The following is a 144,179-nucleotide window of genomic DNA, read 5'->3' as shown; positions in this document are numbered from 1 at the left end:
AATATATATTTAATATGAGATAGGAGAAAATATTAACAAATATAAATTAATATAAACAATAATATTTTTGAAAAATATATCCGGCATCTGCATTTTTTGGCTTGGGAAGGGAGATTTGTCCCCCTGTTTCCCCCCGCTGCGTACGCGCCTGAATATAACTATAACTAACATTTAAAACCTCTATCAATTGTTTACGTTTTATTAATTAAATATTTTTTAATTATCAAATCAATTCATATTTTGTTCCTATTCTTTTAAAACGAATCTATATCAAGATTCTAGTTATAAAAATAAGATTTTTTTTTGTTTTTGCCCGAAACGTTTTTTTACATCCCTAAGCGTGTTAAAAGGTAATTTTCCTTAATTAAAGCGAGATCAAAATTACATTCCTTCAAATAGCCACATATCAAATAGGCACATACAAATGCTGAATATTCCTGTAATCATTATAATAGAAATCATTGAATACACTAGTATTTGGGTTTAATTTGTACATATGTTAATTTTTTTGTATATTTGGTATTATTGATTTTATATATTTTCAAAAGTTGAATACCCGTAAGGTCATGATTTTCTTTTATAAAAAATGATCTAATAGCACAAAGTCAAATTTATATGAAATTATACCATTAAAAAGTAAGGACTAAATCATCGCTTGATAATTCATTGAAACATATTTTCTTTTTATATATTAATTAGCATATGGATGGGTGGATTGCATTTATTGCTGGTGGAATTACTAACTTTAATAATTTAAAGTCTTTAAGCTCCTGATTAAATAGAGACAAAGATGTGCTTACTTCTGGCATCCCAGAGTTTAATATTTTTGAAATTTAAATAGCACAAGTATATATATTCACAAGGAAATTATATAACCATTGCTTTTATGTTTGTAAGACATGATATGATAATGACTGGACAATCTAAAAAAGATACTATGTTAATTTTTGTATAAAATATAGAGAATATTAATCTTTAATTACCATTTAAGATTGTTCTTAATAGTGTCCCTCTCCAATCAATTGCAAATTAAAATTTTTATAAAGGTAGATGATTATATAATAATACTGTGTTTTTTTAATTCAACCTTATTCATTAATAAACTTCTACCCATAACTATCTGTTATTTTTTTTATTATTATATAAACGAAATTAATAATATCCTGTATATAAGAAGTTGGCCTATGAAAATTTTCTATGCGGTTTTTCGACCCCCCCCCCCATTAATTATTTTTACCCGGCTCTGCACATAAAAAATATTTTTTACAAGTTGTCCGGCCCCCTGAATCATCTTTAAAATTTTGTCCTAATTTTGGGCTTCAGCCAGGTTGCGCATGATGTATATATACTAGTAGATTGGTGATTGGCCCATTAAATATATTTAAAAGTGTCCATACCTATTAGTAAGCTGTAGCTCCATTTTGCAGTTTGCACATCGATTAAATGATGATGCGATAATTAGGTCGACGTGCAAACCAAACAACAAAAAAAACCCTACATGTGACTATAAGCATTCTTATAATTAATGAATATCTAATATAGTGGTGTATATAATAAATATATCATTAGTTTTTAAAATCAACAATTTTGATATAAATTAAGGAAAAGAATATTCAGAGTATATACTATATAATCAAAAATAATGCAGCCACTAATTAGACTACTTTAGGGGGCGGCTAAGTTTTGTTATATGCATTTATTTTAATTTCCCTATTTTTTGCTATTTATTTTTGTTGCTAATTTGGATTTCCTTTGCTTAGGCTTAGATAAATTAGTTTTTTGTGGGGCCGCTGAATTTTTTTTCACCCCAAATCATGATTATAAGTTTAGAATGAATAAACTTTTGGTAAATATAGTATGTTTGTGATGTTTTCCCATTTTTTATTAAATTTACCTTATATTACATAGAAATAAAATGAATTTACATAAATTCATTTATGAGGGACTCATAATTACAGATCAGTTGTTCTAATTGTTTTTATTTGATTGATTTTTAAAATTTACAATATTTTTCAATTTCAAAAATATTGTTTGTATGAAAGATAAAGCTTTGTTATCGGAGGAAGAATATGAAATAGGAAGACCTCTCAAAGATAGAAGCTCTTCTCTTATGGTGGATAATAATATTATCAAAGTCGATGAAACCCAAGAGGATCAAAGTCCAATAAATAAGCAAACATCTTATGTTAAAAAGACCAAAAAAACTACTACTGAAAAAAAAAATGCTGATAAACGGATTTTAGACTTAGAAAAATATGACGACGACTCTTACGCAACGTAATACCTCAATTTTATGACGCATAATTAAAATATAACTAGTTTTATTTGTTTTTTTTCTTTTGGATATTTAAAATTAAATTGGCCTAACCAAGGAGGAAGGGTGAGCGGGATAAAATTTTCCTAGATAATTTGCCAGCGTAGCTAATAAAAATTTTCTATTCCATCATGCCCCAGCCCCGCTTTTAGATAATGAATTTACTATTATAGTAAGCCATATTTTTCAACAAAAGAAATTAGTAGAAGTCATTAACTAATATAATTTATTGTTTAAGAATCATCCTTCCTTACGAAATTGGCTCCGCTTGTCGCTCCTGAAAAAGTCATAAAAAAAATTAAAATTCCATAAACACAGATATCGTCCTTATATAGGTTTATTCCCTTGATGTATGTGCTTATATTTTTTATGCAATAAAAACATCTATACCTCGGCGGGATTATTATGTGTTTATTCGAACAACTAATAGGGGATCTTATACTCCCCAATTGTCAGGTGTAATATTTGTTTATCAAATTTTGTTGGGCTAGTCAATGTTAAAAACAATGAGGGGGCAATTAAAATTTAATAGATACCAAAAAAACAGATAAAATATGTTATAATTTTATATTCAATTAAACATTTAAATTAATATTATGAGAAAAGTCCCTTAGGTAATCAAACATGGACCTTGAATAGTAATCTTCGACTATTCTATACACTCTTTGAGCTCTTTCCCGATGTTGCTTTTTTGAGAGCGGAGCCAATAGTCTCAAAGAATATTGCTCCAATTTATAGCAATTAAGACTATTTTAAACTTTTAGAGCTAAAAATTAAATAAGTTTTTTAAAAACTTTTAATATAATCATATTTCATACTAATGATAAATTTCCAAATGATTGGACGATGAGGACTTACATAGGAAGAAAAACTCCCAAGCCAATCTTCTACTGAATTGTTGGTATTTGGAGCTCGCATCAGAATGAAATCATAGCAATTCCATAATGAAATACTAAACAAAGGGGATCTCCTCTCCATTGCTATCATTTTACCTATCCAAGTCTCCTCAAAGATTTCCTATCAAAGATTGAAGAATATCCTATTTTTCTTGACAGAATTTATAACTAACTAACACCTTGAATCCATGGATTAGTCATCCACTGGCACATATGCCAGTGACAATAACATTTTAATTTGCAAATCAAAATTAGGTTGTCTTCTATAACATGCAAATTAATGCATTTTTTGAACAGTGCACCATATTCATTGAGATATATGGAAGAAACATCCCCGGCTATCAGCCAACGCAAAATTGGTTGAAAGCTGATATAGCTGCTAATTCAAAGTCTGTCATTATAAACTTAGGATCAAGATAAATTTTTAATTTTTTTGAAAATATGTAAATAATCTTCATGGCGAAGCAATCTTATAAAGATATAAACGACAGGAATAATTGTGTCATGGATAGTATAGATTTATTGGAAGAGTGGAGAGCATGTTTTGAAGTGCCATCTGCGTACCTTTGCCGCACGTTGATAGGAAGTGTATATTTTTTATTGTCAATATTAGGCATCGATGATCATGGTTACTGCTATAGTATAATAATAATTGTTCCCAGTTATTATTTATTTGATAGTCAATAGTGATTAAAACTAATAGGAACAGTATGCGCCCTTTATATTAGGCGCATTTTTCTTTGAATTGTTTTTTTTTATTAAGGAACAACTTGGCTTTCTACCCATAGCTGTCGTAGATATATTGGTTGCTATATCGGCTATTATATTCATAGATAGAGTTTGTGAGGTAGATGTCTTTTCCTTTATTCAATTTATTTTTTTTCTTGCTTCAATATAAGTTATGCCTGGTATATGGTTGTGCATTTGATTATGAAATAACTCCTGATTTTGTTTCTGAACATCCATGGTACTCCTCCAAGTGGAATTGAACACTGCGCCAATAACCAATATTGTTAATATGCTTCTTTCTTTCAAAAATTAATAATTGATTGTTTTAACTGCTTAAAATAAATTCGGCTATTAAAATATGATTATAAGTTTTTTTTAAATTTAGATTGCAAAATTAAATGAATATTTTTCTTATATCCATCCTTATATATAAAATAAATGCTAAGAAAACATAGTATTTAAATAATTTTTAACTTTCCGAACACTCCATGAAAAAAAGCAGTTGAAAATTTTTTTAAAATTAAATAATTGTAAGTTTAAACTTTTATTAGAATTTTAATTTATTTCCATAAAAAAAATCTCAATCAAATATAAAATTTTTTATCTTACCATTCATTTTTAGATTATTTTCTAAGCAATAGTGAATTAGATTTGTCCATATTTTCTAGGTTTTCTACTTTTAAATTTCCCAATACGATTATTATCATTATATAAACGAAAATAAACCACTCAAATTAATTTTAATGTTTATTTTAATCTATTTTGGAGGCCTGCAGGTCAGATCTTTATTCCGACTCAGATATAAATAAATATATTTTCAAGCCTGGCAAGCCCAGAATTTTTTTGAAACTCTATGGCTCATTCTGGAATTTTAATTTTGTTATTTTGAATAATATTGAAGATTATTTCAAAGGGAAATGGAAAATATGAGCAGTTAATGAATATCAACACTCCATTATATGATTTCCCAACTGATTCATTGATCATTTAAAAAAATTTAAAATATACACGGATTTTTATTATCACTATTTTTCTCGGATTTACTGGCCTGGGCCAGGTTCCGCGCCTAAGTTTAATAATTTGTAATAAATGAATGAATTGGTAATCCGCACATTTAAGTAAATATTTATGCTTATTTTTAAAATTACAATGCACTTAAAATGCTACGCTACACTGGCCAATGGATTCCAAAATATTAGAAAATGTTTTGATAGTTAAATTATCCAGAGAGCTTAAAGATAAAATAAACTTTTTATGAATAGAAAAAAAATTTATATTTCTGAATTCATTAATCTTATTATTATAATATAGAAATTGATATATGATTTAATTTTGAAATAAATAAAATTTAATAGATAGTTTAGTTGAGTATTATTATCCTTCGTTTTATATGTGTCTACAATTTACTATTTAACTACCACAAAAAAATATTTGTATGACGAGAAATTCGTTAAAAATTAGATTATTTGAAAATTTGATTTTAATTTCCTGATAGATTTTATAATTAATCGGCGGCTTTTTTACCAAAAAAATATCAGTTGTTATCAAAAAATATTGAATACAGCCTAAACTGACTACAGCTTTAAATACCACGTTCAATTTTATTTTTAATTTGAAAGAGTTTTTGGGTGGCCGAGAATTAATGACATCGGAAGTATATGTAATTTTATTTGTAAGTATGGGATTCAAATATCAAAAGCAAATTGTAATTGTGATCGTTATCATTTTCGGTATAAATGAAGCAACATATATTAGTATACTATTTTGAATATTTATTCAGGTTTAATTATCATTATTACAATGGTGAATACGAAGCCCCAAATGTGGATAAACTCGAGTATAATAATTATAAATATGAAAAATATTTTAAAATTTGCAATTTAAAAAAGTTATTATACCCAATATACTACGTATGGAGATTCAGATATATCAAACATGACCAAATCAGAAAACACACATAAAAGTATATTATTGAATTGCAATAATTAATTTAACTTTTAACATAAATAAAATATTATCACTTAAAGTTGTTGGTTTGATCTAGGTGGCATTTATTTTTTATATCTAACATATTAACACGAAATAATAATAAAAACATATTTTTACGAGAAAAACATAATTGTGTTCCTAAAAAGAAACAATAAATTTAAGAATATTTAATTGTATATTCTGTCTAAGGAATAAGAATTCCCTAATTTTGCGCTAATTTTTTTTTAAGCAAAGATGATGGCGCAAACCTGGCGAGCATATAAAATTGTTGACTTTTTATTAGATCTTTTTAGTCTTTGCTATGACCAGGTTACTGTTTATATTAGTAGGGAAGAATGAATGTATAATCCCAAATTAAAGATTTTCCCTAGACCCAGAGGGTGGTGGTCAAACTTTCATTAGGTGAAATATTAGGGAGTTCTCGAATGTCAGGAATACGAGCCTTTGTAAAAAGAATGTTTATTAATTTATTAATCAAAAAGAGACGTTGATGACGGCATTGACTTTTAATGCAGATAAGGTCATGTTTTCCTTTAACATTTACTAAGAGGTTGCCGTTTATTTAATGATGAATTTGACGAGGTCACCGCCAAATCTATAACTTAAGGTTACAATAGTTATTCGTTTATAAAGAGATTCCCCAGGTTTCCTTCGGTGAGACCCCCAACCATCGTGTCCACCAATCTTATTATCACTTTGAAAGAATTGAACTACTTCAAGAGATGAAGAGGAAGATAAATTGATAAGAGATTTCGATATTATAGGCGAAAATATGTTTTAGCCTGTAACTTTGTAGGAAAAGCTGTTTCGGAAGCAACGTTGAATGAGAACTAAAATAATTCTGTCCAGACTGGCGTCGAACTGCAAACTAAAAGCTCCTAAAAATACTTAGTTGTATTTCAAAAGTTGAATAAAAAATTTTGCGTTAAAAAAATCTTTAATCTTTAGCTTCTGATGTTATAGTATATTATTGCTATATTTTTTTAAAACCCAAAGTTCCGTTAATCATTCTTCCAGCCATGGCTGAGGCAAAGGAAAGGTGCAAAATAAAATCCTAACTAAATAATTTTAAGTATTTATTTGTTTGTTTAGGCAATATGTAAAATTTTCTGAAGGTGAGAGATACACACGAAATCCCAAATAAAGGATTTAGCTAAAAGAACTTAGTTACTGTAATTAAACGATCAGGCCTCAGTTTATCACCTGAAGATAAATTATTAGACCATAACGTTTTGTATTCGCGCTCTCATTAAACTACTTTGATTATTATAAATGGCTGCATGCCTCTTTTTTAAATAACCGACTTATATTTTATACATAAATATGGCTATAGTATGTCATAATACAATTCTATGGCCTATATCAACTCTTATGTTAATCTAATAAGAAGTTGCCTAGGTTAAGAGTTACGACGTCAACCATTCATGACCACTAGCAGAGTTGGACAGTACCGTAAATACTTGTATCTATGATAAAGATCACTTTATATCTTGTACTCAGTATCTTTTTAACATTTTCAATAAGATACTAGTATCTGTAACTAAAATCTTTTATTCTGAAAAGAATCTTGTATATTCTTCATTTTCTTGACAAGAGATACAGATACAGATTCCTTTTAATATTCATGTTTAAACAATTTTTCTCAGTGGAATCTTGTATTAATTTCATTATTTTTTTCCGAAAAAGTTTAAATATATTGAAAATCAAAATTAGCTGGAATTTTTTTAAATTAATTCAAGTCAAAAAAGACAATTTACCTACTGAATGTCAAACCTGTACACACAAATAAATGAAAAAGGGTTCAACAAACTCATTTAAAAATTTTGTTAAACATATTTAAATATATTATTTATATAATAATTTATATTATAATATGGATGACATTTAGTTATTTATCCACAATATAAGTTAAATCTGAAAGAGCAGAGAAAAAAACCAACAAACTCCACTACTGTAAAAAGATGATTCAACACAGTATATCATCTTCATTTAATGCCGTTAATAAAATAAAACCAATAATTACACAATATGAAATTGATAAGTTGATATGTGCATTTGTTGTCAAGGGTCTACGCCTTTTGAGTCTAGTTGAACAGCCTAAGTTTATTACAATGATGGAAAGTTATATAATTAATATATAGATAAATAATGGATATTCTAAATATTCTTAAATGTTGGATCATTTAAAAATATTTCAAGGAGGTCTTTACAAAGAAGAATAGAGGAAATTTTTGAGAATCAAATGGATACTTTTAAAAGTATTTTAAAGACTCAACCATATATCTGCACCAAGGCAGATTTATGGTCTACAAAAACCCGTAAGTTTTATGTGAATAACAGCTCTCACTGGGTAATATATTATCTTTTATTATTTTTACAGATTATACGAAAAACTCTTGAAAGGCAATCAAGAGCTTTGTATGTAAAGGAATGCCTGGAGCACATTCATTTGATAAAATTGCAGAGCTATTGGAAGAAGCTTATAGAGAGTATGAGATTTCTGATAAATTAATTGCAATTGTTATGGATAATGCATCCAATTTTGTCAAGTGATTTACTGAATTTGGTGCAAAATTAAATGATCTTGATAATGATTTTGAGGATGACCTATTTAAATTTAATGAAATCAATGATTAGTACAGAATTTTTTTTATATGTTTATCTTTAGTTGAAATAAACAAAATAAGATTACGCAGGCACATCAGGTTTGCCTGCCACACTTTATTCTTAATTACCATGCAATATCAAACTCAAGAAATCTTGGAAGTATTCATATTAGAGTAATGGGAAAATGTATATAATTATGGAATGCATGTGGAAGTCCCAAATCTTCTGAAAAGATAAAGGAGATAACAGGTGGTAATCAACTGAAAGCTCCATGCAATGCACAACTAGGTGGAATAGCCCTTACGATAGTATAACTCAGAGACCTGCAGAGGTACCATTTGCACGGCCCGGCCCGGTTTTAAATTTTTTAGGCCCGGCCCGGATATTTTTAAAAAAAATTTTTTACGGCCCGGCCCGGCCTGGATTTAAAAATTTAAGGCCCGGCCCGGATATTTTTTAAAAAAAATTTTTACGGCCCGGCCCGGCCCGGATATTTTTTAAAATTATATTCGACCTGGTATATACAAAAATTCACCTATGAGGTATTTTACCATATTTTTCAGCGAGTATTATCGCTTATTATTTAAAAAATGCATGTAAAAAGCTAATATTTTGAGAATATTATATTGAATTTATAAAAATTATAAAACTGTTATTTATAAAAATGAATATTTTGAGCATATACTATATTTTATATTGCATTTATAAAAATAAAACTAATATTCATAAAAATGATAATAATATTTGTCATATACTATATTTTATATTACATTTAAAAAAAATAAAACTAATATTTAATTTATAAAAATGGAAAATATTTTGAGAATATAATATATTGTATTTAATTTACTATTTAATTTATAAAATAAAAATAAATCGCTATTTAAAAAAATGCATGTATAATAAATAGTATTTTGAAAATATAATCTAATTGCACAATATTAATATAATTTATTTTATAATATAAATTTTTAACAAAAGAAGATAATTGTATTATATAATAAAAAAAAATAATGAAAAATGTTGGATTAAAAACTTTCATGACTCAAGGTAAATATAATAAATGCAATTAATATTTGACAGTTTGCAAAGTAAAAAACCAGCATGATTGACGAAACCCTATACTCAAGAAAGATATTAAAAATTCACAAATTATCATGAAGAAAGAGAAGCATATCTACCTTTTCAGGTTGAAGATTACTTCTTCTTTCTTCAAGAATTCTCCCAGTAGTGGAAAAATTCCGCTCACAGCTTGCACTTAAAGCAGGAATTGCCAATTTTGCTAAAATTGGAAATTCGCTTTGATTAGCCGCCCACCACTCTAACAAATTATCCACCTTAAATGTTTTATCTATTATTTATGTAATTATAATATTCATCATCGGGTATTGACATATTACCAGAATTACCATCGCCCCATTTATCATAAAACGATTCAGTTTGTTTAACAACAGTCGTAATTTGACTGGTCGATGGTATTTCATTTACTTCCTGAGCCTCTTGTAATTTAATATAATATATAGTTTTCCGTCATTTTGCGATCTGTCCCTGACTACATACGTAATTGCTTGAATTTGGGACAGAGAAAAGGAGAAATAAAATGATACTTGTGTAAAACAAATTCAATTAAAAAATGCTCTATATTAAGTAAAATCAATTACAAACTTTAAGAAGTGATAATCCTTTATTTGATTGTTTTGGTAAAATATATTCTAAAAATTTAGATATGAATTATAAAAAAATATATTAATAATACTTGAATATTGGGGCCAGTGGCGTATCCAGGATTTTCTTATAGGGGGGAAAAAAATTTATGGGGGCTTCGCCCCCAAACCCCATCCTGGCCTTCGGCCAACTTTCCCCCGGCCTACGGCCGTGTCTTATTTAGCTATTCTATTAAATTATTCATAATTTAATTATATTTCTATTTTTAACTATTATTTACTAATTCGTGCTTATGGATAGGATATTACAAGCCTCTTTTTTATTATTTCAAGATAGGTATATTATATTTAATAAAGTTTTTTTATTAAATGTAAAGTTGAAATAAAGTGTAATGTCATTTTTTTTATAAAATTTGCTTTAAAAACTAGCCTCAGCTTAAATTCTCATACAATATAAGTAGAATATAATTTTTTTATTGAAAATACTAATAGTAGTTTAAAATATTGACTAGAAAATAATTAAATTAACAAGTTTTTTTTAACTTCTTATCAAATACAAGATTTTTAATTATTTCGTTTGTCGTTGGAACCAAATCTCTGTGTATATTTAACAGAGCTCACCCATATAGCCGAGATTCAGTACTTCGTAAATATGTTTTCAACCCTCTCAAGTTGGAAAAAGTCCTTTCATTCGTACATGTTGTAATAGGCAAACATGCAAGAATATAAAACAACTTCGAAATATTAGGAAATTGAGCCAAGGTTTCTTTACACCGATTGAGCGCATCAATAGCATGCTCAGGTAAAATAGCTAAACGTATAAATATTTATACCACAATTCGAATTCACTGATTAAATTTATTTTAGTATCAATCTCATAGGAATAAAATTTTTCTAAATATTTAATTTTACCAATAGTGGCATTAGAAAATGAAGAAGGATCTTTGGGTAATAAAACTTGAAGATTGCTAAAGACTTGTTTTTTATCTAAAACCCGTACTTTTATTTGCGATAAAAAAGTATCTAAGAATGGGATGAAAATGGATATTTTATAATATTCTTCAGTTGAGCCAATATTTATTTTCATCTCAATAATGGCCTAGGTGCTAGACGAGGTTTAATTAGTATTATATCATAAAATTTAGCCTTCGATTCAACGTCTACATTCATTCTTATTGTATCTACCTGTTCATGTATATTTTCCGCCAAATCAATAACCTGAACCAAATCTAAATTTGGTTTTTGTAAATTTCTACAAAGTAGTGAATAGGAAAATAATTTATTGATGCAACTAGCAGCAATGATAAACTCTGATTGATCAATTGAATTCAATAATGATATCGCTGCTAACGACACATTACTTTTTTTTCATGCTCAACCTTATTTATAAATTATCGTTTGACTTCAATCTCTTTGACTAAATATTTTTCCATTTTATTAATATTTTTGAATAATATGTTGGAAAATTGATATTCAAATATTTGTAAAATTTTGATTGGTGGGGGGGGGGGGGGGGGGTCTGGTGGGTAGGGGTAAAATTTTTATTAGCTTAAAATGATATTTATGAAAATAGTCAAATTTGCGATGGGGGGGGGGAATTTCCTCCTTTCCCCCCCCCCATTGGTTACGCGCCTGATTGGGGCTTATTTAAGATATTCCTTTATTTGATTGTTTTGGTAAAATATGTTGTAAAAATTTAGATATGAATTATAAATAAATATATTAATACTTTGAATAAATTTGCAGGAAATTAATAATTAGATCGATCTGTGGGTTGTTAGGTAGTGTTAACCATCACCCAATATTATATTAATCATAACTATAATATAATATAATCTTATAACCATTAACTCATAATGTAAAAATTTTTATAAAAAATATTAAGGCCCGGCCCGGCCGGGTTTAACAATCTTAAGCCCGGCCCGGCCCGGGTATATTTAAAAAATTTAAAATACGGCCCAGCCCTGCCCGGGCCAGGCCGGGCTTAGGGCCAGGCCTGCAGGTCTCTGGTATAACTTCACAGTTAAAATATAAATCACATTTAATTTATTTATTTGAAATTGATTGTCCCATTTTTGAAGCGGATATGTTAATATTGAAAAATATTGAAAGGGTTTAAGAGGGTGCAATTGCATTAAACAAATTACAATAGAGTAGTACATTATATGAAGAATTAGTGCCCATACTATTTATGGTTAAAAGAGACTTAGGTAAGCTTAAAAATTCAAGTTTTCAATATTATTGTCTACCTTTATAAAAAAGCTGATGGTATGGGAAAAAGATTCTATGATAAATATAATGAAGCGTTTTTGGCATCATTATCACATTTATATTTTAAGAACTTATGGATTGAGTCGGATGATAAAAAAAAATACTTTCAAAATATATTTTTAAAAGAAGCCCTAAATATAGTACCAGTTGTATATAATCAAGCTCAAACTAAAACACCAATAGATTTAACATCTAATAAAGAAAATAATGATTGGCAAAACAAATGTTGCTGTGTTCAATAATACAAATAACACTGAGTAGGAGGTTTTAAATTACATAATAAACCATCAAAATACATTAGAAATGCTTAATTATTATCCAATAAGGAAATCTTTTAAAAATATAATACTACAATGCATTCCTCAGCTCCAGTTAGAAAGTTATTTAGTTTGGTTTAATGATAAATAAAACGGCAAAAGCTTAATGATAAATTATTGTAAAAATTGATTATCTTAAAAAATAATGAATTGATTTAATATTTTAGATACTCTTTTGTGATAAACCTATTTTCGTCTTTAGGTTTGATCCCTTTCGCACCTCTTATAAAATTAATTTTTATTTTTCAACACCCATTATAAATATTAGTTTATCTTCCCAGTCAATGCTATGAGAGGGCTAAAACGAATATAAAATGATTGATTATTATAATTAGCTCTTCATTAAATATTTATTAATTATTGTAAATATTCATTCTTATTATATGCGTAATGGTCTTCACCAATAAATAAGAAAAATTGTATTTTATAAACTATTCTAATTTAATTGGTAATGATAATTTTATAAAAGTATTTTGTATTTAAGATACTCTCAACTAGAGAAAGATACAAGTATCTTTTATCTTTTTAATATTTGAATAAGATATTAGTATCTGTATCTAAGACCCATTTTTTAAAATCTGTATCTGCTTTTAGATTCTTTTTCCGGAGGACCTGCCCAACTCTGACCACTAGTACGATTAGTATTTTATAATAGATGAAGAAATTCGACGAAAATATTTTTTTTCAATTAAAATTATAAAAATTGTATTGTGATAGTGTAAATCTTCTGGCAAGATTATTTTAATTTAGTCATGACCGAGTTTAAATAATTATACTAATAAATGAGTGACATTGCGTTATTTTGCAAAAAAACGTGATATAAGGTTTAAAGTAATATATACTTCTCGTTTTAGGTGATAATTGGACGAATATATTTCCTATATTTCTAAAAATTTTATGAAAATGCTTAATAATCTTAAAAAAGGAAGAGTTTATATAAAATTTTATAAATAATTTTTTAAAAAGAAAAAACTAATATGATTTTGGAATAACAACAATTATGCCTAATCTTGGTCCACTTCTTTAAAATAGGGTTTAAAACGCATTCAATGTTAAAAGCTTTTTTAACATTGCAAGCTTTTTAAAGGCAGCGTTAGAGTATTAGACCAGATCAGGCCACTATAATTAATATTATTTTTTAAAATAAAAATTGTAAACTCAATTTATTCATTTTTAATTATGTTGGTGATAGATCAGACCACCAGTTAGAAATAGAGAATTGTACATAAATAATATTTTAAAAAATCCAGTAGACAATATTTTTAGTTAAATAGATAAAATTATATATTTTTTATAATAATATTAAATTTATAAACTTTATTATAATTTTAGGTCAATCAGAAAAATCAAGTTCTTTTGAAGTATTTATCATTTTAATAATCTAATTAAATTGCCATTAACTTTATAATGATAGAGGGATTTTTCAATTATATTCAAAGTGACGCTTAAAATGAAATTGGCTTACAAAAGAATAATAGGGGAAATCAGAGCTCGGTGCAAAGGGCTTGTCATTCAGCGAATTTTATTTTAAAAATAGTAGCATTCTATAATATATAATTGGGAGGAAAAAAATATTTTATATCCCTTAGCTACCTAAATCTTTCTTTGATAAAATGTATTTTGGGGGTCACACTGTAAATATATTACTTCACGATAGTGTTATATTCAAAACAGTTGAAAAATGATAAAATGAACATTATGTGAAATTTAAAACCTAATGTATTTAAAAAGTTTCATACTAAATATACTTTTAGAAACTATTAGTAAAGCTAGTAGAATCAGTGTTAGTTGGATCAGTTGTATTGTAGCTGAAGATATTGTAAATTGCTCTTAATTTGCTTATTAAAACTGCTTATTAATGGAATTATGGATTTTTTGAGGATAGGTTTTTTTTACTTCTTTATTTTTTCCAATTTTTCTATCATAAAAAAATATATATTTAAAACAAAAAAAATGAAGAATGAAAATAATAATTTTTCCAATATTATTTTTTCTATCAATTAATTTTTTTTTCCCGGTCATAGGTTACTTTATTTGAATATTTACTGATAATATAATAAAAATAAAATAAATATTTATTATTTTAATATAAAAGATATTATATATGATAGTATATTTATTTTACATGATATAATATAACATTAGTATTCAATTCATCATGAATATTAGAAATTTAAATTAATTCTATATAATAAAGCAATTAAATTATGGAAAAAAATAAAATAATTCTCTTATAATTTTTATTAAAATATTTTTAGATTTCAAATATTGTCATGTATATTTATATATGAATGTTTTAAATATAAATTATAATATAATATTCTATCAATAAAATATTGTGCTCAAAATAAAGGAACAAAAAAATAATTAATTTATCTTATATGACACAATAAAGATAAAATTTGATTTAACTAGTCCGCGATGATTCTACAAGCTCCTGGTTTGGAAGTTTGTTGATGAAAAATCCTACATTTAGTAGAAAACAATTTAAGCAAAAAGTATATATTTTTAAAAAAGTTAGGTATTTTATAAATTCAGATATTACAATTATTCTCGAATTTATGATAATTCTGACCATTGCGCCGATTAGCCCGTTATAAATGAGATATAATATATATTATTAATTTTATAAATGTCATATACAATACATTATTATGATGATTGACATTATTGATATGTAATATACGAATTGCGATAGATATGTCACACACGAATTACCATATTGATATATATATGTAATAAACGAATTTTATATTGGTTTTATATTGGCGACGAGGAAGGAATGGAATGATCCAATATACGACAAAAAACAGCGCACGATGAACACAGTCAAATGAGGGAATTCGAGATTGCACAACCGGTATGGGTGCACAAGCCCTGGTCTTCCTTATTCTGTTTTGTCAATGCAATTTTATATATACAAAATTTTAGTATACGGTCTCCTCACTTAAAACTCCTACTTTAAAAGAGATTTCCTCTCAACTTCGCTAACCTAAAATCGAAGCTATAAGAAAGATGAAAATAGATGAGATGACCGCGTCATAGTTTGAAACAAGATTATATAAAAAATGATTTTTAAATTTTGGTAGATCCCTTTTAAAATCTTCAGATACTCTTTTCCGCAGATGAGCTGTAAGATTTAGTCTGCCTATGACTTAACTGCCAAATTGATTTGTCTTACTTAGGCTAAAACTACTTTTATAGCAATGGCAAGTATTCCAAATTTTATCATCACTGATTTTCGCGGCACAGAAAGTATAACAACGGATCTATACTAGAGTCCTGCATAGGACGTTTTTACAATCCAAAATATTTTTAGGACATTAAATCAAATAGGGCGAAGCAAGATTAAAATTGAAGGGGGGTAATTTTGGTTAAATTTTTTGGTTTTGAATTTGGTAGAAGGGTAGGGAGTAATGTCGTAATTGATTTAGGAGTAGGTCCTTGGATTTAGTTCTCCCAGATAAAGCAAAAAACAGGTCCACCTTTGGACCTCTATTTACCAAATCCCGGGGCTTAACTTTTTTTGATGAGCGAGCAAAGCGTTCTATTTTACAAGATAACGAGTAACGCGTTCCTTTTCACAAGTTAACAAGTAACGGTAACTCGTTCCTTCTTCCAAACACAACCTTTGAAGTAATGTTTACAGCATTACAGGATATTTCCCAAATATCTCAAATTAGTGGTTAAATGGCTCGAATTGAGCCGATTTTAAAAAACGGCTAACTCAATATTTATCGATAAAATAACGCAAACAGATTTTGCTCAAAAATGGGACTTTGGACATTTATTAGTGAAATCTCGAGGGATAGCCAATATTTTTCTGGTTAAAATATTGAGTCAGCCGTTTTTAAAAATCGGCTCAAATTGTGCCTTTTAACAACACTATCTCAAATCTTGTTAGATTGTAACATTTTTACTACTTTTTTCAGTAAGAACGGTTAGATTATATATTTTTTGTATATTAATTTTACGAATAGTTCCATGACTAACAATTCAATATTTCAAAATTTATACCTAGGAACCCATCTTTATGGAATTTGAGTATCTTTATGAGTTAGATACCGCGCATTATTTAATATAAATGTAACTTTAAAAATCATTTTAAAAATAGGAGACGATAATATTAAACATGAAAACAGAAGATGCAAATCTTTAATTTATGTGAAAAATATGTAATTTAAATAGTATTGGTTATCAATTTGACCCAAGAAATTTGAGTGGAGTTCATTTTAATTTGTATACTATTTACCAAAATATAAATATTTTTAATAATTTATAGATTTTATACTTAATATATAGAGCATGTTATGGCGATTTAATTTGATTTATATTATTTTTATTTCAATTAAAAATCAAAATAGACATCTTCAAGCGATTTGACGACTGATACATCGATCACAATGGATAAAAAAAAACTTGACAAACCTATAAATATCAAGAAAAGTGAAGATACAGATAAAATTATCAAAACCACTGATATCAAACATATTTCCACAATAAAAGAAACTAGCCCGGTAAAGCCCGATCATTCAACTATAATATCACCTTCTGAGGTGTCTGAAAGTTTAGAAAGTCCTGATAGCTACCAAAGCAAATCTAGTCAACTTCCTTATTTAATCGAAGATTATGACACTAATTTAAACCAATACAATCAATACATGGTTGCTAATGAAGGTCGAAAGAATGAAATTATAGATGATCAAAAAATCAAATTTTTGCCACAAAAAGATTATTACAATGATGTGGAGAATTATTATCCTATAAATAATACAAGAACTAATGTCCCATTAGCGCCTGTATGGTACAAACACGCTCTGTCTTAATATAAATAAACTTGTGCATTTTCGTTTTTATTGGGTTGAGTTGTAGTAAATAATTACAAGTTTTATATTGCTTTCAATATAATTTAAAAATAACATAAACTATAAATTAAATATATTATTATGTTTGAGACGTGTGTTTTTTTAGAAGTTTTTTTTGGTGTTGGTGAACTGATTGACAAAAATCAACATGAATTCTTCTATCATCAATTAAAACATTTTCCATAGTTAGATAAGCTTGCTCACAATTTTCAACCTTCAAAATAAAATGTTTTTAAATAATAACTTTAAATATATAACATTAATTTTACTTTTTCATATTCAACAAATCCATAGCCAAGAGAATTCCCGGTTAATTTATCGTAGACTATCTCACAACTATACAAATATACATGATATATAAATATATTATAATAATTTCGTACACCTTTTGATGTTACCAAATCTAGCAAATATGATTTTAAGATCTTTGGACACTGTAATAGGATTCAATTTGCATACAAACAGAATATTTTCTTTTGGTTTAATACTGGCTTTGGGTAAATCACCTACTATTTCCAAAATTTTCGCTCTTGTCTAGATAAATTAATTATGCAAGTTATATAAAACATTCAACTTCATTTTATTAATGAACTATTTAAATGTAAAATATAAAGTATAAAAAAACAATAACGTTGAGGCCCTGGATAAATGAAATATCTCATATTTTCCCCATCTGTTTTATAGACGTATAAATATAAGTGTAGCATCTATTAAATTCTGGTCTTATCTCATTTTCCAAAATGGACAATTCAATCTAATACTGAAAGGTTGGGGTTAGGGTTTTTTAAAACCAATACCTGTGTTATAATAATTATAAGGAAATTATATAAGACGAATATGTAATAGCTACCATGCTCCATCCATAATTAACTTATGAATGGAGTTGGATTCAAGAATACAGATAAGAGCCGAAACAAGTTGGGGAAACCAGGGCTAGTCGGCACAAGGGGCCTGTCGGTTAAGCAGATTTTATTTTAAAACCAATAGAATTCTATTATATCCATATTTGGGAAGAAAATAATTTAGATTATTTAGCTATTTAAATTTTCATTTGTTATGACATGTTTTTGACGTGAAAATTACAATATTTTCACTTTACATTATTAGGTTGTATTAAAAAATTAAAAGTTTAAACATGACAGAATGGACAATATAAGAGAATTAAAACTATATTTTAATATTTAGGAAAGTCTCATATTGATATGTAAGGCATACATATATGTTAATTTTCAGTGCAAGTAAATATTATTATGTGATATTTTGTTTCACAAATAAATATTATACTGTAGTATATTTTTCAGTGTAATATTTTTTTTATTTTTAGAAATATAAAGGTAGAAGGTAAATAGTTATCTTTTAAGAATATAACTTGTAATTAATACCTTTCAAAAGTAATTATCAATAAAATATAGGCTTAACCTATGGCCTGTAAAATATTAAAGTAAATTTCTTTCCTATTCTTCCTTTTTTGCCTGATTTGAAAATCATAATTATAAAAGGAATTTAAAAAATAAGAAAAGTTTTAAAGAAATCAGAGAGGGAAATATTTATTAAATATCAATTTAAAGCATTACATTAAAATAGAGAATAAACATAGAGATTAGAAATCTGTAATGGGCAGGTTTTAATCCAAAAGCCCGCCCGCCTATATTCTAATTTAGCCCGTTTGCCCTCAGTTTTAAAACAATCACCTGCCTGCCCAATGTATTAAAATTATTTGTTGGTTAGTTTGACTCTTTATTTATTTTTCTTAAGTTATAAAATATGCGATATTATGAAATAAAATTTTATTAAAAATAAATATAAGCTCGTTTTGTTCATTTTGGCAAAAAATATTTTAAATTAGCCTATCTGCCGACTCGCCCATTGCTTAAAAAGTTTACCCCACCAACCCACCCGCCTGCTATTTAAATAAATTTAACCTGTCATCCTAAAACCGCCAAAAATATGGGATGGCGTTGAAAAGCGGGTTAAAACCCATCCCATTGTAGGCCTCCATTATACACTAATAATCTCACATTTTTAAATTTAGAGATAATTATTCCTTTATTGCACCCATTGATTTTATTCGGCCTAACTAAATGTTTTTCGTGATGGGAGGGGATGCCTTCTTATAAAAAATTTAAAAATGTAATTAAATATTATCAACTAGTCGTTTTTCATAAATAAGTTCTTTTAAGAAAAATATATCAAATGAGTTAAATTTATAAATTTATGGTAACTTGTAATGTTTTATATTGGGAGTTACTTTAAAAAAATTTTTAGTTACTCAAATTTGTCTAATTTTTAAAAATATAAGAAGCAACTAGAACCAGTTACTTTTTAATGATGTAACTCATAAATGTAACTGTAATTTAGCAATACTGGTTGTATTGTTAAAATAAAATAATATTTATTATTATACTAAAAAAGTAAGGTATGGATAATATTATGTGCGATTCAATGTCAAATGAGCAAGAAAATCGCTATTTTGAGCTGACTTCTTTTATTTAGATAAAAATTAATAGGCACGTTATATATGTTCTGGTTACATCCAAATTTTTTTTAATTCATTAGCAATTATACTACGTGAGATAATGGTGATTAAAGGTATTAAATTCGGTTTTTTAAACCTTTTGCTGAGGTTAATTAGTTATAAATTATTTTAAAAATGTTTTTTTTCAATATGCATGATATTACTCGTAAATGATTATATTATTTCGCACAAAATAAAAAGTGAAACACAGAATAAAATATAAAGCTAAGAAATTATACTCAATTTCAGATGTTTTAAAAGTAAAAATTTTAATTTTCTCAAATTTTTTTATTGAATTTCTCAAAAGAAATACTAAATCACTCCGAAATTTTTGCTATTAAAGTATATTCTTTTCAGATCTAAGTAAATCAAATAAAATGTTGAGCATTATTAGTCTACGCTCTTGTTGAGTTTTATTAATCCTTTCGGGTCTAAGTGGGTTGGGGGAAGATGGTACAATTTTTTGAGATAATATCTTGACTTTGATATCAAATGAAAGCTAATAAAAAGATCGATTGATTATATTGGGGTAAAAAGTGCATAGTAAAATATCTCAACGTGGGTATCAAATGAAATCTAATAAAGTTTAGCTGATAACATTAATACTCATCTCTAGGGCGGATGTAGGGGGAGGGGGTGGTTTAAAAATTTTATAGCATTATGTCGACAACATGGGTATCAAATAAAAGTTAAAAAAGTAATCAATTGATTTATACTCATCTCGTCAGAGTGGGTATGATAGGGTTCGGGGTATATCTTACCATAATATAAACATAATCAGGAGATCGATGATTACATTCATGCTTATCACGCCTCCGATCAAAAAGTTTCTAGCATAATAATTTGAAAAGGAGCAATTTATTATATGGCTAATTATAACTATTATTCAGGGTGGGATGGAACAGCTATAAAATTCTAACATAATAATTCAATTGGTATCTTATAAAGGCTAATATAAAGATCCACTGATAACATTGCAATTTTACTTATCACGAAGATTCCTGAATGTTTAATTTACTCTATTTTTATTTAACCAAAACCATATTTACAAATCAAAAGATTCACTTTTTAGAATAAGCCCTTGTAACCAGTAATTATATTTTGAAAAACTGGCAAAGACTATGACGAAGGATGAGGGGGGGGGGGACAAAATATCGTCATTGAAATTAGAGGATGCAGAAATTCATGGGAAATGGAAGAGGTAATATTCTATTAAAAATTTATAATCATATACAAATTCTTAAAATCAATAGTACTAAGATAAAATATTTCTCAGCAATTAAGTAACTAGTTCTGTGTGTTACATATATTTTTCTGGGCAATTTTATAAGCGTTTCTGTTTTATCCCTGAGCAATTGTGATTTTTATCTGAGCAAAAAATAATTCTGAGCATTCAGTATTTTTCCTGAGTGTTTAAGAATCTTTTTTTCTGAGTATTTGAGTAGGACTCATGAATCAATTATATTATTAAGATTATTTCAATGATAAAAAGTCTTTTATTGCATCGAAATGATTAGCGCCATCTGTAATTTTTTATAAATTATTCCTGATATTTTTTTAGATTATTATCCAGCCATGCAGTAAAATAATAGATAAAATTTGAAAAATTGGAGCTCATGATATATTCGGAATATTAATTTTAAATTATCAAATAAACATAAGATTGGCAATATTTTAAAAAAAATTAGTCGTTTCTTACAAAATTATCAATTATTGACTTAGTCATTATATTAGATTCAATATTTGGACTATTTAGATTTCAATTTAAAACCAATTATTTAACATCAGCAAAAGGGTTAAAACAGATATTTGCACCCTTATCCTAATTAACTCATGTAATATGATTGCTAATGAGCTAAAATATCATTTTTGATATCTAGAACATATATAATGTACCTACAAATTTTTATTAAAACTGAAAGAGGTCACTAAAAGGTATTTGATTTGGCATGGAATCACTCATAACATTATTGAGAACATTTTGTAAAGATATATTTTATTTGGTTTCAATGGTAGAAGTTGGCACAGTGCAGCCTGTTAAATTCTATTTGTTTTATGATGTCCACAATTATTTATACCCAGCCTGGCTAGTCAACTATATTCCACATATCTGGCCTAGTTCATAATAATTTTTTATAAAGGGAAATGATAAAAAATTCCCCAATCATCAATTTTAAATAATTTTCATGGCCCAATCCATGGAGAGTTTAATGATTAAAAGTTTTACTTATAAAAATATTCACTGACAATTTGTCAAGCCTGCCCTAAAAATATTTTAACTGAGACCTCAATATATTTTAAATTAAATAGCCTGACAATTTATATTACATTTTATTAGTTATATATAGCTATTTTATAAAAATAAAGGTTTTAAATTTTTATTCATGATTATTTTTCAATTTTAACGGTGGTCAGTTATCAATTCAATGGGTTAATTTAATTTTCCTAATATTCAAAAATAATTTAATATAGTACTTTAGCTGCTTTATCTTTTTCCTTTTCTAGTTTTTCATTAACATCCTTTTCATTTTCTTCCTTTATTTCATCATTAATTGATATTCTTTCAGAAAATAGATGTTTATAAGAGGGTAATGGTGAGGAATCAGGCATAAATTGTCTTAGTGTAGGAGGATCTTCAAAGGGGTCACTCAAAATAATTGTATGGTTTAACCTACAACTCCAATAGAAATTAGTTTTAAAAAAATAATCAACCAAACATCCTGATATGGTTGATCCCTATCATCACATAAAGTATCATTTAATTTTGATAAAACATCCAATCCTTCAGTAACACACCCAAAAACAAGATGCTTATTATCTAAATAAGATAAACTATCACCAATAGTAATAAAAAACTTTATAATAACATTTAACTAAATAATTAATTTTAAGAAACTTGAGATCCAAATTCATTTTTCCCATTATTTACCATGGAAACATGACCCTTAATATGCTTGATTGGAGGCTTGCAATCTAATTTCACATATTTATAGGAATCCTTTTGTAGTAGTTTGCTAAAATTAATGTTAATATTTTGAATGCAAAATTTTCATACTTAAATATAGAATCGCCCCCAGTTTTATTATTTGTAGGATCTCCAGTTTGAGCTAAATAATTTTTCTAAGAGAAATTATGATGAATAATTTTTTTTACTTGGATTGTGTGAAATATGCAATAATTATAATATTTAATTTTACATAATTTCAAAAAATTAAAACAAGCTAAATATATTTTTAAAAGGGATATATAAAATTAAGATATTACTCAGCTTTCTTTTTGTAATATAGAGATCCAATGTTATATCTCCAAGAGTAGTTTCTAAAATCACTGACATTAGATTGGATATATGTAATAGTGCTAGACCCTATCAGGTCTGTCGAAATCTTTTTATTTATCATCTTAGATACAGACAGGGTTGGGCAAATTTTCAGAAAATTGTATTCGGATACAGATACAGATACTTTATAAAATTTTGTATTTAAGATACAAGATACTAGATACTTTAGAAAAATTTCAATAAGATATAAGATACAAGATACTTGTATTTTTTTTTAAAGTATCTAAGATACAAGATACTTTTTTAAAAAACTTTAAATAGTAAAAATCAAAATGTATAAAGCTTTATTTTCTTATCTATAATATAAATTCATATAAAAATATTTAAAATAAATTGTAGAAAATAACAAATTTATTATAAAAGATAATGCGATATTCCATTTAATAATTATATAATTAGTAAATAATAATAAATCAGCATCATATATCAGCATTATTTTTTAATATTATTAATTTTTCAAATGATTTATCGTTCAATCTTTGACGATTTGGTCTATTAACCATATTAGCAAAGCTAAATAATCTTTCAACGGGGGCTGAGGAGGGTAATATTGTTTTATATTTAATAAATATTTCTTTTATATATTTATAACTATTTAACATATTTATACTCCGCCTGTCATCTTTCATATAATTTAGGACCTCTATTTCATTATCATTTATTGAATTATTAGAATTGGATGTGGTACTTTTAAGGTAAAAGTAATCATCATCTTCATCGATTGAAGATTTTGTTGAAGTATTAATTTCAATATTATTTTTAAAAACAATTAAAACTCCATGTAATAACAAATCCTGAAGGTATTTTTTTTTCTTTTTCACCATCAATCCAACGATTTTTAAAATCGGGATGAGAAATAGTTGCCAAAAATGCACTTTTAAACAAAATCATATATATTTTTAAATCTTTTTTTTAAATAATTTTCTATGGCAATAACTAATGGTTTGCAAAATTTTAGATTGGTTTGAATTAAATTTGTAATTTTTTTTAACAACATTTAAATTTGGAGCTGATTCTTCATAATAGCAGTTGATTTCACTCTGTATAGCCAATGGGGCCATTATATTGCAATATTCTTCTAAATATTGAATTTCAATATCTCTTAATTTAGGAAATTCTAATTTTTGACATAATTTAGGAAGTTGGCCTTTAAATTTTAATAAACTATGAAGATTATCATACAAACTATTCCATCTAGTGTAACAAGGTGTAACTAATTGTTTTCCTAAAACTGCTTTGATAAGTTCTGCAGTTTTAGGCCTATTATTTGCATTCCATAGCTTAGTACATTTAGCTATTGCAGGATGATGAATTTTAGAAATGTTAGGAGAATCCTTAATAGCTCTCTCGACATCTGTTGTGGCAATTAGACTTATCGTATGGCACAAACAACGAATATGTTGAGGCAATGTTATTGAGGCTTCTTTAGACCCTTAAATAAACAAATAAATAATTCGAATTCTATACATTCATCATCATTGATGTCAAAGTCATTCTCTACAGCTTCCATAGAATATCCAAACTGCTTGAAAGCTTTTTTAAAGTTAGAGCCGTTATCTGTAACAGTTGCTATATATTTTTCGTCAATACCAAAGTCACGATGAATCTCTTTATTATGATCATCTTGAAGTACTTCAAAAAATTTGCCATTAAGTATGCTTAGTTTAAATTTATTGTTATAATTTTCGGTTGAAGAATCATCTGAAGATGAAGATAAACATATTATTCTATTTTCTTCTTCCATAATTTTAAAATAGACAGATATAAAACGATTCAAATATGGTAGTTCTAATTGTTAGCAAATTGCTATATAACGACCAACGTCATATGTCAAAAATTATCTTAAAATATCTAAATTTTGATTAAATTTTTCATTTAAATCTTAAAACAATATCATTTTAAATTTTAATACTATTTAAATTAACCAATATAAATTTTTTTTAAAGTATCTGTATCTTTTTTAATACAAAGTTGGTTAAGATACAAATACTTTTAAATAATATGTATCTTAGATACTGGATACAAGATACTTTCCAAAATTTTAAAAAAGATACAAGATACTGATACAAATATCCGCGATACTGCCCAACCCTGGATACAGATACTAGTATCTTTTTCAAAATATCAAAAAGATACAAGATAAGAGATACTTGTATCTTTTACCTAATTAGAGTATCTTAAATACAAGATACTTTTAAATTATCATTATCAATTAATAGTTAATAAATTACGGTTTTTATTATTTATTTGTGAAGAACATAACATACGCATATAATATGAATGAATATTTATAATAATTAATAAAGTATTTAATGATGAGTTCTTAGAATAGATAGGGAAGGGAGATAGCAAGTTCATAATGCCATAATAACTAATTCATTGTAAATAATGGAGGTTTTAATTGAATTTATTATCTAAAAAATAAATTATTTATATTTACAAAATATAGATAGTTGGTAGTAGATATAGATTAATTTAAGTTATCCTTTATAAATTCTTTGAAAAGAGTATCATTAAATAAATAGGTGAAAATAATGATAAAGAGACAGGCGGCGATTTTTTAAGGGGGGTAGGCAAAGGTTTTTGAAGGGGGTTTGCATCCAGTGAAAATCCTGTCATGCAGACGCTGATTATAATTATTAATAAAAGATCTATAAAATTACTAAATAATATAATATATCAAATATAATTTTTTATAAAGTGTGTAATTTTAATTTATTTATCTTAATAGAAGTAAAATATAATTATAAAACTAATGATAAAATTAAATCATAAATAAAAAAATTAAAGCACAATATAGTGGAATATTATGTGTCGTAGATTTACAGTATATCTAATTTTATCAATTATCATATGACAATCAATTCATTTTTACCAATATAACGAATTATATATTTTACAGGAAACTTTAAAATATTGATAAGGACATCAGAAAATATCCTTTAAAGACATTGTGGGATGAATGATATGAAGATAAATTTTTGTTTAAAATAAATAGATGGCGTTAAATGATTTAATGCAAATTGCTGCTGTATTTATTATCAAGAGCATTGATTAGTAAAATTTGTTAAAATATTAACTGTAATATATTCTCTAACTGTCAAATATGTCTGTAAAGTGGAATTTTATCTAGTATTTTGTAACTAACTCTATATAATAGAGGAATATCAACTATATGTCTACTTACTTTTTATAAATAAATTTCATATACTTGTTTGGAATAAATTATTACCATGCTTTTATATTAGTGCATATACAAGTAATTTTATATATTTTATATAAACATAAAAATATATTTCATATTTGTTCCAGGCTTATTTTTTTAATTAAAAATTAACCTCCTATCTTGTAAAAATATTTTATGACTATATATAGACTAAGGTAACCCGGCCGAAGGCCTACCCCAAATGGGGTCTGGGGGCGAAGCCCCCAGTATTTTTTCAATTTCCCCCCTTAGAAAAATCCTGGCTACGCCTATGCTCTGTTTCTACATTTAGAGCATCTTTTATTAATATATTTTGAAATTATTTGCTTTTATCATCTGACTCAATCCATTAAAATATGGATGTGATATTGGTGTCAAAAAAGCCTCATTATATTCAAATCATAGGAAAATATTTTGTTAAAATCTATTGCCCATGCCACCTTAGTCAGCTTTTAATAAAGGTAGCAATATTGTAAACTTGAATATTTAAAATAACCTATGCCCCTTTTAACCATACATAAATAATATACTTTAAAATGTTTAACAAAATTTGTGTTTAACCATTTATCACTTTTTTGTTTATACAGGTTTTACATCTAGCCTATACGTTTAACTAACTATTTAAAAATTTCCATATAAAATTTTAAGATTTGAACTTGATTCGCGGGAACTTATTTCCACAATTTAAATTTTACTACCATGAGTGTTAATCATCCTACAAATTAAAAAAATGTTACATATAATTGGTAATGATTATCGAGTTACATTTATATATAAAATATAATCTTTACTTATTTCGTTTTGGGGTTGTTACTTTTTAACTATCTACGTTAATATTAGTTGTAAATTTTCCAGCTAATTTTGATTGTCATTATATATAAAATATGGTGAAAAAAAAAATAAGGAAATTAATACAAGTTTCTCGAAGAAAATAAGATATATATATATGCTGTGATATGTAAATATTTAAACATGAATATTAAAAAGAAAATGTATCTATATCTTTTGTCAAGAAATTGAAAATGAAAAAGATACAAGATTCTTTTTAGAATAAAGGATCTTAGATACAGATACTAGTATCTTATTAAAAATGTCAAAAAGATACTGAGTACAAGATGCAAAAGTATCTTGTATCTTAGATATAAGTATTCGCGGTATTGCCCAACTCTGAAAATATATAAAATATCTGCATTATAAACCTTAAACGGCAATTTCGATTTATTATAAAATGATTTTCAACGTTAACCCTGATAAAGAGAACTTTAGCCATTGCAAAGGCTTGTTAATTGATCACTTCTAAAGAATCGAATCACGAATAAAAAAGTTCTGAATATAGCGTATATGTATAATAGAATTTCAATATATTTTTCTATTTATTTCATGAGTAAATTATGTGTAATATTTAAATTTTTAATTGTATAAATTTAAATATAATAATAACACATATAAAATAACTCATAATAAGATTATGTTAAGATTTTTATAATATTTGCCTAGCCTATATAAAATTAAAATAAAGAAATAAATTTTAAATATCTAATTAATATTAATAGAATTTTTGAATGAGATGCTTTTACAAATTTTTTCAAAGTTTTAGAAATTTTAAATACCTTCTTGGAGGCTTTAAAACAGTCTTTTATAATATTTATGTTTCATTAATTTAAAGCATAACATTTAATAAGTTATAACATGACAAAGCAGCCGATTCATGGAGGCGAAGGGGGTGGGGGTCTCGCCCCCTATTGACAAATCTCTATATATGCTAAGTCTTCATAGAAGAAAAATTGAATTAATATATCTCATCTTGAAAAGAGAAAAAATATACTTTTTTTAATCTATAATTATATTTTAATATTACTAAATGCTCTTTTCTTTCCTTGTTTAAATAATAAATATTGAGTTGTTTTATCTTAAATTCAAAAACTTTCAACAGTAAATATTCAAATAAAGTAACCCATGACCGTAAAAAAATATAATGCGTAAAAATAAATTTACATGAGGAATTTATTTGAAAATAAAAACTTTTAACATCTAGTCTGCTCTGTCCTTATTTAAAAACATAAAGTTTAAATATTATTTAAAAAAAATTCATCCGTCTTATTTTATTTTTATATTTAAAAGAAAAATTTATTATTTTATATATCTCTAAACATAAAGAGCGGATTCAATAAAATTTAATCTTAAACAACATTAATATTTAATAAAATGAGTAACTACTCTCAAACATGGGTAGATTAGAACCGAGGTCTGCATAGGGTTATTTTAGAAAAAAAGATTAACTCGCTTGAGTTTTTAAAAAAAATTGCCAACCTTCGCTATTTACTTATATTTAATCCACCCTATCATTTTAAAACTATTTAATTTGGCATTTGTTTCTTTATTATTTTAATATATATTTAGCTGGACTCACAAAATAAGCAATATTATAAAAGAAAATAATTCATTCATTAATAAATTTAAATACCTCCCGATCGTCTGAAAAAAAGTGAAATAAAAAAAGATTTTCTATACAAAATTAAAATATAAAGCCTTTTTGGTTATGTTTTTTACAATTAACAAAATTTTGATAAAGTTTATTTTTCAAAATTCTAAACCTACCTTTAAAAAAATTTGGTTCCCTATAGACACATCTATTAATCTATACATAGCATTTATTAAATTAAAACACAACATTTATAATTTAAAACATAGCAAATTTTAAATTTTTTATTTAAAAAACATTGGGAAACTATTATTTAACACTGCGTTTAAATCATACCCAATAAATATATAAATATTTTTATTGTGGGATTAATATCCATAAGCTTTTTTTAAAAAATTCAGGCCACGGATCGCAACAAGCCCTGCTTAGATTTAAAAATTAGGCCGGAAAAAATTGATTCTGCAGGTCTCTATGATAATACTTTTACAATACCTTGCTAAATTTGTTTATTAAAATGGCTTACTTTCGTTTATTGTGATGTTAAATATACATTTGCAGATATGGCGTAAAATTGCAGAAATTTTTTAGAATTTTTATAATTCCCACATTATGGAAGCAAAAGGTTCCAACTTATACATTTTATATATCATTGTTGGGGATATCATTTTTTCAAGGATTGCAGCAGAATATGAGAGGGTTTTAGCTCATAAGTTTCTTAATAGCTAATAATCAAAGGCTTCTTTATAAACCTAGATTTCTTGTCCATACATAAAAAAAAGATTGAGCTCAAAACCGCCCCTATTTTTTTAAAATAATAAGTTTATAAGATAATAATTTTCTAATAGTTGATCATTTCAATTTTAAGGAAAGGAATAGTAAATGATATAGCAAAAATATTTAAAAGATAAATGTTACCCGACCTATGGCCGGGAAAAACTACCTATGCTTATTAAAAAAATATTAATAATTAGTCTCCTTTTCAAAATTATTAAAATATTTGGTGAGATACATAATATTTCAATGGTTAAAATTAAGTTTTGATAGTATGATGGAATCCACATGTTTTTGAAAAATTACCGATAAAATATTATTTTTATAACATAATATTCATATTGTCAGATTTTATAACAGAGTAAAAATAAATGAGACATCTAAAAATATTTATAAAAAATTTCTATTCATTATTGATTTTTTATAACTTTATAAATACTAAGAGAATATCGCTTAAAATAATTACTTTGAAAACCTAAATATATTGTTATTTAGTGGCATTGCTTTTTTAAGCCGTCCAGAGTTTTAAAAACAATTATTTAAAAAAAATTGGTTTCTATTACTTGAAAAGGAAATGTTTACTATATTTATTTATTGAAAATTTTAATTAACATTTTATAAATTTAAATATTTTTTATGAAAATTAAAGTCAGGATTTTTGAAAAATTAATTTAATAATAGCACTACACACCCAAGTGTGTTATTTAATGGCGACCCCAATAACCAGGAATTTTCATTCAAGGAGACATTTGGGGGGGGAGGCAAATTTTTTAATTATTATATATTTACTAATATTAGACTAAAATACTCGTATACAATCTCTTAATCCCTAATAGTAATAATATTCCAGAGTTTTACTTTTATATTTTAATTTCTTTTTAAATTCAAATATCTATTTTATATAAAAAGCATGTATAAAAAAATATATATAATGGAACATTAGGAAGTATATTTCAAAATAGACAAGAATTTCTTATTAAAAGTAACATTAAAAAAATAATTTCCATAATAAAAACAATATTTGTTCTGTTGCTTGAGTTAAAAGTATTCATTGAAATCTCCTGTCTTCGATGAGATAGATAAAATTTTTAAAAGGTTATCGCATCAGATCTGATATTGATTAAAAGTCATGACGAAAGTAATAAATTTTTGGGTCTGACTTGGGCTTAAAAAAAACCAATAACAATTTTGGACCAGGCAGGCTAGGCTAATTTTCCCGTTGAAGGTTGGTCAAATGAAGGTCAGTCATGTCTCGCCTTATTATTAATATTTTGATCTTTTTTTCTTATTATGAAAAAAATTAACGTATATCATTTTATTATGGCTGACATAATATATAGTACTGATAACCTAACTCTATATATATTTTGTTTTTTTCTTAGTAAATCTAAATCCAAATCATTCAATTCAATTTATTTTTGATTGCAAGGTGTTGAAATATCAATTTTTTTTTCTTTTCTTTTTCATTTTCATTTTTTTTCGTTTTGACGTAATAACATAGTTAACCTCGCTAAATAATCATATTAAAAAAATAGAAAATAAAACAAAATTATGAATGTGTGAATTTGTAATTTTTTTATAAAATATATATTCATTTATTTACTTTTAAAAAAATCCAGAATTTTTTTAGCTACTATATGACTCATTGACAGTGGCGTAGCCAGGATTTTATCATGGAAGGGAGAGGGAGGGGGGGGGGGGGTTGAAACCTCCCAAACCTCCCATTTTTTTTGAACACTTATTTGCTTATATTTTTGGATTTGTTAAAATTGTTTTATATTTTTATATAAAGGGTATTTTATTATATATTTTACATTCCTTTATTTAATCATGTATATATTTTTATTAATTAAAATATTTTCAAAATGTTGATATTTTATATAATATAGATTTTAATATTAAAAATTATAATGTATAAAGACTCTATTTAAAAAAAAGTAATTTTTTACAATTATATAAAATATCTGTAATTCTTATGCAAATAATGGTATTTAAAAAAATATGATGATATTATCTTATAAATAATACTTTTTTTACAAAAAAAAATTGATTATATATTAAAACTAATAAAATTTTATTGCTATTTTTTGATTTGAATTTAAAAAGAGAGGTCTACTTTTCTCTGAGATTTTGCTAATTCATCTAGAATCAAATTTTTATCTAAAATAATTTCCTTTTAAATATTCAATAGGGCTAATCCATTTAAACGTTTTTCACCGGTTGTGTTTCTTAAATAGGTTTTTAACCTTTTTAAAGTTGAAAAAGACCTTTCATTAGTGCAGGTACTAATTGGCAAGGTAGCTAAAATAATTAATAATGTTTTGATATTAGGCAGGGAATCTAAAATGCAATTAAACATGAAAAGGGCCTGCAGAGCATTTTTTGGTCTCAAAGAATACTATATTCTGTCAAGATTTTTATACCAAAATTCGATATCACAAAGTAACTTATCATATGAACCTACTAAATCATCAGCATAAAACTCTAAGATTTTTTTATATCCTCTCGTGTTTCAAGTGTAATCAACAGTTTAGACTCAACCGGCAAAAGAAAATAAAAGCTTTTTAAAATATAATTATGACTAATAAATCTTTCTTTTAATTGAAATAAAAATGTATCAATAAGGGGAATAAAATTGTTTATTTTATAAAAATCCTCAATAGTAGATGCACCAATATTTGATCGATTGGATTGTCTAGAGACTACTCTAGGTTTAAAAATTTCAATTCCAAACATATTAGCAATCTCCTTTACTTTTTCATATATTTCTTGAAATTTTTCATCCACATTCTCTTTGATATTTGTTAATATTTCAACAATATCCTTTACTCTATTCATAATCTCCCTTAAATCCAAATCAATTTTTTGTAGCATTTTGCTAAAATCATATGTAATAAAAAATAAACACATTGAATTGAAATTAAAAACTGTGGCTTAATAATAGCCTGCAAAAGATTTTCGGCATCTGATGAATTTTTTTCCTTGCTTGATATATAAAATTCTAGTGCTGCAAAGACAACATCATATAGTTCAATAAAGAGTTTCACCGACTCTTGTCTTTCGATGAATCTGGTCGGACAAAATCTTTTTAGTTTTTTTTTTGATTTTTTGAGTCAATATCATGATACTTTTGAATAAATAACTCCCTTTTTTTGGGTGGTGTGAAATAGCTGCAAACCAAAAATAAATATAAAAATAATCAAAAGTGTATATCTATTATTATTTATAATAAAAAACATAAAAATCAAGCAATTTATTAAATTAAAAAAATTTTTTTTTCATTTTTCATGGAGAAGGGGAGGGTTGAGGGGGGGGGGGGGGTGAACCCACAAACCCCCCCCCCCTTCCATGCCTACGCCACTGCTCATTGAGTTATATTAGTTTAAAGGATGATGCTTTATTTCCAATTTTACCATTTTGATTGACACAATCAATCTTAAACTAAAAATAATTATGAAAAAATAAAATTCATTATTGGCTTTAAAAGTGTAATTAAAATCAGGGATGTGAACAGGGTTGCCAAGTCAAAATTTTCAAATTGCCCGATAAAGACCTGATAGGAACCGGCCTTTGGCCTGGTTTGTAAAATTTAGTTAACACCCCCCCCCCCCCCATCCACCTCCATTATTTCTTATAATTACTTTATATAGATATTAACATCAGTAACGTTTTGTAATATTTTTCAAAATAGGTAATAAAGAATACAAACTTGCATATTTTTCCAAGCATGGGGATTTCGTTATTACGAAAAAATTATACCTATTTCTATGCTGCTTTTAGACTATTCATTTTGGAGCGAGGAATCATAATAGAGAGCATAATAATCTCCTCAAACAAGATATCAGTAATAAATTTATCAAATTACAAAATTCACCAATAAGGTTTTTGTTCAAAGGTCACAACAGTAATACATTTGTAAATAATTATTAAAATCAAATTTTGATTGCTAATACTCTAGAAAAATTTTAGTAAAAATATCTGTTTAATTTTTTTTTAAAGCTATTAATTAGGAACAACATAAGCAATTGAAAATAACATTTTTAACAATGGAACCGTAAAATTTTTTATCAATTTTTAGGAGTAAAGATTGATATAGTTGTAACATAATTTTTTGAATCTGTATTAACAAAGATCCATTGCAATTGCATATTAACATCGTGTAGAATTCTAAATGTCAAATCATGCCTAAGCATGCTTCCGCCATTTCATTTTCTTAATATTCTTTCAAATATTTGAACAGCTTATAAATTCCAGTTAAAAATATCTTTTTAGAGGTTCATGATATTTCAAAATTCTATCAATGGTGGATGTATAATTAGCTGATATGGACATGTCGTGTTAGCTCACACCATTCCATACCATACGTAGTGCCTATGCTTGACATTTGTTGAAATAGGAATTAATTAACCCTTCTGGGACTATGCAGACCCCGGTAGTGTTGTTAAACGGCTCATTTTGAGCAGAATTTTAAATACGGATAACTCAATATTATATTAGGAAAAATATTATGCAAGTCTTAAGATTTTCCTCATAGGTAGTACAAAGGTTTGAACATCTATTAACTAAATCTCGAGGCTAGGTTAATATTTTTCTAGCTAAAATATTGAGTTAGCTATTTTTAAGGCTCAAATCGAGCCGTTTAACAACACTAGACCCCAGTCATTGCAAAAACGTTATTAATCAAAATTCTTTCCATGTTTTTGTTTGGATCTTTTAGTAGTTTAAAAGTATACTGCTAAATTAATTTTGATTTTGTTTGTTAATTCATGTGCTATAATGTGTTTATAGGTATCATCCATGTAACTTCTTTTTTTTCATCTGTTTTAGGATTGATATAATTAAGCATAAATAAACACTTTTTTATAAATAATTTTTATTCATTAAAAATTTTATTATATTAATATTTGAACGTTAGATATACATTATAAATAAGTTGTCAATTTTTTTACTTTCCTGGTAAAAGCTGTCATAAAATTTTAAAATAACAATAAAATTTTAAAATAAAAGTAAGAGTTCATTTAATGTATATTTAAAATATGAAAGTTATAAATAAATTTAATTCTAAGATGTGTATCTAAATAGGGGTCCGAGGCAACCCCGTCTATACTATCGTATTTTTTCCCCTGTACTATGAAGGGTTAATGATTTTGTCTTAATATTCTGAAATATTTAGTTATAATGCTATGTTTTAAATAACTGATTATAATGATAATGAATTTCTTGCTCAAAGTGAACTAATAAATTAAATAATTATCTTAGAAATAAGTCGATATAATTTATAAATGAATATAATGATAATTTAATTAAGAGAAAAGAGATTCAACCTGAAGGAAATACTTCATTCCATATAAAATGTTCCCCTTACTAAAATTAAGTAATACAAACACATGGTTATTATGATGTTGTGTTATTAATGAATAAAACATATTAGGAAGAAGGAAATTGACAAACTAGAGATGTTTTTCGAAAAAGTTTTTAAAAAAATTTTTAATATAAAATTAACCAATTACTTTCTCTCAAAATTTTTATTTATAAATTAAAAACGTTAAAATGCTAAAAAAAATTTACAATTGCGGGAGTTTTGTTGGTGGGAGATGTCTGCGTGTAAACTAAAAAATTCAGGGAGTCTTTCGCTGATGTGAGGAGACTTGACAACCCTGGATGTGAACCTTTCAACTAAAAAAGGGTAAATTTTAAAAAAAGGTTTGAGTCTAGGTTTAGGGTTCACGGTTTGAAGAACATAAAGATATATTGACTCAAAATATCACAATTTTATTTTAAGTTATTAATTTTTTATATATAATTTACAAGTAAAAAATTTAAAAATAATTTATAATTTATATTTTAAATGTTTTATTTAATCGCATAATTCTAGCAATATTTTACTATAAGGGGGGGGGGGGAATATTAGATTGATTTTTCCCCAATAAATTTAATTGGAGATCCTTAGGTCAACTTTTTGTAGGTGCTCTATTCGATTTTCATAGAAATTCTTTTTTTTCTAAAAAAAATTTGAATTATAGTCGTTATTTTAAAAGCTTATTAACTTTTACTAATTCTTCTTTCAAATCCTTCCTTATTGTGATATATTTTATACATTTTTTGGAGAGAGGGGAGAGGAGTAAAGGGTATGTATGAGGAGATATTTTATTAGCTTAAAATGTTATTTACGAGAACAGGCACATTTGCGCCGCCTCCCTCTTGATTACGTGCCTACTACAAAATTTCCAGCATTTCTATTTCTAAAATTGATAAAAAACAAGATCAGCAAAAGGCTTAAACACTCCAATTCTTTTTATGAAAATCACAAATTAGCGCTTGAGACAGTGTTTTTTTCAAACAAGTTTTAATTACAATAAGATTGTCTTTTAGATGCATTGGTATATTTATAGTAATTACAAAATAAATCGGGTGCCTTTCCTTTTACCAAAGCAATTTGTTATAAAAACCCTTTGGCCTATTTATCATTATGGAATCAACCAATCTGTATAATGTTTATTCAGAAGAAATTTTAATGAGATAGGAGGTTTTAAAAAATACTTTATAAAAATGAATACCGATTCTTTTTAAATTACCTATATTTTTTATCGGAATCGATTTTAAATGGGCCCTCCATTTCCATTTTCTTAAATAACGCTTAGACAGTTGAGCAGCATAGCGAATATAGTAATTAAAATACAAATACAATATATATTTAGTATTTATTTGATTAAAATTTAATGAGTATTTACCACTTGTATTTTAAATACTAAAAAGTAAAGAGTATTTTGTATTTATAACAATTTCAAATAAATCTAGTAATCAAGAAATGAACGTTTTCGTATAATCTTAATGTTATTTTTATTTTTTCTATCAACTTTCCTATCATCTTAATGTTAATTTCATTTTTTCTATCACATTTCCTAACATCTTGATGTTAATAAATCGAAGGAGACTATATACCTCTCAGTGGCGTATCCAGGATTTTCCTATAGGGGGGAAAATTTTTTGGGGGGCTTTGCCTCCAAACCCCCTTTGGCCAGCTTTTTCCTCACCTTCGGCCGGGTCATATCTTTGATCTATTCTTTTAAATTATTCATAATTCAATAATAATTATATTAATATTTTTAACTTTTATTTGAATTTTGGTTCCTTTTATAAATTAATTATTTAAGAAATTTTTTTTTTAATTTTTAAATTTAACATTTATTAATAAAGACAAATTAAATCTGACAAAATGATAGTATAAAAATAAAATCATGTCCAAAACATAATTCTAGAAAATTAAAGAAATTTAACAAACAAGGATTTCATAATACAAAGTATAATAATAGATATAATAGAAATATAATAAATGCAAATGATTATATGAAGAAGAAGGGGGGGGGGGGGGGGGTTTAAATAATTTAGGGAAGAAGAAGAAAATCTAGATTAATCAGCTTCGGGGAATGAACCTATGGCGTGTAAAATTAGATTTTATAATCTGAATTCCTATGCGTTGACGTAAGTAGTCGCTTTCTTTTGGGTCTCCTGATTACTAATTCGCGCTTATGAATATAAGAAGAAATAAAAGTTATAACCCAATTTTTATTTTAAGTTAGGTATATTATAGATAAATTTTTTTTAAAAAATATAAAATTGAAATAAAGTTTAGTGTTAATTTTTTTTTTTATAAATTTGCTTTAAAAACTAGCCTCAGCTTAAATTCTCATATAATATAAATATAAAATTTTTTTGATTGAAAATTATAATTGTAGTGTGTATAAAATATTGACTAGAAAATTTTTTAAGGAACAAGTTTTTATACCTTATTAAATACAATATTATATAAAAAATTTATTAAATACTAGAATTATAATGCGATTTTTAATTTTCGTGGGAATTTTTCCAATTCATCAAGAATTTTCTTTGTCGTTAGAAATAAATCTCTGTGGATATTTAACATAGCTAACCCATTTAGCCGAGAAGTAGTATTTTGTAAATAAGTTTTCAACCTTCTCAATTTGAAAAAGGTCCTTTCATTCGTATATGTTGTAATAGGCAAACATGCAAGAATATTAAATACCTTAAAAATATTTGGAAATTAAGCCTCCTTATACCGATTGAGCGCTTCAATAGCATGCTCAGGTAAAATAATAAACGTAGTAAATATTTATACCACAATTCGAATTCACTGATTAAATTGATTTCAGTATCAACATCATAGGAATAAAATTTTGCTAAATATTTAATTATACCAATAATGGCATCAGAAAACGAAGAAGGGTCTTTAGGTAATAAAATTTGAAAATTACCAAAGGACTTGTTTTTTATCTAAAAACCGTACTTTAATTTGCGATAAAAAAATATCTAAGAATGGAATGAAATTGGATATTTTATAAGATTTAGTTTGATTCAGCGTCTATATAAATATTATGAAATATTCAACTACATTCATTCTTCCTGTCCACATTTTCCTCCAAATCAATAACTTGAACCAAATTGAAATTTGGTTTTTGTAAATTTCTACATAGTAGTGAGCTATAGGAAAATCAATGCAACTAGCAGTAAGGATAAACTCTGCTTGATATTGAAAAATTTTGATGGAGCAGGAGGGAGGGGGTCCGGGGGTCGGGGTAAAATTTTTTATTATCTTAAAATAATATTTAGAAAAACAGTCAAATTTGCTATGGGGGGGTGAAATTTCCCCCTTCCCTCCCCCCCATTGGTTACGCGCCTGATACCTCTAATGTTAAATTATTTTATTTTTTAAAAAAGAAAATTTTTTTTTACATCTACGAGATTCGACCCCCAGACTTAACGTTACATAGGTAAACGTTCTTTCCAACTCAGCCCTCTTCTATCTTAAATTTGTAATACATTTCTTCTTATATATGAAACTATATTTTGATAAAGTAATTTAATTATATCAATGTTTATTTTTTTATTGGAAGCTCCAGGCTTGGGAAAAAAATTTCAAAATTATTTTCGGTTGGCCAGTTAAAGTTATAATGGGTTGGGCTTGGAAAATATTTTTATAAATTATATTGAACTGGGCTTTGGGAAAATTTTTAAAATTATTATCAGCTTGGACGTTTGGGAATTTTTTTATTATTAACTATGGATCAAACATTGACCTAAAACAAATTTTTTTTGCAGGCCTGGGCACCACCTGATCAAAAAACCAGGCCCATATTTTATTCCAGTTCTTAACTACTAAAATTATTATGAATTATGATCTTTAATAGGGGTTGGGGAAATTTTTTCAAAATTATTATGGCCTTGGACCTTGCTTTGGATTTTTCAATATTAAATATTAGGTATATGTGATCAGTAATATTTTGACAAATAATATTGATATGGGTATCAAGTAAAAGCTTCAAATATATTTTGCCTCAAAACATAGCATTTACACTTAGTTTTAATGGATTGGACCTGGCCTGAAGAGGAGGGAGGGGGTTAGAAAGAATAAAAATTGGATATCATTTTCAAATAACAGGTAACAACTATCATAAGAGTAAGGAGAAAATTCTCATTCCCCGTCATTTCAGCAATGCTGACTAATGGGAGCTCTGTTACTCTTAGTTATATATCTTTCATTTTGCCCATCAAGAAAGACGGGTCATCATACTTTAAATTAAAAATATCTTATGAGGTGTGATTCACAAATTTACCTCATTTTCTCCTAAATTTTAATATTTTTATAATATATTAATATAGTATATTTAGTACAATATACACAAAATAATTACCCCACAACCCCATTATTCTTGAAGGGTTAAAGTGATATTTAATGTTACAGTCAAAAGATATTTTAATTAACTTTTATTTGATACCCATATCAATCTTTTATGTTGATAAAAATATTACTGACTCCTCAAGACCTAGACTTACTTGTTACCCTGTCAATTTTTTAGTCTTTACCTCCCCCCAGTGCAAATTCACCCCATTAAACCAAGAGTGAATACTATTATTTAAATCAAAATATATTTTATTAATATTTTATTTGATTCCCATATTTAATTTTTATTATCTACCCCCCCCCCCCCCAGATCAAGTCCCCATTAACTAAAAGTGAATACGATTATTTTACTTAAAATATATTTTAAATAGTTTCTATTTGATACCCATATCAATATTTGTGTTGATAAAATATTCCCCCAAAGCCCTAGACCCACCCACTAAAGTGATAATTATCATTACAATCAAAATATTTTTTGATTACCTATTATTTAATACCAATATCAATTTTTATTCCCTACCCCCACCCCTAGACCAAGTCCAGGAACACTTAGAGTGATTATTATTATAGTCAAAAAATATATTATTTCGCTTTTATTTGATGCCAACATCTATATTTGTGTTGATAAAATATTCCTAATCCCCAAAGGCCTAGACTCCCCCATTTAGAGGAAGAGATTGACCCAGGTGGATAGATGTTTTGATTAGCTACCGATTGGTACCTATATATCCGCTCTTATAAAGCCAAGAAGAAAAAACTAAGATGGCGGATCAATATATAATCGTTTGATGAAAAATAGACTATTAGATGAATATTGGTATAGTGAATGTAATTTGAAGAATATTGGTATAAAAAATCTCTGGAAAAATCTTTATTGGATAATTATGATTGACTATTATATATAGATAGCTCATATATATATATATATAATTTTTTTTAAAAAAACAAATTAATAAAAAAATTAAATTTAAAAAGAAAGAATTAAGAGATCGGCTTACTTTCATTACTATATTATGATCGCCACTTATTTTTTCTTAATTTTCTCCCTAATAATGTGATAAGTCTAAGGAATTCCTTATCAGAAACACTAAGAGTATTGGTGACAAGTGGAAATGTCTGAATATCTGTTTATTTTCAAGATTTCTGCCGAACTAATTTCTGAGGGTTGTATCATGCCGAAAAATTGATGCATGTGTTATCACAAACAACTGGAAGGCCAGAAGGCCAGAAGACCAATTCTTATTGTATTTGTGCCTCCATCATTTATTTTACTAGTTAAGTTACGTAGTTAACTATTTTTAATTTTTGATCTAATTTTAAATATTTATTTAATTGTATTTACAAGTATATTTATATTTTTCCACAACTAATAATAATTTACAAGGTTGTCTACATTATTGAAACTATGTAAGCCATAACCTCATTTATATTATATATTATTAAGCTTAATCATGTACAAACTATATATAATCCTTATTAATATATAAGATGTAGTAAGGAAGATCTGACATAATAAATATGTATGAAATATCTATATATATATATATTAGAGATAGCAAAGTCAAAACGGTTAAAATTTAAAGTATTGGCTGATACCGATAATCTAAACACCATAGATGTTGACATGGTGTTGGTGCATTGGTGTTTTGGTGCATTCATTTTATAGGGTCATTTAATATCTTAAAAAATAGGTTTGAGTAGCATGTGTTTTGCTGAATGGATTATTATCCAAACCAATTATCAAAATGTATTGAAAGATCATGCTTTTTGCAAGGGTTGACAATGTGCTATATGATTACATTAAAATCAAACAAATGAATATTTTAGACAATGATTTACTTTTACTGGAATCGTTTGCTAGTATCAAGCCCCGATTCAAATAAAAAATACATGAACAAAAATAAATGCGATTTGATCAATAAGGTCAAATACATGTGAAAATTTTAAAAAAAATGTGAGACCTTGATTCGGACTCTGCCTATAAACGAATTAAAGCTGTCTTCATCATTAAAGGTATAACTAAGTACTAGATTCAAAATGACGACTCTTTAGATTTCTGGGTAGATGTTCAATTTGATTTTGATACTATTTTTTAATGCATCATATTTTATATGATTTCATATCAATACTTTAGAAAAATCAACAATTTTAAATAATTTATAATACCATATAAATATATTAAAAATATTATATAAATTATAAAATTTTAATGTGTTAAATCTTTAGCTTTCAAAAATAAAGTTCCGGCTTTTTTTAGTGCTGAGTCTAATATGATTTTGGGCAGTATATTAAAAGCCAGGTTTTGATTCAGACAGTTCCCTGAAATATATCAATTGAATAAATTATTAATTCAATCAATTTATTTAATAAAAATTCTGCAAGGGTACCTAATGAGTTAGTCATCAGTCCCACAAGGCTTTCAATAGCATCATAGAGTTAACATATCTTTGTATAACCCTTTTGACTTTTAGATAGCCCGTCAAAGTATGGTGAGTGAAATTTCTCTTATATTTTATAAAAGATGAATCATAAATTTTCCCTATTTTTATGAAGCATAAATAAGAAATATATCTAAATTTTGATGAGAGTTAATTCAGAAATTTTTCTTTATTTTGATTAAATATACTCATAAGATTGTTTATTTATTACTTTCATATGCGCAAATTTTTCATAACATATTGTGAATTATATTATTTTTAAGCTATTGATTTCATAATATCTCAAAAATATTTTAAGTCATAAATTGCAAATATATACACGTTTAATAGTATATGTGGTTGAAAAGCTTATTTATTGTACGTGTAAAGAAATTTTTTAGTACATTATTAAATTGATATCCTTAAAATTATTGCAACTACATTTCAAATAATTTGCGCATAAGTGAAAGTACCTGCTTCGCTAACAATTTTATAAATATCGGAAATTTTATCAATCCCCTCTAATCAAAATATTGGGAGTTGATTCTAGGATGTGGACAAAAATTTAGTGTTTTATTAGAAAACTCTAGCAATGTTTTATGCTTAATTAGTACGCTGCTTTATTCCGCTTGGTAGAGTATGAAGAAAAAAGATTATTAACAAAATAATATCTGGTTTGCGCTAATATTCAGTGCGTGACTAGATATGAAAGACCTGTATTTTTTTCTTCCTTCATACAACCAAGTTGCTGTTTCGCACCCTTAAAGGTTATGAATCTTGAAACTATCTTATTTGAGCTGGTGACTCTATTCTTTGAATATTTTTGCTCTGTATAGTTGGCTAGTAATTTTTTGCATATTGCTCCTGGCCATCACATTTGAGCTACTAGCACACTTGTCAGGGTATAAACTTTATGACTGTTATTCTCGGATGTCACGATGTATGCTGTTGAGCATCTTCATCCTTAACGTTATTAAAATCACTATTTTCCCATTCATTTCACTTGATAATACTATTTTGATATACCGGCAGTTCACTCCGTTGGTAGTAATGTCCCATTAGATCGGTTCTTGATTACTTTTCAAAACTCCGTTTCTTTTGGGTTTGTCAATTTACCGTTTACGACTTTTTTCTTAACCTCTACTAGGAAAGTTATTTAATGTTGTTCAAATTCAACAAACGAGGTATGCATGTTCAGCGTATTTACTGGTTTGCTTCTCTTTAATCAGTATTACTGTGAATCGGTTACAACATTTTATTTTCCTGGCCTATATTAGATATCAAAATCATATTGATCCATCATTTAGGCCCAAAGAGTTAGATGTTGTGTAAGATATTTTGTAGCTTCAATTTTCTCCAGACAGACATTTTAGCTGCTTGTATCCTTGATTAACCTAAATCTCCAACCGTAGAGAAAATTGTAGAAATTATCTACTACAACTTCCCTAAAACATAATGCTTTTCCGATTCTAAAAACGTCCTAGAAGTTTATATTATAGGTTGATCCTTCTCATCCAAAAACGGCACCAAACCCTTAATTCGAAGTATCTCAATCGAGTATTATTGGTAGTTCGGCTGTAAACCCAATTAATGTTTTCTCCGTTTTGAGAAAATGTATATATCCTCGAATATTTTTTGTTTCTACAACATGTAATCTATGCCCCTTACAAAAATGTTGACAGAACATTCATGATAATTGATCAGTCGTAAAAAGAATCACAATTGGTATACACCTTGCTGCTGTGTCGGTTGGTTGGATGTATATAAGACTTATAGGTGTTCACCCCCTACGAAACCTGATCTTGTAGAAATGTAACATGTAATCTATGCCCCTTACAAAAATGTTTGACAGAACATTCATGATAGTTGATCAGTCGTAAAAAGAATCACAATTGGTATACACCTTGCTGCTTGTCGGTTGGTTGGATGTATATAAGACTTATAGGTGTTCACCCCCTACGAAACCTGATCTTGTAGAAATATAGTTTTTGACAGTTTGTTTTTTAATTCAGATCGTTTCAACAATTCTTAGATTGCCTATAATAATAATCACATAAAATAATTTAAAATGCCCAATCCGTATCTCATTGTTACTTTTCCTTATATTAACTTTTGGATAGCACCCTAGTTGTTGTTAAATTGATGGGTTCTAATACTCCAGTTACCAATAATTTATCTAACTCGTACTCTATTGACTAATGTAACGGAAATGGTACTCATTTTAAAAAAGGCATGGTCAGCCGTATGTTCTTGCAAATCTCTAATCAGCTCAGATTTCTGGTCAAATTCGATATCATATGTTGTGGTTAGGTTTCGAATTTGTTTTCCTACGCATAATCCTATTTCCTTATGAATAAGGGTCGCATGACTATGTCTGGTGGTGGTGAGGATTCCCCGATGCCCTTCACTCACTGAATTACAACTTGTCACGGAATGGCTAAGTATTTTAATTTTTTTTCCTCACCTTCCAGCGAATGTTGATCAAGTCATCGGAATGCTCTTTAATGTAGTGCGTATTTGTATTTTTACGATAACAGGCATGGTGTTTAACTTTTTCAGGCAGGATAACGAGATTAGAAGCCACATAATATTAGATTTAAAATTAATGCCCTGATCATTTTTACTAAAACCAAAAATATTAAATTTAATATATTTTTTTTTAATCATTCCAATTTAGTACACAAATCATATATTATTTATATTAGAAATACAAATTTATCTATTATGATAAGCCAAATAATTACTAATTTGAAGGTTAAACAGAATAAATGTACAATAAATTCAACGTTTCTCTTTATTTAAATTTGTCAAAAAATTCCTAAATTTCTACAGCTCCTGATATGGCTGGGAATAGGTGGTATACATAAGATACCACTTATTTTTTAAACATATTTTTGAAAAATTTAAATAATATTTTATTTATATAGATAAAAATAAATCTTTTTGCTATAACAAAAACAAAACACTGTCAGCAGTTTGTTTTCGCACCTGAAAGGGTTGATATGCTAGTATTTTCAGCAATTTTTGTTATAAGCATGACATCTTTCATTATGATGATCCATGCCATATCTTTGTTCATCTACTTTCATTTTTATACGGATATTATTTTTTTCTTATTGGTATTAAATCTTTGTGCAGAATTTTCTCTCGTATCATATTCATTATTGTAATTTTTATATTTATCTCCTTGATTAAGTTCAGTTTCATTTGCCCTTTCCCTTGCCTTTTTCCTGTCTTCCCGTTTAACAAATGATTCACTAATATTTAGTTTCATATCTTCCAATGATAATTTACTAGATCACGCTCTTACAATAGGGCATGTCAGCCTCTCTCCTGATACACCTTTTCCTACAATTGTGACCCACAAAAATATTTTAACCCTTAATATCAAAAACTTTTGCAAATTTATCTTCCTCTTCATTTTTTGAAGATATTCAACTCTTTCAAAACGAATATAAAATCGGAGGCCACAAATTTCTGGAAGCCTTGTCGAGTATAGACCTGGGGAATCTCTTACCCAACGAATAACTAAGACATTAAAGTATAGACTTGGATACAAGCTAGTTCAGCCTCATCAGTGCATGAACTGAAACCTCCGAATAAATACCAAGGGAAGACATGACCTTAATTGCATTAAATGTCGATAAATAAATTAGAAACCTTCTTTAAATAAAAGCTCGTATACCTAATATTCTAGAATCTTACAAAATTTTAACAGATGACGGCCTAAGACTTGATGATATAACCACTATCCTCTGGGTCATCGGCACCCCTTATATGGGATTATACATGTGCCTCATTCTTCCCCTAATATAAATAGCAACCTGCTTATTCTAGCAGATACTAAAAAAATAAACAAATATAGAAACCTAGCAATTTTATATTCTCGCCAATTGAAACTTCTGCAAACGAGCAGTTCCTATCACCTTTGGTTTTTTAAAAAATTTAGCTCACAAAATTAAATTACAAACATTTGAAATTATTCTTATTCCCTAGGCAGAACAAACAAATAAACATTTTTAAATTAACTATTGTTCATTTTTAGGAGCACAATTATGCTTTTCTTAAAATTATTTTGGTTCGGAATAATTTTTTTTCTTTTTTATATAGCTCACATGTAATGCTTTTTAGTTTTTTTATTTTTATATAGTCCTTTTTCTCTTGTTTGTTTATGCTCTTTATCCTTAATTTTCATTAGAGCTCGTGGCCATCACGAGAATATGAAACATATAAATCATTTATTAACCTAAATTTACAAAATACATACAAGAACATTTTATATATTTTTAATTTGTTGTTTAGAATGTTAAATACAAAAACATTATGCTATTAATAATAATTGATAATTGGCTATAATTGGCTATAATTTAACATTAATAATCAGTGTTGGGAACCAGAAGAATACTCGGAATCATAACAAATCCAGGAACCGTAACCTTAAGCCAACTTTAAGATTTATAATTATCAGAACCCGAAACAGAGCCCATTTTAAAATTTTCAGGAACCCGTTCTAATAAAAAAAAACAATTAATTTATATAATATTGTTTTGAAATGATGTGTAATTAATTTAAAGGAATTATTTTTATTTAAATTTGAGATAGTTTAGAACTGGAATCGCCTAGCACCTTCGGAACCGAATCCAATATAAGACTTAAACTAGAACCCACTTTTCAAAATTTTAGAAAATACTCTGATTATAATATTTCTAAAGAAATATAGTCAATGTGCGTAATATTCCTAAAATTATTTAAATTAATCCATGGTAAACCTGATGTGTCTAATTGTTTATAAATATGTGGCTCAATTTTTTGATAACCTATAATTTTCAATATATGGGCCGTGCGTGACTATGGAAGAAGAAATTTCTCGTGTCCCTCAAAATTAATTTCTGCCCCCCCCCCTCCTTATAAAAAATTTGTGCACTTTATAAAGCAATTAATTCACGATTTAAAACAAATTATACTCAAAAATAAAAGAATATTACATAATTAGTCATATACAAATTAAAACAATTTAATTTGTGTAAATTTACTATTATAACTTTATTTAAAACAAAATATTTGTTATTTGATTTGATTAGTATTTTAAAAACGAATATCACATTTATTCTATTCGAATCAAATACAAATAAGAAAATATACGTCGATTAATAATCTAGATATAATTTTTCGTAAATTTGAAATTATTCGTATTGATAAATATTTGAAACTATTCAGAAGTTTTAAATCTATTCCTCGTGGAAATTTTTATTTTTTTTACTTTATTTCTATAAAATTGATGGTATTTTTGTTTCATTTTAAAATAAAAATAAAAAAATATCAATTTTTCAAATTTAAAATCTATTTTTCAATTTTGAAAATATTTTTAAAGAATTTAAATTTTGAAATATAATTCGATTCGAAATTAAATCGAATAATGCAATTATTCTATTTGTATTTTGGCAGCCAACTAATGCTACAATTTTATGAATCGAATATTTCATATATTAGAATAATATTCAAGAATATAAAATATTATTATTCGAATTTTTTTTACTATTTGAATTATTTCGAATATTTATTTTTTAACTTAAAATATTTAAATCTGGTTCGAATATTTAAGAACAAAAATCATGCTACCCACGTTGTTCTTCCTCTAAGGTGAAAATTATTAATTTATGAGGCTGAATAAGATAGATATTTTAAAATTTATAAATAGATTTTTATAATAAGATTTAATATTAAAGTATAATCAATATTAATTATTATTTTTAATATAAATTTATAATAGTAAAAATACACTTTTCTTGATAAGAAAGAATAATTTAGTATTAAAAAAGTAGTAACAAATATGTACATTATAATAATGATATATTATATTTCAAAATGTTAAGAAAGTATAATTATATTATATTTAATTATATTTGTGAAATGTTAAAAGTTATACAAAAATCTGGAATCGTGAAATTTTGAATAACAATAAAAAATATGTTAGAACTTGCTAATTGATTTTAGTTCTTAATGATGCCATCTATAATTTAATTAATTTTTAAAATCTATACTCTAGTCATAAATAGTATTTTTAAAATTATATAAGAAGCAGTGATCTTACAACAACAACCCGAGTCTATCGGCAAATCTATTTTTCACGTGCACTAAGTAAAATTCGGAAAAGGGATTCAATTTTATACTATATTTGATCTCCTATCACAAGTTATGCTGATTTTAGAATCTTATGAAAATGTGGACAGTTATCAATAATTTTCCCTATCCTTGCCTGCTAATTTTTTAGACATCATTTGTTGACATCGGTTTAGACGGCATTAGGGATTAGGGAAACAAATATAAATATCAGGAATTAGGAAATCCAAGGGATAATTTTAGATCAGTTGAAATCTACATTATATATATCACTCTATTTACCCCAATTTTGAGCCGCTTAAAAAACTTAACCTTGTGGATTGAGCCAAAAAACCTATTTTGCAACACTACATATGATCAAATTTTAGCTTTCAATTTTTTCAAAATTAGAATGTGAGCATCGTTATTTCAAAATCAATATCAAAATTTAACATGCAGGATTGGGAATCAATTAAGATCTTTGCCATTTTAACGAATGGATGAGTTTAATTACACTAAATAGATTGACTTTATCAATAAATATGACTTGAAGTATAAGATAAAAATTTTTAAGTAACTTTGGAAATGTTTTAATTTCAGATGGTATTCGAAAATTACTCTTGATAGAATTACATAATGATCTCCATTTATACGCATTAAAATCTTTAAATTTATACCTAAAGAAATTACATTTAAAAGCTTTTAAGGTATAGTAAATGAAAATGGTTAGGATCAATTAAAACTTAAATTTCATTTGACGTATAAACAAGATTGCAAATAAGCTTACAAATTAAAAACAGGATCAAACTTAAGGAAATAATTGAAAATATCAGACTTGAAGGCCTGTCCCAACGCCACCCTGGTTAGGGAAATAGATCATATTTTCTGTATTTTTTAAGTATGAAGAAGATATCAGAAAATAAAGATATTAGATAAGCCTCGTAATTAATATTACACTTAAGTAAACAAAAGTGCTTCTTTAAGTTTTTACATCATTATGTGTTGTTTTTCTTAAATGAATAATGAATATTTATTTTTTACCTCTTCCATGTGAAACACAAGAGAAGCTTAAATAACTATACTGATATTTCAAAATAACCTAAAAATTTTGGGCTATGTTTAATCTGTTAGATATCAAAAAATAGAACCCTGCAAGTCATCCTTACCCGGCCCTAAAAAATTAAAATAATTCGGACTGGACTTGGGATCAAAAATATTATAAAATTGATATTTTCTTTCCTTTGTCAAAAATTTGCAGGGCCCTCCAGTACAAGTTATTATTATGACATCTGGATGACAAGGACAAAGCAATTAGTGATTTTTATTTCATTTGACTCTACAAAAATATGTATAATTTAAATTTTCGCCTAAAATATTTGGGCCAGTGCAAGCTCGGACCTAAAAATAAATAAAATTCCAGGCTGGATTCGGGTTAAATGAATAAAAAATTTGGGCCGAGCTTGGGTAGAAAAATTTTAAATTTGGGCTCTAGTAAGAGGAAACAATCTAATAAATTTTACAAAATTGAAATAACATTTACCTAAAAGCAAACAATATCGAAAATAATTTAAGATTAGGGTTGAGAATTATTTTTTGACCACATCGGCTAACTCCGATTGAACACTTTACAGGAAGCATTGGAGAGAAATGATGCATAATTGAGACATTTATCTCGAACGGGTAAAAAGTTATAAGCATTTATTATTTTCTATTTCTATAGCTCCCCTATCTCCGATTTTTCGATTTAATTGTTTATGTATCACTCATTATGGAAATTCAAGTTTGGAACCAGGGGTGAGGGAGGGGCTTCTTTTGATTAGTTTGTCAAGAAAAAATTTAAAGAAGCCAAATTTATTGAAATTAAGCAAATCCTATATATGGTGTATTACATAAAATATCAATCTTTATAGGGAAAGGGATAGGTTTCTTTTCTTTAAAAAAATATATTTTATAAAAAAAAATATAGCATAAAAATAATATAGAAAAGTAAATTCGAATGTACAAAAATAACTTCAACGAGTGTGCATTTTCTTGAAGGCGTATATTTCTAACAATTAAGTTATGCCACTAAATTCCTCCCTCCCAGCCTAACGCGTAAACTTGACTGCTGCATGCTGTCATGGTTGCTGCTAAGCCACTCCTAAGAAAAATGTGATAAAACCAAAAAGTTAAAAATCAATGTTATAAACTAAGAAAGAATCAATAAAATTGCGAAGCATTCTTAATGTTTCTGCCCAACCCAGTTTGCTAATTATTTTTTTATATCAATTCTAAACTCGCCTTCATAATTTTCCCAGACCCTTTAAGATTTAAATTATGACAAGGTTTCTTCTTATTTTGATTTAAAATTGTTTCCAATAAGTTTATTATTGAATATAGCTAGTGAATATAAAAATTTATCATTGCTATATCAATTTTTTTCTTTTTTTAAAAAAAATTTAAGTTAAAATTAGCAGGGGTTCTTTTAGAAAGCCAAAATAAAAAATAATTTCTTTAACCAACGCATCATAGATATGGCCGGGGTAGGAGGGTGTACACCCTAGGAAATTTGCTTTTTAATTATTAGTTCTCAAACTAATAAAAATTTCCCCCTCTACAAACTGCCTAGGCCTACTCGCTTTTCCCCCAAAAGTATACAATATAAAAAAGAAAAATAAGCTAAATAAGCTAAATTGAATTATTTTTTAAAATAAAGACCACAATTCAAAATTTTTAGCAAATCATTTTTATATAAAAAGTGAAAAATCAAATTAAAAAATGCAACTTAGCCAAAGGCCTGCGATAGATGATTTTAAAGATCTCCAAATAAAATTTATAAGGAAAAACTCAATTTAATAGTGCCACACCTTAAAAATATCCTGGTTATTCCTATGCAATGCATATTATGGCAACCTTCAACTAGAACGGTTTTCCCCCGGTTAAATATATATTATATCATTAATTAGTTCTGCTTTTAGCGGTGGCATATTCAATTTATGTAAGGGAGATGGGGATGGGGGGGGGGGGGGGTTATGATTCATTTTAAAATATTTAACATCTTTTTTATGTTATTTTCATTAAGGTTGGCTGAACAATTGGGAGCACTAATTCTAAAATCTATGATATGTTTCATACTTTATTAATGCTTATGATTTCTTTAACAAGTATATTAGTCAGTATAAAGGTAGAACATAATTTTGGCCAGCCTTTAAATTAAAAGGTTAGCATTTTTTTTAAATTTAATTAATGTAAATGATTGATTGTATATTGTTACAATCCGTTTATAGACAGTATAAAGAGAAAAAAGTTATTAAAAAAAATAAGAAAAAATTGCCAAAATTGGCATCATGTCAGAATGGAAAGTATAGAAAAACTAAATATCTGGTTAGGATAATATTTAGTGCCTAATTAACACTTATTATTCCTCAATCAATTTTGCAAATCACAAAAAGAAACCATGTTAGAAACAAAATTTAAAAAAATGACGTCACGCTTGAGTGAATTGAACCAAGCTTTTGCAAACACTATTTCTGAAAACATCATTAAGTAGTGCTCAAACAATGCACTTTAATTCTTTAATCTGTTTGGTAGATGAATTATATAGGGGAAAATGGTAAAATATGATAAAAATGAAAATGACACTGTCAGAATAAAGAATATAGAAGTTCGAAATATATCGTTTGTAATATTTAATGCCTTATTTATAAATTTTTCAATCAATTTGTCTAACCAGAAAAAGTAGGAATTATAAGCTGATAAAAACTATGATATCACGCTTTGAGCGTGAAGTTAGCCAAACTTCTGGAATAAACTCTAAAACTTATTAATTAGTGCATATTTAGTACATTTTAGTTTTTCAACCCTTTTGGCAAAAGCAATAATTAGGCCAATATTTAATGCTTAAATATTACATATTTTAGTTTAATACTTCAATCCGTTTGGTAAACAATTTATTAGCAATAGTAAAATATTTAGAATGGTTATCAAGATTCAATAAAACAAAAAATATAGAAGCACTATATCTATTATAGAAAAATTAAATAAACGAAATATATTTTTAACTATCATCCTTATAAAAAAATCAACTTTTTATCGTATTTGACATATGAGACTTGATCTCTGGTTGTAGCTTTGTTACTTTCCTTTCATAATTTAGTAGCATAAAAAAGTAAATAGACTTGTGGCATCTTTAGGAAATATGATACCAAAATAAGATGAATTGTTTTAAGTGTGAAAGTGAAAACGATTACAATGGACGATTTGTTACCCTCAAGAGATAAGGTTGAGTCCATAGGCGTATCCAGGATTTTGCTAAAGGAGGGGCACTATTAGGCGGGTTTTCTCTATAAATTTTATTGGAAATCTGCAGGTCCACGTATTGTAGGCCTTTGACTAGATTAGATTTTCATAAAAAATAATTTTTTACTTCTTTTTACCTGTTATTTTAAAAGGTTATTAACTTTTACTTGGTAGAGAGGATCTCCCCCCTTTAGTTACGCACCTGTTTTAGCCATTACTAATGCTAAATTCCCTTTAAACTTGGAAATAGAAAAGATGGAAGCCCATCCCATACAAATTATAGCATCTTCATCTTTGGGAGGCGTGATTTAATTTTTTTTTTATCATTTATAATATCTTTTATGTGAAAATTTGATTAAAATATTAAATGTTTCTATATACTTGTTTATTCGTAGATTTTAGGGATTTTTCATCTACTTTCTAATAAATAGAAGAGGAAATTTCTGAAATGATTTTATTAAAATCGAAAACTAAGAATGGGGTGCCTATTTTCGTCTAGATAGATATCAATATTAGAGTATTAGAAAACATAAAATTTTATCTAATCATATTTTTCGGGGATAGGGGACGGAGGGGGGGGGGCGTGTCGTAGAAAATATATAGTGTTGTTAAAGTAACTAGTTACATTTTTGCTAAAAAATAACTGTAACTAGTTATATTTTAAAAATTGTAACTAGTAACTGTAACTAGTTATATTTTTTGAAATGTAGCCAAAAGTAATTAGTTACTTCTAAAAATATACATGTATAAATCTAAATAATATATTCCAGTAATTAATTTTATTTTTTAATGTTTTTTTTAAAAATAATATAACTATTAAAATTATAATACTTCTATATTCTATGTAAAAATATATAATTAAAAGAAGAGAAATTAAATAAAATAATGTATTTAGGTTTGGTCGGCGGAGTTTAATGACCCATGTATAGATATACATTTGGATCGACAAATTTTGATTGATATTCTTTGTCGTAGGTCGAAGCCTTTTAGATCACCTGTGATTAAACGTAACCTTGCCCTATTGTTAAATGATTTTAGGGCTTGGGGTCCAAATGATCCACAGGTGTCTGAGATTACCGGAACAAACAAAAGAATATTAAGGTGGCTATATTTATTTGTTTTTGTATTTTCAGCTTTCATGATAGAGTTGAAATAAAAAGATCTAGCAAAACGATCTACACATGTATAATTCCAAGCGAGGGGTATATCTTGGTTCCAAGGGAATAGAGTCATTCCATCAGGGCTGAAGCCAGAGGGTTCCAGTGTAGAAGGAATATTTGCGGATTTAAAGATTCTATTGATGATGAATTGATGGCATAGTGTCTGGATAATTTGTCTTCCAAAAAACGACAGTATGGAGGGGGGGGGGTGTCTAAGGCTATCAATAAAGGGACACATGATGTCGGCGTTACGATTTCACAAAACGAAGACCTATAGCTATTCTAAGTTCTTCGTTGGTTAATAAACAAGCCTAAATTAGAACTAGGTATAGTTTCTAACCATTCGTAGCCAAGGTGGTCTGTATACTGGGTTGGGTTTAAGGGGAGAAAGAGCGATGTATGGAAATTTAACAACTGAGTATAAAACTGAAATGCTTAAGGATATGGGGGAAGGGATACCTATACCACTTGGTAGAAGGGCAGCTTGCATACTGAAGAGTGAAGAGAATTTAATATTTAAAATAGATTCGAGAATATTTTTATTATGAACCTCAAGGTCTAATAATATTTCAAGGGACATAAAAATTGTTGACGAACGAAAGGCATGTAAAATTTTAGAAATAAATAAAAAATATTTAAATAAATAAAATGCCTGATGAGCAGGTAAATGTTTTAAAATATTTTCATTCTATTGAATTTGACAAGAAATTCATCTCAAATGAAATATAACACTTTCATCTCCAATGAGTGAACCTAGGTGGATAAAGCTTTTTTTGTCCACTACAATAAAAATTAATTTAAAATTTTGTTTAAATGTCTGATTGTGTTCACAAAGGATATGCAACAATAATATAATTTCCCGTCCAAATATTTTCTCTCCTTAAATTGTTACATTGCTGGGTTTCATAATTTTGTAACCAAATTCAATTAATAAACCTATTTTTTATTATTATATTTCTTTACCTAATTAGCAGAATATATTCCATATTTTTTGCCCTCAAGTTGCTGGTAATATTTATGGAATTTCATGAAAATGTATTTTTTTTTAAATTTTACTAAATTAGATCATAGAACTTAGTATAAGGAACGAAAAAGACAGATTATTTTAGAATTAAATAATTTTGAATAAACTACTAAATTAGTAATCATTACTTACTAATAAGAAAAATTTTCAGGCCTGGCCCGGATTTTTTAGAAATATATTATATTTATTTTTGATTTTTATAAATAATAATGGCGATTTCAAATATTTGGTTTTAAAATATATGGCCTGGCCCGGATATTTTTTTTAAAAAAAAATTCAGGCCCGGCCTGAGTATATTTTAAAAAAAATTAAAATACTTCCCGACTTGTGTACACGGGCCGGGCTTAGGACCGGGCCTGCAGGTCTCTAATAAATATATTCTATTTTCCGATATATATTTTTTCCGGTTTAATTATTTTGTTATATAGATAAATTGTACATTTTTTTATATAAATGATTATAATTATTATATCCTAATTATTTTATATTAAATAAATGCTTCAGTAAATAAATAATGCGTTTATGAATTATGTATAAAGTAACTTATTATGTAACTATTTACTTTTGAAATATAACTGTAACTAATAACTAGTTACATGTAACTAGTAACTGTAAGTAGTTATTTTTTACCAATGTAACTAGTAACTGTAACTAGTTATATTTCAAAGTAACTTTTAACAACACTAAAAAATAGTAATATCTATTGAAATAGGTCTTTTCGTTACTATATTCTGTTAAATCAAGAAAACTGTTGAATGAACCTTAATGGCCCTTATATATTACATAAAATAAACACCCTATCCTATGTTATACATAAGTGTTGTTTTTTATCGATTTTTATAATAAAATTTAAATAAAGAAATATATCTTATATCTATCTAATAATCTATCTTTATCCAATCCCTCTCACTTGCCTCTCTGCCTTCAATCTCTTACTAGTTCCCTTTCTAAAATATATTTTATAAATTTTTTGTATATATCTATCATCTTTCTCTTCTTGATATCATTATCGATTTATTATTTGTAAAAATGACAAAAATATATAACAAATACGGAATTTTATAAGAAAAAGACAAAATAACAATGCATTTTATTATCGTTCGTTTTTCCAAATACAAAAATATAAAATAAATTTATTTTTCAATTTATAATTTTCCCCCAAAAATATTATTATAATTATAAATTCCTAATAAATTTTCCTAATTATTTTCTTCCCACTTTCTATTACTCTTTTTTGTAAATATCGTACCAACCATTAGAGATCTACACCCCCAGGCCAATAGTTTTCAGGCCGGTGCTAAGCTCTAAATAATACAAAATTTCTGATTTTTTCCTGAAGAAAAATCATTTCGGCCTGGGCTAGGAAGCTTTTATGGACTGGTTTGACCGGACAAGTATTGTAATATGTAATTTAATATAATTATAATTAGTAGTTTGGATTATTTTTTATGAAATTTTTTACTGAAATAAAAAATAATTTAGACTAATTAATGCATTTATAAAAAAAAAATTGAGATAAAAATAAAATTAATAGAAACAAAATCAATAATCTCTTTATCGAATCCGAATATCGATCTTTTATATTTTCGCTGTTATTCTACCATATTTTATTATTTATTTGTTAATTCGTATGTTGTTTTTATTTGAAATTTATAGTTTTCTTTATTTTTTTAATTCGAGAGATAAATAAGTTTTTTTTTTAAATAATAATTTTTTTAAAAAAAAATAACAGGAGGAGAATGTAAAAAAAGATAGTAGAAATGGTATTCCATAACAATTACATATTAATAAGAATTATATAAAGCTGGTTGGCTTAAAACTAAAATATTAATTTTTCTTATTGCACTTAAAAATATATTTAACTTTATCCAATTTTTTTTTTACCTTTCCAAAATTTTAATATTTTTTTAGCCATACCTACAATACAATATATAATCTCGATATTTATAATTTTAAAAAATATTATTTATAATTTAAAAAAATATTATTTAAAAATTTGATTATAATCATTTTGTTTGTTTCGGTTTTTTTATAATATTAGATATATATAATGAGAATTAATTTTAAAAAAAAAAATCAATATTTTTTTCTTTTTTTTTTACTAGTTGAAAAGATATAAGGCATTTTTTCGCAATTATTTTTCCGTAAGGATATTTGATATTTGATTAAAATCGACTAAAATCGTTTTGGTAGAATTATTGTTTTCACTAAAAAAAAATTCGAAAAAGATATTATATATATATAATTCATTTAAAAGGTTTAAATAGTAATTATTTTATAGTAGTTTTTTTAATCATCATTTATCCCAGATATCCATAAAAAAATATAATTGGAGAAAACATATTGAAAAACAACGTGATAAAACAAAAATAACCATAAATATTCTAATTCTATTCATTCATCATGGGCTGTACTATGAGTGCCGAAGAAAGGCAAGCTATTGAGAGGAGTAAGCAGATCGAAAAAAATTTAAAAGAAGATGGAATTCAAGCAGCCAAAGATATCAAACTGTTATTGTTAGGTATAATTTTTTAAAATTTATTTCATATTCATAATATAATTAATTTTATAACTTTATAACAAAAATTTTTAAATAATTTTCAATTGTTTTTAAACAAATAATTTCTAAATTACACCATTATTTCTTAACAATTTAATTAATGAATATATTTTGCATTCTTATCCACCATACTTTTAAGAGTTTAAATTTATACCATTTGCTCTGAAAATTGCAGAGAGGCATAAGAAAAAAAACATGACCTCATTTCGCTAAGCTTTTCCATATTTTAAAATGATTTTGACTTGTATATTGCATACAAATTAGAATCCTGCACTGGCCTGTCCTATCTAACCGAACTCATCTATATTTCTCGGATTTGATCGGGCCAAATCTTGATTAAAATTTTTAATCGGGCCTTGGCAGGATTTATTCTTATTTTATGAATATTCTTTCTAAAGAAAACCCCTCTAATTTGTTTCTAGTGCGCTAAAAAAAATTATGTAGATAATTGCTTTTTGTAAAATCTTGGGTGGAGGGAAGGAAAACTCGATTTAATAAAGCCATTGTAAGTTTGGCATTTTTTCGACCTGGTGTTATTGGTGTTTAGTAAATTGTATATTGTTTTGAAAGAAAGAGTGATTTATAAAAAAAAATTGTTGAACCTTATTTTCATCTTTATTACATTTGTTGCTTTGTTCGTCTGTAATGAAACTTATCATGTACAAACACGTCATAACTAGCTACGATTAGGCGAATACATTTTAATATCGTAGATATAATTAAAATTAAATTAAAGAGTGCCATGTTATTTTGTCCATCCGCATATGTATACGTAATTATCAATTAAAACTTATTTAAAAAATCAATTTTATTTTATACTAGAATTTTTGTCACAATACAAAAATAATATTTATAATGGTTGGTACTGAGAATATAGTGCTGTATGTTTAAGAAAAATTTAGATACATAAGAAAAATATGTGTGTTAACTCTAAAATATTATAATAAATTCATTGTAATTAAATTATGATGATCTAGGGAATTTATAACAATTCTTCATTCATTCAGTTATAATTACTAACTACTGCTGATCCCCTAAGAAATTTAAATAGTGTGATGGCCTAGATTAGGGGTCCCATCTTATTTAAGAAATAAAATTTTGATAAAATTTTCAAAAGATTTTTACATGACATAAATTTTTATTAAAATATATAATCATTTATATGTAAATTTAATTTTATAGCAAAGTTTAAACACTCTTCTATAATTTGGATAAGTTTTATGAGTATTTATTATATCTAGATATCATTTCAATTATGATTTGTTAATTTAGAGCTAGCGTGGCTTTCTAAACCATATAGGTCAATTATGGCATTTAATAATGATAAAAATTTTAAAATCTTGAAACGGCAATTTCATAGCTGTTTATGATTTGTATTTCTAAGAAGTCATAATTTCTCCTTAAAATCCTTATTTTTTTATACCCAAAATGTTTATTAAATTAACCAAAATTAAGTTTTGAAATTTATAATAGCTTCAATTTATAAGTATTATGATATTTTGAACATTACAACAATAAAATTATTATATACGTATCATTATTAATAAATAAAAATACATTTCAATTTATTATAGCCTAAAAAACCAATGGTTTAGGAAGCCCGTTGAAGTGGTTTGCCTCACTTCGCTATTGGGGTTTGTTGGACAAAATTTTTACTTTTACAAAAAAATAAAATTAAAAATAAATGATCTTATTCTTAATTTTTTTTATAAAGCTCCTTTATAGAGTATAGTTTTAAGTAACTAATCATATATTATTTTTTATATTATCTAAAAAAAACAGGAGCTATGGCCAATTTTGTAAAAATCGGTTTGACTAACCCCAGTCTCCCCTACTTCTATATTTTTCGGGATATATTGAAAGGTACTGTTTACTTAATGTCCGCTCCATAGTTACGGCCCTAAAGATATAAATATTGAGCTATTATATATATTATTAGTGATAATAAAGTTATTTAAAAAAGTGACTAGGGTTTCCGATTTGGGAGGGGGGGGATGTAAGCATACACCCTATTTTTTAAAACTCATTAATTAACTGATAGACTTTGTAAATTTCATTCATTTTTTTGAAATTTAGCAGATAATATTTTTATACATAAAAAATTTTTTAAAATTATATTTCATTACAATTTCTTATAATTCTTTACATTGGCGTACGCAGCGGGGGGGGGGGCAGGGAGGCAAATCCCCCCCCCCCCCCCAAGCCAAAAAATGCAGATGCCGGATATATTTTTCAAAAATATTATTGTTTATATTAAGTTATATTTGTTAATATTTATTCGTATCTCATATTAAATATATATTTTATTATATTTATTATCACATTTATCTACTTTTTATCAATTAATTTCCATTTCAAGTTTTCCGGCGTAATATTTACTTATTATTTTCAAATTTTTAGTGGCGTAATATTTATCTACCATTTTCAAATTTCTAGTCAAATAATAATTATTTCTGAAACTTCTTGTCCAACAGGGAAAAATAAATTGCAACCTTATCCAACGAGATAGAGTCTCTGCCATCAAGCAGTAACAGCTTTTAAGGAGTTAGAAGAGCCAATTATTTGCTATTACTGAAATATCACAATGGCCTGAAAGAACTATTTCCTCAGAAGCAAGAAAATTATTGGATTCAATGCTTATTCCAAATTTTATTTCTCATTAGAATGTATTATTTAATTATACAACTATTTTAAGTATTACTTTTCAAAAACATGACATTGACTTGATTAAGAAGATGAGAATAGCGAAGAGCATTTTATCAGAACTCAAGGAAATTAGGGCTAATATGAAGAATTTCATATTTTATTGTTGAGTCAAAAGCAGAGCTATACGTGTTTATATTTGTCTCCCTCGACTTGTAGCAAGGCAAGCTCATCGTTAAAACATAATATAGGATCAGTAGAAGAGAATATCTTAAATACTGATACATTTATAACCCAAATAAATGAATTTTTAATTCATCATGCAGCACTTACTAATCTGCAAATATTACTTCCATAAAAGTCTTCCCAATCTTTTTCAGATGGTGATAGAAAAATAAAAAATTTGTTAGATTTTATTATGAGGATGTTTAAATATCTTATGATGCCTTATTAGCTAAATAACTATGTTTATAAGATTAACAATGGTTGATATAGTCCCAAAAAATGCTATGTATGCTCTGCATTATTTCAAACACATTTTAGATTAAATTCCCAATGTATTAAAAGGGTTTATAAACTCTTCCTATTAGTAAACTAATGAGAGAACATTCTCTTTTTTAAGAAGAATAACAGAGGCCTGCGGCCCGGATTTTTTTTAAAGATTTTTTACGGCCCGGCCTGGGTTTTTTTAAAAAAATTTTCAGGCCCGGCCCGGCTTTTTTTTTAAAATTTTTAGTCCCGACTCGGCTTTTTTAAAATATAATTTTCAGGCCCGGCCCGAATTTTTTAAAAATAAATTATATTTATTTTTGATTTTTATAGCTAATAATAACGATTTCAAATATAGGCTGTTTTAAAAAATACAACCCGGATTGGTTGTTTTTTTTAAATTATTCAGGCCGGTTTGGGTGTTTTTTAAAAAAAATTTCGGGCCAAGCCCGGGTATAAAAAATTAAAATACTGTCCGGCCCGGCCTGCAGGTCTCTGAAAAACATACCAAGAAGTACAACATCTGAAAGTAGATTGAAAGGTTTGGATCTTTTGAATATTCATAGGCATTTGACGACAAGCAAGGATGAGATAATTGAAAAATTAGCTCAATTACAAAGAAAATTGGATTTTACATTGTAAATATATAACATATAAAATGCAATTATTCCTAAGTAACTTTTTGTGTAAAGGCTCAAAAAATTCAAATTTCTATTTTGGGTCATTTAAGTGATTCTTTACATATAATTTTTTTATAATTCACATTAATTTAAAATTGTGTATTAGAAATAGTTATTAGTCCTAATAAATTTATTCTTGATATTTTTAAAAAACAATAATATTTCTTTAAAAATTTTATTATCCCCCCCCCCCAGACCAAATTCTTGCGTACGCGCCTGATTCTTTATAATAATCATTAACATCGTTTAGAGAGGGGCTAAAATGTACTAAGTACAACTGAATTATTTTATGAGAGAAGTGAAATTTTAGCATTTACATCTACATGATAATAGCTAGCAATGCAGGAAGCATTTCGTTATTGGTATGTATGATAATAAATAAAAAAATTTCTTATCTCTTAACTTTTTCCAAAAATTATTCAATATTCGTGTCTCCTGCCTAGGATGAAATGACCAGTACGCCTAACGGGAAAATCCCTTTATTTGATATTATAGCCATATTCTCAATTTATACGTTTTTGATACATGTAATAATCCTGAAGCGAAGAATTTCACCTATCAAACTTGCTAATTTTTTAAAATGAATAATAGGAGGGAGATATAGACAGAGAAGTATGAATACCAAAATAAAGTTTCATAAACTTAAATAGCTTCAAAAAATTGATAAGACGAAATGCTGGGCACTTGAGAAGGCATTTTTGGTTTAAGGACAAGAATGTGTTAATTACTTACTAATAACTTGCGCTATATATAACAAAAATTCTTTTGAATAAAAAATAACTTTAGAATCTGAACTTTTTGAAAATTTTTGAAATAAAATACTTACAAACAAGAAATTTAGTCATCCCAACCGCGTGAAAGGTAAATCTCTGTGAGTTTCATAGACTTCTTTTTAATACATATGAAAGCTACCAATAATATGGTAATTGTTATTAATAAAAACTTGGCTTATTTGATGATATCCGAAAATATTTTTATGGAAATGGAAGTACATTTTGTAGAGTTAATTGTATAAAAAAAATCTATGAGAAATTTCCAAGATGTACGCCCAAATGATGCACTTCCAATCTATCTAGTTGAGATATTCAATTATATTATCGATCATATATAGTAACCAGTTTTGCCGATTTTTTTTTAAAATTAACAGCCTATAACGGATATGCCTAATATTTTTATCTTAGGCGGTTTGTTGAAATTAGCAAAGAAATAATTGAAAAGGCTTTGTTCTCTCTATTAATATAAGTAGATAGCGAAAAACTAAGAAAATCGGTTATTAATGGTAATTTACTTGATTACATAGTATTTATGGCATAACAGGAACAGAGTCGTGGAGATAAAAGAAATTAAAGATTATTATGAAAGAAAGTTGGAGAGAATCGCTAGACAAATTAAAAACAAAGAGCAAACAGCACAAATCAACTTATATATATTGTATACAAATACGAATATTTTCTTACACATTTTGCGCAAATGAGTTGTGAACGAACTGAAAATAAACTACTTACCAATATTGGCAAGAATTTAGGTAGAAGCCTTTTAAATGATGGCAGTTGAACGTGAATTAGTAGAGCAAATTTAATTATAAAATTATTGATTAATTATGTAAATTCTCATTGTTAGCATGGAAATATTAAGCTAAGACAAGCGAGAAAAAATTATCTTTTTAATATAAAAAAATATATAAATAAAAAAAAGAAATTGGGCCCATCAACTTTCGTCATAGTATGTCTTTTCTCTCTCAGTCCGTTTCTGCTCTTGCCAGTAACGAATGCAGCTACAAAAAACCCCTGAAAACGAACTGAAGTCCCCAATTTAACTGGACCGGCTTGGGCCTAAAAATTAAAAATGAATTCTGGCCAAGCTTAAAATTGAATTTAAAAAATCTGGCCCTGTTAAATGATGAAAAGATGAATTTTTCTCTTTTAAATTAAAATTAAACGATATGAATTTCACTGTGATTAAGACAAAGAAATTTGTAATTTATTTTGTTTAACTTTTCTATATATATAAGTTAAATTTACATTTTTCGATTAATAATCTTGGGCAGAGCTCGAGGACAAAATAAAATAACTCAAACCGGACCAGTTTGCTTAAAAAATTGAATTTGCAAAACTTTTTTAGAATGTTTTTTTGATTTAACTAAACTTGGATTGTGGAACTTTGCAAAAATAAGATATCAGATAAATTTTGTATATCATATCTTTTTTTATGTTATTTTTTATTATGCAAGATATTTTTTTAGATTATTCCACATCCTAGAGCCTGCAAATTCGATATTTATGCCTGGTGACCCTAAAATTTGAACTTAAAAAATATAAGTTAAATGAGTCTTAAAAAAATTCTTATCACCGGTAAATTCGAATTATTATTTTATTTGATAAACAAGTGGAAAACATCATTTTCTATGATATTTTTTTAATATTTTTCATGCCTGAGTGTGGCCCGATTTTAAAATTTTTTAGGCCCTAGCCTGGTCCGAAATGTTTTAGCCGGACTTCGGACTGACTTTCAGGTCTCTACCACAGCCATCTTCATATATTATTCGTCGTGAGGAATGGGCTAATATCATTTTACATATAGTATATATTCCAAATTTTGTTGGCGGGTCCTGCTTAATTTTTATAAGCTAGTAATTAAATATAGTATATTATAAACACTAAAGGCACTACTTAGTTATTCATAAAATATTTTCAACTTTTGGGTGATCTTCAATTAAAATCAATCACATCTTTAAAATAAAAGCTTCAATTGATCATATCCTTTTTTGTTGCTATTAGTGGCATTTGCTTAAAATTTTATTTAGTATAGTTTTGCAGTTTTTAGTACTTAATTTGAAGAACAATCGATTTCGAAAACAGAGATAATTATTCATACCTATATTTGATATCTGCAAAAATAGGAGAGGTAGAATTCTAAGATCTGAATTCTAATATATTTTGCATTAATTAAATTAAGATATTAATAATATCTCTGCCATCTATGAACAAAATCTATAAGCTTGCATAATATTATTTTGTCTAAAATCTTAATCTGGCCGTTTTTAAAAATCGATCCGAATCTGACTTTTAAACAGCCCTACTTAATAAATTTAGTATCCGTCTCGCGATATATTCTTAGATGTATCTGTTTTTTCATTTTGATATCATTATATATTTCGTTTTCTATATTACAAGTTTTTGAATAGTGTCAGGATTTTAATATATTTAATGATTATCCCAATATAAAGTTGTTATTCATAAAATATTACATAATTCTGCCTTCAAGTGCCCCAGTAGAAAGACTTTTTTTTATTGTGGCTATAAATGTCTTTATATATAAAAAGAGATGCCTTAATGATAAATATTTTGAGAATGTTCTATTACTAAATAATTATTAATCAAAATCATTTAATTATATATTTTATATATGTATGTATTATTATCTAACAAATTATTTACATTCAATTATATATTTATTCAAAATTTAAATTTTAATGATAGAATCCTAAATTAGGTGTTATTTACATAATTATAATTAAAATCTATCTTTGGGGAAATTATATCTGCATCTAGATGCATCAAGAAACGCTTTATATGTATCCAGATACATTTGAAAATCTTGGTAACTTTGATAGCTATATTCAAGTATAAAAAAATATTTTTCTCAACTAAAAAATCTATAATCAAAAAGTCGGGGTACCAAACCTCTTATAATGCCTCATTTTTAATTTTTCTCAAATTTGTGATAGAACCGAATCCCAGAAATCTTATAATTTAACATTGAAAGAGCAAAAGCATGCTTTCCTCCTATAAATATAACTAGAACATTCCTAAAATATGTTCATTTCGGGAAAAAAATATCTTTCATCACGCCTAAATCTGCTAAAATTAACTACTTATCACATCTAAATGTTGGCTGCGCTACTGATCTTTGTTAACAAATTAGATTTATAAAAGAGTGCTTATTCAATTATTTATTTATTTTTAAAAAACCTTAATTAAGTAATAAAACAATTAAGTTTTAAGAAAATCAATTGAAAAAAAAAATAAGTATCAATCAAAGCTATATCCTAGGTCGGCTTCAAGGGCGGACTGGCCATAAGACCCGGTGGGCACTTTGCCCACAAGGCCGCGTGAAAATGTCGATTTTTGAGGCCGATCAGAGGAAAATATCAAAATAGAGGCCGATTAGAAAAAAATTATTATTATGTTCACATTATTTTCTCTTATCATTTATTATGATTTGAATATCACATTCCTTGAGAATTGTCATGTCGTGTACTATATTTTAATGCATAATATATCAATAACGTCGCTTGACGTTACACATCATTACCACGTTCTTTTCTTTGTTTTTTTCAAATGAAGTGAAAACGCTTCCGTTTGAGTAGAGTGAAAGTTAAGTTTTGATTAATTTATTTTATTATATTTTTATACATGGATTTATTGTAGAAATAATATAGCCAACATTTCTTGTTCTTAATTCATTGAAATCAAATAAAATCTAGGTCGGTGAATCAGATAAAAGGATAGATGCTTGGGTGAAACAGAATAATTCATATGGCCAAAATAAGAAGGCTGCTAAAAATAGGTGAGATAAGTGGTGGGCACGTGAAAAAGCCCTTAGATGGATATATGGTAAAGAGAGCTTGCTCCCAATAACGATAAAGGCACTTCAATTTATAATAGATAATAAATAATTTGGGACAAAAACTAGATAATTTATGTAAAATTATGACTCTAAGTACAGCTATAATATATTTGGAAATTTTTAAAATAATTAAAATAATGGGGCCACTGTCATATCTTCAAACTAAAAAATTAGGTACTTTGTCAGCGTGGAAAATAAAAGAAGTTGCTAAATCTTCTGTATTATCGATTATTACATCGATTCAAAATAAAGCAATAAAATGGCTGCTAATTTAAATGAAACATTTTCATATTTATAGCTCTCAGAGAGTATCTGAGTACAAAAATGCTCTATAAAAAGATCGAATAAGACGAGCGAAGAGAATATATAGTGATAAATGCTAAGATGAACGTCCTCAAGAATCGATTGACCTTTATAGGTTCGAACTATTTCGTCCTATCCGGAACTACTTTCTGCGAATTGAGAGCTTATCTTGAATGTGCAATATTTGTATCCAAGACATTTTGATGAAATAAATAGTAAAGGTATTTCTGAAAAGGCCTTGGAAAAACTGGCACAATTGGCATATATATTGAGTTTTAAATTTCATAACGAATTATGTTCATTTGTCAGTGTATTCAAAGATTTGGTAGCAAAATTAAAAAAAACGAACGATGATATCGCATGTACAAGTGAGGAGTCAAATGAAGAAGATGGAATATTACAATATGATAATAAATCAGAGTGTGATAATAAATGTAACAAGTGTTTAATATCCGTGTATGAAATTCTTAAAAGATACAATATGCATACAAGTGACACTAATTTATTTTTGGCTTATGAATACATTTTAACTTTATCATTTACTCAGGTTAATTGCGAGAAAGCATTTAGTAAATTAGAAATTATAAAAATAAGCTGAGAGCTAATATTGACCAAGAAAAATTAGAAGCGTTTTTAATGATGTAAGTTGAACGAGAACTATTAGCATAGATTGAACTAGAAGATATTCCTGTATATTTGCGCAAAGGTTCAAAGTTAATGAAAGATTTATTAACATAAAAATTATATATTATTTACAATATGATCGGTGCCTGATTTTATAAAACTGCAGCAATTTTATTCTCTGTAATATTGTATAACTGTAATAATTTTATATTTATAATTAATTGATTTAATATATTAAGTATGCATTTTTTTTATATATAACATGCGATGTATGATTTGATTTTATAGCGCAATATCATTGTAAATCTAATATAAAATATATTTTTTTGATGAATAGGTAATGAATATGATTTTAGATGTGCATTTTTTTAAAATAAAATATATGATTATCGTATAATACTATTCTTTTTTTACTAAAAATGTAAAACGTTTGAACTTTCAAAAAATAAGAAGCCATTTAAGGGAACCCGGTCGAAGATCAGGCAAAAGCGGGCCGAAGGCCCGCAAAATGGGGGTATAGGGGCGGTTGCGAAGCCCCTATATAAATGAGGCCGCTATAAAAAAATGCCCACGAGGCCGTAGCGTCACCAGTCCACCCCTGGTTGGCTTGGCTAAATAGCCAAATCAGAAGAAAATAGGATGAAGTAAGAAGAAAGTTCCATTAAAATTATTTCCGCTATTTTAAGTTAAAAAAAATGCGTCACTGAGAAAGAAATAATTATATTAGTTATTAAAAACATAAATAAAATAATTTACATATAAAGCTGACTATAACATTAATAGTATAGAGACAATATTATTTATAATGTAAACTTGAAAATTTGGCAACGCTCGATTTTTGTTATCTTTTATATACTAAACCGATCTGGTATATAGTGATTTTTTTACAAATATCTCCAATAAATCTAACTAGTTTAACAACACTAGAAATTTTAAAAAATTATACAGTTCCCATATTAAAAAATTTTGTATCAAATTTCAACTTAAAAGATATGAACCCTAAACCTTGGATTGCTATACAAGCATTAACAGTACTGGACTAGGTGAGCTTAGAATAAAATGTTTTTAATTTGTATATATTATAAGTTAATCGAATGAGATTGGTTGCTAATCTACTTATTATTATATTAGGTACTACAAACATATGTATTATATATTCTATATATTATATTTCATATTACTAATCAGAATAACATCTTTATTCTCAGTGGCGTAGGCATTGGGCCCCCCCATGAAAAATGAAAAGAAAATATATTTTTTAATTTTAATTTAATAAATTCTTAATAAACGCTTGATTTTTATGTTTTAAATTTATTATAAAAAATAATAGATATACACATTTGATTATTTTTATATTTATTTTTGGTTTGCAGCTATTTCACACCACCCAAAAAAGGGAGTTATTTATTCAAACGTATCATGATATTGACTCAAAAAATCAAAAAAAAAACTAAAAAGATTTTGTCCGACCAGATTCATCGAAAGACAAGAGTCGGTGAAACTCTTTATTGAACTATATGATGTTGTCTTTGCAGCACTAGAATTTTATATATCAAGCAAGGAAAAAGATTCAGCAGATGCCGAAAATCTTTTGCAGGCTATTATTAAGCCACAGTTTTTAATTTCAATTCAATGTGTTTATTTTTTATTTAATTATACATATGATTTTAGCAAAATGCTATAAAAAATTGATTTGGATATAAGGGAGATTATGAATAGAGCAAAGGATATTGTTGAAATATTAACAAATATCAGAGAGAATGTGGATGAAAAAATTTATGAAATATATGAAAAAGTAAAGAAGATTGCTAATATGTTTAGAATTGAAATTTTTAAACCTAGAGTAGGCTCTAGACAATCCAATCGATCAAATATTGATGCATCTACGATTGAGGATATTTATAAAATAAACATTTTTATTCCCCTTATTGGTACATTTTTATTTCGATTAAAAGAAAGATTTATTAGTCATAATTATATTTTAAAAAGCTTTTATTTTCTTTTGCCGGTTGAGTCTAAACTGTTGATTACACTTGAAACACGAGAGGATATTAAAAAAATCTCAGAGTTTTATGCTGATGATTTAGTAGGTTCATATAAGTTACTTTGTGATGTCGAATTTTGGTATAAAAATCTTGACAGAATAGGGTATTCTTTGAGACCAAAAAATGCTCTGCAGGCCCTTTCCATGTGTAATTGCATTTTAGATTCCCTGCCTAATATCAAAACATTATTAATTATTTTAGCTACCTTGCCAATTAGTACTTTCACTAATGAAAAGTCTTTTTCAACTTTAAAAAGGTTAAAAACCTATTTAAGAAACACAACCAGTGAAAAACGTTTAAATGGATTAGCCTTATTGAATATTTATAAGGAGATTATTTTAGATAAAAATTTGATTCTAGATGAATTAGCAAAATCTCAGAGAAAAGTAGATCTCTCTTTAAATTCAAATCAAAAAATAGTAATTAAAATTTTATTAGTTTTAATATATAATCAATTTTTTTTGTAAAAAAAGTATTATTTATAAGATAATATCATCATATTTTTTTAAATACCATTATTTGCATAAGAATTACACATATTTTATATAATTGTAAAAAATTACTTTTTTTTAAATAGAGTCTTTATGCATTATAATTTTTAATATTAAAATCTGTAATATATAAAATATCAACATTTTGAAAATATTTTAATTAATAAAAATATATACATGATTAAATAAAGGAATGTAAAATATATAATAAAATACCCTAAAATTTTGTTATATGAAAATATAAACCAATTTTAACAAATCCAAAAATATAAGCAATTAAGTGTTCAAAAAAATGGAAGGTTTGGGGAGCGAAGCCCCCCAACCCCCCTACCCCCCCCCCACCCTCCATGATAAAATCCTGGTTACGCCACTGTTTATTCATAATTAAGTTATTTATTATTTAATTTTCTCCCTATTTAGATATAAAGCGAAAATTTGAACAATTAAGACACATACAAAAAAATTAACTTTTTTTGACTTTTTTTTGACTTATTTAAAAAAGATAAACTTGTTCATACTTAAAACAAGCAAGATTAGGGTGTCCTCGTTAAAATACTTTTTAGCCTATACTAAAAAGCAATTAAATTTTCAAATTAAGCCGCCTAGGACACAGCCTTATTATTAAATATTTTTAGTAAAAACTGAATGGCAAAGTAACAAAAAAAATGAAAAACATTCGATCCGATTAAATAATTAATGTTGATTGTATTTAAATAAGGTTGTAATTTTGTTTGATATATTAATAAAGTATAAATTTGAACATTTATTTACGGTTCCGTCCTTGCGAGAGTTTTGCACACCTATAAAGTGACTATTTGAATCAATTCCTAAACCATCTAATATTTTTAAAATCTGTCTATTCTATATGTATCCATCTCTTAAATAATTTAGTATAATAGTCATCTTAAGTGTTCATATTCTGGATATAAGCTATATTTAATTATCTATTTGATTTGGTCTATTGACTCTTATTATATTTACTTTACTTAAACGTTGGTCTACGATTCTCTCACTGGGAGCTTAAGTCAATTATGGAGGGCTGCCAATATAAAATTTACGCCCCTGGAATTTTGGGATATTTCAACGAATTGTAAAAATGTTCCAAATTGGTTAAAAATCAATAAATATTCCAAACTAGCTAAAAATCAAAAAAATCTGACATTTTTTAGCCTAAAATGAGTCATGCTTTACTACAATAAATTAGATGTACTAAATGAAGTAAAAATTAAAAAAAGAAGTCTTAAATATATTAAATTTTGATGCATAAACTTTTATATGATACTTGAAATTATAATGATCGAAATATATATATGAAATTAATTAATCAGAGAATGAGAAGTTCAACTTATGCTCTTCTGATTAATTTTGTTGTAAATGAATTTCATTTTATGATAATTAACTTTTGCACACGTTTATTGCAAGTCTATTACGATTTTTTTAATGGATTTTTTTAGAAAGACCAAACTCTTTCCATAGCATTCGTCGGAATCGATAAAATTCTTATCGTGATCATACTTATATAGGTTGGCACAGGCAAAGGTCCTTTTACCTTATCAGAGGTTGAGACTGCTTTGCTATTTCCCATATTCCCACTGAAATTCTGCTAGCTTGGCTAAAACAACTCCGATATAAAGATTGAATTATGCAATTAGGGCATTGATTACGACCATGTTAGGTGATATCTCATCATTAGTTAGTTCAAAATCATTATAGCGAGAATGAAACATGTTTGCTGAAAAATGAATTATCTGACAACAAAACTGCTTTTTTTCACTCGCTGTAATATATATTTCTGATCACTCTCGCAATTCATATTTGTTTTTATTGATTTTGAAATAACGGAAAAAGAATTCGGTACTTGATATACTCAATTTATTACTTTCTAAAATTCAAATCTGGGTATAAATCGAAATAATATGTTACAAATATTTATAGGAGCCACCCAGAAATCATCATCCAGAATATATGAGCGTTTTTTTCTTACCAAGGGGACTCTAAAGCCCATTCTGGTTAGTTATTCTTTCTTATCTTTTACCTCCACCTCTAAAAACGATATAACAGTAAGAAGGTAGTATAAACACTTAAGCATTAATATCATTTTAAATTTATGGTCCTTCGAGAAACGTACATTATAAAAACATTGTATATATTAAGTTTTTTGATGACTGAAATTAACCATTTTATCACACAATATGATTGTGTGTATATAATGAATATTCCTTTTTAAACGTTTTTTACCATATATTTTAATGCATTGACATTGATAGAGAGGGCAGAGCATTTTCGGCATAACTAAAATAATTTATGGACGCCATTAAATATTTTATATTAAAACAATATTTTTTGAAACCCGTCTTAGGCTAGCCACTGTATTTAACATTTAATTTAAAAGTCTTGCCATTTTATTTTTAACAAAATAATCTTACTTATTTGCAGAGTTGTTAATCGCTACTTTTAAATAAAGCGCGCTACCGCTATCGCTATTTGTCAAAAAAAGTAGTTCGCTATTAGCTAAGCTACTTTTTAAGCTACTTTTTATAAAAAAAATTTAGAAACAGATTTGTTTTATTTTTTGCTTATAATATTATTGTCTAAATAGATTAGAATATAGTTAGTTTTGATTATAAAGAAATTTATGTAATAAAAATAAATATTTATGGTAATTTGTTGCATTTTATAAGTTTTTACCTAGTATTATGTGTCCAGCTATCTGCCATGGTACATATATATGATATCTCTGATAACTCTATTATTAGAGCATCTTTCATTACTTTAAAGTTATCTGCTATTTTATTCATTAAGGTCTGGCGACATAAAATTTAGAGTTTTAATCATCATGGTAAATGATGGATTATCAACCAAGGACATTGGCTGAACTGTATCAATTATAAAATCAACAATAACTTTATCAGCCAATTTCTGAGAAATATTGACATTTGGATTATTAATTAATTTGGTTTGAATTGTATTAGTCTTTTTGGATGTAGAGTCGCCTATACCAAAATTATTTAAATGTTTCTTCATTTCCTTAAAGCTATTGGTATGAACAGTCTTATAAAATAAATACTTTTGGAATGTAAAAATGACAATTTACCTTTTGGTGTTTCTTGAGGTTATAACTGGATTGATTTAAGGAAATATTTTTTTTACGTTTTATTCAAATAAATTTGAAGCCAGTTTTGGTTTTTATATTTATTTTAAAAAATTTTTCAAATCTAGGGAATGGGAAATTTGTATCATAGCTAATAAGAACATTTTTTTCCCTGGTATTTTCCATTTCATTAATATTATTGTCTGAGTCACTTTCAACGATTTGGATATCCATAGGCGATGACATTTTAAATTATAAACACGTGATTTAGGTTTATAATACAAATTGAAAATATATTTCAATTTCAAAATTAAATAATAAATACCTTCATTATATTTTTTAAAAGTAGGTAAGTAGCGAGATATTTAGCTACTTTCAAAAAAAGTAGCGCGCTAAAAAATTAAATAATTACAAAAAAAGGCCGCTATTAGCTATAGCTACCAAAAAAGTTAACGCGCTACAAGTAGCTCGCTACTTTAACAACTCTGCTTATTTGACTTAACCACTTTTGTTTTTATGCGATATAATATCACTTAATAAGGGTTGATATTAATTTTTTTGACCAAATCCGGCCCAGGCCCTGAGCAAAAATAATTTTTGGCCCAGATTTTTGTATTTAATAAAGAATAAACAATATTTAGGCAATTATTTTGTTTACAATACTGAAATTTTTTATTATTAGAAGAAAATAAATGGCAATATTTCTTTAAGTTAGCAACTAACTGTTTTTAATAAACTAAATTTAAATTTAATAATTTTAGGTCCAAACCCATTTTAAAAAATCTTAAAACCTAGGCGCAGCTTAGGCTCGTTAAAAAATATGATATTAGGCCCATGAAGGTCTCTGCAACAGATTAAAATGTTAGGCACCGCCCGATTTGAAAATAAATATACACGTTTCAGTCCAGCACGTCTCAGATTTTTAAAATCGACCATTTTTGGGCGGTGTTTTACCGACCTTTATGTCTCTGCTTTACAGGTTTGAAATCATACTTTACGAAATAAATTCTATATAATAATCATTTAAGCATAATAAAAAGTTGATATTTTCTTTATTATTTTAAGCTCAGGCTTTAACTACGTCTATGAGGCTTTATATTTTATAAAATAACTTAATAATTATTATTTTTCTAATTTAGGTGCTGGTGAATCTGGGAAAAGTACAATTGTCAAACAAATGAAGTATATTTTTGTTTTACTAATTACTAATTAATATTATAAAATAAAAAAAATATACGAACTTCTTATACCTCATTACATAAGCGCTAGTTAAGATTTTGTAAAATTTATACCCCCCCCCCGTCTTACCCCAGCCAGGCACTAGGTAGACTATACATGGAATTAAAAAAAATTGTAAAATATATATTAACACAATTATGGGAATCTGGCAGTTGTTCATATTTATGAAAAATTTACGATATATCAGAGTTCTACCGATACCACCATTTTAGCCGATCCATTACCGATATCAAAAAATAATAAGGGTTATATTTGTTGAAAAAAATTGATCAATATTTTCTTTTTTTTCCCCCCAAATTCAAGAATAACGCCGATTTACTTTTGGAATTCAATGCAATTATTAAACCATTTATTAAGATAGGATGAAATATTTTATTTATTGTCATCATTATAATATTTAATATACATAATGTCATTTGCGCATATAAACAAGAAAAATATTTTTTAAAAAGTTAAATATCTCAATAGTTACGGCATCAACAAAATTATCATCTTGATTCAAAAATAACGCTGGTGAGTTAAAAAAATACATAAAACACACAAATGGTCAAAATTTAGACACTCTTTTTTAACTTTAATTACGAGCTCTAGCTTAAACATCGTCTTGGACAATGTTTGACAGTGCTTAATGTTTCATTTTCCCATCAAAAATTTTTAATTTACACCTTTAATTTGGCTAATGTCTTTGATCTGTTGCGCCTCAATTCTTTTTTCACCATCCACGAGGTATTTCCAATCGAATTAAGATCAGGATTGGATGCTGGTCACTCTAGAATATTTATATTATGGTTTTTTAAAGAAGTAGGTATATCATTTGAAGTATGACAGGGAGCATTATCTTGTAAGATCATTGCCCCTACTATCTATTAATTATTTCTCTGGTGAAAAGTTCTTCATATTGTGAATTAATGTTCCCATCAACGAAATTAGGGTTATTTGCATATTCGCAGTCATACAACCCTATGCCATTACACTTTTATAGAATTCACGTTCGGTTTAAACAATCAAATGAATTCATTTGCCTATACCACATTATTGCGAGTATTCATTTGAATTGCTAAAAACAACTTTTGATCATTCGATAAAGGTCCTAAATTATATTTTTTGCGAAATTTTATTGCTTCTTCTGGTAAACTGTTAATAGAGGTTTTTTCTTAGCCCATCATTAAACTAAAAGGCACACAGTTACAATATAAAAATATGAATTTACTTTATTAAATTTATAACCCAAAGAATAAACCATTCTGTTGTAGGTAGTATATTGTCGTTCTCGTATTTTGAGTCAAATGAACAAGATTTGATCCGCTATTTTCTCTGATAATTTTGCAAACTGCGTTTACCCTGGTTCGTCACCTTTGGACGCCCTTTTAGGCCAATGCCAGTATATTTGGCTGGATTTTGTCTGATCATTTCTTTGTAGGTGGAGTTTTTCGTTTATGGCTGAACTATTTATTCCTTCTTCGTGTATATTACGAATTTTATTTCTGGGTAATTGAATCAATTAGAATTCCTGGGTATTTGAAACTAAATTGTAAAAAAAACAATGACTAAACAACAAAATTCTAAATTTAACTTCTAAATTAGTTATCCAAAATACATTAATAACTCATCATTGAAATCTTGAAATTAACCTTAAATTACCATATTAAAATCATTCGGGACAAAATATAGCTACATACAAAATTTTGCATTCAAAGATTGGTAAAAGAGGCAAAATGTAAAACCGGCGTTATTTTTGAATTTGGTGTTTATCATTTATATAATTAATTTATGAAATTTATAAAAGCAAATTAAATTATCAGAAATAAAGATTAACACTGCTGCGCCTTCTTTCTTTCTCTTTTATCGGTTTAAGAAATTTTTATTGAATTTTTTTATAGCGTAATGTATAATACTGATTATCATTTTTGAGTATCGGCCACTGATATCTGTAAAAATTGAATGAAAATTCATTTTTTATTATCTCTAGGCCGCTAAGCGAACATATATATATTCTAACTTGTCTTCTGCTTAAGATAGAAATCTGAAACCCCAATTTAATTAGTTTAGACATCAGATAATCCTATAAAATTTTGTTTTACATAAGAGCGAAAAATATCAAATATTCAAATGTAGTTTCCCCAATAAAATCAAATAAAAATTGTTGGAATAAAATTTTGACATATATAGCTTTAAAGTTATAAAGTTATTGGTATTTACTTTTTTACCTCGGTTACCGTCCGGTATCTGTCTCCATATTAGGCTTAAAAGGTCTCAAATTTAGAGATTTAATTTAATAAATAAGATTTTGCACTATATCTATTACAGACTCTTTTTTATTCACCTTATTGGTGATTCGTTTCATATTATAAAAATAACTGGCATCACAATAAATAAATAAATATATGATTTTATAAAAATAAAAGTATAAAACTCAATGTAACTTTTTTTGAGATTTATGTATCATCGCTCAAAAAATGTTTTTAACATAAATCGATAATATAATATCATGGATAGTATAATAAATTTTTAAATAACTAATATACCGAAAAGATAAAAGAAATTATATGGAAATTTTTATCCTGGTGTTTGTTTATATATAAATAATATCTTATTGTAAATATTTCCCATTTGATTTTTTTTAAACTAATTATAAGTTTTAATAATTTTAACCCCCCCCCTCCTCTCTTATTCCTTAATAACTAAAATGTTAAGGTTGGAGTACTCTAGCTTGTGATAACCCTGGACCGATCTAAAAAAATATACATATTAAAAAATACAACTTGTTACATCAATGACCATAATTGGATTAGTGGGATAATAAATATAACTTGTCAATTAATTTTAATTTTACAGATGGGTAACTCCGCATTTAATATTAAATTGTTATCACCAAAAAATCGACCTGCCTGGGACTCGAATCCGAATCAATAAAATACAAATTCGGCATCTTTCTTGATCACTACAAAATCGTTGCTAAAATCATTATTTAAACTTGTGTTTATAATATAATTTTTAAATTGTTGTCATTATTCTAAATATTTCTGACCGGTCCGGGCTTAGCATTAACCAAGTACTTTAACACTTTCCCACTTGGAATTCTAATTATTGGTTTTTTCCTTATCTAAATTTACTAAATATTTTATTATAATGTAATTACCACCCTCCCCCCTTAACTTTATTAGAATCATTCATGAATCTGGGTTTACAGCGGAAGATTACAAACAATACAAACCAGTAGTTTACAGTAACACCATACAATCTTTAGTTGCAATTTTGAGAGCCATGGGAACACTGAATATTCCATTCGGTAACAGCGATCGAGAGGTAATTCATTTTTTATATTATTTCGACTAATATATACAAATATTTTTTTTAAAGAGTAAGGTAGAGTAAGATTACCCTAAAATATAAATTGTATCGCTCTTAACCAAGCTAGATCTTAATCAATAAGCTAGATCAAGTAAAAATTAAGCCTATTGACAATTTTTCTTTATTATTTCTTTTTTTAACGCTTTACAAATACCTATTTGATGAATTAAAGTTTACACTAATATCTTACTAAATCGTAGCTTCATTGGCGTACGCAGCGGGGGGGGGGCTAAAAAATGCAGATGCTGGATATATTTTTCAAAAATATTATTGTTTATATTAATTTATATTTGTTAATATTTATTCGTATCTCATATTAAATATATATATTAATTGTATTTATTATCACATTTATCTACTAAGTTATTTTATCAATTAATTTCAATTTCAAGTTTTCCGGTGTAATATTTACTTATTATTTTCAAATTTTTAGTGGCGTAATATTTATCTACAATTTTCAGAATTTCTAGTCAAATAATTATTATATCTGAAACTTCTTGTCCAACAGGGAAAAAGAAATTGCAACCTTGTCCAACCCAACGAGATAGAGTCTCTGCCATCAAGCAGTAACAGCTTTTAAGGAGTTAAAAGAGCCAATTATTTGCTATTACTGAAATATCACAATGGCCTGAAAGAAATATTTCCTCAGAAGCAAGAAAATTATTGGATTCAATGCTTATTCCAAATTTTATTTCTCATTAGAATGTATTATTTAATTATACAACTATTTTAAGTATTACTTTTCAAAAACATGACATTGACTTGATTAAGAAGATGAGAATAGCAGAGAACATTTTATCAGAACTCAAGGAAATTAGGGCTAATGTTGATGAAGAATTTCATATTTTATTGTTGAGTCAAAAACAGAGCTATACGTGTTTAATATTTGTCTCTCTCGACTTGTAGCAAGGCAAGCTCATCGTTAAAACATTAATATAGGATAAGTAGAAGAGTATATCTTAAATACAGATACATTTATAACCAAAATAAATGAATTTTTAATTCATCATGCAGCACTTACTAATCTGCAAATATTACTTTCACAAAAGCCTTCCCAACATTTTTCAGATGATGATAGAAAATAAAAATTTGTTAGATTTTTATTATGAAGATGTTAAAGTATCTTATGATGCCTTACTATCTGAATTACTATGTTTATAAGATTAACAATGGTTGATATAGTCCCAAAAGAATGCTATGGATGCTCTGCATTATTTCAAACACATTTTAGATTAAATTCCCAATGTATTAAAAGGGTTTATAAACTCTTCCCATTAGTAAACTAATGAGAGAACATTTTCTTTTTTAAGAAGAATAACAGAGGACTGCAGAAGTACCATTTGCAGGGCACGGCCCGGATTTTTTTTAAAGATTTTTTACGGCTGGGCCTGGGTTTTTTTTGAAAAATTTTCAGGCCCGGCCCGGCTTTTTTTAAAAAATTTTTAGGCCCGACTTGGCTTTTTTTAAAAAAATTTTAGGCCCGGCCCGGCTTTTTTTAAAATAAAATTTTCAGGCCCGGCTTGGGTGTTTTTTAAAAATTTTCGGACCCGGCCCGGGTATATTTAAAAATATTAAAATACTGTCCAGCCCGGGGGCCGGGCCTGCAGGTCTCTGAAAAACATACCAAGAAGTTCAACATCTGAAAGTAGATTGAAAGGTTTGGATCTTTTGAATATTCATAGGCATTTGACGACAAGCAAGGATGAGATAATTGAAAAATTAGCTCAATCACAACGAAGATTGGATTTTACATTGTAAATTTATAACATATAAAATGCAATTATTCCTAAGAAACTTTTTGTGTAAAGGCTCAAAAATTCAAATTTCTATTTTGGGTCATTTAAGTGATTCTTTACATATAATTATTTTATAATTCACATAAATTTAAAATTGTGTATTAGAAATAGATATTTTTCCTGATAAATTTATTCTTGATATTTTTAAAAAACAATAATATTTCTTTAAAAATTTTATTATCCCCCGCCCCCAGACCAAATTCTTGCGTACGCGCCTGATTCTTTATAATAATCATTAACATCGTTTAGAGAGGGGCTAAAATGTACTAAGTACAACTGAATTATTTTATGAGAGAAGTGAAATTTTAGTATTTACATCTACATGATAATAGCTAGCAATGCCATTATAAAGTTCAATCGCTAAAGTTGATTGGAATTGAATGGCATTGAGTAGAGTAGTGATTTTCTGATGCTTATATATTTCCGATTATAAATCACGCAATATAAATGAAAGAGATCTTTTTGAGGAAGCATTTCGTTATTGGTATGTATGATAAAAAATAAAAAAATTTCTTATCTCTTAACTTTTTTCAAAAATTATTCAATATTCGTGTCTCCTGCCTAGGATGAAATGACCAGTATGCCTAACGGGAAAATCCCTTTATTTGATATTATAGCCATATTCTCAATTTATACGTTTTTGATACATGTAATAATCCTGAAGCGAAGAATTTCACCTATCAAACTTGCTAATTTTTTAAAATGAATTATAGGAGGGAGATATAGACAGAGAAGTATGAATACCAAAATAAAGGTTCATAAACTTAAATAGTTTCAAAAAATTGATAAGACGAAATGCTGGGCACGTGAGAAGGCATTTTTGGTTTAAGGACAAGAATGTGTTAATTACTTACTAATAACTTGCGCGAAACATTTTTTGCGAATACAATACCTAACATTACGACAAAAACATTAACGCTAATGAAATTTCGCATTTAAAACTAGGTGTAGACTATAAAAGTTTGATAAGGGCTAGTTAATAATAATATATTAATATAGAATATAGATGTTGTGTAGGATTATGAAATGGCTAGATGCATTAATAAATATAATTTATTAAAAATATAACGGGGATTCATACCAAACCGGAGTAATTAACATTAACATAAATCAAACCTTACCTGAACCTTCAAAAATTTTACGACTCCCTTAACTGAACCTCTTAAAATGTCTGTGAGATTTGAACATTTTGATATCATAACAGTTGTAAAGTTTATTATCAATCAATAGCCATTTTTAAATATTGCTTTATGACGGTACTAGCTGTCCAAGTAAGTTAATGTTCTCAACTATCAAATTTATTATTTCTCCTTTTAGATGTAATTTGTCAGAAAAGAATCTTGAAAATATTTTAATTGTATATGGCTCGAGGTTATTTTATTAGGAACACTGTTCGTTAATATATATTATTTATTAAAATTTAGGAATATATGCAAATAATAATAAAATATACATTAATTATTTTTATGGGTCTTAAGTGATAAAATTTTAAAAATATGCTCAATTCTAATAATTTTTGAAAAAGGGTCCGGGCCGTTTTTTAAAGGTTCAAACAGATCCGATATTATTCATTTTTGATAAATTGAGCCTTAACTACCTAAATCTGAACCGATATTCGTTATGGTTCAGCGGATTCCTGAAAAAATTTGATATATCATTTTTTCGCCATGTATTTGCGGTAATTCCTTCTCAGCTTTGCGGTTAAATTCGCCTAATTTTTTCAGGTATCTAATATATTCATGGAGATTTCGTACACTATACATTCTCTGAAAAATAGAACTTTTACCAGAACCGGGGATAGGGTTCTACTTGTTAATTCCTGTCTCGCCCGAACACATTTTAAAAATCAACGGAATTTAATAAGACACAAAAATTAAAGCATATTATTTTATTTCTTAATATTAGACTGACGCAAAGATGGTTATGGATGTAATAGGTAGGATGGAGGACACGGAACCATTTTCAGAAGAATTATTAAATTCAATGAGAAGGCTCTGGGTTGACTCGGGTGTACAAGAATGCTTTTCCCGTTCCAACGAATATCAGCTTAATGATTCCGCTAAATAGTAAAATAGAATGTAATTTTTTTATGAAAAGAAGAGGCAGGCAGGGAGGTTATTATTAATAAAATAACTATATTATTCTTTTTTTTAACTAAGTAAAATCGATATATTTTTTAAATTTATATCACAAATACAAAATAGCAAATATTATTCCAGATTAATTTTAATAAATTTACATTTTGTTATATAGGTAAAGGTATATAATATAATAATATTATACCTATATTTCATCAAGGGTCTAGGAAATTCAAATTATATATTATCCCAAAAACAATCATAATATGGGATAGATTTTTTTTAAAGTATCGCCCCGATCCGAATTTTTTTAAACGGTAAATATTGGCACAATTCTAATGGTGATTTTTTCTAAGTAAAAATAAATAATTCGGAACTAGAAGACATAGGACCGGGCGGGACAACCCGATTTAAAAAATACTCTTTGGTCTTGGTCACGCAATAGGTTTTCATTCCGATAAAGCTAACAGCAAAAAGTAAAATAAAAAAAATAAGAAAAACAACATTTAAAAAAATATTAATTCTTTTAATTTTTTTTATACTAATTTCAATTAAAAGAACCCGAAAAATAGTAAAAACAAAAGAAGGTCAAGATCAAATATTCAATAGTTCCTAATTTTTTTGTTTAGGTCTAAAAGGAGACTTTGCAAGACTTTAAAAAAGTCGTTCTGGTTTTTTATTTTAATATTGGTCATGTGTTATTTATTTCGGTCTGGTCTTTGGCCTTCACTTCTTTTTCGTCGCTTAATACTTTATATTTGTCTTACGATAAATATCGCATCCATAGTTCCTTTCCCAGATATAAAGCCGAACTATATGTCAACGATTTTCACTTGATTTCTAAATCTATTCTCTAAAGTTATCTCGAAATTTTTAGTTATATGTTTCAGGAGCGTATTCACCTTGTACTAGCCACAATCTGGCGGATAATATTTTCTCTTGTAACCCGGAATTACAATTCTTCTTTTCCAATCTGCTGGAATATTACCTTCATCTTTCATCTATTCCATCCATTTTCTCTTGTAACCCGGAATTACTATTCTTCTTTTCCTGATAAATTCTTTAATTTTCAAATTAGGTGCAAAAAATGATTTTGGTCGGGATTCATTCTGATAGTTAGGGTTGTTAAAAATCTTGATTCGGGCCGATTTTTAAAAATGGTCCGATTAAAATTTTGGCCAAAATAATATTATGTAGGCCTAGAGATTTTGCTTATAGATGGCAGAACGGTTTGGACCTCTGTTTGCCAAATCTCGAGGTATACATAATATTATTTTGGCTAAAATCTTAATCGGGTCTTTTTTAAAATCGACCCAATAGGGCTTTTTAACAACCCTACCGATAGTAATAACTGCAATGTTCAAATAATCTATTTGGGACATCTAATATTTTATTTTATTAACTTTAAAAATGTTATATTTATAAATTTTAGCTTCTTAGATGATTTAGAAAGATTAGGTGCCAAAGATTACCAGCCCACTGAACAAGATATCTTGAGAACACGTGTTAAAACAACAGGGATAGTCGAAGTTCATTTCTCTTTTAAGAATTTAAATTTCAAGTAGAATATTATATATTTACAAATGCTTATAGAAACTTTAATAATTAGCATTGTGAACTAGCTTAAAATTAAATTAATATAGATAGAAAGGAAAGGTGGAAAAACTAGAAATGTTTATGACATTATACAATTATAATTATATCCATTACGAATTATTAGCTTCAATTTGTATTTCCCGATTAGGGGAAAAAAATCGTATTATTTGAAAATATCCTATTATTTAAAAAATATTAGAAATTATTCGTATATATGCAAATTATTTAGAAGTATTCAACATGTTCCTTATGGAACTTTTTATTTTTTTAAACTTTATTTTCACATATTTATTTATTTTTATTTAATAATTGATTTATTTGTTCACTTTTTAAAATTTTTTAAAAATCAAAATAAGAATATGAAATTATTTTTAGTACAAATAATACTATTATTCGATTTGTGTAATTATTTTGATTCATATTTTTGTAGGTTTAAATATAATTCATAAATTTGGTATCATTTATTAAAAAACAGAGATGTGAATTCGGACCCTGAACCCTCCTGGACCCTTGTTTATTTTATCTTCGCGTTTTTCTTTCAATTTTCTTCTTGGACTTCCATTTTATTTAGAGATTGATATCATAATTTTCCAGTGTAATAATATTTTATTATGTAAATTTATTAATATGCTATGTTATAGAAATACGTTGATTATTTTGAAAGTGAATTATTTTGTAATTCAATTAATAATATTTTAATTTAAATGATAATGCACATGTTGGTCCTCAGTTTATATGATGCCAGAACGATTATTAAGTTTGAAAAATTTCTGTAATGATTTTATTATAGGAGTATGTGAAGTCATTTTGTCGGAAGATGATTGGTGCCAAATAAAGGACCTTACTAGTGTATTAGTTCCTTTAAAAATACACCATCTTGAGGATTTATGGCATAAGCAAAACTCCTTTATTTACAATATATCGAAGGCTACGACAATACTATTGGTTGTAGTGATAATAATAAAAATGATAGCAACATTGATGATCTTGAAATTTTACTTTTAGATAGAGAAAATAAAAATCAAATTGTCATCAGATAGAAAGGAGGTCAAAAAATGCCTATTGCATCTTTATAGTAAAGTTCTCAGAAGTTAAGAGAATAAATAAGGATATAAATATTTTAAAATTCTGGGAAAAAAATTCTTCAGTATATCCAGAATTATATGTCTTATCTAGAATCTTCATGGCTGTACCGGCGACACAAGTACAATAATTTTATAAAGATAACTATCTATTTTAGGTAAGAGTAGAACGTGAATTTTCATCTTTGAAATATATATTGTCTACTTTACGTGGAAATCTCAAGGATGATATTTTAGAAGATATTATGATTGTGCGAGAATAAAACATTTAAAATATAAATTATTTCATTTTTTAATTCTTCATTTGTAAATTATGAATATGTATAGAAGTATAATAATAAATGAATAAAAAAAAATCTTATTTTAAATCATTATTTTTATGTTCCCTGGACCCGGGTCTTTTCAAATTTTATTACTGCACCCGGACGTGGACCCTTTTTTTTGTCGAAGGGTTTACATCCCTGTTAAAAACATAAGTTTGTTATCATTTCTTTTATGATGTTTAAAATTTTCTATTGTAAATAACAAAACATCAAAGATTGTTTGATGTGGGTGGTCAAAGGTCAGAAAGGAAGAAATGGATACATTGTTTCGAAGATGTCACTGCAATAATCTTTTGTGTAGCTATGAGTGAATATGATCAAGTTTTACATGAAGACGAGACTACAGTTAATTATTAATAATATATGATTGTCGTCCTTTTACCCTTGGGGAGGTAACGTATAGAATGAAATAGATATTTTAGCATGATTATTTATGCCATTACCTATTTTAGACCAAAGTTAATGAGTGCAAAATGTTATACATTTATATATAGTATAATTTGATTGAGTAGCCCATACATTATCACTAAACTAGACTGCTAGTTTCATTAAAAATATTAAAAGAGTTATACATTGAAGTCAATGTGAAAGACATTTAGACGAAATGTGTAAGACCAATAAAAAAAAATTCCTTTCAATGGCATTTTCTATATCCAATGACATTGACTACAGCTGACTTTAATGTATTTAGAATTTTAATAAATGAATTATCAGTCTATATATTGATATTATTGGCTTTTTTTAGATTAGGGGAAAAAAATCCCCCCATTATTTTGGTTATTTAAGATAAAATTATATGAAAATAAATTTAGAAAATGGCCTCTTATTATATTTTTATCAGAGACCTGTAGAGGTACCATTTGTGCGGCCCGGCCAGACCCGGATTTTTTTTCAAAACTTTTTTCCGGCCCGGCCCAGTCCGGATTTTATTTTTAAAAAAATTTCAGACCCGGCCGGATTTTTTTTAAGTATATTTTATTTATTTTTGATTTTTACCGCTAAAAATGGCGATTGGTTTTAAAATATACGGCTCGTCCCGGATATCTTTTTTAAAAAATTTCAGGCCTTGGCCGGGCCTGCTGGTCTCTGATTTTTATAATAAAATTTTATTAATTAATATTGGTATTGAATGAATATTTCTTAAATGAAATCATGAATTCTATTTTATATTTTTAAGATGTTGAGAATGCATATTGCGTTATATCTATATGTAGGTATCAAAAATGACACGAATCGAATACGAATTGAGATATAAAGGGAGGGAATTTTTCCTAATTTACCCGGGAAAATTTGCCATATATTGTATATTTAAGTATAATTTGGCAAATTTTGTATATCCTGAGGTACATTTATTAATCATTCTGCTTTTCAAATATGGACAATTAATTATTAAAAATATCCTTGATTTATAGTTAAACCATTTGAAAAGTTACTTAATTAAATTTGCATATTTATTTTAGTTTCTCTGGCATTTGCACTGTATTTTTTAATTGTGATTGGATTTTTGTTTAATATTTGCTAAAACAAATTCAAATAAGTATTTATAAAATATAAGATTATGCAATCAGAAGAGGGACATAATAGGACTCTTCTACATTCTTGTGAGCGTCTATTTTTATGTACGATTAATTATGCAAGAAAATATCAGAATTTTATCTATTTTTAAAAAAATCGAATTATGCGTTATTGAATTAGTAATAAATATATTAATCAATTCGTATAAAATTGATTACAAAATTAAGCGATTCTATAAATCGAGTACGAATTTTATTATTCGAATAGACATTCTGGAATTCTAGATATAGTCAAGGATAAGAAGGATCCAATAGTACATCTCATATGTAACCTTTTCCACCTTACTTCTTGAGGCTAAAAGGAAAAAAAGAAATAGAAATTAGAAAAGATAATATATACATGCATATTGTAAATTTAAATTTATAGTATATTAAATTTTTGATTTATTATTTTTTTTCTTAGAATCGTATGCAAGAAAGTTTGAAACTGTTCGATTCCATCTGCAATAATAAATGGTTTACGGATACCTCCATCATCCTATTCTTAAATAAAAAAGATTTGTTTGAAGAAAAAATTAAAAAATCCCCCTTGACTATCTGTTTCCCCGAATATACAGGTTATTAAACATTATAGGTTTTATTCATTATTTCAGCTAATGGCTAAAATCAATTTAAATTAATTATGGCTCTCCCTAGTGAAGAGCAAAATAGTGCTCAGCACGCTTATAATTTAAGCATGATATTTTTTGCGCAATTATGTATTTTTTGTTATGATAAATTCCATCGAGATTTTTTAAAAAATTTGTTTATTTATAACATCTTTTGAATTTTAATAGAATAATTGGTTTGAATTAAGGAAAATGCATTTTCCGATAATTGATATCTATCTTTTTTCCATCTTACCTTAATATTTTTTATCAATATAATGTTCCATTCAATGTAACCTATTTTTTAGTATGTAAAATAATTAAATTACCATTTTTTTAATTTTTATGGTTCATTCATTATTACCATAATGGAGACCGTGACCTATAATTTTTACTAAGATCAGACATCTATATAATCTATGATTAATTTTTGAAAATGTATTAGACCATTTTCAGGGGATTATTGGTTAAAAAAACAATTTCTTTTACCTAATTCCTTAAAATAATAACTGATTATTTTGCATTAAATTAAAAAAAATCATTCATTTTTTTTTATAAACTTCGAATATATATTCTATAAGTTTAAAGCCTACCAATTAATCTTTTTCAGCTTAAAAGCGAATCATTTAAACGATTTAAAGTGGCCTGCTACTTCCAGGATCACGTGGCAAAAATGAAGCTGAAATTTAATTTTAAAAAAACTAAGAAATAGAAAAGATGAATGTTTTTGCGTAGTGTAATCTAAATTTAAAAAAAAACAAGAATGGATTCAATGTAACAAGGTGTTCGGAATGGTCACAGGCAATTGTGCTAATAATGACCACTATTATATCTGACATATTGTTTAAAATGATTTTTTGTAATTTGATGTATTCCCTATCCACCTATAAATTGACAATTTTAATCAATAAAATTTAAGATTTCTATTTTTCATGGTTTTAATGTATGTTTTGCTATCTAATCGGGCACGTGGCGAGGTGGCAAAAAAAACTAAATCTTAAAGCACCAAATCATAAATCGTAAAAAATTAAAATCCTTGCTATCCGATCCCGATCCTCCTTAATATTAGAAATAAATTTTTTTCACTTATCATTTAGTTTATGGGGCAGAAACTTTCATGGGCCGAATACAGACATAATATTTTATTTTCTAGCGGGCCTGGATTTTTGAAAAAAATTTTAATGGCCATGGGCCTAATAAATTTTTATTTATTTAGCTCATTTAAAACAGTTGCTTACTTTAAAAAAATATATTGTAATTTTTTATAATAATAAATTTAGTATTGCAAACAAAATGATTACCTCTAAATACACTGAAATATTGTTTATTTTTTTAAATACAATAAATTCAATTATTGGGCCAGGCTTGGGATAATTTTTTGAAATATTGGTCGGGCCTTAGCCTGAAAATTTTTTTTGCTGGGGTCCTGAGCCTGGTCTGAATGAAAAATTAAGGCCCATGAAGGATTGATATGGGTCAAATCTGCCTATTTTAATTTAAATATAGGTCTATATAATTGCCACACTTAGCCCAAATACAAACTTATCAGTTTTTAAATGATCAACTCCTGAGATGGATCGGTATTAGCCTATACCTTACATTTTAACCTATACTCAAAAAATGATAATTAATTCTAAATACATAAAAAAAGAAAGTAGGTTTTAAAGCTTATTTCCTATTTCTTTTAATTTAATTTTAACACTACAATATTTTTGATATCGGTGGTGGGTATTATAGGTTGATACCGTGTTAGCATCGGTGGCATCTGTTTGGGTATCGGCTAAAAAGTGTATCCCTTGTTAACTCGTATAAAATATATATATTATTGTAGGAGCTCAAGATTACACCGAGGCCTCGGCCTACATCCAAGCCCAATTCGAGAGCAAAAACAAGAGCCCAAACAAAGAAATATATTGCCATATGACTTGTGCCACTGACACCAACAATATTCAATTCGTATTCGATGCGGTCACCGATGTCATTATTGCTAACAATTTGAGAGGGTGTGGTCTTTACTAATACACCAAAATTTTATCTCACGCCTAGTTCTAATGAAAAAAAATCATTATTTTTAATTCATTCTCAAACACTGTATCCCATCCAAAATTACTATTTTGAGGGGGAAATCCACACACCTCTCGCATCATTATATAAAAAAACTATACGTGTTGTATATCATAATGTAATTAGATATTGTATAATTCATTTCTAACAAAGAAGATAAGTTGTTTGTTTAGAAGGTAACAAATTTGTATTTCATCATTTTTATAGATCTGAGATTTAACTATAACTTTTTTGTAATTATAAATATTAAAAATGTGGTGATTAAATTATTATTAAAAAAATGATATAAATATTTATAAACACCAAAGATATTTTTAAATTAGTATGTAAAATAATTTTATTTAAAAAGTGGCATCTAATACCATCGTACGTAATCTTTTTTATTGATTTCATTTATAATACCTAATTCTCTTTGTGCAATGTTAGTCATATTATAATTTATTATGTACCTTTCTAATTTTTAAAACAAATCTTTCATTTTATTTACAATTCGTTTTTGAAACATTATCATAACCTTGATAATTTTTCATATTAACTGATTTATATAAATAATATTTAAATGTTTAAGACTGCAAAATAGTTTGATAAATTTATTTTTCTACACACTATTTATTTTAAAAACTATTATTTAAGGTTAATAATTCACTAAAAGCCTTATATTTTAATGTCCTGATTTTTTTTTGCTATTATTTCCAATACATTTTACCAAATTAATTTATTTTTTCGATAACGATTTATAAATGAAAATGATATAGCTTTTATATAATATAATTGTTTTATTATAAATTAAATAAAAAATTTAATATACAATTTTTTTTTCTACACAAAATTTTGGAATCTAATAGTCTGTATTTGGTCTGGGATTTTATCCGATGGATCAGCCTCAAAGCTCCAAATCCGATCCAGCAAGAAAAAAATGCAAATAAGTCAGAGTCCGGTCATAAAAATTTGTTATTCGTTTTTTTCACATTACGAATATTAATATATCATCAAATGAACACGAAAAATTAATTATTCGATTCCAATTCGAATATTTATATTTTTTTTTAAAAAAAACATAAATTTTATGCACATGCTAATCAATAAACATTAATTTTTTTGGTTTAAAATTGAATTGAACCTCATATAGGATAATAAAATAGTCCAATATTTCAGAGGATTATTTTAAAATAAATTAAACTTTGTGTGATGTTATATAAGTAGGTTGTTAAATTTATACAAATCAAATTTCTAAATCTATATCAACATATTGATCCGAACAGTGCCATTTATCTCTTCTCCATGAGCTCATGTTGATATGATCCGCATAGGGAGGTATGCAGTCAACCCCCTCCCTCCATAAAAAGTTTTGCTAATTTTCAAATATTTTAAGTAGGCGTATTTTTCTAATTTCGATACTAATTTTTATTCAACTCATCATCCTTTCAGCTATGCATCAGTGAAGTCTTGGCGAATTTCGCCAAGGAAGCGAAATTTTTTTATAATTATATAAAAAAAATACATATATATGTATATCTAAATTTTTACATATAATTATGGCTCCTTTTTGGGAAACAATTGTTAAATTCATCTCTAATTATATATTTTTTTTAATTTTAGGCTTTCTAATTTTATTTTAATATGGATTTTATACATGTCATTTTTATAAATTTTAGAATTCGGTTTAAATATAAATGTTTATAAATATTAAAATATCTATCGTTCATTCATCGTTTTCCCATATTTTGACAAATTTCCTTGGTTTGAACACCTGTATAGGGATTTTACCCCATCCTAGGGTAAAGTGGCTACGCATCAGGGCAAAGTGGTTAAAACAAAATTGAGCATAACTATATTGTTTAAATGAATATAATATTGCAATTTTGACATCTATTCATCACTTTTAAGTTATAAACTAATCAGTACAATACCGGAAGGTAAATAATTATAACAAAAATAGCATATTTTGGATGTGCTTATTTTAGGCACATCGTACATTTATTCTTCCATTTTGCGGCTATTCTTAAAATTTTATTCCAAACAACACAGTAACAATTTATTAATATTCTTTATTGCTCAAAAATATCTTTTTATATGGTGTATACGTTAATATTTAAAAATTAACTTTTTACAGGTTAAATCAGATGAAACATTTTAACCGTTTTACCGATAACAACTTTACCCCTGATACAAGTCGTTATTGCGTAACTTCTAGTTAAGCTTTAGACTTACGATAAATTTTATTTTATAGCTAGGGCTTTAAGGAACATGTGTGCAAATTTTCAAAATCTAAGCCTATATATATTTCTAGTTAAAAAGAAACAAGAGGATGATTTTTATAATTTTTGGGTAATTTTTGGGTAAAAAAGGTTTTTTGCAAAAATATGTCAAACCGGGAAAGGTTTCCAGAAGATGAACCTAGGTAAAAAATTAGATATAAAAATACATCTTAACACCAAATTTAAAGCCTTTATGCTCAAGGGGTAAGAAATTATTCGCGTTAACATTGTTCCCTGTTCAATAGCTTTACCCCGGCCTACCGTACAGTTAATCCATTTTTTAGGAAACCTGCAATTTACTTTTTTTGCTAATTTGGATTTATTTTTTAAATTTAAATATAGATTGCCTTTTTGTTTCAATTTTTAAATGAATTACCAAATATGTTTATAATTTGAATAAGATACCGAAGATATTTGAGTTTAAAGATGGATTATAACCAAAAAAGGTATTTTCTGTTTTTAGTGACTCTTGGTAAGGCATAAAATACTAAAATGATGTTTTTATTGTAAATTAAATAGAGAAGGTACTTTTAAATTAAAAATAAGTTTTAAAACGGTAAATCAGTTAAGCAGACGATATATTTACTAAATCACTCAGGAGATATAAATTGACATTGAAAGCAAAAGAAGAGAGCAGTTATGTTAAGATAAAACTTAGTTTTATTTGAATTGCAATAAGATGGGGTAAAATCAAGCATTCAACCAACTATTTAAGGATAATTTTAATTACATCATATCACTTGACAAATATTAAATTACTTATTCGACAATTTTAAATTATGGTTATGAGAATTCGGAAAACATATTCAAAAAAATCTTCGCTTTAAGAATCTAAAAAAAAATTTGAATGATAATCTCTTATATTCTATCTTTTTTGGAGATTATGAAAATTAAAAATTTGAATATTATTTTTATAAAAAAAAATTTCTATCAATTTGAATAATAAAAAATCTATTCAAAAATGTACTCTTACAAAAAATACTTTTTATTTTTATTTAAAAAAATAAATATAAATATCATTGTCTTATTTACAAAATATTAACTAAATTTATTTTAGATTTGTGTGGAAAAATAAAGAGTGAGAAAAATTAAAATTTTTTATTTAAATAAATTATATATAATACAAGTATTATAAATATAACATATATACTTCATCATAATTTTAATACCATCATATGTTAAAATATAAGAACATAAAATTAAATAATGTAAAAAGGTGTATTATTATATATAAAAAAAATAAAATATGTAAAAAGGATTTTTAAAAAAAATTATGTTATCTCTTTAGGAAAGAGATTCCCAATGAAACTGATGTAATTCGATTTATAAATGGCAATGGAGAGTCTCCCTAAGGTAAAAACCTCCCCTGTGTTCATAATTGATTTTACGAATAAGAGAATCGAGTTCCTTGAATAAGGTTAATGCACAGCTACCTAATGTAGAGGAGATTATAGGTATAAAAATGTGTTCATTGGATATTTCTAAATATTTATTAATTTTAGAAGAAAGAAAAAAGGAAGACCTCAGAACACTAAAATAAAGAAATATTAAAATGTTCATTTATTTACTTTTACTATGCGCGATTTGAATAAACAGAATTAAATGAATGCGCGATTTGAATAAACAGAATTAAATGAATGTACGTTACATTATAAACATATACTATTTATTAACCAAAATATATAATATATTAATTTATTAATTTCTATAATATAATATTCTCCCTCTACTAAAAAAGCCTTCTCATAAGTTTATCTAAGCAGTCATAGAGAGTTTGTTGTCCAAATGGTTTATCGTTTTGGTTGTCAATGTTGCATCAGTCACATCTTAATCGTTGGCTAGTTTAAATCGTAAGCTTGATATCCTTATCGAAAGTTGTCTCCATAAATCATGATTTTGTCATATAGCTTGCTTGGTAGTACTCAGTTGTTATTATTAACATTTTTCAAAATTGTTATCATCAGTAAGTTGCGAATAATGAAAAATAATAATTCATCAAGTTGGATATAAAATAAGTGAAGAATGATAAATCAATAAGATTGTTATTAATATTTTTAGCGTTTTAATTTTTAGCGTTTTAGTGTCCAATTTATTTTTTCGCGTTTTAGTGTTTAAATTTATTTTTATTTATAAATTAATATTTTCAATAATATTATTCACATTTCCCTCTCTTTAAAAAAAAATTTTAATTTCACACCCTAATTTTAATTCAATAAGTGTTTTTTTTTAAATAATAATTCTTCATATTAGGATTTTTAATAGTTTAACTTTTTAATATTTTTAATTATAGAAAGCCCGTCAAAAATGACGGGGAATTAGATTTTTATTCATTTTTTTACGATAGATGTCATGCCAGATCCCTCACAATATTAGGAAGCATATAATTATAAAAGTTTATCCAGCCCAGCTCAATTAAGGATATTCCCATGTCAGGTGCAAGCTAATATAAATTTTGAGGTTCCAAGCCCAGTCGTATCCAATATAATTATGAAAATTTTTTCCTACCTAGAAGATAGTTAAATTTTTAATTGTTTATCATCACATGAAGGGGAATTATATGATTTACCAATAAGTTTAAGATGTAAAAAAAAACATGTGAATTCGGTATGAAGGGAAACTGGGAAGGCCTGGGCAAACCACTTATTAGAGAATCATGACAAATAAAATAAAAATAACCGACTCTTATACTTTTTGGTAATATGATCAATTATAATTATATATAAAAAATAAATTTTTGTTTATTATATAGGTTTATTGTAGCTTTTCGGATAAATTTAATGTATGTCTTGCATTTCTCAAATTATTTGTCTATATTTTATTTTAAATATAAAAAAAATGCTATCTATTTAAATAAAAGTGCCATTAAACACTAATGAAACTTATATGCTAATTATATATATATAATATAAGATAAAATAAATAAATAAACCTCCAGAGGAGTTAATTTCAAGCGTAGTTCTTTATTATTTTGTCTACCAGTAACTCTAGAACGGGTAAGGCGTTTGTTAAATCGTCATTATTTTCTTTGCTTATCTTTAATAATATATTCATCATGTTTTGTAGCAATGTGAGGGATTAGGGTTAGCCTAGACAAATAAAGAAATCAGGCAAAAATATAAATAAGCTATTGTTGAAATTAAACAAACATTAAAATAATGTAAAACCGGTAGATGGGTCAATATTAGATGCATATTTCTAGTAGTTGGAGGGCTATCATCAGAAATTATTTTTGGAGCACTTATCAATCAAGCCTATTATGATATTCTAAAAGTTAAAAAATAACATGATGAATGTAATGTTAATAAGATAAAGGTTAATTAATTGTAAGGTAATTAAAAAATAAGATTAAAAAGGGGGGGGGGGGAAGAAGGTATAATTATTATATTATAAAAATAATAAAAATTAAATTAAAGGAATTGATAAGGTTTGGCTATCATCAGAAAAAAATTTTTGGGGGACTTATCAAGCCTATTATGATATTCTAAAAGTTAAAAAATAATATGATGAATGTAATGTTATTAAGTATAAATAGGTTAGGATAAGAATATTTAAATATTTTAATATACTTGGTTATCTTCTTAATTATTGGTTATGAAAGAAAAATATGAGTATAAAAAGATCATTAATATTTAATTGATAATATGAGATGAAAATTGATAAGGTAATCTAAAAAATAAAGAAAGGATTAAGTGAAATAAAAAGTTTCATTAATATTTACAAATTTGAGGGAATATTGTTTTTATCAATTCATGTATGTTAGGTACGTGTACACCATCTATTCCATTCATCTGTATGAATAAAATAAAATAAAATCAACAAATTAGTTGGAGGGCTATCATCAAAAAAAATTTTTGGGGGACTTATCAAGCCTATTATGATATTCTAAAAGTTAAAAAATAACATGATGAATGTAATGTTAAGGTTAATTAATTGTAAGGTAATTAAAAAATAAGATTAAAAAGGAGGGGGAAAAAGAAGCTATAAATTATTATATTATAAAAATAATAAAATTAAATTAAATTAAAGGAATTGATAAGGTTTGGCTATCATCAGAAAAAATTTTTTGGGGGACTTATCAAGCCTATTATGATATTCTAAAAGTTAAAAAATAATATGATGAATGTAATGTTATTAAGTATAAATAGGTTAGGATAAGAATATTTAAATATTTGAATATACTTGGTTATCTTCTTATTATTGGTTATGAAAGAAAAATATGAGTATAAAAAGATTTCATTAATGTGTAATTGATAATATGAGATGAAAATTGATAAGGTAATCTAAAAAAAAAAAGAAAGGATAAAGTGAAATAAAAAGTTTTATTCATATTTACAAATTTGAGGAAGTTTTTATCAATTCAACACCATCAATTCCATTCATCTGTATGAATAAAATAAAATAAAATCAACAAATAAAAAAAATATAAAAAAATACGTACCGATGACATGACGTATCGATGACCTGACGTACCGATGACATGACGTAACGATGACAAAAATTATAATATAGATATTTATGATTAATATATTAATTTGTAAGGTTAACTACCTAACTAACATCAATTATATTTTGGTTTAGATATCAGATTTATAGTATGGTTTTAAAATGGTCACCAATGTTTTTGAAGCTAGTAATTAATTTTTAACAGTAAAATAATAATCCCTAAATATTTATAAAAAATGGAATATTTTTGAACTTATGATAGCAGTCATCTTATAAGGCACGTGGTAAGGTGACAGGAGTCAAAATTGAACACATTCAATTCAAAATATACCGGGATAAGTAAATATTCTGATTAAAACGCTTTAAAAATATTTATACACCGATTTTTGTTATTCAATTATCTTATATTATGTAAAATAATGACAAAAAATCTAATTCTAAATAATTAGTATAGGTGCCATTTGAAATATATATCGGATTGGTTAAATAATTGTGGATCGGTGAAGTCCTAGTTTTTAAATGAAAATAAAAGGTAATATATATTGTAGAAATTTTTAAAGAGAGAAGGTCGTGGTGTGTGTGGGGGGGGGGGGGGGGGGTTATTAGCTTGAAATGAAATTTACGAGATCAGGCAAATTTCCAAAGCCCCCCCCCCCACTGTGCCTATGAATTATTGTAAAAATTAAATAATAATATAATTATATATTTTACGCGAAAGAATGATGATTAAGAAATTTTGACGAATTCTCTTTTTTTGGGTGGGGTTTATCCGGTGCAATATTGGGACCAGGGTTTTACAAAAATCTTCAAATAAAAATTTGAAGATTTTTTTCGCCCAAAATTTTGAGGAAAAAATCTTTGAAGATCAATTTTTTGCGAAGATTTTTTCGCTAAAAAAAATTTTGAGCTTGCTCAAAGAAGATTTTTGAGCAAAATAAAAAATATTTTTTGTAAAAAAATCTTCTATAATTTTGAGAAAATATTTTGAGAATTTTATAATAAATAAAATCTTTTGTAAGGAAATCTTTATTAAAATATTTTTGAAATTTTGATCTTAAAATTTTTTGGTAAATTCTTTAAAAATAAAATTTTTGATATATATTTTTTTTTATTTTATTATGTTAATGAAAATATTTTTTTTGAATAGGTTGTAAATGTGAGAATTGGTCATAATACCGACTGCATTTTTTTTAATATTTGGAATAAGTAATAATGATTATTTTAAAAATGTAATGTCATAATTTTAATGTTTTATATTTAATGTAAACTATAAAAGTGACAATTGTCATAATACTCATCTCAGAACCTTTAAAAATAATTATAATTTAAAAAGGCTAGTTGAGCATGTTTTGAGATGGTTTCAGTGATTGTAAAGCATATAAAGGTGACAATTGTCATAATACTTATTTCACATATGTTTTAATTGGAAATAGAGAAAAATGATTATTTCAACATGAATTAATATAATGTGTAAACTATAAAAGTGACAATTGTCATAATATTCATAACAGAACCTATAAAAATAATTTTATTTTTAGGTATTAAATAGGCGAGAAAAAATTTTTTGAGCATGTTTCGAGATGGTTTTAATGATTGTAAAAATTGTCACAATCGTTATTTTTGAACTTTTTTAAAGCAAGTAGATAAAAATTTATTAAATATAAAATTAAATGTGGATGTACCATAGAGCAGTGACAATTGTCATAATCGTTATTTTTGAACTTTTTTGAATTTTTTTGAAGCAACAGAGTAAAATAATAAATTGTAAACATGTTAAATTGAAATTTAAATGTGGATGTACCATAGAAAAGTGACAATTGTCATAATCGTTATTTTTAATCTTTTTTGAATTTTTTTGAAGCAAAAGGGTAAAATTATATATTGTAAACATGTTAAATAAAAATTTCAGTGAAGATGTACCATAGAAATGTGACAATTATCATAATTGTTATCTTTGAACTTTTTTGAATTTTTTTAAAGCAAATAGGTAAAAATATATATTGTAAACCTGTTAAATTAAAATATCAGTGAATATGTACCATAGAGAAGTGACAATTGTCATAATCGTTATTTTTAATCTTTTTTGATTTTTTTTGAAGAAATTATATATTGTAAACTTATTAAATTAAAATTTCATTGAAGATCTACCATAGAAAAGTGAAAATTGTCTTAATTGTCATTTTTAATCCCTTTTAAATTTTTTTGAACTTACAGGGTAAAATAATAAATTGTAAACTTTTTAAATTTAAATGTGGATGTACTATAGATAAGTGACAATTGTCATAATGGCCATTTTTAATCTTTTTTGAATTTTTTTGAAGCAAAAGGGTAAAATAATAAATTATAAACATCATTAATTAAAATTTAAATGAGGATGTACCATAGAAATGTGACAATTGTCATAAACGTTTATTTTAATCTTTTTTGAATTTTTTTTAAGCAAAAGGGTAAAATTATATATTGTAAACATGTTAAATTAAAATTTCAGTGGAGATCTACCATAGAAAAGTGACAATTATCATTTTTAATTTTTTATTTAATTTTTTTGAACTTAAAGGGTAAAATAATAAATTGTACACATGTTAAATTAAAATTTCAGTGAATATGTACCATAGATAAGTGACATATCTAATTCTCAACTCCCTTTTGAAATTATTTTAATATATATATTTTGAAATTATCACATTACTCATAGTCATATCCATTATTTTTAAATTAGGTTAATATGATCTTGTTGGGAAACACTTAAACCTCTGGGCAGATGATAATAGTATCATATATGTTAAATTTTTAGAGCCAACCGGAACGGAGTTGAACTAGAAAGATGCATCAATATAAACATGATATTTTTGGGAACAACAAATTTAAAAATATTTTTTCTTTAATCTTTTAAATCAATTTTAGATCTTAGAAACTACTATTTGGATATATCTAGTAAAATACGCCCCCCTCTGATTATACTATTCATACAAAAAATCTAAATCAGTTATATATATGAATTTTTATTTATTAAAATTTCAATGTAAACAATAACTTTATAATGAAATAGGTTATATAAATAATTATTTAAAATATCACATTATTTAACAATGTACGATTAAGCTATATAATTAAAATATCATCAAGTATATCTTTGTCTAATCTTGTCCTTAGAGAGGTTACAGTTAGTGCCAATGCACTAAATGCTCTCTCAACTGAGATTTGGGTGCAAGGAGCAGCAAGAATTATTTGAGATAATTTAAATAATTCTGCATCTTGGTGTTTTCTTGAAACCCAATATTGCAAAATATCTTGTGAGGATGGCAATCTTTTGTTGTATAATAACGATTTTATTTTTAGCTTGATATCGCTATTACATAATTCATAAAATATAGGTCCCTTCTTGCAATCACGCTCAATGTAAAGGTCAAGTTTTGTTTTTTTATAATCACTAGTGGAAGGCATAACTAGAGTTGTATTTTCTTCATGAGGGTCAATAGCTTGCAATTGTTTCCAAGTTGCAAATATATGTTCCTAAAATAAAAAGATGTATATTATAAATTTATTAATTTACCCTGGCCAATATTTTATCTTCTTCCAAAGGATATTTTCCATTTTCATAATGGAATCTATGATCCATATATATCGCACTACGAAATGCGTCATTTTGAAAAAGATAGCTTTCTCTAATGTTTAAACATTCCAACATACTTTTAGATAAATTATTATCCATTTCCTCCAGCTCCATTTTGCATTCTAGCCATGAAGCAAAAAAATCACCTATTACAATATTACTTTTTTGTAATTTCATTGTGAATTTGTATAATGGGAAAAGGACTGATGTACCTAATAGGATAATATCAGAAGAATCGATTAAAAAATGCTCCTTTAGAATATCTTTGAGATTTTTTTTATTTTGCATTATATATAAAAAAAAAATTTTGTAATTTTTAATTTTAACTTTCTTGTTTTTTCCTTTTATTTTTATTTTCACTTGTTTATTATATTTTGAAATAAAAAATCAGGAATTAATGTAATATAAAATAAAAAAAATGAATAAAATAATTGTTTTATTGAGGCCAAATAAAACCCCCATTTATAAATTTGGATGGGATACATTTATTTAATGTTTTTTTTTTATATTTATAAAAAATCAAATGTTAAATGAAGATATAAAAAATGCATTTTCTTTTCTTTTCGTTTTTCCCATTGTCTCTCTCTCTCCCTCCTTTATTTATTTTTATTTAATGTTTTGCCTTATGAATTAAAGAAAATAAAAATCTCAAAAAAATGAAATTTGCTGGTGCCAGCGAGGCGGCACCAGATTGAAAAAAAGTATTATATAATTTTTTTTTTATAAAATTGAATTCAAATTTTTTTTTAATTTTCATTGCTGTAATGGTACCCAAAACCGATACGTTTTCCCCCTTGAAGCAGGGAGTTTGACGGATAGCCTCTTATTCTGTTTATGGCTATTTATATTTTTTCCTGACTCCAATTGCTATATTTCTTTTGTGGTTTATGATAGGTATCAGAGTTTATTGTAGAAAAATTTATTTGATTGGGTTAAGAATTATTTGTTATACCAAATAAAACTGAATTTGAAATATTTTGAGAATAAGATGGTTCTTCCTGTGAGGAAAAATCTAAAAGATTATATATAATAAACAATATAATGTTAATTGGTACCAACATGTAGATGTAGAAAGATTTAAGAATAGTGACTATTTTACTAATTTTGTAATTTTTAATATCTTAAAAAATGGGAATTTTATTTCCTGGGAATTATATTCATAGATTCTTTTTAATGTTTACCTAATAGATTTTAAATAATAAACTAAAGTTAAAATTTTTTAGCCCGCTAATTGTTAAAATTTTGTAACCGATTCGCTCGCACTTTTTAAAATTATTAAGCTAGGCCGCCCATGGATGGGCTTCAGCTAAAAACCTGCTCGTTTCAGCAAATAAATTCTAAAATGATCATAATGATTATGACAATTGTCATTTTTCTATGGTACATCCTCATTTAAATTTTAATTTAACATGTTTACAATATATAATTTTATACTTTTGCTTCAAAATAATTCAAAAAAGATTAAAAATAACGATTATGACAATTGTCACTTTTCTATGGTAGATCTCCACTGAAATTTTAATTTAACATTTTACAATATATAATTTTACCCTTTTGCTTAAAAAAAATTCAAAAAAGATTAAAATAAACGTTTATGACAATTGTCACATTTCTATGGTACATCCTCATTTAAATTTTAATTAATGATGTTTATAATTTATTATTTTACCCTTTTGCTTCAAAAAAATTCCAAAAAGATTAAAAATGGCCATTATGACAATTGTCACTTATCTATGGTACATCCACATTTAAATTTAACAAGTTTACAATTTATTATTTTACCCTGTAAGTTCAAAAAAATTTATAAAAGATTAAAAATGACGATTAAGACAATTTTACTTTTCTATGGTAGATCTTCAGTGAAATTTTAATTTAATAAGTTTACAATATATAATTTCTTCAAAAAAAATCAAAAAAGATTAAAAATAACGATTATGACAATTGTCACTTTTCTATGGTACATATTCACTGAAATTTAAATTTAACAGGTTTACAATATATATTTTTACCTATTTGCTTATAAAAAAATTCAAAAAAGTTCAAAGATAACAATTATGATAATTGTCACATTTCTATGGTACATCTTCACTGAAATTTTTATTTAACATGTTTACAATATATAATTTTACCCTTTTGCTTCAAAAAAATTCAAAAAAGATTAAAATAAACGTTTATGACAATTGTCACATTTCTATGGTACATCCTCATTTAAATTTTAATTAATGATGTTTATAATTTATTATTTTACCCTTTTGCTTCAAAAAAATTCAAAAAAGATTAAAAATGGCCATTATGACAATTGTCACTTATCTATAGTACATCCACATTTAAATTTAAAAAGTTTACAATTTATTATTTTACCCTGTAAGTTCAAAAAAATTTAAAAGGGATTAAAAATGACAATTAAGACAATTTTCACTTTTCTATGGTAGATCTTCAATGAAATTTTAATTTAATAAGTTTACAATATATAATTTCTTCAAAAAAAATCAAAAAAGATTAAAAATAACGATTATGACAATTGTCACTTTTCTATGGTATATATTCACTGATATTTTAATTTAACAGGTTTACAATATATATTTTTACCTATTTGCTTTAAAAAAATTCAAAAAAGTTCAAAGATAACAATTATGATAATTGTCACATTTCTATGGTACATCTTCACTGAAATTTTTATTTAACATGTTTACAATATATAATTTTACCCTTTTGCTTCAAAAAAATTCAAAAAAGATTAAAAATAACGATTATGACAATTGTCACTTTTCTATGGTACATCCACATTTAAATTTCAATTTAACATGTTTACAATTTATTATTTTACTCTGTTGCTTCAAAAAAATTCAAAAAAGTTCAAAAATAACGATTATGACAATTGTCACTGCTCTATGGTACATCCACATTTAATTTTATATTTAATAAATTTTTATCTACTTGCTTTAAAAAAGTTCAAAAATAACGATTGTGACAATTTTTACAATCATTAAAACCATCTCGAAACATGCTCAAAAAATTTTTTCTCGCCTATTTAATACCTAAAAATAAAATTATTTTTATAGGTTCTGTTATGAATATTATGACAATTGTCACTTTTATAGTTTACACATTATATTAATTCATGTTGAAATAATCATTTTTCTCTATTTCCAATTAAAACATATGTTATTATGACAATTGTCACCTTTATATGCTTTACAATCACTGAAACCATCTCAAAACATGCTCAACTAGCCTTTTTTAATTATAATTATTTTTAAAGGTTCTGAGATGAGTATTATGACAATTGTCACTTTTATAGTTTACATTAAATATAAAACATTAAAATTATGACATTACATTTTTAAAATAATCACTATTTTACTTATTCCAAATATTAAAAAAAATGCAGTCGGTATAATGACCAATTCTCACATTCACAACCTATTCAAAAAAAATATTTTCATTAACATAATAATAAAATAAAAAAAAATATATATCAAAAATTTTATTTTTAAAGAATTTACCAAAAAATTTTAAGATCAAAATTTCAAAAATATTTTAATAAAGATTTCCTTACAAAAGATTTTATTTTATTATAAAATTCTCAAAATATTTTCTCAAAATTATAGAAGATTTTTTTACAAAAAATATTTTTTATTTTGCTCAAAAATCTTCTTTGAGCAAGCTCAAAATTTTTTTTAGCGAAAAAATCTTCGCATATTTTGATCTTCAAAAGAGCAACGATCTGTGAAGATTTTTGAATTTTGAGCAAATGTTAAACCCTGATTGGGACTCAACAAATGTTATTAATTGATCTAGTATTATCGATAAGTGGTTGTACTGTTTTTTGAATTAGTATTTAATTTTATTTATCATTTGTTTATTTATAGACTCAATGAATTAAAATTAACGATGAAATGGAAACTACTATATATTCTTAATTCATTTTATATTATTGATGTGTTAATTCTATGGATTTAAATATTCTTAACTAATTCTATATTACTGATGTGGTTATTCTATGGGTTTAAAAATAGATAAGATAACTAAATTATATTTTCTTTTATAATACTCATTACTAAATCTCACTATTACAAAATATGAAAGGGTAAGTTCCACTCACTTTTGTTAAATTACACTTGGGTACAAGGTTTGTTGGTATCCTTGAGAAAAAAATCAGCATAATTTTATGAAGGGTTGGCCTTCATAGAATTTCCGTCCAACTAAATTATATTTTCTTTTATAATACTCATTACTAAATCTCACTATTACAAAATATGAAAGGGTAAGTTCCACTCATTTTTGTTAAATTACACTTGTGTACAAGGTTTGTTGGTATCCTTGAGAAAAAAATCTTTTATAATACTCATTACTAAATCTCACTATTACAAAATATGAAAGGGTAAGTTCCACTCATTTTTGTTAAATTACACTTGTGTACAAGGTTTGTTGGTATCCTTGAGAAAAAAATCTTTTATAATACTCATTACTAAATCTCACTATTACAAAATATGAAAGGGTAAGTTCCACTCATTTTTGTTAAATTACACTTGGGTACAAGGTTTGTTGGTATCCTTGAGAAAAAAATCAGCATAATTTTATGAAGGGTTAACGGCCTTCATAGAATTTCCGTCCGCTCATTTTAGGCAGGTCTTTGATTATATAAAACAGCTGAAACAATTTCGGTTAAACGGTTACTTCTTTTGGTATCGTATTTATTTTATTTATGAAGCACTTGAAGCACTTAGTTGTCGACCTTGTCTCATCAGATGAAGAAGAAATTGTTGAGGTTTAGTAATATAATATTTTTTTAAAAAAATACTTTAAATTTAGGAAAGAATAATAGAAAACTCAAATCCTGAGTTATTATCAATTGAAAGAGTAACATAAATTAAATTATTTAAAGATAAATTTTTATAGTTTATCAAAGTAGTCTCCAATTTTCTTGAACAAAAGAATTCACATTTAGCAGAATTAATAAAACAATGTTTAAAAAATACATCACCAAAAATTTTTGAGAATAATAATCTTCAAAATCTTTTTAAAGATATTCGGAAACTTATAGAAAATAATTTGCCAAATCAAACAAAACAAATTTATTTTAAATTATTTGAACTAAGTATTTCTTTAAATACTGATAAAAATATCTCAAAACTAAATCCATCAAAACAATTTGGTAAGTTTTTTAAAATTTTATTCTAAATATATTAATATTTAACATCACTTTTTATAATGCTAATTGATCAAAATATGATTAACAATAAATATAGGCTAAAATTTTGTGTCCATTATAATAGAATTACCAGATCCGGCCAATGGTTGTTTTATTTATTTTTAATAATAAGTCATGAAAATTGGCCTGAAAAATTTTAAATTTATATATGAAATATCACAATATCTATAATAATATATATATAAGCCTTGTCACACTTTCACAATTTATAATATATATTTAAAAAATTGTCAATTTTGAAAGTGTCTGTGGCCTAATCGGCAAGAACGTTGCTTACAAACCTGATAGACTTAGGTTCGAATCCCAACAATGTATTTTTTTTGATCATTTTTTTTTCTTAATATAACTTGATGGTTTCATCCTTGGGGAGATGATAATATCTATCTATCTATAATATATATAAAAGCCATGTCACAGTATTTAAAAAATCGTGAATTTTGAAAAGCGTCTATAGCCTAATTGGCAAGAGCATCTCTTACAAATCTGAATTTTTTAAAAAATCTAACTTGGTAGTTTAATCCTTGGGGTTTGATAATATCTATAATCTATCATAATATATAGTCACAGTGTCACAACGTAATAGCCAATATTATTCTTTTAAACTATATCTTATTCGGTCCAATAATAAACCATAGCTTATTTAGTCCAATGATAATATCACATATCAAACATTCATTTATTTAAGCTACCATTACATATATACTAGAATTCTTAGTATCAAATTTGTAATTTATTTATTTTTCATTTGGACAAATTTATTTTTTGAAAAGCGTCTGTGGCCTAATCGGCAAGAGCATCACTTACAAATCTGTTGGATTTGGGTTCGCCAGCAAAGATCATTTTTTTAAATCCAACTTGGTGGTTCCATCCTTGGCAAAATGATATATAGGAAGCCGGACTTGACCATGTGATTTCATTATAATATCCTCTATCTATCTATAATCATAGGTCTATAATTTTGCAATTTGGTAAATCAATGGGTTATAATGGCATCTGATTATATATGATATTTTTAATGATGATTATACCCAAGATACCTAACTAGAAGACAAAAAATATAGCCCAACCATTTCATCAAAGGGTTCATATTTAAATTTTTACAGTATCAATGTTTAAATTATCAAATATTTCTTACAATAAAGATTTTATTGAAGAATGGATATATTTGAATTTTATACAATTATATATCTTTTAATTAGGTAATCTTTATGCATAAGTAAATATTTGCATTTATATGATTACTAACTGATAGATCATCAAGTTTGACAAAAAATTAGTATATTCTCCTTAATTTGATGATGGAAGAATTAAATTAAAAGCAATGCTTTATGAATTATCACTTTTATGAAATATCTTAGGTCTGTAATTTTGAAACTTGGTAAATCAATGGAATTTTTATTATGGAAGCAGATTTTGGTTTTGTTATTTAATACAACTCAAGTACCATTAGCATAGCTGATATTTTTAGAATTTTGCCATTTTTGCTTTGTATAGGCTATTCCATGTTATTCATGCAATTTTCAACTGAATATCTCTCTTATCTTTTCTGAAGATGCCTTTTTACATGCATTCCATAGTTTTGTAAATTTTCTCATCACTTTATAATTGTTGAATATATGTTATTCATATAACTTATTATAACATTTTTGATTAAATGTATAACCTTTTTGTTTTACTTATATATAATTTTTGAATTAACCTCCTATTATTTGTTAACTTAGAATATCTTTTTATTTTTTCTATTGTAATTTAATAACAAGGTCTTCAATTTAATTTTATATTTTGTACCTAAGTAATAAATCACATATTATTTGGAGGGTTGGTTGTCTGTTTAAAATTTAAATTAGGATGAACATTTTTCACTAATTTATAAAAGGCATGGTACTTTAATATGTATTCATGAATTTCATAAAAATGCCAGGAATTAACCAGTAGAATGATGGGTGGTTAATCAGATATTTCCCCTACATTTGATAATAAATTATTTTGAAAAATTTTCTCAATAATATAGAATGGCAAAAAAATGTAGATATAAGACAGATTTAATTCTTATAAACCCCTTACATTGGACTTATTTTTCTGGATCCAAGGAAAAAATTAAATATTATAAGTTTTGCTGGGCTTGGCAAATATTTTTCACAATTAATATGCGCTTGGACCTGGCTTGCGAAAAAAAAATTATTATGGTCATATGCTTAAAAAATTTTTAATTTTAAATATGAGTTAGACATTAGCCTGAAATTTTTTTTTTAGGACATGGCCAGGCCTGATCAAAAAACCAAGGCTCATGCTCAAAAAAATAGTATTCACTCTTAGTCTTAATGGGTTGGCCTTGGTCTAAAGTAGGGGTGAGTGGGGTTAAAATGAATAAAAAATAGAGATGATTTTTAGAGATTTACCTATCTCCAGGCTGGGAACAAATTTTTAAAATTACAATGGGTTGGGCTGGACTTGGAAAATATTTTTATTAATTATTTTGGGCTGGACTTGGGGAAAATTATTATCAGCTTGGATGCTTGCAAATTTTTTTATTATTAACTATGGGTCAGACAGTGGCCTAAAACAAATTTTTTTGCAGTCCTGGGCTCGGTCTGATCAAAAAATTAAGGCCCATGAAAATCTGATTTTGAATGTATTTATAAATTCATTATGATTTTTTAAATATTTTTTTTCAGTTCTCAATTAACAAAATTATTATGATCTTTCATTGGCCTTGGAACAATTTTTTTCAAAATTATTATGGCGTACCTTGCTTGGGAATTTTTTTTAATATTAGGTATAGGTGATCAGTAATATTTAACAAATGATATTGATATTATTAAGTAAAAACTTTAAATATATTTTGACTCAAACCATAGTATTTACACTTAGTTTTAATGGATTGAACCTGGCGTGAAGGGGGGGGGGTTATAAAGAATAAAAATTGGATATTATTTTCAAATATCAGGTAACAACTATCATAAAAGTAAGAAAAAAATTATCACACCCCGTCATTTTTGACTGGCTATCTACTAGTGTGATAATAAAAAGAATAAATTAAATTCATATTTTGTGCACATTTAAAAAAAAATGTATTTCATATTTTTACTAATTTTCTTTTTGCTTGTCATTTGGCATTATTTTAAAAGTTATCTATAAATCTTTAAAAAATTGTCTTCTCCATTTAACACTAGGGTCTATATCTAATTCCACCTTGAAATTGTGATCAAACCCGGGTTTTCATCAGCTTTTCTATATTTAACCAATAAGTATTCCCACCTATTTTCCAAGTCCTCTTCAATCTTCTGTATTCTAATAATTCTCGGAATTCTTATTTTGAAAGCTAGAATCCATGGTAATCCAAATAAATTCGACTCTGTTATTACCACTTGAAGATGACCTTCACTTGAATCCTAACAATTGTTTCACCATAAACGATTAGCTGTGAATTTCCATATGCTCTTAGAGATGATTATCCTATTAAATCTCAATTATGCCATAAATTTTTCATTCTTGCTGTTATCTTGACTCTGTTCATCATTTTCTCTAATACCTGGTATATCGAGTCTGGTGAATTATCATGATGATTATAGTGATTATACCACTGTTCATTCCCTTCTCTCATATTATTTATGTTCATACTGCAATTGTGTTTGTATTTAGTAATGAGTTTACCCCAATGCTCTTGTAATAACGAGCATAATGGCCTTTTCACACACTTGTGGCAAGTCACAAATTTAGCTGGATATTTATGTTGAAAATTACATTTTGTACATTTTTTTTCTTTACCCTGATAATAATCTTGTTAACTGCTATTCTGATTATTTAGTTTATTGGACCAACTATTAATTATTTATTCCTCTTGATCTTGGTAGATATTAGATATTTATTTTTGTTTCAAGTTTTTTATTTTTGAACATTTTTGAGGGGACTCCAAAATTTTGATGCACTTGAATCCTCAATAGCTCTTCACTGGGTTTGGTTTGAATTCATGTAAAAATGATTAAAAGGGGATATGTGTTTAATTTCCAGTTACTAAACATGAAATTTTGTATTAATAAAAATACATTAAATTGATTATGATATTTTTGTTATATTGATTAAATTTGTTGACTTAACCTTATAAATATTATGAATACAATTATCAGAATCTTACAAAAGTGAAATTGATATTAAATTATACTTAGCTCATGTAGAAGCCATTTATAGGTTAAAAACAACAGAGGAGGAAGATAAACTTTATTGACTTTTTTGGTGTGGAGAGATTAGGTGTGTTGGAGAGATATATATCCCAAAGAAATTGATAGATTTGAAGTATAAGGATTTTGTAGAGGCTGCAAATAAGGTTTTAAGAAGAATAATATTCTTTAACCCAATAAAGTTTTAGATGCAGACGAGGGCCAAATGAACAAATAGGCAATTTTCTAGTCTACTTAAAGAATTATGTAAACTATCAGTATACCGATAATATAGATGAAAAATTACGAGACCAATTTTTAGCAAGCATTGATCTTGTAAATGTTGAATACGAAGTTTGGGGGCTTTTTCTTGAAGTTAAAAACATAGATACATCAAACATTTCATTTACTCAAATATTAGGTTTAGGATTAATTATTGAGAGGGGAGATCATATTTTTATCATCCATTGAGCCCTGAGCTGAAAAGTATGCCCATTATTCCTTTGTCTATTCGACACTCTTCCTCAAAATGTAGGTTTGCAGAAGTTAAAGATATTATTCAAATATTTTATAAATCTATTTAATTCTTATAATTTTTAAGATTACCTTTTTATTCCATTTCCATGTTTCTCTAAAATCTCTCACTTTCAGAAAGTTTCACCAGAAGATTGGCACAATTCACCAAAGATTACCTATATTGAAGATATGTTCAATTCCTACTAAATTAAATATATTAACCTATGAAAAATAATGGTTTGGCTTATATGGATGGTGCAGTACATATAAGTAAATCAATCCATATTACAGAATAATTATCAAACTCAAGTTAGTAAATCATATAATTAAGTAAATATTTATCAAAGCATCAAAAATATTCACTTAAATTTCAAATTCAAAGGCATAAAGAACTAAATTCCATAAAATTATACCAGTGAAATCACAGCTGACATTTTATAAAACCAACAAACGCACAAAATGTGTAAAAACGACTCTTATTATATTTTGATTTATTATATGTTCAGCGAATATACTATAGGTTTACAAACTAGGCAGCTAGATTACAAAAGAGACACGTTTTATAATAAGACACAGCAAGCTATCATGCATAAACTCTTGGCTAAAAACGAAATGGATATGTCACCCCCTTAAATCCCTCCTATTCAATTATAGCTATCAACAATGATATTAGCATTTATTCTGCAAAATAAATCTATGATAATGTTTTTTAACATATATATGATACCTTTATAAAATAAAATTATAAGCACAATAAATTTGGCATGAAGCATAGCTAGGAATTTTTTTAAATATAAAAAATTTAAATTTTGGTCTGGTCCGTGGCCTTCATTACTTTCTTCCTCCCTCCACGGAAATACTTAGTTCCCCAAAGGTACACTTGGGGTATATTAAAACTTCTCCTTTGAATAACCAAGCATTGCACATGACCCCCCAGGCCTCTTCAAAAAAATGTCAGGTGACGCTCTTGATTGAAATGTTAACGTATAATTGATAAAATAGTTGAATATATCCAAATTAACATTCCTCTAATTTTGCATTCAATTTATGCTTTTTGCGTAATAGTAATATGATAAAGTCTTACACATAAATATATATCAGCATCTCAAATTGGGCCCGATCGTATAGCTGGCACTAAATCAAAATTAGGCCCTAAGCAAATAAATATTGAGTTATTAAAAGATCGACAAAACCGAATCAATCGCTTGGAGAATGAATTAAAAGTTTACTTTTTTACTAATATATTTATTTACAATTTGGCAGAAACCTTCGATTTGTTAGTCTGATGCACAACCCTTCAATTACATATCGAATTGAATCACGGATCTGATTTAAAAATCAGCTCAAACAAAATATACCAGACCCCTTCTATAATTAATCCAATTTTTTTAGCCTATTACTGATAACTGAAAATATTTCTAAAGGAAATAGATTCAATAAAGCAAAATTGTATAAATAATATAAGAAGGATTGGTTTATTAACAAATATCGACTGACTAAATAAATGAATGATCAAACTAATCCAACAGTTATTTGCATTTTTACGAAAAACAAAATATTTTCAGCAATTGGAAAACGCTATTAAAGAAAACCGGGAGAAGGAATTAGATTTTAATGATCTCGATAACGAGTACTCGCCTTATATCGTGGAAGATAAGTTAGAGCGCAAAGCCCTCAACGTTTGGAGACTTATTCGTAAACTCAAGGGTCGATCTTTCTCTTGTGGGCGGGTTATAAGGGAAAAACTTTCTTTTAAAGGTTGTATATATTTTTTTTTAAATAGAAACTTGAAACTTTTAGACTTATAAAAGAAGGGGGGAGGGTAATATTTCAGGGATCGAGTGTTAAACCTAAACTTTTAAAATGCTTTTATGATTAAAATATTAATTTAAATAAAAATGGATAGTATATTGTAAGTTAGCTTTTTATTTCATAGAAGATAAAAGCTGGTTTAAAACTTGATAATTATATAATATAGTTACGGACTATCCTGAAATAAATAGCGCGATCGAAAAAATGATCAACCAAGCTAGCTTCCTTTTCACATTCCCGGATTATGCAGATATCCGAAATATCGTAACCGAAAAAAATTTACAAAAGGGTTTGAACATAGCGCCAATCGATATAGAATCTATCTCACTATCCGCTTTCAAGTTAGCTTTATTTTTTTAAAGAACAAATATAGTATTTCATATTTGATTCACAATGAATTTCTGATTTGCAATATTATTGGTATCGAATAATTATTATTTGATTCCCTATCATGTCTTTTATAATGTAGCATATTTAAAGTTTTAGGATTTAATGAATATACTAGTGAAATAAATCAAAGTTTTTCAATATATTATAAGAAGGATTTTTTTTCACTCACGCGAACGCATAAACTCAAATTTTTCGATTTATATTTAATTCTTTTTTATACCTGGCATTTGGATGGTGCTCTATCTATTCTGACCAATTAAATTTGTTAATCTTTGTTTTTTTTATTATATAAAGAAGTGTCGGTCAATTGTTGAAAGACAGAAGAGGCAGGGATTTTAAGATGGATTTTGGTTCCCATTTGATGGATAATGTTGATTTATCTAATGATCCTTACCACACACACGATCACCCAGATCTCGTCAAATTATTAGAGAGAAATTACCAATTAGCTCAAGAAAAAATGGATCAAGTAATATTATGATGATATTGAAAATTTTAACAGGGATTTGGAACAAGGATATTTTATTGATTGTGTTCCATTCCGGTTTTGGAAAACGTTCATATAAAATATACATGATATTATTTATATTTTTTAATGGAACGCATTTTATATTAGAAATTAATATCCTGATGAGATACAATATTACTGTTTTAAAAAAGCTAAATCCAAACAAATTGATTTTTTGTTAGCTTAAATGGGTAACTTTGTAATAAATGAATTTTCATTACATTTGAAAAAGTATCCCTGATTCACCTAAACCTGGCAACTTTTCTATAGGGTTATTTGACCTGGCCCATAATTTTTACTCAGCCTGGCCACTTAAAATATTTTATACAAGTTGTATGACTATTATATTTTTTTATAAAGGAAAACCAGATAGTTTTGTATAATTATCTGCTTAAAAAAATTTCAGTGGCTTGTAAAAATATTTTGGACAAGTTCCCTGGCCCTTCTCGAAAATCTTTTTTCCTGTCACGCAAGCTTTGGCCAGGCGGCACTGACTTCTATTTAAATATCATTTATTTTTTTTTAATTAATTAGTTTATATTACATATCGTTTTGGCCAAATAAATTTAAAAAATGGAGTATCTAAATAAAATTTTTATTATCATTTTACACTTTGTAGCTTAACTTCGCTCTAAAAATTTGCTGCTGTGCACATGCTTTTCATTTATAAAAAGTTATCCAGTTTTCCTTCTGGTTTTATCGTTTTTTTTTAAAGTATAAATATATAAAATATAAACGAATAAATATGACGTTATTTTTGCACTACTCAAGAGTTAACAATTAAATTTGTATATTTTCTTTTATATCATTGATACATCTTTCATTATAATTAAGCTCACCTCTATGTATGTCCTAAAGGAGAATTTTATCAACAAAAGTAAAGAGGAAGAATCTTTCCGACTCAATTCAAGTTCAATTAGTTCAGGAAAAAAAGAAATACCAATTCAAACAGATGAGGAAATTGTTATAATGGAAGATCTCACTAGTAATTATTATATACGTTGCAATTTATTCAATCTAAACAACTACTATTTAAAACGATGTAAATTTCTTATTTTTTAAAAAAATAATTTTGCAATATAAGGTGAAACGGTTCTTGTCGCGACAAAAAGTTATTTTGATCCACCCCTTAAAGTTGACGAGATTATTGACAATAAAACGATATCGGTTTCAACGAATAAAGTTTCAAATGATGTAATTTTAGTGGATTCATGTCTATCTAAAAATTCTCTCCCTGATTCCTCATCGGGTTTTAACCAGAAAATATTTATATCAGAATTGTTAACGATGCATATTATGTTTAAAAAAGTATTTCGATACGATACTAGTATATTTAACAGTCTTCTCTATACTTGTCAAAAGTATCACGATCAATTTTTTATCTTGATATTGTATCATAATACATTAACGATTCTGATTTATATAATATTTTTCCCATTTTTTGTAATTATTTATAAACCCTTATGGCTTTAAAAATCATAGTTAGATAATTTTTAGAATATAATTTAAAATAAGATCTGTCCTATTCATAAGATTACAAGGATATTAAATTTATTTTTATAATAAAAGAAAATTTAAAGTTCTGTGAGGGTATTTTATTCTAATTTAAAAAAATAATAATTAAATTTTAAGATAATGAATCAACTTGCCAAGACGATATTTTCAATCAACCTTCCACATCTATGATATTGTTAAGTGATTAGCAAATTTATTTAGTAATGTTATGTCAACCATTTATAACTGATTTTAGGGCGGTTGTATTATTGAAAGTATTTATATGCAACGATCAAATTTTTATATAAAAATAATAGATGAAGTAATTATATTCTGACTTTCAAATAATATTATCTTTGTTGAAATTATTCCAAGAATTTTTAAAAACTTTAATAAATTACATAAATATATTTAATTACTAAACCATTTTATTATAAAATATTTTTTTATCCACATAAGTATGATGGTTATTTAAAGATAAATTTTTAAGTCTTTATTATTTATATCTACAAAAAAAACATAATAAAACTATATAAAAACAAAAAAGTCGTTATAATTATAAAATCTCCTCTTTTTATACTTTTTGGGAACAAAATCACGCGTTCTACACATGATATATAAAATCAGGCGATTATTTATAAATACGATAGATATTAAACAAAATAATTTTAAAAAAAATATATATTTTATGCTAATACATGAGTAAGCAATATTAATTTTTAATGATATAACAGTTATTAATTATTTATTTAATTTTATATATGTTTTCGAGGTCAACACGACATGTTCAATGCAATCATAATACTAATACCAACAGAATTTACTTATTTAACATAGACACTTAAAATCAGCCCTTCCCCTACCTCATAAAGTAATTAATTATATGCGTAGTTCTCGGGTTAGGTTTTTACTTTACCCAACTGTTTTTATCTTAGCCTATGGACATTTAAATGACTGTCTAACGGGCTGTTGTTGGTACAAGTATATATGGTTTGCCTACAAACGTGTAGAAGGCTTTTAAATTGATTTCATGGTTTCAATTCCTGGATGACGCATATGGAGGTGCCTTAAAAATTCTTTAAGCAAGACATTTGGAATAACTAATCTCATTCTATTATACCGTTATCTAAGGATAGCTCATTTCTTTACTTGCAAACGGTTGGAGTTCTGAATCTGCGTTATTATCAAATCCTGACCAAGCTAGATCTATATAATTTTTTACCTTATTTAGCTTATCTTTATTGATCTCCTATTTGAGCCGTTATCATACCATTCATGTTAATACTTGGTATTTCCCGAGCGTACTTTGCCTCATTATTCATTTCCGTTACCTTCATGGGTAATCGTGATAGTGACTTTTATATATTATTTTAAAATTATAATTAACCATTTTCCAGACCCATCTTGATAGTCGGTTATTCACAATTTTGGTCAGATTTCGATTATTTCCTAAGCCTCTTCAATGGCTTGTGGTTCTTAAAATCGCTCATCAGTATTAAGCAACTTGAATATTTATTATGATAAACATGTTTATTATCAAATATATATTTAACAATGCCTCCTCATTTTTAATTTTTCACACAACTTAATTTATTCCAGTTAGATGGAAATAAGGTATACCCAGCGTAGCACTGTTTAACCTTCAACTATAGAGGGAATAGCTCTATCAATCACGTATCACCTAAATATATATTTTTCTCTAAGTGTTCATGATTACAAATAATTTTGCCAGAAGTTTGTTTATATTTAATTATCATAATCTACAACTTTAAAAAATAATTAAATATTCATTTTTCTTTCAAATTTTAATTTAATTTTTTATTAAAAGAAATTCCAAATATTTTTTTCTTTCAAATTTTGATTTAATTTTTTATTAGAAAAAAAAGTTCTAAAATTTGTGGGTCTAATAAAAATTTAAAGCTGAATATATTTTTGCTCCCCAAGTAAAATAGAATGTGCAAAAAATACTTGATATTTTGCCTACTTAAAAATTTCTTGCATTCGAAAATTCGAAGACATTTGAGTCTAGTTAAACTTTGACACTGATATTTGTATTTACTTAATTATAAAATTGTTAATTACTATGTTTTAGGCCAAGTTAGTTTTTGTTATTATAAAATTCTAAGACATTAAGTTCAGGTGCCTTATTTTTTACTTCACACGCAAAATAGAAATATTATATTTTAGTTACTGTCTTGAGCCAATAAGTTTTTATATTGGAAAAAGTTAAAGACTTCTGTATATTAAAAAGTAGTTTATACTATTTCTACTTTACATGAAATTTTTTTTAAAATACTCTTGATAAGCCAAATAGAGAAGAATGTTAATAATCCTGGCGGTAATTTTTTGTATCCATTTTATAATTACATATTATTCTGAAATTAATAGTAAAAAAACAAAGTGGAAGGGCATAGTGAATGAGATATGCATAGTTGAACCGCAGGGTGTTCAAAGCTTTTAAAGTTTTGGATATTTAAATCTTGTACTGGCATTATTAGTATTGTGCTTCTAAAACATTTTAAATAAATAACTTAAAATTTTTATACAAAGTTATAAAATCTTGAAGTCCAGTTTTTAAAATGGTTGTAAAGGGATAAATTGATAATCTGATAGAAATCTTACCTTTCCCTAAGTTCATCATATTATAATGTAATAATTTATTAAACAGTGACTAAACATAAAACTATTGTTCAATAATATATATTAACCTCCCAGTATACGTAGATTGCTACCATATTTCTAACTCCTCGTGCTGGCTCATGTCAGAAAAGGGAAATCCCAAAAATTGGGTTTTGTCAGGAATAAAACAGTCACCCCTTTACTTGATATCTCTTAAACCAAGCGCCTACACCCACCAGCAATCATTAAAAAACGACGATTTTTTGTATATTTATAATTTACCAAAATTTTTCATAGCGAGTTCTTAAGATGTCTCAAACTGAAACATTACCCAAATATATCACACATGTGCACGGTTTTTTAATAAAATTTATGAAAAATGGTGTATAGTAACTGCACATTATCATCAACCAATATTTTTAGTGAAAATTGAACTTATATGTGGTAGGAAAAAACTATCTTTTAGACCGATCATCACTTTGAACCAGGGTTCTGGACCCATCGAAATATGCAACCAGGTTTAGTCCAGATCCGGATTCAGGGAAAATTTTAAAAAGGGGTTCGGTCTAGAAAGTTTTATTATGGGTTCGGGTTCGGTCTAGAAAGTTTCATTAGGTTAATGATGCTTACTACCAAGTGAATGTATGGAAATATTTTAAATACCAATCCAATTTGCTAAATACCGACCAAAATTTATTAAAATGTAATAAGACCCTTATTATTTAATATATTAATACGGAATCACGTGGTCGAGTCCGGCCTTCTATATATCATCCCCCCAAGGATGGAACCACCAAGTTAGAATAAGAAAAAAAACATGAACATTTCCGGGATTCGAACCCGGGAGCATAGGATAAGTAAGCCAAGCTCTTGCCTACTAGGTTATAAAGGCTTTCCAAAAATCACGATTTTTCAAATATATATTATAAATATATTTGGTAGTGCCTATCCAAATGAAAAATGAACAAAATTCAAATTTGATAGATGGTACCTTAAGGTATTAAGCATCATTAACCGTTTCATTATGGGTTCGGGTTCGGTCCAGATTCATAATTTTTTAAGAAAATACAAATCAATATTATATAAAAAAATGTAAATAAATGTGATAAATTGGCTTTAGAAAGTAACTTATAATTTTCAAAAATAATTTATTAATATCAAGTAATAATATTGAATTAAATTATATTTGCATTTTTATAAGTCTCTTTCCCTTGTTTAGTAGATCTGTTAAAAAAATATAGTTGATAAAGATAATCTGAGATTATAAGATTAAATAACTTAAACTCAAAGTATCAAATCACGTACTAGTAAATTTAATTGAGATCATTTTAGTAATTATAAAATTAATAAATAATATTTATATATATAGTAATGTTATATATAATATAATGCCTTGTTCAAATTTATGTGTAAAATTTTAGATATATAATTGAATTTGTAATAGCTTAAAATTTTATGCGCGCTCCAGGAAAATCTAAATAATTAATTTGTTATTTTTATATTATTTAATTTTTTAAGGATTTAATTATTCATAAAATACAAAAAAAAATTCCTAAACCCGATCTCGATCCGGGTTCTGGGAAAAAAAGGATTCTGGTCCATGTTCATAATTTTAAATATTTTTGATTCAGTTCGGGTTCGAAAAAAAGAGCCTTGAATCCGGGTACGGACCTGATCCCTGCTTTGAACAACTAACGTATTACAAAATTTAATTTAGAATTTTATCTTAAATTTTCTGTACATTAAGAAAAATGCAAAGAACCATGTTAAAATTATCAAAATTAGGTTTCAATTTTCGTAAATATTTTGGCTAAATTTAAGAAAACAACAAACACATCACTATAAATTTTATCTTTCTCTATTTTATATGGATTATTTTTACAAAATTTTCTGTGCATTATGAAATTTAAACAATAAAACATTAAAATTATTCTATAATCATCAACCAATGAAAATGCAATTTTTTTCGCAGGAAATCCTGGTTTAAGAAGGCCTATATGATGGTTCTTTTGTTAGAATCCTGCAATTCAGAGCGAAGCCCGGCTTAAGCTTAAAAATTTTTAATATTTTCTGGCGAGTTTGTAACTAAAAAAAATCCGCGGGCCGTGTTAGAAATTTTTTTTATCAAAATAAGATGATAATTTATGTATGATAATCTTTATAATAAATTTACATTTTTAAAAAAAATTTAGGCTAAGCTGAGTTCTTAAATTAGGACCGAGCCTAGAAATTTAAGATATTCCTAGATCGGGCTTCGAAGTTAATATTCTAGGACAGCGCATTAGCCGAAAATATTGATTTTTCAGGGTCCTACTTGATGGGCAATAAAAACTTTTACAAAAATATGAAATTTAAATAAAAAGACATTAATAAGATAGTGCTAAAATATAAAAATTTTAGGTTTATAAGTAACTGTAATTTCTTTATTGAACCGATATACTTAGTTCTTGTAATCAAAAGTATTTCATATTCTAGGGAATAATTTAACGTCCTTATCTTGACGCATGTGTCATGCTTTTAATACTGGCTGATCATTTGAATGTACAAATTTATATATATTGATAAAATTGATTAAAATATATTGGTTTTAAAAAATATTCTGAATGTAAATGCATATGTTTAGGGTATAGTAATGGCATTTTATGAGCGTCAATGATAGTATTTCCGAAGATAATCGTTTTCAGATTTTTAAGCATGTAGAAGAGTTTGGTTAAGGAATTCAAATTGGGATCATCACTAATATATATAGGAACAAGGTTAACCTTTTTAAGATGAACTCCCAAATGTTTCTTGGTTCTAAATAATCCCTTGGGTAATATTAATATATAATTATTTGGAGATCTGGTAATATTTGTGTAAATCTTTACAGGGATCCGGGATAATGAAAATATTATGATGATCGGGAAAATGGATAAAATTATTAATTTGATTCTAGTCTCCCTATTTTGGATGGGGTCCTCGTTTAACCGTGTCAAATAAAAATAATAAGTGTGCCGCAACTTATCCAAGTGTGAATTGTTGATCTTGAGATTATGTGGATTGAGGTAACTAATTAAGTTGAATTTATAGTAATATAAAATGAGGAATGCTGTTGAGCCTAAAGAGCAATATAAAGCCATAAATCTGGAATACAGGATTATTCTGGAAAAAATATAATACTAATTTATATTTTCTTTTTAATAAATTGAATTTTGTAAAATAGATATTAATCTAATCATAAACTTATTTCTAGTTTAAACCATTCATAATAATTCAGTTATTTTTCATTTTTAAAATATTTGAATGTTCGTTTTAATAATAAAATCAATTTTGAAACTGTATGAAAAGACTACTTTTGAGAAAACCAAAAAAGTAGTGATTTTTTTATATTTTAATCATGATTTAAAACGTGATAATATGTTTGCTTAATCATAGAATCAAAGAATAGTATTGAAAAAATTTCTATAGTATAAAAGTGGGCTTCATTTATTAATTAAGGCCATTATGTTTTATTTTTAAATTCTTAATTTATTTCAAATAATTTCAGCAATAACAGCTATATATTTTAAAAGGAGAGAGTGATGGAACATGGCAAATTCATGATTCAAGAAATAAAAAATTTTCTGTTATTATAATTAAAGTGAACCCAGTCAAATAATTGTTGCTACGGTATAATTTATTTCAGGTAAGATATTATGCAAATAGAAATGATTCATTCCAAACTTAAGAATTGTTTGGAGGCTAAAATAACTAGAAAACTAGTTTCCTTATTTAAACAATTTAATTCTAAACTCTCATATGAGATTTAAGCAAGCAATAATTTTTTCTGACCCTTAATAAGCATTTATATAATTACAGGCTAAGCATATAATAAATCCAAAAAAAAAGATTTAAATAAAAAAAAGTAGATAGCAATTACCTCTAAAATAGATGGAGAATAAGTCATTCCATTTCTATCAACCAAAAATGAATTATTTTAAGTCAGCCTTACTTTGGGATATAGAACCCTACTAGAAATGTTTAAAACCAATATATTTAAGTAATATTTTGTTTTTCATAACTTTGGGAATAGAAAACCAAAATATAGTGTTTTATCTTTTTATTTATTTATAATCAATATACAATATTAAATGAGATTAAATATAGCAGATATCTGAAGAGGCAGACATTTTAAGCAATATAGCATAGATTTAAGAAATTGTTTATTTTCAAGCTTGGTTGGGACCAGATCTAAAACTAATTATTTTTAGCTTATCTTTATAAGAATTAAATTATGCCCAAAAAAATAAAGAGATTCAAAAAATGTTTTTTTTTAAATTTACAATTAATTCTGTTTTATTTTAAAGCCTATTTATGTAGTAAGTGATATATGCTTACATCAATTAGGCCATTGATGCTTCTCAAAACCAGCAATTTTTTGCATATATTTAGACCTTGATTTTTGATCACACTGATGCCACTGTCATAAATAGTGTCAAGGCTCAATATGCCACCACTGATATAAAAATTCAGCCACATTATACTATAATTTATTAATAAAAATAATATACATTTTAAATTTTTAAAATTTATATTATTTGCTATAAAACATTTGAATTGTAACAAGATATGATAATTATAACTTAATAAAATCATTAAATTATAGTTTTAATTTAATTTTATTTTAAAGGTATTTCCAATAAACTTATAATTTTAACTAAAAAATTTAAGTTAGAAAAAATTTGACAGCAGTGTCAAAATCAGTACACTACCACCAGTCGATTGTTTAAAAAGAAATATCACAAGCTGTTGGTGCATAGATCTACATATATTATAACCAAATGTGACAGTGGTGATCCAAACAAAAGTAAAATACAGATCTGTTAATAAGCCAATTTCTTAACAATAGCACCTTCTATATTTTTATAAGATACATAGTAAAAAATTAATGAAAAAATTCATCCAAATTTTTGGCAAATATGATATCACCTGAATAGCTAAGTTATAGACTTTCTAGTAAGCCAATGAAAAATAAATAGATATCTAGCTATAGATATTTTTGTTAGTTATATTCCACTAAGCTTAGATAATTTACAACCTATACCTGTCATGAACACTGACTAATAATAATAAAATATAGCTATATATTATACCCTGAGCATTAAGCATTGACATTGTTAAGGGTAATAAAAAAATATCCAAATTATTAATTAATATTTGATTGGTATATCTATTAATAAATAAAGGTCTATAAATCAGTATTTTTGCTATAATTAAATACATAATTATGCTATAATTAAATAAGTATTTATGCTATAATTAAATACGTATTTATGCTATAATTAAATACGTATTTATGCTATAATTAAATACGTATTTATGCTATATTTAATTAAAAAAACATAATATACACCTTATTTTGTTAGATTCTTTTAAAATTTATAATTCCTTTCTTTATATAATTATCAAATTTTTATATAAAATACCTTGAATGTGGATTTAAATATATAAGTTGTGCTTTATTAACAGCTGCACATGAATATAATTTTTTATAACTATAAATAATGTTTTTTCGAATTGATAAAAATAACATTTTAACTAGTTTATCCAAAATAAAGTTATTGATAGGTTTCATATTGAACAGCTGATGGCAATGATATATAAAACAAATTTAAAAAAAAATAGATTTTGATGATAAAAAGAGTAAGAAAATAATTAAATTCCCAATTTATAATTAAAAATTATACTCAAAGAACATTAACTTTGTACAATTTGAATTTAAAATGATAGTTGAAAAGGTTTTTGATTGAAATATAAAGGCAGGTAATTATCTCTGGAAAATGGGCCATATTTTAGTGTGCAATAACGAAATCAATAATTATAGTATCTGGTAATACCTTGTAGTATACGTTGCTATGAACCTCGATTTTGGTGATTTAAATTCGTGACTAAATTAGGATTTGGCCAATTATTACATGACCCTCGGGATTTCGCCAAAACAAAGCAGAAAGGTTTGACTCTCTTTTTACAAAATATTGTGACTTACGCAATTATTTGATTAGCCTACTTGAACTAGTTTTATGTGGTCCTAATAGTCTGGAAATATAAATATTAACTTCTCCGAAATAAGGTCAGGAGCCCCTACAATGCGGGAGGGGGAGGGGGGGGGGGGGTCCGAAGCAACTGCTTTAGTAAATTTGAGTAAGGGTACCTTTTTTTTTTAAATTTTTTTATTTTAATTTTTTTTAAATTTAAAAAAAAAATTTTTTTACATCCATCATGATCATGTGATTTCTGGTTTATAAATGTAATAATAAGACCCCCCCCCCCCATCACTTAATATTTAATTTCATATATTGAGGGAAATTTTGGTCTATGTTTAGTAAATTTTATTTAATATCTCGTAACCAAGCCTTCTGGGGGAACAGGCAACAAGAAGGCAATATGATGGCCCTTATTAAGCTTATTGCAGATTCTGAACCTATACTAAAAATGTATATAGAGCAAAATGAAGAAAGAAAAAAGGATAAAAAAAATAAGGGATTAAAAACGAAATTATATTCAAACCTATATCATATAACATAAACATTCTCATTGAAACCATGAAAAATATGGTTATAAAAAAAATTCAAAATGAGATTACATTTAACAGGTGCTTTTCAATCATAGTTGATGGCACATACGATGTTTCGAAATCAGAAGCAATAGCTTTGATAATAAGATATGTTGAAAATAGTGAGACGCTGAAGCCTGTTGAAAGACTGATTGACATATATTGTACGGGAAATACCACAGGTCTCGATATAAAGCATAATATAATATGCAAACTTGGCTCGATGAATTTACCCCTTGAATATCTAGTTGGGCAAAGTTATGATGGCGCCTCAAACATGAGTGGAAGAATCAATGGTCTGCAAGCCTTGATTAGGGCAGAGGCGCCAAAGGCAGCTTTTATTTGGTGTTATTGTCCGATTAAATTTAATCATTGTTCAATTATGCCAATCAATTAAAAAACTTCGAAATGTTCTAGGAATACTAGATGAGATTTATGTCTATTTTAATGGTGTAAAAAGATATGAGGTACTCAAAAAACTTCAGCGTAATGATCTGAAAAAATCGCAACGATTTCTACGCGTCAAGAATACCACTCGGTAATAGTTCCTTATTTATTTAAATGTTTTTTTTATTTAGAAGCTGGCTATCGTCATATAAAGCTATTGTAAATTTTTTTCAACTTTATGATGCCTTGAGGGCAGCTTTAACAAATTTAAAGGATTCTGAAGATCCTGCCACTTCCACTATGGCTAGTGCTATAGTCTTTAGAATAGAAAAATTTGATTTTATCTTATCACTTTGTGTTTTGGATAAAATATTGTTGATAACAAGGACATGAATTTTTGGATGTTTTTTCAAAGGCGCAAGATTAGAGAAATCTACCTTTTGATTTTGCTAGACTTCAAACATTACAATCCAAAAAGGAGAGGTATATATACTTTCATCATTAAATATAGAAATTTTTTTTAGCTTTAAAATAGGTGTTTTATGCTGCACTCGATTTAATTATTATGCAGTTTAACGAAAGATTTAATGATGATTCAATGAAATTTTTACATCAAACATCATTTTTTACGTCATAGGGAATGGCAGAAAAATCAATTATTAAAGAAGATATTGAGGATATCTGTGAATTTTACAATTTAAATTCAAGTCAAATTTTCGAAGAAATGTTGAAGTTTAGAAATATTTAAAAGATGGCCAAAATGGGGAATGTAATTATTACTCATGACCTAGAGGTTCAAGAAGAAGATTTGTCAGATTCTGAGAATTGTAAATTTATTTATTTAAAATATTTTCACCAATACATTATTTAGCTTCTTCTGATGATGATTATAATTCAGGGACTTACGATTCAGATTGGAAAAACTATTCATTTATTTTACCTTATCGTTTACTTTTAAATTTTTCTGCTTTCAATAATTTAAGAATTTTATATAACATTCCCACAACCTCATGTACTGCCGAAAGAGTCATGAGTAAAATTAAATTAATTAAAACAAGACTGCGCAGTACCATGAAAGATACTTTTCTCAATAATTTAACCATATTATCAATGGAAAATTTTTTATTTAAACAATTATGATGAAATTATAAATTCTTTCGCTTTCTCTTCCCCTAATTTATCTGAATTATTAATTTAAAAATAATAATTATAAAGTTATATTTTTTGCATTTTATTTATATTATATATTAAAAATTGATGCAATAAAAATTATTTTTGAAATTTATGGGTGTCATAATTATAATTTTTTCGAAGGGGGGGGGGGGTACTTTTCATAGGGGTATTCTGCTTCATTCGCTTAAAAAGTGTAGGGGCCACTGAATAAGGTTATTTATAAATTAAATCATATAGGAATGAACGACTCATTTAATAATTTGAAATCATATAGGAATGAACTGCTCATTTAATAATTCTCAAATCAATAAAAAAAAACTTGAAAACTAATTAATAACTTATCAACATTTTAAAACTGCCTAAAGTAATCAATATTAAAAAACTGACCAAATAATTTGTAATTTTACGTGATACGTGATATAGTGCTTTTGCGCTCTGATGTTGAAAGTTCAACAGAGCTACGCTAGGTTTTTCACATTTCGATCTGATTGGAACAAATTCAATTTGGGTGAAAAGTACAAATATGAGGAGCCCTTTACACGTTTGTGGGCAAGCCGCACGTACTTGTACGTGCAACATTCCATATTGAGATTTCCTGTTCATATCAATTAAATTTCGATTTATCATAAAGGAACAAAAAATTAATATATATTATTTAACTTCTGGTGAAATAAGTTGTATTTGTTATTCTATTATTTAAATTTGCAGCATCCATTTGCACCGGTAAAAAAAAACCTTGTAATTTTTTCATCTTTACTTTTTTAATATCGGTTGGGATTGGTAGTTTTTTAAAATATAAATTTTTATGCCATTCATTTTATTATAGTAAAGTAAAAAATAATATATACCACACTTGAGGCTCAATATACAATTACCTAAATTTTATATTTATGTCCGAGACCTTCAGACCTGGCACTGAACCTGAGGCCAAAAAATGGTATTAAGCTAAAAATCAAGATATAATGGAAAATATCAATAAACCCATATGCAAAAAAAACATTTTCTAAATTTTGCTTAGGCAGTTTGTAGTTGGACTGAGCGAATATAAAAAAGGTGCAAAAAAATATATCAATCACATAACAATCGATCCTTATTTAGATATTTAAAAAACACACACTTTGATAAAGGCGATGTTTTTAAACAAGATTGCGTTTTTAAAAAATTATTCCCTAGCCCAGAAAAAAACTAAATGACAATTTAAATATATATGATTAAATTTAATTTATAAATATTATTTTCAAATTTACACTATTTGCAGTATTCGTGAGCCCCTAAGGCAAGAGCTTGCTTAAAATTTCTTAAATATTTGTAAATTATCATAAAAATTTATAATATTAAACTAATTCGCATATTTATTTTATTTTTGTTTTAAATAATACCCCAAATATTTTGGTAGATATGACAAAAAAAATTGTTGCGATAAAATATCAATGATATTTACATTAATTATAAACATAAAATGTTAAATAAGAAAATCTACAAAGGCTTTCGATGTCTAGATTCTTTCCATAAAGACATCTTAGGTTTTTTGGTAGGAGAATTTTGAACTGGGTTTGGATAATTTTGAATGAAATTATTTTTTTCAACGACATCCTTAACTATATTGGGTGATGAATTCTGGATAATAGATTTAAGCTATTTGATATAAAAATTTATATAGAATTAATATAATATTAACATGGAATGCTTTAAGATAGCTTTATTCTAACTAAAAAATGACTTTTTCGACATATTTTGATTAAAGAATAAATGATGCATTCTTGCAGTTTTTATAGTATATAATTAAATTATAAACTTTTTTTGTTAATTCAAGTTGTACAGATATGTCTAATAAAAAAATTAATAGGCATACATAACTATACAGATGATTCTTAAATTAAAGATAATATATAGTAATAATATTATTTATTGTAAAACATTTATTTGTAACAAATTTCTCATAAAATTCCTACAAATATATGTCAATGTTTCACAACAAATCATATTTTACCGCATTATAATTATAAAAATATTATTCATTTTTTTATATTAAATTTTAAAATTGGATTTTAAGAAACCAATGGATAAAAGAAAATATTTTATATAAATAAAACTATATTTTAAATGTTGATTATGTAGGAGGCAAATCAATGACAAATAATGGTCGCGTTATTTTTGGTCCTCAGGCAGTTTAATATTAATAATATTAGGCCTATGCATCAGAGGTCCAGGCCCGAGCACGTCTTGTATATCCTGCCCGTAACAGTTTAATTTTAAAAATCGAGGCTTAAAAATAAATTATAAATCTCACTTGGGTTGAGGCTAAAAAAATTTATTTAAAAAACTAAGGACGGGTCTATATAGGAAAAAATTAAATCATAACTATTGGAAAATCCTATAATACAATCATTTAACATTCATTTGAGTTCATATTTTCTATTTCTCTTCGAAAAAATTTTATACAAAATGCAACTATAATGATTTTAATGAGAGGGGCTGTAAGATCATCAAAACTTTGAAAATCCCAGTCTGGCTGAAGAAACAAAGACCCGGGCCAGCTGGCCGACCAAAGAAAATAAATTTGAAACCATACTCAGCCTACTGATATGTATATAGTAAAAACCTATCGTCCCGGTTTAAGCTAAACTCAGCTAGGGTCCTTGCCACAATTTTTTGAATCCCGAGTCATGTATGGTCGAAAAATTTATAAGCCCAAGCCAGGCCATAAAATTCAAATTTTAAAAACCCAGATAAGGCCAGAAAAATATAAAAACTTATATAAAACTCGTGGCCTGCAAAATGGTAAAATTATTTATTTAAATAAGTGAGCTTACATTTGTTTCAACAATTTGACTTGTAAATTTTTTATCTGTTTCAGAAAACTATATAATAAAGGAACAATTAAATTTCAATTTTTATAAATTACTCCAATATCTTCAGATGGGATTTTGAGAATTGATTTTTTAGTCGTAATAGTAGTTTGATTTAACGAAACATCCAAGTTTGTGAACTGAGTGTAATTTATAATAAGGCATAAAAATTTAATGGAAATGTTCTAACCAAATTTGTGATAAAGAAAAACTTAGGTGAATAAAAGCAGTAATATAAATTCTTCAATTAATCCTTTTTTTTAATAAACACTTATAGTACTTTGAGATCTATTGACGTGGCTTTTGCTTGTAAATCATGTTCCCATCTCACTTTTTTATTAACCTGAGCTATAATCAATTTTTTTTTAAACTTAAATAAGTAAAAATAACAATATATTTCATCACTTGATATATTTTCATCTTCGGCCACATCCATATCTTGAAAATTTTCTAAGATCAACGGTAAAGGATCTGACTCTAGGTGAGTAGTTGATTTATTGGATTTATTTTTCGCTAATTCTTGATAATATTTCTTAACATTGTCTCTATGTTCAACTATTGTTAAAATTAAATTATAAATTTTCGCGAAGAAAATAAAAGAATTAAGGATACCCATGTCCCATAATTTTTTTTAGTATTCAATGTTTTTATAGTTTTAAGAATTGAGATGTTCTAAACTCATATTATAGGTTCAAATTAAGCCATCAACAAATAAAATTATTCAACTTTTCGACCCTATATTTGAGAACATTTTACTGTATTTTAATTTAGTCTAATAAAATGATAAATCAAATATTCACTAGGATTAAAACCAGGGAATCAGGTGTGAACAGTCGGGCCTTAAAATTGAAACCATCGGTCTTATTAAAATTAGGATGATAAATTAAAATTGATATAAATTGCGATCTAAAAATCATGATTAAAATAATAATATCTTTGAATAAAAATCATTTGTGTATTTTAAATAATTATTCTTTTTTTCACAAATAAAAATATAATATCTTACCCCATTTTATTATATTTTGTATATAGGTTTTGGTCGCATACTATGCAAAATTTATCCCTAAAATATCAACCATAGCCAAACCCTTAATATGACCTGTTATATCTTGAATTAAAATTTGATTGGGACAATAAGTGGGTCTGCGATGCATTAGCGTTTAGCATCGACATCGTACATAACCTAGATGGGGTAATGAAATCGAGAGACCGTTTGCTTATGCATCGCGAACTTTATCCAAAGTCGAAATAAACTATCCAAACATAGAAAAAAAGTTGTAACCATTGTCTTTGCAGTAAAAAGGTTCAAGTAATTTTTACTAGGAAATAGTTTCACACCAAGCACCGATCATAAACCATTACTAGCAATTTTTGAAGAACCGATAGGCTACAACGATGGAGGAATATTTTAGCAAGTTTCAATTTCAACATCAACTGCCGATGCTCTGCCACGATTACCATTACACGAAGTGATTCCAATAGATCGTAAAAGAAGCTAAAGTCAACCAAATAATCCAAACCCAAATAAACTCGTTACCATTTAACAGAGATATAGATAAAATACATCTTTAACCATGCAAGGCTCCCGAATCAACCCAAGTAAAACATTACATACGGGAATGACCATTGAAGTCACACAAAAATTCCAAAGATATTGGAAAATGCGAAAGGAGTAAATATACGGAAATACCGTAACCAGATTAATTATTCCCCAACGGTTACGACCTTTAATATTATAAGAAATTTAACGTGTGCATCCCAAAATAATGGGTATGAAAGAAACGTCATAAAAATATGTTTGGTGGCCAGATTTAAACAAGGACATGATGGCAAACGAAATCTTTATAAAATGTTAACAATTCAAAGAAAATACGCCAAGGATATCATTCAACACCTGACCAGTACCCATAAAGTAGTGGAAATAGTACTCTTAGACTTGGTTAGACTCCTGCATAAACAACACTGGCTAATAATCGATTCATATTCAAAGTGGCCCAAAATCTACAGTCTGAACAGCACTGCGTCACTGGTCATTCTGAGCACATTAGAAACCATTTTCATTTATATGAAATACCCTCAAAAGATTGTCATCGATAAGGTGTTCCAATTCATAAGCCATTACTCTAATAATAACCGTGACAACATAGAATAACTCATATTTACATGCTCTTATATTCGCCATAATATATGGCACTTCCAAAAATCCAATAAATGGAGTGCCCGAGAACCGAAATTCAAGCTTAACTAACCCACTTTAACCCTACTAAAAACCTCCGCACTCTTATATCTAGAACGAGATTATAGATGCCTTAAATATCCTAGTAGAAAAGCTCTAGTCATGAACCCAGTAACTCAAGTCAATCTATAAAAAGCAGACGACCATGTAAAAACGACAATCAAAACCCAACGATATCACCGTCGCGATATCCGACAACGAAGGGAACCCAAAAGTGAGGAAGAAGAAGGTACCATAGGTCTCGACGCTTTGAGAAAAAATGTAGCCCCCTGTTCCCAAGAACTTCACGGACCTTCTTACGAAACCTGCCACTCGTATCCCGGGTGATCTCACGATGATGAGTACCAGACACTGTCGCTTAAAAAAACAATAGCCTAGTCTAAAATCTCCTCTTATATAGTGGTATGGTGTAAACCGTCACACTAAAAAAAAGAACTTAAACCCGCTCTTATACAGTGGTGCGGTGTAACCCATTACATTTAAATTAGCTTAAATTTAAATCTCCAGTGGTGGGTTACCAGTCTAGTATTGCTTGAAATAGAGTCGTGGAAATAATTATTTCATAACTAATTATTTTGTAACTAAATTAAAAGGATTAGGATTAAACCTATGAATTATTTTAGAACATTGTTTATTAACTTAATTTAACTGAAATCGAACTCCTTTGAAATTATTTGTTCTTTCCTTTCAATTTTAGATAAGTGACGATTAATCAAAATTCCGACGAAACCGAGTCCCCTTGTTCCCAATCCCGGAATTCGCGAACCATCGACCCTTTTACATCCCTTCCCTACCCTCCCATTAGTGGAATCTGTGCACCGGGCTTGGAACTCAACACTTAGGAAATTTTGATAAAATATCGAGGACAGTTTGTGAATTTTAATATATTATTATTGAAATATTATTTTTAATTTTACCAGCTGATTCTTTTTTTATTATAAAGAAATATTTATATTTAACACTACTACGGTTGAAAGAATGAAAAAAGAAAGAAAGAAGGAAGGAAGGAAGGAAGGAAGGAAAGAAGGTTAGAAAAAAAAAGAATGATTATCGCCATTTTGATCAAATTAAATTTTATTGGTCAGCCCTAATTTAATTACTGCCCATGTCTTGTATATACTTAATCCTGCAAAAATTTTGTGACCGTATATTTTTTTAAATTGAAGAAGTATTATTTAATTTTTTTTATTAAACTTCTCCAAGTCTTTTCAGTTTCTTCGTTGTAATTTTCGTTGATTTCAAATGTTTCTGTGTCGACACCAAGAATATTGTCATATTTATCTTTCAGATTGATTCTCTGTTCAATCAATTCGCGCTGTCTAAATAAGGCATCTTTTTTATCAGCAATATCTTTGAATATAAAATAATATATATATATTTATTTTTAAGATTTATATCTTTAAACCGGTTTGATTTCGTCGATTCTCATAAAAATGTTCATAGTTTTTTTTTCAAAAATAAAATTTAAAAAACTTGTGAATTTTTTTTTAAATAAAAATTTTTCATTCATATTTTTGTCGTATGGGGATTAGGAATCTCTCAATTTTAAATCATTTACTAAGGGCGATTTTTGGATTTTAAAAATCTGATTCTACAGGAATTGTATATCAGCGTATAGAGTACCCAAACTGTAAATTTCAAACAATTTTTATGAACTTTAGAACTATTTCTAATTTATATTAATTTTTATATGGATTTTTCATATAAATTAAAAAATACTAAAATATCTATAGCTGAAATTTATAGGGTATACTCTACACATACTAGCATACATTTCGGTTAAATCAGATTTTAAAATTTTTTAAATCGCCCTCGGTAAAGGATCTAAAATCAAGATCGACATTTTCATTTAAAAAAAATAAATATTAGCGAGTTATTTTTGATTCAAAAGGTTCTTGATTTATTTTTTAAATTTTTGTGATTTTAAAAAATAAAATAAGTATTATAATATAATTTGAAAAATAATGAATAATAATATTAACCATTTTGGGGGGAAAAAATACCTAACAAATTTTTGTTTTTGATATATTAAAAAAAGGTTGACTATTATGTAGATAAATGGAATATAATTATAAATTCCAAATATATTTATAAAAAATATGTACCTATAACCAGGGCTGTGAACCCGAACCCTGATATTTTATTGAACCAGAACCCTGAACCACGAAAGCCTTTTTTAAATGTAGGTTTCAGGGCTCAATAATTTTTAAAAAAATTATAAAATTTTACATTTATTTTATTTTATTAAAATTTCTTTATTTCACTTTATTCTTTTAAATTATAAAAAATTTGAATAGCAATAAAAAAATAATGTATAAAATATTTATAAAAACATAAATATTAAAAACATAATTGTTTTTCTTATTTTCAATATTAAAAACATTTTTTTGAAAATCACTTTTTGTGGAATCGTATTTTATTATTAAAATACAAATAATAAAATTATTCGATTCAAAAATTAAAATTTAATATGAATAAGGAAGATATATTAGCTGTCTAATAATTTTATATCTATTATTTGATCGAATTATTAGTATAACTTCAAATTATTTGTATTATTAGAAATTATTCATAAATATTGGAATTATTCGTAAATATTCTAGATTATTTTTATATATTTCAAACGATTCATGAATATTCAAAATGATTCAGCTATTTGAAATTATTGAACTTTTTATTTTTTTACTTTTTCCTACATCTATAAATCACTTTAAATTTTAATAATCCATTTTTGAAAATAACCCCCTCTTTTTCTGCGGTGGGATACCTCCTAAGATAATGATGATTAGATATTAATAATTTTTTCATGGTCATTTTTATTTTACTTTTTAAAATATGTAAGTTGGCTAAACAATTGGTAGCACTAATTATCTATGGGATGTTAAGTGCCTTATTCTATGAATGCTTTAACCAGTATAGTATACCACTGGTTCGAGGGTGGATGGAATATTAACTTTTTTAAGAGCAGCTAGGAGAATGTTGTTAATAGATTTATGACGCGGCTGTCATTCATGGGAGAACTTACAGTGCAAGGGATGGTAAGCTTTCAATTCGATGGGATAACCGCAGTCGATGCAAATGGAGAGAACCACTGCATTACAGCCAAGATGGAGGGCTATGGAAATGCGTAGCTGTTCACCAGTCAAGAGGAGGCCAAGATTGGAACTGGGGATGGCTTCCAGCCATTCGTAACCTGAGCTTGAATATAATACTAAATTATTGGGATTGTCCTCAAAGGGCCTATTTGAAATTAGGTATTCAACAGAACGGGCGATCAGAGGAGCATCCCAGTCTTTTTGAATGCTGTAAGTGGGACAAGAAAGAGTGGGTGGGCAGTTGCTGTCCCAAAAGGTGAAGGCCTGCAAGAGGTCAGTATCTAAAGGAGTGAATCCATTATCGATGATAGATTGAGCAGCAAGACAAGATGAAATAAAGGCTGAGAGGGAAAGTTGTATAGGGGGTCAGATACCAATACCACCAGACTTACTGGAAAGGGTGGCCTCATGCCAGGATGAATTGGAAAATTTTAGGTTTTATATATTTTCAAGTATACCCTTAATTTAGGTTCATGGGAAATGAGCAAGTCACGGCATTTAAAGATCGGAGAGGATCTCAGGGCGTAAAGGATTTTAGGTATATTGAAATAATTTTTTATTTAAAAAAAAGATTGATGGGCTAGGAGGTAATTACATAATGTGTTTAATTTGGATAAATTGTTAAGGGACCATTTAAAAATGTTTCGATGGCCTTTTCACCCCTTATAGGTGATCCAAGATGTGTTATCTTGTCTCTGTTGATGACGTGATATACCATGTCTAAGGGGATAGAAGTGGGATTTAGGAAGCAAATCTCACATTTGGGGAGGTTGAGAGATAGTCCATATAAGAGAGATTCTAAATGATGAGGGTGGATAGACATGATTGTGGAGAGGTTTGGCAGAGACAATGAATTAATTAAATATAATTTTACTTTGAAATCATTAACTTGGAATTCCATTTTTTATATATATTAGTCTTAGTGACATTTGCTTAAAATTTTATAAAAATTGAAGAAACTCCTCATTTATTTTTAAATTCAATAAACATTATTTATAATTCTGTAGTAGCCAAAATTTAAACAGAGATTTAGTTATGTATATCTTAGTTTGTATACAAAATTTTGCCCAAATCCTAAGGGGTAACAGTGAAAATCATATTTTTTTGATCAATTTTATGGGATGACCCTTAAAAATAAAGTGAAAATTTAATGGGCAAAATTCTTGAATCAAAAATAACACTCAAAATTTTTTCATTTTTTAAATATGAATAATCTTAAAAATATCATAAAAAAATAATTTTAATTTTTGACATATTTTTTTATTTTTGACAAAAACAGAATTTTTTTTTCTCCTTTATTTTTTCATTTAGTGATGTTTTCTAAACCCTGACTATAAGTCTTTTTAAATCAATTATCTAATAAATAAATTAAGATAACTTACTTCTGAGACGTTTATTTATGATTGTCAATGCTTGGGTATTTGATATCTTACTGAACCAATCATCGCCTAATAAAACCAAAACCTCATTTGTTTTATATAACTGTCCAGGTATGAAGGCTATTTTGTTTATAGGAATCATTGTTTCTTGATGTAAAGAAGTATGACAAATTTGCATAAAATTTTTCAATGATTCATAAGAATTTTGATAGTTTTGGAGAATTTCTATTTCATTTAGGCAGTCTTTCAAGTTCTGAAAATATTATAATTTGATTAAAGATATTAGAATAATTATTATTAAGTCATGAATGTAATTATAAATTTAATTAATTTATTATGTAAATTAATAAGATAAAGTAAGATATTATGGATACTCAAAATTGTACTAAAATTAAGTTAATTTATTTAAAAAATCAAAATTATGGTAAATTTTTTATATATAAAAAACTAATAATTAATAATTAAAATGACCAATTAGCTCATGTATTTGGTAAATGATAACCATTATAATTTTTGAAATTAACTAAAGATGGGATACAATTTTGGATACAATTTTAATTACTCAAATATTAATTTAATTAATAAGTTAATTTAACGATATATTTATGAATTAATAAATATCTTAGCAAATTCAATAAACCTTAAATACATTCACTTATTTTAAGTAAGTTTATATTAAAATTTATAAAAAAAATATATATTACTTTTCATATTTAATTGTAAGTAAATGTTTAAAGTTAATGCAATTTACTTTACTTTTAAAATTAATAAAATTCCTTTTAAAAAAGTGGGTATCATACGATCATTTTTATATAATCAAATAGATAAGTTAGTTACATTGATCAGAATATTTTGATAAAATTTAAAATTTTCCATCTGACCTGACCCAATAAGTTACATTTCGTAGTTCTTAATTTTAATAATTTTATTATTTATTTGCTATTTTTTATCTTATTTTGTCAAAGGATATATCAACCATTCTTTAAAATTAAGGCTAAACAATTTATATCAGTGACTTAGCGTTTATAGCAAGGTAAGCCTTACTTCTCTTGTAATTTTTCTTAAAAAATAAATAAAGTTGATATAATTCTTTATGCTATGTTAAAAAAAATTGAATATTATTTTTATTATTAAAAAAAAACTTACACTATTTTTACTATGTTATTATTTTATTACTTACGTTAAAAAAATATAACTGCAAGAAGCAAATATAAAACGGCATATTTTATTTAATAAATAAAAAGGAAATCAATTGTAAAATTTTTCGTTTATAAATAAGTGTTGGGGAAACAAATATTAAAATGTGTATTTTTTTTAATAAATAAAAGAGAATGAAAAATTTTATCTTTCTTTTTAATAAATATTTAATCTTTTTTAAAATCAATATTTAATTTAAAATGTCTAATTATTGCATTGCAATTATGTTGTTGCAAATTTATTAAAAATAATTAGGTCAATATATGATGTGAAGTAATTTATTAATTTCAAAAATTAAGCATTGTATAAAATATATAGCTGAACAGATGGAATTTATTATAAAACATCTTAAACTACTAGAGGATGATGATAATCAATTAGAAAATATGGAGTATGGAAGCCAAGCGAATAACATACTATATACAAGTTAGATAACAGAATTTCCAAGTAAACATTCAATGACAATCTTAATATATTATTCTACTATAACTGTATTGTAACAAAAAAAATTGCTATATTCTTATCACAGAAACATTATTCATAGGATTTAAATGTTCTAAATTTTTGGAAAAGAAAACGATAGAGCTTTTACATCTTACTATTCTAGCCAAAGAAATGTTTCAGCAACTATCACACCGAGTGAAATGGTTTTTTCTATCCCTAAGTTGACTTTGAATTTAGGGAGAATATATTTACATCTAGAGTTGTTAAACGGCTTATTTTGAGCCCATTTTTAATGGCCAACTCAACATTTCAGAAATATATTACACAAGCCTGAATATTTGTCTCATATATGGCACAAAGGTTTGGATATCTATTAGCGAAATCTCGAGACTTAAGTAAAATTTTTATGGTTAAAATATTTTAGTTTATTTTTAAAATTCATCAGCTCGTAACAGGTCTTTTTACAATCCTACTCATGTCCCCTAAATGTGAATAAAATTGTTTTCATACGTGATAATTATAAAATTACAAAATTGAATTCGAATTTATAATTAGTATTTGAACAAATAATAATAGTATTACGAATTATATTTTATTTTCATATTTTATAATTATAAAATTATGATTGAATTAGAATTTATAATTAGTTTTCTCCACAGATAATAAAATATAGTTTATTACTAATGTATATTTTTCTTCATACAGGATATTCATAAAATTATAAAATTGAATTCTAATTTATAATTAGTTTTCAACAAATAATAAAATATAGTATTACTAATCTATATTTTATTTTATTTTTACTTAATAATTTATCTTAAGAAAAATTAATTAGCATTTATAAAATTAATAATTTCATGTAAAAATATAAAAAAATTATGTTGTTGTGCAGATTCATGCCGCATTTGCTAAGGCCGGCTAAGGTTTCATCGGCACACAGTTCTTGCTCTAACTATATTACATTACAATATATACTAATTAATTTCTTAAAGTTATTATTATCCATCAATCTCTATTTTATAGTGATGTAAAGTAGCGTAGATGGAAATAACAGCGTTACCTTTTTTGAGGAAAAGAACGCAATTCGTTACTTGTTTCAGTAAGCGTTTCTTCGAGAAACGGTAACGCAAAATGATACTCTTTACCTAAAAAAAGATCTAAAAAAATATTAAAATTTTATAAATAATTTAGGTCGAGTTTTTAATATAGACCAACTACAAAAGTTCTTCCTTTTTATTATATTTATTACCTTTTTGTTGTTGAACTATATTCAGTAAAGATTGCTAATCTAATTTATATTGATTCTATCAAGGTATGTTAATTTATATTTTTAATATTATCATTTATTTTATAAAGAATATATGACAATAATATTTATTTCTTCAGATGAAGATGATTTGACGCTGCCCGGGCTCCAGTGTTAAACATTTTTTAAACCAATAAAGAAATTTAAGAGCACTAAATCTATACTTTGTAAGTGTGGATTGTGCCCTAATCCAAATTTTTTCATCTCGATGTTCAGTAGCTCAAATCTAAAAAACATATGAAGGTGAAAATATGAATTCCGATTAAATTCTGATAAAGATGAAGAAAAATTTGACGAGGATCTGAATAAAGATACTCTAATAATTTTTTTTTCTTTAAATATTTTTAATAAATTATTCCAAATAAATTTTTATTTATTAAATATAATACAACCCTCCCATATTTCAGTTGAACGTGTGTTTAATACAGCGAAAGCTAGGTTGAACACTAACCGTTCCTGTTTATCTGATCAAAGTTTTGAAAATCAATTATTAACAATAGGGTTTTTCATTTGATAGGTCAAATACGATTCCATCAAATGGCCGATATTTTACAGGTTAAATATGCTTAAATTCAAATAAATTTTTCACGCCAATATTAACTTTATTTAATATTATATATAATATTATAATAAATCTATATATTAAATTTCATAATATTTTTTTAATTCATTTAATCGCCCTCAGTGGCAGAGTGGTGTTCTAATTCATATTCAATATTATTATTTCCTTAATTTTTAATCAATTTTAAATTATGATATACTCTTACCAGTTTTCATGTTGCTGAAGTCTTCAATCGATTTCTGTTTTTTGTGCATGAATATTGCCCCAAATCGATCAATTTCTTTCTGAATAAAAAGTCGAACTAAAAAATTTTACTAAAATAGACGCCACTTCTCTTAATGGGTAAGGTTTGCAAAGGGCATTCACCAACTCGAAGCCAAAATCTAATTGTTTCTTTTGGAAGTTACCACTTTCATATTTTGGCTATCAAATATGCTGCTTTTAATTCTTCATATTTTGGCTATTAAATATGCTACTTTTAATTATTGCACTATATCACATGCTTTATCAAAATAAGTACTAGTAAGATGCTCCTCTTGATATTGGGGCCCAATAAATAAGCAGCATTGTGAGCATATGTATTTGGATCTTTTTTTCTATTTTCAAACATATATTTAATTTTTTTTCTTCAGATGGAGAAAATATAGAATCATGGCATGATTGTATTATGTGTTTTTCTAAATTAGGCATCTCGTTTTTTACATGGGCCTCCCGCACTTTCTACAATAAAGTGTATAGCTAAAAGTTTTACAATTTTTGTCCAAAATATATCTTCATTCAATATTTTATTGGTAATTTCTATAGGAAAAATATCACATACAGCTTCTTCAACAACTGATGCTTTCAGAGCTTTCTTCCATATTTGCATTTGCTTTATATATTTTCTTGATGATGCCCATATTTTTTGGTCAATTGTATTTAATTTAGATGGTATAGCATGTTGATTCTTATTACGAGAAAATACTCCAGCTGGTATGTATTTATTCTTGTAAAATTTAACAATTTATATGGAAGAAGGCGTTCAATCGTTCAAAATAGTGGAATAATAACTGCATTATATATGGCACAACCATAACATTGTATATGATTATAAATAGATTCAGACTTTAGAATCCTTCAGAATGCTTTCATATTGACGGTATTATAAGTAACAAAAAAATATACTTTTATCATATTCAGTTCAAGAATTATTAAATTCATGGGTAATATAATCTGCCATAAAGCGATTTTTCTCGGTATTTAAAAATAAAATTAATAATGCTCTAGTTTCTAATGTTGCTCCAGCCATCTGACACAATTGATAGGAGCTTTATCTATTTTATTTGCAACTCTCGGCTCCATATCCCCTTACGCTTTGTTTAAAAGATATCTAGCCAACTGCCTTCAAGGGTTAATTGTAAATAGGACGAATTTTTTAAAAATTCTTGGATGTGTGGATTTTCAGTGATGTGGATAGATAAACTCGCATATAAAGCCTTTGCAAACAATTGATCGAGCCCATTTTTCTTTGAGATTCATTCTATCTATGAAACTGATTATACAAGATTGAGATTTACATTTAATCGCCTTGCTTGTAGATTGATCAGAAGACAAAATGTTGCCAATTTAATTATTCTCTTTCACCCTATTCTTCATCTGAGCTAGAAGTATTACAAACTACATTTGTGTGATTTTTTGTTAGGTTGATATTTTGGAATTTGAATAAAAAAATAAAATTTTTCCTTAATTATGACAGGGAACATAGTACAGCTACTTATTAAATCATTGACCATATGTGGGTAATATAGGACATTGTACAAAACCTGCATACCGCTGTAACTATTGCGTACTTCTTGAAAATGTTTCCAAACTTGATGCTTTGGTTTGACCATAATCCCTAATATAGATTTTGATTATTGTAAAGTTAATAAGTCTTAATTATTTTAATAATTTGACCTTAATATTATATAAAATATAATACAATATATAACTTTTTACCAGAATTGAATAAATTATTTTGTAAATCTAACTAGAACCTTTAAAAGAAAATTAATTTATAAATTCAAATGTAGCAAGTGATATTTAAATAAATGAGAATTAAATATAATTTATATTCGGCTAAATATTTAATATAATTTAAGTTATTAAAAAATAAACCATGAGTTAGCTAAATTATTATATTTAATTATTTTAGTAATAAAAAATTTTTGTTTTTATATTATAAAATGAAAGTCTAATATTTTTTATAAAATTTTAAATTTTATTATAAAATTATAATTAAAATAATTACTTCATGTTATATATTTTAAAATAAATTTATAAAAATGGTAATCAGGTTTTACAACTATATGTAAGTTTATTTTTTAAATAACTAAAAATTATAAGTCTAAAAGTTAAAAGTGTTTTGGATCTATATATATCATGGATAATTTGAATGAATAAGTTAACACGAAGGTTAAATAAATTAAAAAATAAGTTTAGCAAAATAATAAGAATAAGCTACGCAAGGTAATATAATATAAAATGAATTTCATACAAAAGTAAGAATACAAAAATAAATTTTTATTTTAAGATTATTCAACATTCTCCCTTTTCTAAGAAGCTTTCCAAAAATTTCATGTAAGCTATCGTTGAGAGCTTGTTGACCAAATAGTTCATCGTTTTGGTTGTTCACGTTGTTACATAAGTCACATTCGTCATCGTTAGCTTGTCCAAATCGTTTTTGAGTTTTTACGTTGGTTTGTCTAAATCGTTTTTGAGTTTGTAAGTTGGTTTGTTTAAATCGTAAGCTATCCATATCATAAGTTGTCCTCATGAATCGTGATTTCGTCATGTAGCTTGCTTGTTGTACTCGGTTGTTATTATTATCAATTTTCAGTTTTGTTATTATCATTAATAAGTCGTGAATAATTAGGAATAATAATTGATCAAATTGGATGTTAGAATAAGTGAGATATCGAAATAATATATATATGAAATTCATAAAATATATAGAAATTGAATAATCGAATATTGGAATAATAAATCAATAAGATGATTATATCACGTTTTTAACTTTTAATTTATTTTTCGCGTTTTAGTGTTAAATCATTTATATTTTATATTAAGTTACATAATCTTTTAAATAAACAGGTTTTTGTTTGATACTGTTGGTCTAGAAATCTGTATTATTTTATCTTTATTTATGTCCACACTTCCCTCTTTAACAGGGTTGCCATGACTCCCCCATCAGCGGGAGACTCCCGCAATTTTTTAGTTTACACGCAGACATATCCTTCCCGCAAAACTACCGCAATTAGAAATCTCCCGCAAAATACCGCAATTTTTTAATTTCTCCCGGAATTTTTTTTAATAGTATTTTAACGTTTTTAATATATAAATAATAATTCGAGACGTTAATTTGATTATTTTTATATTTTTTAAATAAATTTTAAATATTTATTCGAAAAACATGTCTAGTTAGTAAATTTCTTTATATCCTGTTTTATTTTTATCCAATAATAAATCAACATCATTTCATTCATATAAGTCAGTACAGGGGAGTATATCAACATCGATTGCAATACAAAAATATTCTCAAAAATAAAAAATAACAGACGCAACTACATTTGCGTAAATCGTATACATCTATCATGTAGTTCAACATTCACAGAGGTATATCATCACAATGTGGGTCGAATCTTTTCTCATGATATTTAACGACTCCAATATAAGTGCAAACCTTACTTGTGGCAGAACAAAAATGAGCAAGGCTATCACAAGTGATTTAGTACCTGAATCCTAGAGGTTAATTCAAAACGATTTGAAAGATGGGCATCCATATACAATTCTAACAGATGCATCTAATAAGGGAAATATAAATATTTTCTCTATTTTAACAATAATAAGAACATTTGAATAAAACTGTTAAAATTTTTTCCTAGGATAGGGAAAAATCCAACGATGTAGCTAGCCACATAATGATATATATAGATAATTCAGGGTTATCAATGACATGTCAGCTTTCTGCGCTGATAATGCCTCTGTAAATTTTGGCCAAAACCAAAGTTACCGAATTAAGGCAGCACAATAATGAATTAATACCAATTGGCTGTATATGCCATATATTGCATAATTCTTGCAAGAAGGAAATGAATGTACTATTTGTGGATGTCGAAATAATTGTGATGAAATATGGTGTGAGTTGTTGCGATATGTTTATATCAGGTGGTTATCATTAATACCTGCTATCGATAGAATTTTAAAATTTTACGAACCCTTAAAAAAATATTTATTAAATAAAATTTTAAAAGCTGTCCTAAAATTTTGGAAAAATTTTTTGAAGATGAAATGGCAGAAGCTTATTTGGGATAAGTTTCACATGTAAGAAATTTACTTCATGCAGTTAATATTTAGTTATCAGAATATTCTTTATTAAAAAAGATTTACAAAATCATGCTACAGCTCTGTTCATCTCTACAGTTAAAAATTGATAATAAATTTTATGGCGCTATTGCTAAAAATATTATATTAAATGTTCAAATAACACTCTAATTAATACATTTTTAAATGAAACAATTTTTATTAAAACAATTTTATAATATTTACAATCAAAATTTGTTTTTAATAATTCTATTTACAAATGTATTATAATTTAATAAATATATTAAAAATACCGAAAGACATTGATGTCTTGTTTGAGAAGATTGTAATTCTCTCTATTTTTTATAATTCGCTAAAATACTTAAAGTTAGATGATCTAAAAGCAGAGGAGAAATGGGTAGAATTTTTTCGTAATAACGATAAATCCCCATGCTTGGAAAAAATATGCAAGTATGTCTTCTCCCTCATTCTAATGCCTCATCCGAGAGCATTTTTAGCCTGATGCGGACTGCCTGGAAAAAGGAGAGAAATCGGATTGCTTTAACAACATTAGAGGCCGAGCTAATGGTTAAACAAATATATAATATGTCATGCCAGGAATTTTAAATATCTCAATAACGACGGTAAACATTTAGTTCTATTATTTAAATTTCAAATAAGTATCGCCGGGGTGGCCTAATGGGTAAGATGTAAGCTTGGAAACACGAGTATGAACAAGGACGCTGGTTCAATCCTGGTAGGAACCATAAAAACTTTCAAGTTTTTCTTCGATGACTGATGTGTAAAGACATATAGTATGATAAATTTCGGAGCTTAGAGATGACACCCCGGTCACCGACTGGCCTGGACAGCCGGGTGCTAAGGATACCTGTCCAATAAACAAAATGAAGGACACAAATGAAAATATGAATATGAAAGCTAGGGCGTTCCCTCCATGCGACGCGCAGGGTGTAGACCTCCATCCTGTGAAAAGTAAAGTAAAGGTCAAAGCAAAGAAAACAAGATTATCAAGTTTGAATATTGGGACGCTTAAAGGTAAGACGAGAGAATTGGCATCAATGTTGAACAAGAGAAAAGTTGATATAGTGTGCATACAAGAGACGAAATGGAAAGGACAGAAGACTTTGATGATTGGAGATGGGTATAAATTGTACTATAATGGACTTGTTAGCAATAGGAACGGTGTCGGCATCATCCTCAGTCAAGATCTAACCTCCTCAGTTCTAGAAGTCAACAGGATCTCTGATAGACTAATGAAGATAAAACTCTGCATTGGTCAATCAATACTACACATCCTTTCATTATATGCTCCTCAAACGGGTTGCAAGGAAGAAGAGAAAGATGATTTTAGAGTTATCCTCGATGAAGCTGTAATGGAAATCCCTAAGGATGACCTAGTCATAATTGGTGGTGACTTAAATGCGCATGTGGGGAAAGCAAGAGATAGCTACAAAAGGCATCATGGTGGTTTTGGATATGGAGAAAGAAATGATCAAGGAGAGCATATACTAAAATTTGCGCAAGCCTTCGACCTTGCCTTAACCAACACCTACTATAGGAAAAAGGATAGTCATTTAATAACATAGGAAAGTGATACAAGGAAAACACAGATAGATTACATACTAATCTCTCGCAGAAGATTAAAAGATGTAATAGACTGCAAAGTCATCCCAGGAGAAGATATCGCCGCACAACACAAGCTACTAGTCATGGATTTACACATCTCAAATAAATCCACTCAAAACAAGATAAAACTGGAACCATGCATCAAATGGGGCAAATTAAAAACAATGACAGATGCCTTTGCAATCAATGCAAACATTGAAACAATAGATTCCTCACAAGTCAGTGAAAAAATGTGGACAGACCTTTCATCCAGATTAATAGACACTGCCAAATCGACACTAGGCTTGACAAGAGGAGGCAACAAATCATATAAAGAACTATGGTGGTGGAATGAAGAGGTACAAACCACTATACAGGAGAAAAAAAACGCAGATAAGACAAGATACAAAAAATCCAAGAGATTAGCTACAAAGGCGGTGGCTAGGGCCAAAGTTATGGCATACGATGACATGTATGAAGAACTACATACCAAAGAAGGGCAAAATAAAATATACAGATTATCCAAACAGAGAAAAGAACTCTAGGGATAAAACGGAGCTCCAAAAGTAATCAAAAATAAAGATGGGAAATTGATAATAAAGGAAAAAGAAATAATGAGTAGATGGAGAGAATATTTTCAGGAGCTTCTCAACTTTAATCCGCACATACTGCATCTAGACGAACACTCCTCTTGTCAAAACCTAACACAACAAGAAATAATCACATGCCTCAAGCATATGAAAAACAACAAAGCTAGGGGTCCAGACGATATTCCAATAGAAAGCCTTAAAGCACTAGGAGATTATGGATACATCTCCTCACAAATCTATACAATAAGATACTTGGAAATGAAGAGGTTCCCCAAAAATGGAGGCAGAGCTATCTAGTTCCTATCTTCAAAAATAAAGGGGATCCACATAATTGTCAAAATTACAGGGGCATAAAACTAATGTCACACTGTCTAAAACTATACGAAAAAATAATAGAAAAAAGATTAAGAGATATAATCGAAATAGGAGAGACTCAGTTTGGCTTTATGCCTGGAAGATCAACAACCGATGCTATCCACGCAATTAGGCAAATGAGTGAAAAATACAGGGAAAAGAACAAAAAGCTACACATGGTCTTTCTCGATCTAGAAAAGGCCTTTGATAGAATCCCAAGAAAACTTATCAGGTGGGCGCTACGCCACAAAAATTTTCCCGAAAAATATATAAGAAAAATACAGGATATGTATATGGGCCATACAACAATGGTCCGTAGCACAACAGGTACTTCAGCAGGCTCAATAGCCTAAGGAGTTCATCAAGGGTCAACTCTCAGCCAACTTCTCTTCATTACAGTAATAGATGTATTAGCACAGTGTGTAATATGATATTTGCAGATGATATTGTGATACTTGCCGTATCTAAGGATGAAATGAAAGAAAGACTAGTGAATTGGATAAATATCCTAGAAACGCACGGATTAAAAGTAAATAGAGAAAAGACGGAGTATATGGTGATAGGAGGAGATGAAACAGAGAGTATTGATATAAATGAATGGCAGATATCGGCAATTGAAAGCTGCAAATATTTGGGCTCCACTATACAAACAAACGGCACAATAGAAAAAGAGATAAAGAGTAAGATTAATCAAGGGTGGCTAAAGTGGAGATCTTTATCTGGAGTGCTATTTGATAAAAGAATCCCACACAAATTAAAGGGAAAAATTTACAGTTCCATAATACAACCAACTATTCTATATAGTTCGGAAACATGGCCAACCAAAGAATCAGACGAGAGAAGTCTACAAACCATGGAGATGAGAATGCTGAGGATGATTGCTGGGGTAACAAGAAAGGATAAGGTGTGCAGTACAAGAATACTAAGTAGTTTAAAGGTAGTGCCCATTAAGACTAAGTTAATGGTAAACAGACTTAGGTGGTATGGGCACACAATGAGAAGGCCTATGAACTACATAGGAAATAAAGTTAAGAGTTTGGAAGTAATGGGCAATTGTAAAATAGGAAGGCCAAAATTTCAATGGGGCCATAAAGTTAGAGCTAATATAAAGAAGTATAAATTAGATAAAAGAGATTGTATTAATAACATAAAGTGGAGAGAGATGTTGAAGGAGCTTACCACCAGAAAAGGTGAAAGCTAAAGAGAAAAAAAAAAAATTTAATTTCAAATAAAATATAAT

General features: G+C 26.7%; 5 protein-coding genes and 1 long non-coding RNA gene across 10 annotated transcripts; 2 read left to right on the top strand and 4 right to left on the bottom strand.

The window, feature by feature from the left end:
* Window positions 1-17,653: 17,653 nt before the first annotated feature.
* Window positions 17,654-23,521, bottom strand: LOC135923528 (peptidyl-prolyl cis-trans isomerase-like 4). 3 transcript variants are annotated; one of them, XM_065458326.1, is made up of 9 exons: window positions 23,432-23,521; window positions 23,321-23,388; window positions 23,223-23,287; window positions 23,064-23,181; window positions 22,880-23,022; window positions 22,643-22,838; window positions 18,038-18,186; window positions 17,922-17,988; window positions 17,654-17,866 (listed from the first exon to the last, which is right to left on the bottom strand). In XM_065458326.1, the coding sequence occupies exons 1-9, from the start codon at window positions 23,499-23,501 to the stop codon at window positions 17,732-17,734; spliced, it is 1,011 nt and encodes a 336-aa protein (XP_065314398.1). In that variant the 5' UTR covers window positions 23,502-23,521; the 3' UTR covers window positions 17,654-17,731. The 3 variants fall into 3 exon arrangements, 2 of the variants coding, with proteins under 2 accessions (XP_065314398.1, XP_065314399.1); XR_010571240.1 differs by having other exon boundaries at window positions 17,791-17,866; window positions 18,051-18,186; XM_065458327.1 differs by lacking the exon at window positions 23,321-23,388 and having other exon boundaries at window positions 23,223-23,274; window positions 23,432-23,513.
* A 33,177-nt stretch (window positions 23,522-56,698) lies between these two features.
* LOC135925078 (guanine nucleotide-binding protein G(o) subunit alpha) lies at window positions 56,699-88,934 on the top strand. Of its 2 annotated transcripts, XM_065460237.1 has the most exons (9): window positions 56,699-56,837; window positions 56,890-57,101; window positions 73,275-73,317; window positions 76,539-76,680; window positions 80,427-80,587; window positions 82,032-82,160; window positions 83,816-83,945; window positions 85,578-85,731; window positions 87,593-88,934. In XM_065460237.1, the coding sequence occupies exons 2-9, from the start codon at window positions 56,984-56,986 to the stop codon at window positions 87,778-87,780; spliced, it is 1,065 nt and encodes a 354-aa protein (XP_065316309.1). In that variant the 5' UTR covers window positions 56,699-56,837; window positions 56,890-56,983; the 3' UTR covers window positions 87,781-88,934. The 2 variants fall into 2 exon arrangements, with proteins under 2 accessions (XP_065316309.1, XP_065316308.1); XM_065460236.1 differs by having other exon boundaries at window positions 56,773-57,101.
* A 2,232-nt stretch (window positions 88,935-91,166) lies between these two features.
* LOC135925056 (uncharacterized) lies at window positions 91,167-91,701 on the bottom strand. The gene is made up of 2 exons (XR_010571508.1): window positions 91,652-91,701; window positions 91,167-91,516 (listed from the first exon to the last, which is right to left on the bottom strand). It is a non-coding gene; the product is annotated as an uncharacterized LOC135925056 (long non-coding RNA).
* A 5,907-nt stretch (window positions 91,702-97,608) lies between these two features.
* On the bottom strand, window positions 97,609-98,417 carry LOC135924756 (uncharacterized). The gene is made up of 2 exons (XM_065459863.1): window positions 98,080-98,417; window positions 97,609-98,039 (listed from the first exon to the last, which is right to left on the bottom strand). The coding sequence occupies exons 1-2, from the start codon at window positions 98,314-98,316 to the stop codon at window positions 97,629-97,631; spliced, it is 648 nt and encodes a 215-aa protein (XP_065315935.1). The 5' UTR covers window positions 98,317-98,417; the 3' UTR covers window positions 97,609-97,628.
* A 4,393-nt stretch (window positions 98,418-102,810) lies between these two features.
* Window positions 102,811-112,600, top strand: LOC135923926 (death domain-associated protein 6-like). 2 transcript variants are annotated; one of them, XM_065458945.1, is made up of 10 exons: window positions 102,811-102,910; window positions 102,955-103,002; window positions 103,042-103,297; window positions 109,129-109,250; window positions 109,593-109,785; window positions 110,006-110,180; window positions 110,524-110,698; window positions 111,572-111,722; window positions 111,822-111,986; window positions 112,370-112,600. In XM_065458945.1, the coding sequence occupies exons 1-10, from the start codon at window positions 102,848-102,850 to the stop codon at window positions 112,438-112,440; spliced, it is 1,419 nt and encodes a 472-aa protein (XP_065315017.1). In that variant the 5' UTR covers window positions 102,811-102,847; the 3' UTR covers window positions 112,441-112,600. The 2 variants fall into 2 exon arrangements, with proteins under 2 accessions (XP_065315017.1, XP_065315018.1); XM_065458946.1 differs by having other exon boundaries at window positions 102,812-102,910; window positions 111,822-111,931; window positions 112,370-112,599.
* Window positions 112,601-124,366: 11,766 nt separating this feature from the next.
* LOC135924766 (unconventional prefoldin RPB5 interactor-like protein) lies at window positions 124,367-133,375 on the bottom strand. The gene is made up of 8 exons (XM_065459874.1): window positions 133,245-133,375; window positions 132,544-132,793; window positions 129,261-129,416; window positions 126,236-126,385; window positions 126,111-126,178; window positions 125,887-125,970; window positions 125,795-125,842; window positions 124,367-124,616 (listed from the first exon to the last, which is right to left on the bottom strand). The coding sequence occupies exons 2-8, from the start codon at window positions 132,716-132,718 to the stop codon at window positions 124,458-124,460; spliced, it is 840 nt and encodes a 279-aa protein (XP_065315946.1). The 5' UTR covers window positions 132,719-132,793; window positions 133,245-133,375; the 3' UTR covers window positions 124,367-124,457.
* Between the last annotated feature and the right edge of the window lie 10,804 nt (window positions 133,376-144,179).

This window comes from Gordionus sp. m RMFG-2023, chromosome 2 (assembly GCF_954871325.1).
Source record: "Gordionus sp. m RMFG-2023 chromosome 2, tfGorSpeb1-WG-v2, whole genome shotgun sequence".
Taxonomy (NCBI): Eukaryota; Metazoa; Nematomorpha; class Gordioida; order Chordodea; family Parachordodidae; genus Gordionus; species Gordionus sp. m RMFG-2023.
Note: the sequence above shows the minus strand (reverse complement) of the source record. Positions and strands in the feature narration are given on the sequence as shown.

Bases quoted from the DNA above. Each gene is read 5' to 3' on its own strand.
- LOC135923528 (XM_065458326.1), bottom strand. From the start codon at position 23,501: ATGTCAGTGATTTTAGAAACTACTCTTGGAGATATAACATTGGATCTC. The intron at 23,182-23,222 runs GTATGAAAATTT...CATTAATTTTAG, and splicing joins GGGGGCGATTCTATATTTAA to CAAACTACTACAAAAGGATT. The intron at 18,187-22,642 runs GTACTATATTAA...TAATTTATCTAG, and splicing joins AAAAAGATAAAGCAGCTAAA to ACAAGAGCGAAAATTTTGGA.
- LOC135924766 (XM_065459874.1), bottom strand. From the start codon at position 132,718: ATGCAAATTTGTCATACTTCTTTACATCAAGAAACAATGATTCCTATA. The intron at 129,417-132,543 runs GTAAGTTATCTT...TTATATTCAAAG, and splicing joins CATAAATAAACGTCTCAGAA to ATATTGCTGATAAAAAAGAT. The intron at 126,386-129,260 runs GTTTAATAAAAA...TTTTAACAATAG, and splicing joins AACTGAAAAGACTTGGAGAA to TTGAACATAGAGACAATGTT.
- LOC135924756 (XM_065459863.1), bottom strand. From the start codon at position 98,316: ATGAAATTACAAAAAAGTAATATTGTAATAGGTGATTTTTTTGCTTCA. The intron at 98,040-98,079 runs GTAAATTAATAA...TTTTTATTTTAG, and splicing joins AAGATAAAATATTGGCCAGG to GAACATATATTTGCAACTTG.
- LOC135925078 (XM_065460237.1), top strand. From the start codon at position 56,984: ATGGGCTGTACTATGAGTGCCGAAGAAAGGCAAGCTATTGAGAGGAGT. The intron at 76,681-80,426 runs GTAATTCATTTT...TCTTAATATTAG, and splicing joins TCGGTAACAGCGATCGAGAG to ACTGACGCAAAGATGGTTAT. The intron at 82,161-83,815 runs GTAGAATATTAT...AAAACATCAAAG, and splicing joins TTTAAGAATTTAAATTTCAA to ATTGTTTGATGTGGGTGGTC.
- LOC135923926 (XM_065458945.1), top strand. From the start codon at position 102,848: ATGAAGCACTTGAAGCACTTAGTTGTCGACCTTGTCTCATCAGATGAA. The intron at 103,298-109,128 runs GTAAGTTTTTTA...AATATATATCAG, and splicing joins AAATCCATCAAAACAATTTG to CATCTCAAATTGGGCCCGAT. The intron at 110,181-110,523 runs GTTAGCTTTATT...TATTATATAAAG, and splicing joins ATCTCACTATCCGCTTTCAA to AAGTGTCGGTCAATTGTTGA.